This window comes from Brachypodium distachyon, chromosome 4 (genome assembly GCF_000005505.3).
Source record: "Brachypodium distachyon strain Bd21 chromosome 4, Brachypodium_distachyon_v3.0, whole genome shotgun sequence".
Taxonomy (NCBI): Eukaryota; Viridiplantae; Streptophyta; class Magnoliopsida; order Poales; family Poaceae; genus Brachypodium; species Brachypodium distachyon.
The window spans coordinates 44,663,895-44,791,207 of NC_016134.3; the positions used below are offsets into that span (position 1 = coordinate 44,663,895).

General features: G+C 44.1%; 15 protein-coding genes, 2 long non-coding RNA genes and 3 pseudogenes across 34 annotated transcripts in view; 10 read left to right on the forward strand and 10 right to left on the reverse strand.

The window, feature by feature from the left end:
* Nucleotides 1-157, forward strand: part of LOC100836090 — a 2,364-nt gene extending 2,207 nt beyond the window's left edge. For all 4 annotated transcript variants that reach the window (XM_024454963.1, XM_003578742.4, XM_024454965.1 and 1 more), the window contains one exon: nucleotides 1-157. This exon is cut by the window's left edge and continues 279 nt beyond it. The gene's annotated coding sequence lies outside the window, so the exon portion shown is untranslated.
* A 14,546-nt stretch (nucleotides 158-14,703) lies between these two features.
* Nucleotides 14,704-17,892, reverse strand: LOC104584753 (pentatricopeptide repeat-containing protein At5g16860). Its single transcript, XM_010240319.3, has one exon. The coding sequence runs from the start codon at nucleotides 17,607-17,609 to the stop codon at nucleotides 14,946-14,948; it is 2,664 nt and encodes an 887-aa protein (XP_010238621.1). The 5' UTR covers nucleotides 17,610-17,892; the 3' UTR covers nucleotides 14,704-14,945.
* Nucleotides 17,893-18,643: 751 nt separating this feature from the next.
* On the reverse strand, nucleotides 18,644-20,927 carry LOC100828126. Its single transcript, XM_010240318.3, has 3 exons — nucleotides 20,684-20,927; nucleotides 19,714-20,019; nucleotides 18,644-19,639 (listed from the first exon to the last, which is right to left on the reverse strand). Exons 2-3 carry the CDS (start codon nucleotides 20,017-20,019, stop codon nucleotides 18,878-18,880), a joined length of 1,068 nt encoding a protein of 355 aa, XP_010238620.1. The 5' UTR covers nucleotides 20,684-20,927; the 3' UTR covers nucleotides 18,644-18,877.
* Nucleotides 20,928-22,556: 1,629 nt separating this feature from the next.
* MADS2 (MADS-box transcription factor 13-like) lies at nucleotides 22,557-27,691 on the reverse strand. Of its 5 annotated transcripts, none has more exon segments than NM_001302869.1 (8): nucleotides 22,557-23,072; nucleotides 23,186-23,233; nucleotides 23,345-23,386; nucleotides 23,508-23,607; nucleotides 23,749-23,813; nucleotides 24,043-24,127; nucleotides 26,056-26,257; nucleotides 27,426-27,691. In NM_001302869.1, coding segments are annotated over 7 exon segments (762 nt in total). In that variant the 5' UTR covers nucleotides 26,238-26,257; nucleotides 27,426-27,691; the 3' UTR covers nucleotides 22,557-22,832.
* Nucleotides 27,692-32,094: 4,403 nt separating this feature from the next.
* LOC100836707 lies at nucleotides 32,095-36,274 on the reverse strand. 2 transcript variants are annotated; one of them, XR_002960446.1, is made up of 3 exons: nucleotides 35,774-36,274; nucleotides 32,464-32,851; nucleotides 32,095-32,336 (listed from the first exon to the last, which is right to left on the reverse strand). XR_002960446.1 is itself a non-coding variant. In XM_003578744.4 (2 exons), exons 1-2 carry the CDS (start codon nucleotides 36,181-36,183, stop codon nucleotides 32,848-32,850), a joined length of 414 nt encoding a protein of 137 aa, XP_003578792.1. In that variant the 5' UTR covers nucleotides 36,184-36,274; the 3' UTR covers nucleotides 32,439-32,847. The 2 variants fall into 2 exon arrangements, 1 of the variants encoding a protein (XP_003578792.1); XM_003578744.4 differs by lacking the exon at nucleotides 32,095-32,336 and having other exon boundaries at nucleotides 32,439-32,851.
* LOC104584754 (MADS-box transcription factor 33) lies at nucleotides 32,872-35,219 on the forward strand. The gene is made up of 6 exons (NM_001302870.1): nucleotides 32,872-33,053; nucleotides 33,143-33,221; nucleotides 33,546-33,607; nucleotides 33,693-33,792; nucleotides 33,873-33,914; nucleotides 35,118-35,219. Exons 1-6 carry the CDS (start codon nucleotides 32,872-32,874, stop codon nucleotides 35,217-35,219), a joined length of 567 nt encoding a protein of 188 aa, NP_001289799.1.
* Nucleotides 36,275-36,530: 256 nt separating the features above from the next.
* Nucleotides 36,531-37,658, forward strand: LOC100828425 (annotated as a pseudogene).
* Nucleotides 37,659-46,111: 8,453 nt separating this feature from the next.
* Nucleotides 46,112-47,231, forward strand: LOC112268700. Its single transcript, XM_024454659.1, has 2 exons — nucleotides 46,112-46,251; nucleotides 46,492-47,231. The coding sequence occupies exons 1-2, from the start codon at nucleotides 46,112-46,114 to the stop codon at nucleotides 47,174-47,176; spliced, it is 825 nt and encodes a 274-aa protein (XP_024310427.1). The 3' UTR covers nucleotides 47,177-47,231.
* Nucleotides 47,232-49,025: 1,794 nt separating this feature from the next.
* LOC104585162 lies at nucleotides 49,026-50,879 on the forward strand (annotated as a pseudogene).
* Nucleotides 50,880-57,345: 6,466 nt separating this feature from the next.
* LOC100829034 lies at nucleotides 57,346-59,108 on the forward strand (annotated as a pseudogene).
* A 263-nt stretch (nucleotides 59,109-59,371) lies between these two features.
* LOC100837021 (sirohydrochlorin ferrochelatase, chloroplastic) lies at nucleotides 59,372-62,473 on the reverse strand. Of its 4 annotated transcripts, none has more exons than XM_010240322.3 (7): nucleotides 62,296-62,473; nucleotides 61,880-62,054; nucleotides 61,557-61,762; nucleotides 61,417-61,478; nucleotides 60,839-60,949; nucleotides 60,542-60,634; nucleotides 59,372-59,674 (listed from the first exon to the last, which is right to left on the reverse strand). In XM_010240322.3, exons 2-7 carry the CDS (start codon nucleotides 61,942-61,944, stop codon nucleotides 59,570-59,572), a joined length of 642 nt encoding a protein of 213 aa, XP_010238624.1. In that variant the 5' UTR covers nucleotides 61,945-62,054; nucleotides 62,296-62,473; the 3' UTR covers nucleotides 59,372-59,569. The 4 variants fall into 4 exon arrangements, with proteins under 4 accessions (XP_010238624.1, XP_010238623.1, XP_010238625.1 ...); XM_010240321.3 differs by having other exon boundaries at nucleotides 61,880-62,057; XM_010240323.2 differs by having other exon boundaries at nucleotides 61,557-61,759; nucleotides 62,296-62,460.
* Nucleotides 62,474-63,752: 1,279 nt separating this feature from the next.
* LOC104584755 lies at nucleotides 63,753-69,703 on the reverse strand. 2 transcript variants are annotated; one of them, XR_001407890.2, is made up of 8 exons: nucleotides 69,504-69,699; nucleotides 66,882-69,424; nucleotides 66,659-66,742; nucleotides 66,376-66,523; nucleotides 66,210-66,279; nucleotides 65,366-65,500; nucleotides 65,146-65,277; nucleotides 63,753-64,345 (listed from the first exon to the last, which is right to left on the reverse strand). It is a non-coding gene; the product is annotated as an uncharacterized LOC104584755 (long non-coding RNA). The 2 variants fall into 2 exon arrangements; XR_732715.3 differs by having other exon boundaries at nucleotides 63,778-65,277; nucleotides 69,504-69,703.
* Nucleotides 69,704-72,451: 2,748 nt separating this feature from the next.
* LOC100829332 (glucuronoxylan 4-O-methyltransferase 1) lies at nucleotides 72,452-73,995 on the forward strand. The gene has a single exon (XM_003576919.4). The coding sequence runs from the start codon at nucleotides 72,577-72,579 to the stop codon at nucleotides 73,480-73,482; it is 906 nt and encodes a 301-aa protein (XP_003576967.1). The 5' UTR covers nucleotides 72,452-72,576; the 3' UTR covers nucleotides 73,483-73,995.
* A 1,039-nt stretch (nucleotides 73,996-75,034) lies between these two features.
* On the forward strand, nucleotides 75,035-78,268 carry LOC100837327 (putative methyltransferase At1g22800, mitochondrial). The gene is made up of 10 exons (XM_003578746.4): nucleotides 75,035-75,461; nucleotides 75,650-75,788; nucleotides 76,133-76,202; nucleotides 76,316-76,380; nucleotides 76,459-76,537; nucleotides 76,772-76,859; nucleotides 77,145-77,209; nucleotides 77,305-77,394; nucleotides 77,590-77,721; nucleotides 77,826-78,268. The coding sequence occupies exons 1-9, from the start codon at nucleotides 75,122-75,124 to the stop codon at nucleotides 77,704-77,706; spliced, it is 1,053 nt and encodes a 350-aa protein (XP_003578794.1). The 5' UTR covers nucleotides 75,035-75,121; the 3' UTR covers nucleotides 77,707-77,721; nucleotides 77,826-78,268.
* A 1,780-nt stretch (nucleotides 78,269-80,048) lies between these two features.
* On the reverse strand, nucleotides 80,049-87,544 carry LOC100829636. 4 transcript variants are annotated; one of them, XM_010240324.3, is made up of 15 exons: nucleotides 87,290-87,429; nucleotides 85,287-86,401; nucleotides 84,683-85,021; nucleotides 84,302-84,586; nucleotides 83,902-84,219; nucleotides 83,553-83,780; nucleotides 83,244-83,326; nucleotides 83,019-83,112; nucleotides 82,427-82,768; nucleotides 82,055-82,339; nucleotides 81,646-81,963; nucleotides 81,298-81,525; nucleotides 80,932-81,072; nucleotides 80,748-80,814; nucleotides 80,049-80,458 (listed from the first exon to the last, which is right to left on the reverse strand). In XM_010240324.3, exons 2-13 carry the CDS (start codon nucleotides 86,307-86,309, stop codon nucleotides 80,935-80,937), a joined length of 3,681 nt encoding a protein of 1,226 aa, XP_010238626.1. In that variant the 5' UTR covers nucleotides 86,310-86,401; nucleotides 87,290-87,429; the 3' UTR covers nucleotides 80,049-80,458; nucleotides 80,748-80,814; nucleotides 80,932-80,934. The 4 variants fall into 4 exon arrangements, with proteins under 4 accessions (XP_010238626.1, XP_024311133.1, XP_014758300.1 ...); XM_024455365.1 differs by lacking the exon at nucleotides 87,290-87,429 and adding an exon at nucleotides 86,900-87,225; XM_014902814.2 differs by lacking the exon at nucleotides 85,287-86,401 and having other exon boundaries at nucleotides 80,082-80,458; nucleotides 87,290-87,544.
* A 191-nt stretch (nucleotides 87,545-87,735) lies between these two features.
* On the reverse strand, nucleotides 87,736-92,844 carry LOC100829944 (probable serine/threonine-protein kinase At1g09600). The gene is made up of 9 exons (XM_003576921.4): nucleotides 91,391-92,844; nucleotides 90,641-91,009; nucleotides 90,253-90,537; nucleotides 89,861-90,178; nucleotides 89,524-89,751; nucleotides 89,129-89,229; nucleotides 88,922-89,024; nucleotides 88,294-88,653; nucleotides 87,736-88,162 (listed from the first exon to the last, which is right to left on the reverse strand). The coding sequence occupies exons 1-9, from the start codon at nucleotides 91,439-91,441 to the stop codon at nucleotides 88,013-88,015; spliced, it is 1,965 nt and encodes a 654-aa protein (XP_003576969.2). The 5' UTR covers nucleotides 91,442-92,844; the 3' UTR covers nucleotides 87,736-88,012.
* A 647-nt stretch (nucleotides 92,845-93,491) lies between these two features.
* On the reverse strand, nucleotides 93,492-95,881 carry LOC100830246 (pentatricopeptide repeat-containing protein At1g71460, chloroplastic). Its single transcript, XM_024455366.1, is given in 1 exon segment — nucleotides 93,492-95,881. A coding segment is annotated over 1 exon segment (2,082 nt). The 5' UTR covers nucleotides 95,795-95,881; the 3' UTR covers nucleotides 93,492-93,712.
* Nucleotides 95,882-97,590: 1,709 nt separating this feature from the next.
* On the forward strand, nucleotides 97,591-101,523 carry LOC100830553. Of its 3 annotated transcripts, XM_010240328.3 has the most exons (5): nucleotides 97,593-97,748; nucleotides 97,856-98,029; nucleotides 99,159-99,292; nucleotides 99,418-99,552; nucleotides 99,848-101,523. In XM_010240328.3, the coding sequence occupies exons 3-5, from the start codon at nucleotides 99,166-99,168 to the stop codon at nucleotides 101,218-101,220; spliced, it is 1,635 nt and encodes a 544-aa protein (XP_010238630.1). In that variant the 5' UTR covers nucleotides 97,593-97,748; nucleotides 97,856-98,029; nucleotides 99,159-99,165; the 3' UTR covers nucleotides 101,221-101,523. The 3 variants fall into 3 exon arrangements, with proteins under 3 accessions (XP_010238629.1, XP_010238630.1, XP_024310447.1); XM_010240327.3 differs by having other exon boundaries at nucleotides 97,591-98,029; XM_024454679.1 differs by lacking the exon at nucleotides 97,856-98,029 and having other exon boundaries at nucleotides 97,601-97,748.
* A 10,337-nt stretch (nucleotides 101,524-111,860) lies between these two features.
* On the forward strand, nucleotides 111,861-112,388 carry LOC104585164 (potassium transporter 18). The gene has a single exon (XM_010241173.1). The coding sequence runs from the start codon at nucleotides 111,861-111,863 to the stop codon at nucleotides 112,386-112,388; it is 528 nt and encodes a 175-aa protein (XP_010239475.1).
* Nucleotides 112,389-113,027: 639 nt separating this feature from the next.
* LOC104584757 lies at nucleotides 113,028-114,895 on the reverse strand. Its single transcript, XR_732718.3, has 3 exons — nucleotides 114,569-114,895; nucleotides 113,739-113,872; nucleotides 113,028-113,434 (listed from the first exon to the last, which is right to left on the reverse strand). It is a non-coding gene; the product is annotated as an uncharacterized LOC104584757 (long non-coding RNA).
* Nucleotides 114,896-127,313: the final 12,418 nt, after the last annotated feature.

A 127,313-nucleotide genomic window follows, 5' to 3' on the forward strand; every position in this document is an offset into this window, starting at 1 on the left:
TTTCTTGTTCTTTTTTGGGTAGGAAAATCAGTTAAGTTTTTTGAGCTTTAAATTTTGCATTTATTCATGTATCCTTGTTTGTTTCTATGAAACGAAAGCTACATGAGATGATAATGTAATTTCTTTGAGGAGCAATTCTATGTTCGGTTAAATGATACTCCTACAGTCCTACTACATATTAGTGCTCCTTTTGAAGCGTATATGCAGTATTTCCTTCCATATTAAAAATTCTGCATCAGCCCCATAACTTCCAATCCCTAAAAAGCTGAGGAAATCTGTGGCCTCTTGGCGCTCCCAGTGCTCGCGGCTTCTCTCCCCCTGTGGTGGTTGCTGCTTCCAACAGCGGGGATGTACCTGTAGCTGTAGCAGAAGTCTTTCAACATCATGTGTCCCCTATGCTCCCTCGCACGATCTTGTATTGTGCACGTCAGCAGCTGTATTGCTTTACTGCTGCATTTTGTGATTACGGTCAAATCTGTTTTACTGAACTTCTGGAAACTGAAACCTGTATTTTCCATGAGCTCTGATAGGACCTGGGACTGGTTCTGAGAGTTGTCTGCAAGTTGATAAGAAAACAGTTCTGAAACCTGTGTCTCGCCTGGTACAATTTTGTATGGTAAATTGATAAGAAAAAGGCAGTGGCAAGATAGCTACTGTAGTCGTTTCACTTCCACGGCGGCAAGCGAATGCGAGGAAGCCAAGGAGACGAAGCTAAGCAAAGATAGGCTGCAGGCGATCTGTTTCCCGATCGGGTTCCGAGAGCGAGCCCGTCTGTTCCCCGGTCCGGTTCGGAGACCGATAGCCGCTATAAAGCAGGCCGGCCGAGGACCAGAACCAGGAACAGGAACAACACACAAGGATCTCGCAGATCAGATCCGCCGCCGCCCACAACGAGCACCAAATCCCCAACACCCTAGAGCTCTGAGCCCAGAGCGCGATGGCCGACGGCGGCTTCTGCAGCCTCTCCCGCTGCACGACGGCGACGGCGGACGAGGAGCACAACAGGGAGCCGAAGAAGATGAAGATGACGGAGATGACGGACGAGGAGGAGATGCAGCTGGGGCGTAGAGTGGTCGACGGGAAGACGCAGGTGTGGAAGAGGCTGCCGGCGGCGCGGGTGCAGAAGATCCTCGCCATGAACCCCAAGGTGCCCGTGCTGCCTACCCCGGAGCGCCTCCATTACTACGACCCATTAGTCATCGAGTCCATCAAGGGTTCACTGTCGGATGGATCACCGATGACGACGAGGAAGAAGACGGAAACTAAGCTAAAGGGACCGTTAACCTCGCAAATAGCCACCGTTAACCTGTCAAGTAGTCGTGAATAATGCCTACTTGCTATTGAATGTCACAAATAATACGTATAGATTAACCAATAAATTAGATACAGTTAGAACGGTAAGTACGACTTTCATCATATGTGAAAGTGGCATTCAATAAATTTCAGGGTTGAAAAGTCTATTTTCAACCCTGAACTTGTAGACAAAGTCTGAATCAGACGCTAACCTTCGAATCCTTAAATTTCAGACCCCAATCTTACTGATCTCGGTCAATTAAGCCCCTTAATTCCAAAAATAGTGTTTGGGGACTGGCTTTGTTAATGTAACACCGGAATTGCTGGTTAAAACTAGAGGAAGGATCCAAATGATGCTCTCGTATCTCCTTTTTTTTAATTTTGATATTTTTAACTATGTTTAGGAAATAACTAACGAGAATAACCATAACTAATTTTTTTAGAGCATCTTTTGATATACTCCTATTTTTAACTATGTTGGCTAAGGTGTTCTGATATATTTTGATATTTTCGTCTCATCAACTTAGTATATTGTACATGAATATCATGTATCCGAAAGTATATCAGAAGACCCGCAAAGTGAACCTATGATTGATTCGAGAAATGGTAATATAAGTATCATGGCGTTGATGTCAAAAAAATATAGAAAAGTGAGAACCTTGTCTTGGAACCGACTCATTCAGCCTATTCGGATATCCCGGCCCTAAATAAAGGAAACCAATCTACCAAAACAATTTTCGGGATTGAAGGTTTTAATTGACCGGGATCGGTAAGGTCAGGGTTTGAAATTCAGGGATTCAAAAGTTAAGCTCTGTTTCAGACTTCCTCTACAAGATCAGGTTTGAAAATAAACTTTTTTTTCTCTTTGATTTACTTCCGTAGGGTGATTTTACGTAATCTACTCGTTATTTCCGTGCCCGAGAAACCTTGGCACCCATGAGTGACCCAACACGGAGGAGGCGACATGGTGACAAAAGGAATCCAAGTCACTTTGGACGACACGTCCGGCACCGGTCACCTTCTCCTCCAACTCCATACACCTCCTCACGTGTACCCTCGAAAAAATATTCCACCTCTTTATTTTCATTGATCAGAATTTGCATATTAAAAGTATGCACGTCATCATGCTCATTGCTCGTACACTTCTTCCTGAACTTGACAACTGCAATCTCAACTCGTCAACACCACTGCTGGCACCCGAATGTCATTTGGTATCGCGGCGCAAACTTTGACAATACAAAGCCTGATACTGAAGAATTCTGCTGGTCAGTAACTGACTTAGCCAGTGGAGGAGACAAAACTGAAGGGAGGAGACAAAAACTGAAGAAGGATGTTTGCTAAGATGGATCTAGTGGTGCTATACTGAAGATGGATCTAGTAGATAACTACTAACTTCTCTTTTGAACACCCTTGCCGAAGACTGGTGCTGTAGCACAAGTAGCACCACCTATGTCTCCGCCACTGGACTTAGCTGAATAGTTGATACATCCACCGTACAAGTAATAACATCACGTCGTGTGTAGGTCAGGACTACATCAGGGGGACCCTCTCTCGCCATACCTATTCATTATTGTCGTTGACGTTCTACAACAGTTCCTCACATGTATGGCGCTAGCTGGGGATGTTGCCCACCCAATACTTCCCAATATGCCATGTGCGGTCCTTCAATATGCTGACGACACGATTATTCTTGCCAAAGCATCTTCTATTGCGGCAGTCCACATCAAATCAATTCTGGATGACTTTTTTCGGGCCACTGGTCTTACCATTAATTTCCAAAAAACAACTTTTGTCCCTTAATTTCAATGTTTCCCAGGAAGAAGCTATGTCTCTGTCTCAGGTCTTAGGTACGGCCGTACGGGCTTGCACTCTTTCCCACAAATCTACCTTGGTCTATCGTTGTCGCCATACAAGCTTCCTGCCTCGGCTTTCCAACCAATCATTGCAAAATGTGACAAATATCTTGCCGGTTGGAAGGCCTCCTTGCTATCGAAGGGGGGAAGAATGATTCTAGTCTCCTTTGTTCTGGACTCTTTGCCGACCTATTTCATGTCCTCTTTCAAAATTCCTAAATATGTTCTTACTAAAATGGATAAATTAATAAGGTCAATTTTTTGGGCATCAAAAGATTCATGTTCTGGGCCCAATGTTTAGTAGCTTGGGATAACGTATGTTTACCTAAACTGGCAAGTAGCTTAGGAGTAAAAAATCTATCATTGCAGAATGCTAGCTTGCTCTTGAAATTTGCATTTCGATTCTTCCACTCCGAAAACCTCCCTTGGAAAAAGGGCTATTTGCTCACTGGCCGCGCCCTTTCAATGCCACACCACCCACCTCCCACCTTGTAAAGCTCGTTTTACAGCATATTGATTTGTTGAGGTCAATTACTTCATACAAGGTTAGATCATACTCCCTTCATTTCACAAAGGTTGGCGTATTTTGTTTCGTTAAGACAAGACTTTGACCAAGAATTGCACTATTAATATGTAACTTATATCATACAAAATAATGATTCTTAGAAAGAACTTTTAAAGACGAATCTATTGATATAAATTTCATGTATGTAAAAACACATATTAATATAGTTATCATTGGTGAAAGCCTTGTCTTAACGAAACAAAATACGCCAACTTTTGTGAAATGGAGGGAGTAGCTTCCACCTTCTTTTGGCAAGATTGTTGGATTTTACACACTCGCTGGCTTCGGTTTTTCCAGCTCTTTTCGCCCACCATACTAGACCAAATGCATTTGTTTCTACAATTATGGGTGAGGGACTTGAGCATGGCTTGCGGAATCGGCTGACTCTCGCTGTTGAGGCAGAACTCGATTTTTTTGCTTCTTGTGTTGCAGAATGTTGTTCTTGATGATGCTCCCGATGTGAGGTCCTTGAAGGAAGGATCGCACTATCTACAAGAGGCACCTACCTGCCCTTATCTGCCGCCCCAAAGGACCCTAATGCTGATTGGATTTGGCAAGGCTTTGTCCCTAACAAAGTAAAAGTCTTCTCTTGGCTTCTATTCAAAGATCGGGTCGACACGTGCCAAAATCTGCTCCACAAGTCAACAATTCAATCTGCGGCGTGTGAGATATGTGGCCACCCAGCAGAAGATAGAGATCATCTATTCTTGTCATGCCCTCTCACTCTACAGCTTTGGGATATTTTGGGCATCGCACGCTCAAGGAACTAATTTCAATGAACTTTGGCTCCTCCGGCCTAGGTCTCTCCTTATACATTTCGCCGTTGATCTTGCTTATCATCTTATGGCGCCTCTGGAAATCTAGAAATGCTAATGTTTTCAATGATGATGTGGTTTCAACCATACATGCTCTTGTAGTGCGAAAGCTAGTACACTATAAGCTCCAAACAGATAGTCAGAATGCAATCATACATCAAAATGTCCAAACAAGTACTTGAATTTTCATATCTTTAACTAACATTTTAGATCTGTCTATCTCAAAATGTGATGTCTTAAAAAACATTACGACACTGGAAAGATATGTAACAAGACTAAAAGAGAAGGTACACACTATGTAGTGCAAATTCAACATCTTGAACTTGAACCTCGGCAGTTGTTGGACCAACACGATGCCTTATCAGATCATGACTATTTGACGCACCCTATCTTCCCAAAAATCATGTCTTGTGAGTGTAACAGCATTTTGGAGAATACGGCAAATTCTGAATAATACTTTCGTAATCCCGATTTCGGATTCGGGGGTTTCGTATTCCCGAACGAGCCCATCTGTTTCCCAATCGGGTTCGGAGAGCCAGCCCGTCTCTGTTTCCCAGTAGCCAGTAGGGTTCGGAGAGCCAAGCCTGCAAAGGGCTAGCCGCTATAAAAAATAGGCAGGCGGGGGGAGCACCAGGACCAGGACACAAGGGATCTCGCAGACCAGATCAGATCAGATCCGCCGCCGCCCACGAACCAAAGAGCCCAGAGAGCGATGGCCGACGGCGAGTACAGTGGCCTCTCTCGCTGCTCATCGGCGAAGACGAAGGCGGCGACGAGGAGCACAGGGAACCGAAGAAGATGAAGATGACGGAGATGACGGCAGAGGAGGAGATGCAGCTGGGGCGTAGAGTGGTCGACGGGAAGACAGAGGTGTGGAAGAGGCTGCCGGCGGAGCGGGTGCAGAAGATCCTCGCCATGAACCCCAGGGTGCCCGTGCTGCCTCCCCCGGAGCGCCTCCATTACTACGACCCGGACATCATCGCGTCCATCAAGATCCGCAAGGTCATGTACGACTGCATCCGCACTACCCAGGACGACATCCGCCGGGACCTCGACACCAAGGGGTACACTGTCGGATGGATCACCGACGACGAGGAAGATGGAAACTAAGCTAAAGTTGGCAATTTTACCTATGCTGGATTGCTGTTTTTTTTCTTCCCTGACTGATGGTAGTGGTCTGGTGGATGTATTAGTAATGGTGGACGCCTTGTTTCTTTTTTTTTTCTAATGGTAGTGGCCTGTTGGATGTATTAGTAATGTGGATGCCTTGTTACCTACCGATTATGTGTTGCACTGAACCAACTGTTCCATTTGTATATATGGTGGTAGTAGTTTACACCTTGGGTTCGGCTTCTCTGTATGTCCACTAGTTCAATTTTTCCATGACCTGCACCTGAATTAAAGTTGCTAATGAGCCGTAGTTTCTTGAATTTTGATTTTTTTTTTCTGTGATCTTAAGCTGCTTAGTTTCATTTGACGTATCCCTCTGATCCAATGCTTGAATTGTGCTGGCAAGTGATAGAGCATGGCAATTTGACTTGCTTGTGTTGATGGACATGACTACGGTGATTCATGCTGATATGTAGCAATTTTCTGTGTTGATATAGGTTATAGGGGTGGATGACATTGTTCCAATTTTGTGATTGTGAAGTCTATAGTCTGAAGGTTTTGATCGAACTATATTCGGCATAGTTTTATTCTCTGTTAATTTCTTCAATATTTTAGCCATGTTCGGTAGCAATGTCCTTGCTATTGCTTCATATCCTAATGTAAATTTACCTTTGTGCTTTCCTTAGTAATCTAGTTCAGTTCACCGAGTGAAATAATTGGAAATTTCAGCTAAGATTTAGCATGAATTCTGTTGTGTTGTGTAGAAAGAGCGATGTTGTTTGGGCCATACTTGTCGCATTTGAGGTTGGTTCTGGTTGTAGAGGCCCAGGAACACATATTTCAGTAGTATCTTGCTCTCTATATTTGGACCATTATGAAAGACAGAACATTTCACTCAGTACTATCTTGCTCTCTATAGTTGGACCATTATGAAAGACTAGACATTTCACTTTCTTTTACGATCAAGTTACTGTGTGCTTTCTACTGAACTTCTGATTGTTGATATAAAGCAACTGAACAAAGGTAATGGGTAGGCAGACCTGTGATCCAGGAAATAGTATAAAATTGATATCTTCCCTACACTTCGACAAATAAGGTTACCGCAAAAGCACCTAGTTCTTGAACTATCCCATTAAACAAGTAGTGTTGTCTTGATATTGGCTTCGTTATTGCTCCTATTTTTTCATTTTGATGATACAGTGTTTTCTTAACTTCACTATGCTGCTGCAAACAAGCATAGCTTCTTACCTTTTGTACTAATCTCATACTGATTTCATTGCGTTGGTGTTCTGTTACTTATTCTATGGACGCATGGGCTTAATTTTAGTTTCAACAAATCAGCATTAGCAAACTAAATACATTGCTTATTCGGTGAAAATGGATTATTGAGTATATATCGCAACCAGTTGGTCTAGAATTTCTCAATCTAGGAATAGAAAATTCAGATGAAATGAAATAGTTTTCCTTATGGAGCTGTGATTCTGCTACTTTCTTTTTGGAATTTTTTAGTGCACGTCCCTATTAGCTGTCTATAATCATGTGTAATAGGTTGAGCAATGTTTTACTGAATGTATACACACAATATGTATTGATCAAGTATCTGGACACCTTGATGTTTGCATATTGATCATAGATACATTTGTCAGTAAAATTATTATCAGTTTCCATATAAGAATTCCGAAGTAATGTCTAGCTGAACGTTTGTTGAATATCATGTAACTCTAACTCTAGTTCTGTATGTGGGAGAATATCATTTAACCCTAGTTCTATATTTGTTTTGAGCGAACATTTCTTTCCCTAGTTCTATATATATTTTTTTAGGGGGATCCCTAGTTCTATATGATCTGTGGCAAGAGCTGCAAGCCGATCGTGGGCCCTAAGATATGGGGCCCAGCCCATTCCGATCCCTCCCCAGCACCTGGCCCGCTACGGTCTATATAAAAACTCGACTGCCGCTGCGGAGTTTTCTCAAAAAAAACAAAGACTGCCGCTGCGGAGCCCCTCGGAAAAACAACGGTCGTTACGCTCAAGACCCAACAGAGAAATCCGTAGCGCGCTATGGTGAACCCCGCGAGTCGCCGCGTCCACGGCGGCGCCGATGAGGACGACGGCGGCGGTCTCCTGCCCAGCGAAGGGCCTCTCCCCGACAATATGGGGGACCTCCACCTCCCCGACCCCAGGGGAAACCTAGTCGTCGCCGACCCAATGCGGGAAATCGAGTTCCCCCATCCGAAGGGGCAAATCAAAGGCGTCGCCGCCTCCAAGAACGACGGGTGACGCGACATCGGCGCAGCCGGCGTCGACTCCCTCAAGACAGGCAGCGTCGCCCACTCCAAGAACGACGCCGTCCGTGACATCGGCGCAGGCGACAACGACCCCCTCGTACCAGGCTGCCTCGCCTTCTACCAGACCGGCGGCGACCGCGATATCGCCATCGGTGCAGGATTCATCAACCTCTTCAAGCAAGGCGTCGCTCTCCCTGAGCCGAAGGGGGAGATCCTCCTCCCTGATGCAGGCTGCGTCGCCTCCTTCAGGAACTACGTCGGCGGCGGCCATGACCTCGGCGCACAGCGCGGCGTCGCCTCATCTTCAGGCTGCGCCGACCTCTCCTCCGGTGGCGTCCCGATCTACAACGACTCTGAACAGAACATTCGCGTTGTCCTCCTCCCCAAGCCCTTGCCAGGCCCTCTCCAGGAAAGGTATAACCCTATTTGTTGATGGGATGGGTGTTACTGTGTGGTTCGTTGGGCTTTTTCTGTAGAGGGGTGACGGCGTGATTACCTCCTGAGTTGTGTGATTTTGTTTGGGAGCGGTAGGCAGGATTGAAGTGTCGATTTTCTAGTCAGAGAATCACGAATCACATATTATACTGCTGCTGTGGTAGTGTATTGGTAGTTGCATGCGTAGTTGATATCTAAAATTCTAGAACTATTTTTTCTAGTACCGATTACTCTTTCTTCAGTTTAATTTTATATTTATAGTACTGATTGATCCCAATTTTTTTATTGGTGATTGTTACTGTTGCTAGTTATAGTATATTTTCTTGTTTTGGATTGTTACTGTTGCTGATTATAGCCTATTTTTTTGTTTTTTTTCTTAGGCCCTTCAACTTAATATAGTAGTTTATTCTCAAGCTTTATGTGTTAACTAACTCAGTAATCATGTTTGAATTATTTCTGCTCCTTGTTACTGATTGAATTACTCAGTAATCATGCAGGGATTGTTACATTTGGGATTTGTTACACATCTAGTTGTGTTTCCTGCTGGGATTGTTACATTCGGGATTTGTTACACATCTAGTTGTGTTTCATGCTGGTTGTTACAGTTGAGATTTCTTACTCATCTAGCTGTGTTTCATGTTGGATTATTACAGTTGGGGTTTGTTACTCATCTAGTTGCGTTCTTTGTATAGATCTGAGGCAGTCCTTGTACAGGAGGTACAGGAGGAAGATCTCCAGTTGCGGGTCCGGGCACAGGAGGATGATGGTGTACATGAGCAGATCCAGGTTGCTGAAGAAGCAAACCGAATACCTAAGGCCATTCAGGACAAGGTAGATAGCGAGTCGCTATGCTAGGAGTTGCATTTTCTTTATATGTTACTTGCTTTGTTCAGATTGCTATACTCTATTGTAAAAATTGCTTTGGTCGTATCTTACATGTTTCTGTACTCGCCTTTCCAGATTCAATGTTATGCAGACCAGCTCATGTTGCTGTATGAAGAGCAAGAATCTACCCGTGAGGCAGTAGAATATTACCGTGGCATCCATCCTAATGATCGCCGAAGTGTCTCAATAATGATAGAAGATTTGCTTCACCACTATGCTTGTATAAGGTCAAAAGCTGCGAGGAAGAGACTTCGAATCATCAGGTTGGGTGGTATTCCTCCCGAGGATCCTGTTGGGTATGATATCTTTCCTTAGGTTAGTTGATATGTGATTGCTATGTGAAAGTTTGGTGTGGTGCGGGTTACAGTAAATGTTGGCTGTTGGTAATGTCTGAACTGATAGAAATACAAGGTCAGGAATAGGGTTGTTATTGTTTGTATGAAATTTCTAACGGACCAGTGAAGCAAGTTCACATGCTATGATCATTCACATTCGTATTGTTGTTGAAATGTGATGTTGAGGGCTAGCATATGAAGCCCTTATGTAGATAGCATATGAAGTCCCCATGTTGACTCGTTGACTATGCTGGTAAACCATGTTATGGCATGCAATAAATTTTTCCAGTTATTTATTGCAAAATATTACATGATACACCTTCATTCAGAAGGACCACCAGACGACATTACAGTTTAATTCATATCGGTTATATATAGTATTCAGTACAACTTGCACTGACTGACAGAATATGACTAAGTGCATATAGTTCATTCTGTTCTTTCACCTGCATATAGTGCATATCCGTAGACAAACTTGATTGAAAAAAAGGGGTTTCCATTGGTAACTGGATGTGTTGAAAATGGAGATCCAAGAAAGACTGAGTGCATATAGTTCTTTCTGTTCTTTCACCCGCACAATGGAAATCGAAGGGTACACTTATTTACTGGTACCGTATGGGAGGACCCTACTCTATTCTGAACATGTACAATAAAACTATTCAGAGTTGTAAATTTTAGCTGATAAATATCAGAATATATATTATGGGAGTATAACATTTAATTAATAATATTTCAGCCAAAAAGAGTGCGATAGCTATGTAAACTATAAAACTGAATTTTAAAGGTTCTGTTCTATACTGGAAAAATTTATGCCTTTATTATAAGATAGTTTTACCAGTGTAGGACTGTGCTTTACCCTAAGAACTTTATTAATTATGTGCTTCGGAGGAAAATATCATAGTATGGTGTAGTTAGTTAGTGTTGCAGCTGTGTCACATCTCTAAACAGGGGGAAGTGCCAATATGATCCTTCTTCTGTAGTTGAATTTTAAGTACAAACCAGAAACTCATTTTTGTGTGTGAGAGAATAACCCCTTTGGTTCTAATCTGATTATCCAGTAGTCCATCTGCCAATCATTTTGATGAAATTGTAGTTGCACATTTGTTTTGAAATACACTTGGGATTGTAGCCTAGTACTCCCTCCGTCATAATTCTTGTCGAAATGCTACATGTATCTAGACGCTTTTTAGGAATAGATACATCCATATTTGGGCAAATTTGAGACAAGATGTTAAATACATGTAATACTTGGACTGAATAGATAAAAATATACAATTAAATAAAAGGACCTTTGTGGGATAAGGAGAAGGATATGAGACATCAAGACTGACCTTATTTTCGAGAACTTGTATCTCTTGTTGCATGATCTGCATCTGATGCACACTGAAGGAATTTGAACAAAAAATTGGGGAACAGATGTCCTACCTTTGTGGATCGCATCTGGCAAATCCATAGCTCAAGACCTTTCCTAGCTTGTGCAATTTATATATCGTCATGTCCCCTGTTCCTCCTCCATACATGGACCTTCTTTGCTTCACTTATCACTAGGCTAGTGCAATTCAGTCCTAATGCAAGATATGTAACCAGCCATCTAAAAATGGAAGATTACCGTATACCGTGCTGTAGTTGACCTATCTCTTTCCCTTACCAAGAAAATCTCAGGTTCTGCTAGCTGTTAAGAGTATCAGGTATCTTTGGTATCGTCATGAGTTATTTATTGTAAGAATACAGATAAGTTGTTTGTTTGTTTACTTAATAATCCATCTCTTTCTCCAACAAAAAGTGTGTACTGGACTACTGGTTTGCTGCTCTCAGTTGGATCTAAATGTGAGAAACCCTGAGCCCCTTCTGGTGGCTCACTTGAAAAGTGTGTACTGGACTACTGGTTTGCTGCTCTCAGTTGGGCCTAGATGTGAAACCCTGAGCCCCTTCTGGTGGCTCACCTGGATAGTTCACTAGCTAAATGCATGTGCTTTGCTAGGAAATTATATTTTTATTTTGCATAAGTTGTTAAATGCTGTTTCATCCTTATGTTCCTAAGTTTTATACTGAATAACAATTATTTTAAAGTATACATCAATCCAGTCAATTGTAGTCAAAAGACCGGTGATACATACGTGTACCATGCTGAATGGGTTCAATTACTTTTATTTCATAGCAATATAGGGAATAACCTCAATGGAGTGAACAGACAACCACCCTTTCAAGTTGTTACAAATATTACAATGCTTCCAAGCTTTACAAGGTAAATAGGTAGACCTGGCTTTGTAGAGCTCTGTTTTGCGTTTGACTTCCTACCACCTCACTCCGGTACCTCCCAATCATGTTTCATGTATTTTGTGAACAAAAAGGAAAGCATCTCAGAGTTGAAGTCATACACATAAAAAATCAGTATGTGGCATGAATTTTGGAAACACACCCATTAGTTGCCAGTTCATGGAGTTTCCCCTGAGAGGAGAATATAATAACGCTTACTTCAGCATTGCAAAGCACTGAGAGTTCCCTGGCCTTCTTGAGAAGCCCGACGCTTGCAGAAGGTTACCCTGGGAAATATGCTGTGTTCAGCTGAGGGTGTAAAAACAAGTTCCTTCACTTGTTTCAGTTAATCATGTTTCATGGCAACAAAGCTCTGCATGTCTTCATGCTGGGATCTTGAGTTGACCAACGGAACTCTGATCTGATAAAGGGCATGACCTGTTTGATTTCCAGAACTTGCCACTTGACAGGAATTGAGATGTGGAACAGTAATAATATTGAAATATTTGTGGTGGCTTGCTAGGAATGAGTGAAAGTGAAACGAAAGAACGTCGTCGAGAAATCCTAGATGTAGGCAACATGTGTAGCATACAGATTGAAATACACGTACTGAATGAGCTACTGCAGTTTTGGAAGTATTTTAAACCACTGGAGACTTTCTCAGAAAAACTCTTAATTTTTGGAGGCCAAGAATCTGTGTTAGTTTTAAGTGAAAAAACTTTGTAAAAAATCTGTTTATTTGTTGCCATGGAATGTTTCATGCGGCTTATGGCGTGGAATAAAGTTTCAATGAATCAGATTCAGTTATTCCTTACGAGGATGTAAAAGCCTAAGGTTTCTTACTGATCTACTATAGGCAGGTCTCTTAGCTAGTATTGGAATATTTTAGGAGCTCTGCTTGGCGACATTTGTTCTCCCTTTTTAAAGATACGTTGGTTTTACCTACCAAACATAATTTCTATTGGACATTTCTTATTCACCCAGCTGATTTAAGACCTTCTGCGGTGCTTGGAGAAACAACACACATTGATGAGATGCTTCGTTTTTTACCCATGTGTTGTAATGTAATGGATACAGTAAAGTTAGGTTGTTGCCTCTTCATTAGATTTAACCCTGTAAAATTAAGGGCTAAATTCTTTGTCTAGCTTATTTGCTTGCTGTTGTTGCTATCTGTTCATGTCAAAGATTTAATTGATTGACAAATGCATGGAATCATAACATCTCATGCAACGTGTCCACAAGATGTTTAATCTGAGAATATGTTCTGATTCATCGCAGGATGTTGACAATGATCTCGCTGCCAGCTGTTAGGCCCTGCTGACCTGAGATTTGCCTTTGCATTTCTAGGTTTTCTTTTCTCTGGATCATAACATGCTGATTGGAGTTGGAATCTTATTCAGATCTTTTTCTTTGGTATCTCCTACATGTATTCGAACTTAATTTGAACCTAGAAACTTGGAACTGGCAGATAAAGATTATTGGCAGTTTGGCACTTCCTCTGTTCCTTCTTACAAGACGTTTTGCTAAGCCAAATTGACTTTCCAAAACGTCTTATAAAAAGAAACGGAGGGAGGGAGTATTTTACAGCTATATACGGAGCGGGTTTTGAATTTGCCCGTGCTTGGAACTCCAGCAAAATGTCTGGATTTTGCGGCGAAGAATGATCTGGGGTTCTAGCAGTACCGGTGCACACCTACTTTTATCAGTACCAAGTTAAAGCATCCAGTGAAGCTACTGCATCTACTACGACGACTTATCATTTTTACAGGTTTTTTACCCATGTGTTGCAGATGCATCGATCAGTTATATTGCAGTTTTAACATGCAGTAATGTCGATTCTATTGGCCGTGAATTTCAAGAGGAAAAGGGTCATTACTTGAGACATGAGGAAAATACTTCAGTTCTAAGATGTGCATATATTTAAGTTGCGAGTGAAAAACTTGTTAAAATACCTTTATTCTTCTGGTGTCATGCTCTTGCATATATAATACAGTATCAACGAGATAGCTTTGCAAAGAAACCGATCGAGATGGAGACCAGGGACATCAACCCAGGCTGATCGATCCGAGGAGATGGTTGGAGCAGAGAGGTCAAGGAGTAGCGGGGTAGAGTGAGGAGGGGTCCTTGACTCGCTGTCTGTGAGTACTGTGGCGGGCAGTGACACGCCACTGCGCTGTGCTCGTTGGCCTGCGCGGACGAGCTCGTTTGCTGGGGACTCGTACTAGTACTGTTTAGATGTCAGTACGTACTCCCGCTGCGCTGGGTGATTTTACGTTATTTACTCCTCCTTATCGGGCAGAATTGGCGTAGTAAAAATGTGCACCACAACATGGTCATTGCTCATACACTTCTTCCTCAACTTGACAACTGCCATCTCAGCCCGTGCTCATCAACACAACTGCTGGCAGTGGCACCCCAGGAATGTCACCCTGGTATCGCCGGCGCACACTTTGATACTGAACAATTCTGCTGGTTAGTAACTAATGCCCTAGGCTGAATAGTTGATACATTTATCCTACTGGTGCGAAAGCTAGTATGACCTCCCAATAGATAGGCAGAATGCAATCATAAATCAAAATGTCCAGATAAGGAAGAACAATCAGAAGTTATGTCTATTTGGCAAAGACTTCAATGATTGAAAATAAAAACTAATCAGCATAGATGCATCTCCATAACCTTTGATCGACAAAAAATATATACCTGGAGCCTTGCTATTCTACAGCAATTGATTTACCTTGTATCTTACCAGAATTAAGGTTCTGAAATATATTCAAGGACAGAAGGAAATAATCCGTCAGTCTTTGATCAGACAAAACTAAACTTTTGAAGTATAAGGACAGAAAAACATGTACACAAAACACAGACCTCCAGTTAGATTCATTTCTTTAATGGAATCAGCATAAGAAATGAAGACATGAAAAGAGCAGAAAGACTCTGCAGATGGATACCCCGTATAAGAATTGCAATGGAGAGAAATCAGGGACTTCATCTCTGAGTGTTGATCAGTAGCAAAGAATCATAAGTACATTAATTAGTACATTCTGTGTGGAAAACCTATTGCAGTACACTGTTGGTTTCTACTTCTCCCTCTGCTATTTTCACAACTGAAGCCATCACCAATAGCCACCGCAAGAGCATGAGCCATCCTTGAAATGATGGAAGCGACTAGAGTCCCGTACAATGATCTCATGGTCAACAATCTTTGAGATGTACGTGAATGCACTGTGACAATCACCACAAACACGCAGGTTCTTTGTGATCCTTATCGGACAACCAGGGGAAGTTGTGAGAAGGCCATATGCGAGAGCAAGCTTCTCGCTGTGCTCAGCAAGAAGGTTATTTTTCTCTTCATCGTCGACGTCATGCAGAGCAAAATTTGTCTCAGGGACATAGCCCATAGATTTGATGCGGTCAATTAATCTCTCCAGAAGGGCATAAATCTGATGAGATAAAGGATGTGACCGATCTCCAACAAAGAAAGATGCAGTTCCTTTCTTACCCTGGACCCAACTGCATCCGGGCCTCTTCTTAATCCCGGAGTTCTTCATCAGGTTTCTGATTCTAGCTACATCCTTCCAACGCTTTGCATTAGCATATATATTGGAGATGAGCGTGTAAGCTCCATCGTTGTCTGCATTCATCTCAACTAGCTTGTTAAGAGCATATTCAGCAAGTTCCACATTCGAATGTACTCTACAGGCACTAAGTAATGCGACCCAGACCACTGCAGAAGGCTCCATTGGCATGTCCTTAACCATACTCCATGCCTTATCTAATCGCCCAGCACGTGCCAGCAAGTCAATAACAGAAGCATAATGCTCTGCACTAGCAGCCACACCATAATCTCTACTCATGCTGTCAAAGTAATCCAGGCCTCGATCAATCATTCCAGAATGGCTGCAAGCATATAGAACAACCAAGAATGATATATCATCAGGAAGAAAGCCTGCCTTTTGCATCTTGTCAAATATGTCCAGGGCCTCATTACCACGACCGTGCATTCCATATCCTGTCATTATTGATGTCCAAGAAATGGCATTCCTTTGAGGCATGCAATCAAATACATACCTAGCTGTATCGACATCACCACACTTGGAGTACATATCAATAAGACAGTTTGCCACAAAGTACGTAGAAGCTTCATATCGGTGCTGACGAACCAGATAAGCATGAACCTGCTTACCCATACGCAGGGCTGACAGATGTGCACAGGCCATCAGTATGCAGGAAATTGTAAATGCATTTGGGGCAACTGCATGTGGTTCTGAAATCATCTCTGAGAAAAGCTTGAGCGCATCATTTGAGTCCCCATATTGTGCATACCCACCTATCATAACAGTCCAAGTCACTACATTACGTTCCTTCCGGGGTATAGAATCAAATATCAAACGTGCAGCTTTGAAGGTTCTGCACTTTGAGTACATATCTATTAATGCATTGTGCACCATGAGATCCTCATCGTCGCCATCATCACCACCAAAATGATTATCCAAAGACAAAAGACAATTCTTGAGAGAGTAGGCATGAGTTTCCATACCCTGACAACATGCTCCCAAGGAAGCACAAGCAGACAACAGAGAGATGATTGTGACACAATTTGGCTCTGAACCAGAAAAAATCATTTGCCGGAAAACGTCGAGTGCTTCTTGGCCGCATCCTCTCTGAGCATACCCAGCAATCACAGCAGTCCAGGTTACCACGTCTAATGGGATCTTTTCCTTGCGCATATTCTTGAAAAGCTCAAAGGCTGCCTCAAAGTTCCCACTTTGTGAGTACCCAGTCACCATTGAATTCCAAGAAACAACATCTTTGAATTCCATCATATTGAAAACCTTTACCGCATCCTTCATTGACCCACACTTTGCATAAGTATCAATCAGTGCATTGCCTACAAAAGCATCTGGAAATGTACCATTCCGAATGGCATTGCCATGAATTCCTCTAGTTTGAGGTAGTGCCTTTAGAGAACCACATGCAGGAAGAATGTTCACAATGCTAATGATGTCTGACCTTTCATTTGTAGCCTTCTCGTGGACAATCATTGCCATTTTCGAGAACATATCCAACGCAGTCCAAGGATTACTATGTTTAACATGGGCTGCAACAATTGAATTCCATGAGATGACATCATCGATACCCCTCAGAGTTATTTCCTCAAACACCAGGCTGGCTTCCTCAAGTGAACCACAGCGGGCATACATCGCTACCAGTGCATTGCATATAAAGACATTTGACTCAAAGCCATTGCAACATATAAGTCCATGGAATGTGATACCACATTTGTACGAAGGTAGCTCTCCACAGGCTTTCAGTATATGTGGCAGCGTAAAATGGTCTGGCCTAGTCCCCGCACGCAACATGCGGCGAGACAGTGCAATTGCACGGTCAAGGTGGCCCTCTTTGATGCGTTCACGGATGAGAAGATTCCACCAGATAGCTGGTGACGGCACAACACGCTCCAGCACCGTGAGAGCATCATCTGTAGAACCACAAGCAAGATAAGCAGCAACGACACCAGTACCCAAAGACCTCGGTGATAAGAACGGTTGAGATGGCAGTGGTGGCAACGAGATTGGCAATAATGATGCTGGATAAGAAAGAAGACCGGAAGAAATTATCTGCTGGTGAACTTGCTGAACTGCATTCACAGACCTGCATTCCTTTAACAGTGCTGTGAAATGAACAAGAGAATCATCTAGACCTATGATTGCCGCATTTGCAACTGAGATGAAGCGTGCTCCAACTGGTTTTGTGGACTTTGGTAAGTTGAGCAGCATAACGATCAGAGTATCATTATGCAAAGTAAGAGCAACAATCCCGTCGCCGCGAATACCAGTTGCTGCAGGGGGCGCTGTCAGTTAAGAGATTGCTTGGCCGTGGTGGCTCACGGGCCTCGCCGCCGAGGAGCAGTAGTACCTGCCCCCGACGCCGCTGCACCCCGTCCCCGTCCAGGTAGGCGGCGCGCGCGGCCGAAGCAGTGGCGGGGGCAGGCAGGCGGCGCGCGTGGCCGCCGGGAAAGGTGAAGGCAGGCAGCGGCGTGGGAGAGAGGCGGGCGTGGGCTTGCAGCGGAACGGCGGCTGAGGTTCCGTCCCCGTAAACAAGGTAGTTGCAGGAGTGGATGGGCCATCCGATCTGGGCCGTAAGGGAACCACGGCCCGTGAAAGAGATGCGCCGAAAAAACGTATTGACCCATGTAAGACGATCCGAAGAAAAAAAAACCGAACGCAGGCCCTGATTTGATTTAAATAGAAATTGCCTCCTAATCGCTGCCGACAAATATGACAGGCCACACACAAGGGGAATAGTAACAATGTCACTCAAAACCAAAACATTTAGATAATATATATTCATGTCTGGATTTTTTGTGTATAATGAAAAAAATTTATTTGAAATTTTGTGGGATCAAAGACATATCTTATTTCGAAACTTTTAAAGAGTGATAGCACTGAATATTCTCTCGAGGGGTCTCACACAAATTAAATAAAAAATGTGTCAAGCATAAAGTACAACACAGAGACGAGAACATAATACTCACATCATCAAAACATGCTCAACGTTGCTACTAAAGACTAGTAGAGACGAAGATTGATGACTAAACATAAGACACATATCTAAGTAAAGAGACTGGGAGGCCCCAAAAAAACAGGAAAAAAAAAGAGAGACTGAAACGTTATCCTATTTTAACTAACAAAAATATATATGTTGGCAAAACACCATCTGCTCAAGATTTTCATCTTCATCATCAGATGCATCCCTTCTGCATGAACACACAACCTGTAGCAAACACATGAGTAATTAATGCAAATAAATATTAGAAAAAAATGTTGAAAGGCTCAACATAATAATTGACAGAAAACAAATGGCACCAAATGAGCTGAAAATTTACAGATGAGCATTTACATCCAAAGGGGGGCAGTCGTTGTTGTCAGTATCTAATAAAATAGTACTTGTTGTTAGGATCCAACAAAAGATAAGTCTTGAATGCTGAAGACAACAAAAGCTTACTGACAGAACATAAAAAAGCCAACTATGAAGAATCATTAATCTAAGCTCTATACTTGGCATTATACTTTCGTCTAAGCCATTCAAGACGCTCCTCAGCTGTCTCCATAGTGCAGAACATCTGCCTTTGCTCTGCATTGACAAACAATTCAGTTGCGATGAAATATTCATCACTTCCACTCCGTGCTCCACATTCACGAACCAATGTCATAACATCTTGAATGTCAGATCTTGGAGAGTCAATTTGGGAGGAAAACTTTTCAAAGATGGACTGTGCTTCTGCAGCCAACTCTACTATACGCTTCAATTGAGCTTGCATCAGCAAAGCAGTTTCAGTCTTGTTTTTCTTATTCTCCTTGGTATTAACATGAATAGTTCTCTTCTTGTTCCTAATTGAGGGGGGCTCATGTTCTAGCTGAGTGATGCCATTATGGTCTAACTGAACGGCACCATTATGGACTGGTTGAGCTCCACCATCATGGTCTAGCAGAACGCCACCATTATGGACTGGTTGAGCTCCACCATCCTGGTCTAGTAGAACGCCACCATCATGGTCTAGCAGAATGCCACCATTACGGACTGTTAGAGCACCATCGTCATGGTCTGGCTGAGTGCCATCATTATCTCCAACATTGTTATCTGATCCATCAAGATTATCAACATTCACGATGCCATCCGAAGTAGATGGCAAACTACCTGCTGCCGCTGATGATTGATCGACACTGGTAATGTCTTCAAATATCACTTTCAAATAATTTTCATTCCGAAGTCCAGCTTTGCGGAACTTCTTTGCACCCGGCAAATCCTGTGAAGGAAAGAAAAAAGCTGTCACACCTGATAATATAGTTCGTAAGATAAAGGATTACGTACTGTACATACTTTAAATGTGTTTTTCCACCAATCACTGTCGGCTGCAATTGTTCGTCTTTCATTGTCCCAACCTAAATTTGCCCCCTTTATGAGTAATTTCTTCCAGTTGATGTAGTCGCTCTTGAGTTTATCCCATTTGTTCTTAAGTTGTAACTTTGTATAAAGTAACCCTGTCCTTTGCTCAAACTTATCTGCAACTACACTGTAACCAATATTTTTGAGATGGGTATTTGGTCGATTTCCAGCCTGAACTTGCTCAGCAAAGAGTTCACAGATAACTCTGGTGTGTTCATCATTCCACTCGGCTTCTGGCATCTGCAGTAACAACATGGATTCACTGCTATCATTTCTGAAAAGACAGTGATCCCTAGCTATATATACTACTGCACAAATAAGTTCCAGGTTCCCCAATTATTGTCTGAATCCAGTACAAGAAATATTTCAGGAGATGGATAGGTCTATCTAAGCCTGTCTCAAACCTGTGCACCCTTGGAATGAAAGTAAAAATCGACAACTGCAACTAACACTTAACATTAATCACAACTCATGCATCTTCTGTTTCTGATATCTTTGCCAACAAAACGGAAAAATTTCGCGGGGGGGCATACTCTGATGCTGATTAAGCGGCAGAAGAAAGCCGAATAGAACACAAACAAACAAAACCCTACAACATGTTGAAGCCACATACGAAACTATCGAAATAGTAAATTTCTCAGTTACTAGCTTAACAGCTCCAGTGTGATCGCTATGTTAGAATCACTATTGGGAGTTGGGAGTAGGAACCAAAGAGCTCATTCACATGATGACATGAACACAATCCCCATCCAGTAGGGCTAATTGATGCATACAAAGAAAGAGCAGACGATGACCTGTTGCTGCTTGTACGTGAGTTCTTCAGATAATACACAAACATTTCAAGGCAAGATTTTTTCCTCTGTTGCTGCTACTAGAGAATTGGGAGGGGCCGATGGATGGATACCTTCTGTTCTCCGCGCGAGGAGTTGCCGGCGGACGGAGGATAGAGGCGGCAGCGGAGTACCGGCGGCTGTACGAGGTTGGAGCCCGGTGCGCGGCGGCGGCGGCAGGCAGGCAGGATGGGGCGGCGGCGCTAGGTCGTCGGGAGGAGCGGGCTAGGGTGGGCTCTCGGAGTTGGAGTCGGGGTAGATCCACAGGGCCCAATCGCACGCTGACAGGCTCCGGCTCCGCGTGGCTTCCGCCCGTGGAGTCGGTAGAGATGGAGCCGCGTGTTTGGCCAACTGCTCCGGCTCTACCTGGCTGACTTCTGGGCCCAGGACTCAGGAGAAACGAGCCGGAATTTTTTGAGGGGAACACGAGCCTTTTTTTTTTAACTGTAAACACGTGCGGCAGTTTGTTGCACACCAACTAAAGTATACGGAGTATTCTCCTTTTTTTTGCGGAAACCAACCAAAGCCATTTATAGCAAAAAAATAAAATAAACAACCTGCACTTATTTGATACTGTGGATATTAGTATGTTTAATTCTTTTGACATGGAACAAAGTTAGAACATTTAAACGAGCATAATACATATATTCATGCTTTATTGTACTACCGAATGAGCGACACTTAATATGGGACGGGAGAAGCACGGTTTACTTATTTAAAAACATCAACTTGAAAAGAGGGACTCACATGTTAGTCCTATTGACGGCAGCATCGAGTCACCTGTTTTTCAAACCTGCTCGTGTAGATTTATATAGATCGTATGCAATTATTTTCATTTATGGAAAATAACTTAAAGTACTTAGAAAAAACAATTCTTCGATTGTTTGGCACAAAAAGAATTGTACTGTAAGGATTATGAAGTAACATAAATCCTTAGCCAATTCTATTAGCTTCAGTTTCCATCAGTTCCGTGTTATGATACATTTAAATTTTTCTAACGATGAATATTTTAAAATTCAAATGTTTGATTGTACATGTAGAATATAACTGTAGGATGGAGGATCAAGGATTAGTGTTGAAAATATAAATTTGCCAAATATCTTTTAAATATGTGATTACAATAGTTGAATTACTTTACATAAATAATCAGAATTAAAAATAAACTTAATAGGAAACAAAACAAACATGCAGTATAATGTAGAGTAATATTGTGTGATTGTGTCGGTAGATATATACTCCCTCCATCCGGAAATAAGTGACGTGGATTTGTAAGTGAGGGAGTATTACATTTGAATTTAAAAATAATAAGTTGATGATTTTTAAATTATATTAATTAAATGAAATTCCTAAAATTGCAAAAAAATAATACACAAACTTTATGCATTCGAATTTGTATCATAATGTATAATAAATTTTTTCTCATAGTTTAAGAAAATCCATGCTTATTTTTCAGTACAAATGTAGCATTTGAGTTAGCCGCCAAGCATGCATAATACCGACAAGGTGGTTGAATTACACATGTAGCATTTAAATAAATAGGGTAAAACTATAATGTGGCACATGTATGTGATAAAAGGTAATTGTGATAACACGGATATAAAACTCAACTGAAATGTTAATTTGAATCCCAAAAAAAACAAGTGAAACTTACTGTTTGCTTACATTCATTTGTAGTTAAACATGAGGCCGCTATCCAATTTGGCCTACACATATACAATGACTAATTCCGGTGCATGTCTACATGACTATATTAGGTCGTCAACCAGGCCCCACATGCGTAATAATTTCAAAAGAATGCCACAAGCTATATGCAATGCCAAAAGTTCTCAATTATAGCAGGAATTATCATTGCCAAAATCGAGCTCTTTGCTCAGATAAAAAAAATCGAGCTCATGGTCATGTTTCAAGATAAGAAAAGGAAACGGAAATATGGAAATGAGGAATATATACCACCGAATAAAACACGATCAACATTAATATGTTTTACTGGATTTCATCAAAGTGATGTAGCAATTTGTCAGAACATATATAGGCTAGCAGTACTTCTGACAAATTTGTTTGGTTTCTACAACATCAGCAAATTAAGAGGTCCAAACAACAAAAGCAGCACACTTATATATAATGTAGCTAGATGGACTGACAAGAACATTCGGTACTGGTAACACTGCCAGCTCCATCTAGATATTGCAGCCAGTCTGTGGATCTGCAGGTAGGTCGTGCAGGTTAGAAATGGTGAGTTTGGTCGCCAGCACCCGGTGGCGCGAGCTGGTAACCGAGGTTCAGCTGCAACGATGCCTGCGCCTGAGCCTGAGCTTGGGCCTGCGCCTGCGCTTGCACCGCTGCATCGAAGAGATTGGCGGGGAAGAAGCACTTCATGTCCAGTGCGGCAAAAGGGTTTAGCTCTGGCACCGCTGCGGGCCTTGCTATTGTCACCTGCTGCAGCTGCTGCTCCCCCTCTGCAATCTGATGGAATGATCAATCAGAAAACGGATGCAGGCTTATGGAGTCATATTAATTTGTTCTAGCTTAATTTGGAAAGCTTGAAGTTGATTTAAATTAATTGGGAGTTATTGTACCTGTACCTTGGTCCTGAGGTCCATGTTGTCACTTTGAAGCTCCATCTCCTACACTTGTGGCAAAATATATGTTAATTGCAGGCATGAAGCTAGGAGTAGTGGTTAATTAGATGAAGAAAACGTATGGCACATCATGTATTAGTAATAATGTAGTATTACCCTTTTGGCCATGTAATTTATCTCGCCAGCCAGCAGCTCATTCTGAAACACAATGTACAAATAGAGAAGGGTCAACAATAATTGATTAAGGGATCTATATATCACCATTGTTTCAGAAACTGAAGAACTGTTCTGATAATGGGACACGACCAATTCAATTTACCTTCCTGGCCCTGATCTTTGCAATGCCTTTCTCGAGCCGGCTTTCGAGCTGCTTCAGCTCCTTCAGTGACAGGTTGCCGACAGAATCACCGACCAAGTGCCTTAAAAAAAGAGAGTTAGAATAAAAACAAAAATCAACGAACAATTGATCGGATGGTCTGTAGTTTTCAACCAAGATATATATGGTTTGTCACGGGCACACATAAAAAATGTGTACACATGTGCAATATTTATGCTCTTACTTGTTAGTGTTTTGCAGCATCTGGATCTGATGGCGCAACTTGGCAGCTTCTTGCTGGTAGTATTGCTTCAGATAAACAAATTATTAAGAAACAAAATGAAGAAGTGAGATGGATATCATATATGCCATAGAAGCATGCATTTATAAATGGGACGGCTAGGCTTTCAAATTAGTTGCAAGACTTGGAATGCTCAGCAAATTTGACTACACATGCATGCATGCAAAGGAAAATGAATTAATTAAGGTAACCATATATGCATGCATATGCATGGATATATGGTTTTATAATATTTACCTGAGCATTGACCTCTATGAGTGGTGCCCCAGAGGTTGAGCCGCAAGCATGCGCCTTCTTGTACCTGTCAATTGTAGCCTTGACACTGCAATGAATTGGCATTCATAATTAAACAAGGGTGAGGACAGGCAGCCGAATGTACTCAGATCAGCAATGACTGTTGATACATGGATATATGCATGCATGTGTACAAGACATGGTTAGTGTTCACATAGAAATAGGGCCGGCATACCAAGAGAAAGACAAAGCCATCAATAATTTGGATGAAATGACCATGCGTACGTTAGTACGTGTATCAGTATAAAATTAAATGCATATATGTGAAAAATTGTGAATGAACAAGTGTGTTCTGCTGGTTAAATAGTTCCAGCATAAATCTGTGCAAACAATATGCTGCTGTGTCAGCTTGAGTCTTGACTCTGATAGCTTGCTGTGCTGAAACATACAACAAGAAAAGAACGAAATGATCAAGAGGCAGAGATCTAGAGAGAGCTAGAGACGCTATCGATCAAAGCATCAAAGCACGATATATGTTGAATAGTACTAGTACTTTGCATGGGAGTGGAGCAAAGAGGTAGCACACAGCGATCGAATACTGGCAGCTAGCTGCATGCAGTTTCTAAGTCGGTGCAAGTTTTTGAGATGCAATGCATGAGATGACAGATGATATGGAGACCGTGCATGCATGCATGAGCTGAGGAAATAACACACATGAAAGTTTTATACGGGCCGGCTGCATGCATATGGTTTGGGGCTTGGGGAGGAGCTAGGGGAGGGAAGCGAGGAAGAGGAAACTCCAGGCATGCAGCTAGCTAGCTAGTCCATATAGTACATGTTTGTATGTAAGGTCCCTTCAGTTCAGTTCAAGCTAGCAGAGAGACGATGTTGCCTGCTGTGTTGTTGGCCGGAGTGATATGATATGATGTGCATGCATGTGAGAGAATAAAATATATGTGACGACAAAACGTACATGACGACGATATGCCTATGTGTATGTATCGATTGGCATGTCAGTACTATGTGTGAGCGCGACAGAAAAGGAGAGTGCAATCCTGCAAATGCTTTTGTGTTTATTTGGTACAAATTGTATATGGATATATATCTGATCCATCCCTCTAGATTAGCAAAGGTGATTAATTGAGAGAGACCTAAAATAACCTAAAATTAGGTGAATCATATATCAACAGCCTTTTTCTTTTGGACAACTAACTGGTTAGATGCATGGTAAAATCAAATCACGGTGCATTTTGTGCACAGTCCATTTTTTTCATCTCTGATTGCATGATACATATATACCGTATGGAGAAGGGGGTTCCTTGCTGAAAGATAATTACAGATGCATCATGCATGATCTGTAGACAATAAATTGTGTGCAATTCAGTCAAAAAAGAAATAGTGTGCAATCACACCAACCAACTGCTAAAAGATCGTATGTCTTGGTGTGATATTTATAATTTGGTACATGCATGGTGGCAAACATTGAATTAAAATGGCTTAATTAGAACGGCATGCATAAGTATTACTAATAAGCTGATGTTAATTATTAGGCCATGCATGCATGAAAAGCCCCACCAAACTGAGCTTAATTAATCATTTGGGTTCTCAAAATGAACTTTGGGTAATATGGCCTATATATATTATTGACCTCTCTCGCTCATAACTCTATCAAGTAGTAACAAAATAATTGCATCTATTTAATTAAAGTTAAGCAAACTATCACCTCAACATGCATGAAGTAGTACTGGTTCTTGATTAAATATTTCTAAGCATCAACAATCTCAAAAGTACAAAGGCAGACTTCTACTCAGCACTGTCAGAAAAAAAAATGAATAGCAGCTAGCTAGCTTGCCCTTGAATTAACAAAGCAATAGCAACAAGAGTAAACTGTGCTGAGCATGAAATGACATATATACCTAGGAATCTCAACAAACCACTCCATCAATTCACCAAGACCTAACTAGTAACTAGCTAGCTAGATGAGATCTAGGCTAGCTCTAGGTACAGAGTATAGACCTGTTGTTGGAGTACTCGTAGAGGCGGCCGCGGCTGGAGAAGACGATGAGCGCGACCTCGGCGTCGCAGAGGACGGAGAGCTCGTAGGCCTTCTTGAGGAGGCCATTCCGGCGCTTGCAGAAGGTCACCTGCCGGCTAGTGGTGTTCTCGATCCTCTTGATCTCAATCCTTCCCCTCCCCATCTCCACTACCTCGATCTCAACTGAACCAAATTAAACACGGTAGATCCATATCAAAACATTAACTCAGCACAAAAATTACACGAATTAACGACAGACATGACTAGGTGAGTTAATTAAAAATCTGATATAGTCGATCTAACCGAAAGGAAAAAGGAAGCCAGGTCGGGATGGATTGGAACGAAGACAAGAGAGAAGATAACTGGGGTAGGGTTTGCAAAAAAAAATGTTGAGAGAAATAGTTTCTATGCATATGATTTGACTGATGGACAGCCCAATTCGAAGAAGTGTAGTAAAAAAGGTCGATCCGATCCCATGATTTGACGGATGCAAGGGGCTTGATACTTGCTTTTGTTTCTAGGAAAATTATGCAGGAGAACATAAGATCTAGCAAAAGTAAGGAACAAATTAAAGTGTTCTTTCTTCGATCTGTTTCTTGAAAATAATTGGAATAATCGATCTAGAACAAGCTGCTTTCCGGCCGGGGGTTGATGTATGGATAAGCTAGCTGCAAGATGCAACAAAGAACATGTAGTTTCCTCAAAGGGAAAAAGGAAAGCAACTAATAAATCAAACAAAGCAAGGAAATTTAAGTTGCTAAGATTTCTCTTAACTAACTAGCCTTTGACGACATATCTAGCAAACTAAGGAATTGGACTCCCAAGATGTACAAATATACGTGTTCTGCTAGTACTAAGTACCGTACAAGATCAAAGATCCGGCTATTGCTAGAAAAAAGAAGAGAGATGGAAATCTGAGGAAGCCAAGAAACCGAAACCTTCCAAAAAGAAAAGGGAAGAAAAACAAGATAAGCACCGGCCGGGAAAGAATCCAAGAACCAGAAACATAAGCCTGGAAAGATCAAAGAGGAAGTTCCAGTTCAAAGAAAACAAGCATCAAACTAGAAAACCCCCATGGTTTCTCTTTGCAAGAACTATATACTGGAGTATAGCTAGCTAGAAGCAGCCTAGCACAGAAAGATAAAAAACAAGTGCCAGGTGAGGAACGATCCATCGATTTCCTCAAAGAGAGAACATACAAATCAGCAAGATCGATGTAAACAGCAGCAGAGTCACAAGATCAGAACGAAGAAGTATTTGCTTTTCGGCTAGGCAGAAAGAAGCTCACAGGAGATAAGGTTTGGAGCTTAATCTCTTCGATGGATCTAGCTAGCTCTCTCCTTTCCCTTACCTTCCCTTGGAGTAAGATATGAAAGCAGGAGGGTAGCTCCACTGCTAGTTTGGCTCTCCTTTCCTCTGCGAGGTAAAGCAGCAGCGAGCTGAGGTTGAGCTAGTTAATGGGAGCCAAGGGAAGGCAGGGAATTAAAGGTGAGAGGAGAGGATGGAGGAAGCTGGGTCACAGCTAGCTGATAGAGCGCCTGCTGAGCTCATGAGAGAGACCGCTTGCTGGCTTGCACGGAAATGTCTTCTCCGTTGCCTTGGCCTTTCCTCCCTTGCTTACCCATTTCTGGCTATTTCGACATCTTTATATATTCTGTTAACCATGCCACCTTTTCCTCTTTTTCATGTGTGTTATTGACAGTCATTTATACATGCATGATGCAGCTACCGATTCTACGATTGGGCAAATTAATCAGAAAACCGGGAGCTCCAACTCGTGTTTGTATACAGGATTACAGGTAAAGTTGTCTTTCAGGTTTCAACTCAACACGGCCTGTCATGTTCGCTGAACAATTGTTTGCCCAATGCTGGAAAGTGCAGTTATATACATGCATGTGTTGCTAATTCCAGTATCGGGCGGTTAACATGCTAGGAACTAAATTAGGCCACTATACATTACCCATGTATTAGTAGTTCCATGATCCATTATCACATGTGCTGAATTAAATCACTCGCCAATTTTCTTTGCTCCCAGCAAAGAGAGAAGATGTAAATTAACCCATGATTCTTGAGTCTTGACATAACTTGGGGCCGCTAGTCTCTGTTTACCGAAATATTTTGCTAAAGAGGATTTTCAAAATCTTGCAATTAATTGGGAATTGCACGAAAGAGATGGATGCACAGAAAACCATACAGGCGCAGCACTGTTCCCTCTTAACACAAAATGGATCATCACCACGTACAAACTCCTATTCAACCCATGCACACATGCCCATCTATATATAAATACATGTTACATGCATCCATCCTCTAGTTCATAGTTCCAATTGCCTGGTGCATTTCACAATTCACATGCATATATGCAGCTAGCAGCTATATACAGGAGACGCGACACGTTCGTACATGGAACAAAAACTTGCAAGTTAGAACACTGTAAGAGAGTGACCACCATGGCATGGCATGGGAAGGCTAGGTCTGGGGTAGTCACATGCATGCAGTCCAGCTAGTCAAATGCAATCCTTACTAGTCGTACGGCCGGCCCTTATTCTTCTCCGTCCCTTCTGATGCTAAGCATTGACTGATGATCTTGTTGGTACACAACAACTAGCTAGACAGCATGCAGGACGATCTATCCGTGTCAAAGGCACGGTAGATCATTATCGATCTTTGCTTTTCCATGGCCTTGCTGTCCAGTCTGAACTAAGCCAACAACCAGGAAATTTTGTACATTAGGATCGAGAATTTAACCCCCAAACCCATAATGAAGGGGATCACAAAGTTACAAGCTACACATATAAATTTTTCATTTACTATCAGTATTATTACATATTCCTACTTTTTTTTTATCATACATGCTGAATACAAATTTTTGAATTCAAAATATTTCTAGAGATGATGATACTTCTAATCTGACTAGTGATACTACTGTGGTACCGATGGACCCATGTCTACATATATTTTAACTGGTGGTTCTAAGTTATTCATCTATAGTTCTGTACACACCGAACTTTTGAATTCAAAAGATTCAAACATGTAATTCGGTATTTTTATTTTTATTTTGCTCGGTAAAGCCTGTTTATGGGAGAAACACGGTTATTAGCAGGTGATAAACAAAACCGTGATGCTGATTGGTAGTCAAGGATTCAGTCACTTTGTGCCAAGGACGATGGATCAATAATTCAGGCATTCAGCATGGGTGGCATGCTAGCTTTACTCTCGCCCACCAATGGGAATAATGGTTGAGATCGAGAAGGGCCAGAGCCCAGAGGTGGTATAGGAGGTGGCGTGGTCGATGGCGCAGTGGACGGACAGTGCAGGGGGTGTCAACGTCTTGTTGCCGAGAATAGCTAGGTTATGCAGGCGCCGAGAGGCACCCCACAGCCAACCCCTCTGGTGCTAAGCCAAAGCTTTTCTCTTTGCCCATGTACCTGCACGCCAATGTTCTATCTTATCTACTTGATGGTTCATGCATTGTACGCATCAGTCAGACAGTCATCACACATGCATGCCACACTCCTCATGCCACAAAATTAACCATGTGATCGACGACCTAGCTAACTAAGCTAAGGCTACAGGCTGGACGCACAAGTGAGGAAAGTAAAGCACAGTGCATGATACGAGAGGACCAAATGAGCTAATGGCCTGCAATGACGAATTTGACCAAAACAGAATTGGCCAAGTGAGCTAATGGTCTGCAATGACAGAGTACGGATCTCAGGAAGAAAAATTAAAACCATCGCCAAAAGTATCAGTAGTCCTGTACCCTGGTTGGTACCTTCAAATCCCCCTTAACCATAATGGCTGGAGCTCCTATCCATGGCATTGCACCCGGCCCAAAACGGGAAGGTATATGCGTACACTGGACGCACCATCAGCAACAACAGCTAGCTGCAAAGCATATTAACAGAGCAGTCGACGATGCTGACGAGGGCCAGCAGAGGGAGTTGCACCACTGCATCTGCATGGTAGTACTACTACTGCATACTGTATGCAGCTGAGAACAAAGAGATGGAGACAAAGCAGAGGCATATATTGTACGAGCCGCCCATCTGATGGGAGATCCATGCATCTGTACTGTAAAGCTGCTGGTAAACTTACCTCACTCATGGATATGAGTAGCCGTAGCTTGGTAGTCCAAGTAGGTGTGCACCGGTCCTGGTAGAACTCAGATCAGACCACATCATACTGTCATTCTTGGCTGCAAAATCCAGACATTCTGGTGGAGTTTCAACTTCCAACCACTGTCAAATTTAAAACCCGCTCCATATATGGCTGTGAAATAGTAATAAAATTTATGCCTTCCCAGTTCCCAGTTTCTAGGTTCAAAGTTCAAACACATGCAGGAGATTCCACAGAAAAAAAGATATGATTATGATTCCAACTACAGTCAACATGTTAATTATGATCTAGAGAGAAGAAAACATGGTGCGCCAAAATATGGACACGTGTCTCAAAATGCAAAGGCAAATATCAGGTCAACAGGGCCTCACAGCTGGCACCGAGAACATTGTCAACAATCTGCAACAAACCAGAACATATTCTCAAGATTAAACATTCTTGTGGACACGTTGCATGAGATGTTATGATTCTCCATGCAATCGTCAATCAATTAAAATCTTTGACTCTGCTACGTGTTGCTGACAAATGATGTTCCCTTCGTTATAGAATTCCAAAGAATTAGATGGCATATTGGCATTGCACCCTACCTCCTTTAAGCAATGCTAGCTAATTGCTCGAGCAAAAATGCCATCATAGCTGAAAGATGCCCATTATATTGCTTATGATAACCAATTCAGATTCCATTCAAATTGTTGGTTAATTGCTTTGACTCACAAGCATCATGTACTCGCCAAAGAATCTTAGAGCTCAAAAGTCAAAAAGTACTGTCTTTGATGATACCATAGTATATTTGACATGAACAGATAGCAACAACAAGCAAATAAGCTAGACAAAGAATTTAGCCCTTAATTTTACCGGCTTAAATCTAATAAGATGCAACAACCTAATTTTACTGTATCCATTACATTTACAACACATGGAAATTATTTTCCTTCAGTGGTAGGTAAAACCAACGCCGCTTTAAAAAGGGAGAACAAGCCAGCAGAGCTCCAAAATATTCCAGTAATAATTAAGAGGGCCACCTATAATAGTTCAGTAAAAAAACCAATACCTTTTTGGCTTTTTCATCCTTTTAAGGAATAATAACTGAATCTGATTCATTGGAACTTTATTCCACGCACAAGCCACGTCAAACATTTCATGGCAACATATAAACGGGGAATCTGTAAGTTTTTTCACTTAAAACTAACACAAATTCTTGGCCTCCAAAAATATTAAGAGTTTTTCTGAGAAAGCTACAGTACCGTTATTATGGTTTAAAATACTTCCAATCCAAAACTGCAGTAGCTTATTCAGTATATGTATTCCTTCTATATGCTAGAAATGTTGCCTGCATACTTTCAACGAGAGTAGGTAACACATTCCTAGCAGGCCACCACAAACATTTCCCTATTATTACTTTTCCACATTACAATTCCTGTCACCAGGTGGCAAGTTCTGGAAATCAAACAGGTAATTCCCCTTATCAAACCAGAGTTCTGTTGGTCAACTCAAGATCCCAGCATGATGACATGCAGAGCTTTGTTGCCATGAAACATGATTAACTGAAACAGTGGAGGAACTTGTTTTTAGAGCCCCAGCTGAACACAACATATTTTCCAGAAAAGATACAATTTATGTTGGTTAGAAATTATCCAATGGCCGCCTGGTATATGTCCTTCAATTATGCCAAGTAATTGCTTCTACAAGAATGTCAAGGCACTGGTAGAATATGGCCAGATTGATCACAATAATTGTACATACTTTTCAGTAAGAACTTCAAAACTTTGACTCGATTGGATCAAATTATTGAGCAAAAAAGATCGAGAAATGCAAGAACCAAAACAAGTATAATACAGCAGTGCCAAAGGACACATCAAAGACCTTACAAATAAATACCAGTGGTCAGAAGAGGCATAGCATAAAAATGATTCCTAGATCCAAACATTCACAATTGTTTTACAACGCCTGATCTAGACACAGCACACAGGTCCCAAAAGTGGTATAATACACAGGAGATGTACTTGAAACCTAGATTTCTACAAATACTCTCAGACTGTGACTTAGATTATTAGTCCAGAAGTACATCAATTTGTTGGAACCCACAAATAGGACCAAGAGTCAATCCTACACTGGAAACTGCAGAATAAATTAACGATGAAACCTGCTGACATATAACTTTATATGCTTAAGATGACCCATTATTAGTGGGCAAAACAATGCAGCAGTAATCTGACCAGATAAGTTAAATTAACTGCAGAGCAAATAAGCAAATAAATTAACGATGAAACCTGCTGACATATAACTTTATATGCTTAAGATGACCCATTATTAGTGGGCAAAACAATGCAGAAGTCCTTATATCAGAATCTGACCAGATAAGTTAAATTAACTGCAGAGCAAATAAGCAAGAAGCATGATACTTTACAATATTTATGAGAATCTACAAGAGCAGACTAAAGATGTACAAATGACCTGCAAAGTGCTTTTAAGTGGCCTGCAGCAATGAAACCAACACTAGCCAGAGGTCATACTCAACCTTTGAAGTTGGATACTTGGATTGCTATATAAAAGGCAGACCACTTCATTGCATCAGTAGTTTGATCTGAGAGGAGCACAAAGTCAAAGACTTTTAGTGCCACCACTCTAACTTCAAGGCTAGTCCAAGCTGAAGGTTATCTGCAGGCAGAGTGGAAACCATGGTCAGAGGGAAGGTGCGGATGCGACGAATTGAGAACCCTGCCCACAGACGGGTAACCTTCTGCAAGCGTCGAGAGGGGCTTCTCAAGAAGGCCAGGGAACTCTCAGTGCTTTGCGATGCTGAAGTTGGTGTTATCATATTCTCCTCTCAGGGAAAACTCCATGAACTGGCAACTAATGGGTGCGTTTCCAAAATCCATTCTACATAGTGATTTTCTAAGTCTATGACTTCAACTCTGAGATGTTTTCCTTTTGTTCACAAAATGCAAGAAACATGCAAAGCTTGATTGGGAGGTACCAGAGTGATGTGGTAGGAAGCCAAATGCAAAACAGAGCTCTACAAAGCCAGGTCTACCTATTTACCTTGTAAAGCTTGAAATCATTGTAATATTTGTAACAACTTGAAAGGGGTGTATCTAGTAAAAACTCATATGTGGGAAGTGGGAACTAACATATTAACTATCCGAGTGAGCCACCAGACAGGGCTCAGGGTGGCTCACATTTTGACGCAACTGAGAGGAGCACACCAGTAGTCCAGTACACACTTTTGTTGGAAAAAGAGATGGATTGTTAAGTAAAGAAACATCATATTTTTATTCTTACACTAAATAACTGATTTGTTCCTTGATGTCGATACCAAAGATACCTGATGCACTTTTGCACCATATAACAGGTAGCAGAACCTGAGATTTTATTGGTAAGGGAAGAGATAGGTCACCTACAGCACAGTCTAAGGTAATCTTCCACTTTAACATGGATGGTTACATATCTTGCATTAAGAATGAATTGCAGTAGCCTAGTGATAAGTGAAGCAAAGCAGGTCCACATATGGAGGAGGAGCAGGGGACATGACGCTAGATAAATTGCACAAGCTAGAAAAAGGTCTTGAGCAATGGATTTCTCAGATGCGATCCGCAAAGGTAGGACATCTGTTCTCCACTTTTTTGTTCTTCTTATTCATTCAGTGTGCAATAAACTAATATGAAATACCTCCAATCAGATGCAGATTATGCAACAAGAGATACAACTTCTTGAAAATAAGGTCAGTCTCGAATCTCGATGTCTCATATCCTTGTCCTTATTCCACAAAGGTCCTTTTATTTAATTGTATGTTTTGTCTCTTCACAAGTAAAATAAATAAAGCAAATCAAAGTCTATAGCAGCAAAGAAGTGTCATGTGAAACAGAAGATCATAATACTTATATCAACTAAGGATGGGTAGATTTTAACAATTTGCAAACTTATGAGTGATATAATGTTACGTTAAAATGTATTATTAAAACTCAGCGTTTATTGCTAATGAACTTTCGTAATATTGGTTCGTATTTTTTTTAGTTGCTTGACCTTGCATACCTGACACTATTTGGGAGGGTCAAATAGAAAATTTAGCCTCTAAGAAGATATAGGTTTGATTGCAAATTCCCCTTAGCCTCTCAAGGTAGCAGCAAGGAAACAAACCCTCAATTTGTAGGAAAGTCAATATTACCACCTCTGTCAGATCCGGAATAGAATTTTTAAACCTTTTTTTGCGAGAGTACAAGGCGGCCACAGACTACCTACGCATACCATAGTCACGTTAACACACATGCAGACGACCTACTCACTCCATGTTCGCACGCGCTGTCACACTTAATAAGCATGCTAACCACTAGGCTACAAGCCCAAGTGTATTTCAAAACAAATGCACGACTAGAATTTCATCAAAATGATTAACAAATGGCCTAGTGGATAATCAGATTAGAACCAAAGGGGTTATTCTCTCTCCCTCAAAAAATGAGTTTCTGGTTTGTACTTAACACCCAATGACAGAAGTTTAGGGATCATATTAGCACTTCTCCCTGTTTAGAGATGTGACACAGCTGTTATACTATGATATTTTCCTCCAAAGCACATAATGTATGAATAAAGTTCTTACTGCAAAGCACAGTCCTACATTGGTAAAACAATCTTAGAATTATGTCTTGTTGTTTTTCCAGTATAGAACAGAACCTTTAAAATTCAGTTTTATAGTTTGTATAGCTATTGCACTTTTTTGGCTGGACTATGTATATTTAATCAATGTTATAAGAAATACTACGGAAATATATATTCTGATACTTATCAGCTAAAATTTACACGACACTGAATAGTTTTATTGTACACGTACAGAATATTCAGTAGGGTCCTCCCCTAATATTCCTGTAAATACGTGTACAAATGCTGATGATATGGTAGGTTCATCATCTTTTTGATTTCCATTGTGCAGGTGAAAGAACAGAATGAACTCATGAATATGCACTCAGTCTTTCTTGGATCTCCATATTCAACACATCCATTTACCAATGGAAACGGTTTATTCTCAATCTAGTTTGATAACTACCCAAGCCATCGTCATTTGGTGTGTCTCCAGAAAATGTTTATCTATATTCTGTCACTCAGAGTGCAAGCAGAACTGAATATTTTTAACCCGTATCAAATTAAACTGTAATGTATTCTGGTGGTCCTTCTGAATGAAGGTGTATCATGTATTATTTTCCAATCCAAGTAACTGGAAAAGTTTCTTGCATGCCATAACATGGTAAACCAGCATAGAGGACATGGGGACCGGACTTCATATGCTAGCCTTCTAAATCAAGTTTTAACCATAATACAATGTGAATGATTGTAGCATGTGAACTAGTTTCACTGGTCCATTAGAAATTTCACGCAGACAATTACAACCCTATCCCTGACCTTGTATCGCACCAATTCTTGCTTCATGTTGGATTAGTAAAACATGACCTAACGCCAATTTGTTCACATTTCAAAATCAGTGCTTGTTACCCTACATGGTTCACTGCAAATTGCACAGGGTACAAGATGACAGAGCAAGAGCAGAGGGGACGGAGGAGGAGGAGGAGAAGGGGGACATGAGACACTCACAGGAGCGCGATGAGTACGAAGAGCAGGAGCGCGGCGACGAAGGAGTACTTGACGGCGGCGGCGAAGATGGAGGCGGAGATGAGCACGAGCTGCAGCAGCAGCGACGCGCCGGCCCAGACCAGCGCGCCCGTCAGCGCCACGGCCGCAGCGTTATCGGGGGCCGGCACGAGCAGCTCCCCCCAACGGATCTCCGACAGCGCCGGCAAGGAGGGAACCCCGCGCGGCTTCCCATCCCCCTTCTCCGCCGGTGGCCCCCCGCCGCTGTTGTCGCCTCCGGAGACCGCAGAGGCGACCTGAAACCGGCGGGAGCGGATGCCGGACGGGGCCGTAAGCTCTAGAGCTCTGAGCCTCGGGAGTGAGCTAGGGCGCAGGGGTGGAAGTGGAACCGGAGTTCGGATTTGTGCCGCCATGAGAGTTGGAGCTGGAGCAGAGCACGAGGAAACAGAGAGTCAGAGACGAGTCCAAAGGGGAACAGGATTGGGAAGGGAACAGTACTGGGCGTAGAACGGCACGCCGTTTACATCCATCTGATTAGAAATCAACGGTCCTGATCCACTAGTCTCTTGACCGGTCAACGCCCCGGCGTAGCAAACGATTCGATAACCAGTCTGGTTCAAATTCAAACCCCGATTGCAATTGCATAACCCTCGCACCTTTTTAATCTCCCGGGAACCGCCTGCCCTGAAACCCACCAAGCTCGATCAAACTCATCAAGACTTCATTGACGACGAAACAACCGCCGTTCTGAATCTCGATCATGGCCAGCCGCAGTTCGACGAGCACATGGCTGGTCCTCTTCGTCGGCCTCCTGGCCATCTTCCTGGCTCCATCAAGCGCGTCAGCGGCGGAGATCAAGACGAACCCGACAGAGCATGGCTTCCGGCTACCGCTTCCCAACGGCGTCACCGGCGCCGAGAGCCTGGCTTTCGACACGCGAGGGAAGGGGCCCTACGTCGGCGTCTCCGACGGCCGCGTCCTGCGTTGGGGCGGCAGCGCCGTCGGATGGACAACTTTTGCTCACCACGAAGACTACAGAAGGATCCCTTTATGCACGGTCCCCGTGGCGCCGTCCCACGAGACAGAGAGCATCTGTGGGCGTCCGCTAGGCCTCGCGTTTCACCGTCAGTCGGGCGATCTCTACATCGCCGACGCCTACAAGGGCCTCTTGAGGATCGGCTCAGACGGCGGGGAAGCGGATGTGCTCGCCACCGGCGTCGACGGCGTCCCGTTCCGCTTTGTGAACGGCATCGATGTCGACCAAGCCACCAGTGACGTCTACTTCACCGACAGCAGCCTCACATATCCACGAAGGTACGATACAAAAAAAAAAGACAAAGTAACCTCAAAAAAGCATGTTCCTTAAATTTACATTCGATCCGATCTGAGTCTGGCATGCATGCACAGATTCAATACGGAGATAATGATGAACGCGGACGTGACGGGGAGGCTTCTGAAATACGAGGCCCGGACGAAGCAAGTCATCGTGCTAAAGGACGGCCTTCCATACCCTAACGGCGTCGCCGTCAGCCATGACCGGACCTACGTGGTGGTGGCGCACACGGTGCCGTGCCAGGCGCACAGATACTACCTGCAAGGAGCCAAGGCGGGGTAGTACGAACTCATGGCCAACCTGTCGGGGTACCCGGACAACGTGCGGCGGGACGGCAAGGGTGGCTATTGGGTGGCCCTCAACCAGGAGAAGGCCAGGCCGGACATGGCCAGCATGGGTCCTGTAAAGCACCTTGTGGGTGTCCGTCTTGATGGGAATGGTGTGCAGGTGGAGGAACTGACGGCGGCCAAGGGTGTCACGCTGAGTGAGGTCTCCGAGAGGAGCGGCAGGCTCTGGCTTGGCTCCGTTGAGCTTGATTACATCGGCTTAGTGTAGTGCCTTTTTTTCTGTGTAAAAACTACTCACTCCGATTCTAAATTATTGTCTCAAATTTGTTCAAATATTGATGTATCTATTCTTAAAAAGCGTTTAGATACATGTTATATTTCGACAACAATTTAGGATTGAAAGGAGTAATTCAGCATATGTATATATGTTCATGGCTGTTGCCTTATTCGTTTGCTTTTTAAAGAAGAAATTGTTATAGTGTTCGTTGTGCCACGACTGTCGAGCATCTGCTATGAGTTGTGAGAAGTGTTTGTTTCGCAGAGAAGTTTGTTTCCTAAAATTGTACTCCACGAGAGACAAACTTATCGGACAATGTTAGTTGCTGACGCGCCCAGCAAGCGCAGGAATAGCACAGAACCTAGAAGGCTAGACTTGGACGCGAGCAGGCAGGGGGGCCCTACACCGGTGTCTCGGACGGCCAGGTCCTCCGGTGGGCCGGCAGCACCGTCGGGTGCGTAAATAGTCTTTGTTAGAGTTCGGATGATTTTTTATGTTGGCAAAACACCATTTTCATTTTCATCCTGAAAATACATCCCTTCTGCATGAACACACAGCCTGTAGCAAACACATGAGTAACAGATGCGAAAAAAAACATCTGAAAAAAAGATCTTTGAAGCACTTACAAAACCCAAATCGGATAGACTAGGGCATTTGATGGTATTTTTGACAAGTGGGATCCACCTGTCATATGTCACGTACGTTGCCACGTCAACTCTCAGACCCGAAATACCCATCCACGTCAGATTGATCCAACAACTTTTCGAATTTTTTGACACCAGCCAGTAGATAACTAGCTCATTTTTAGTCAATTGGGTCACGCATGATATGCTATTGATCGGTTGGGTCATGCATATCTTACCTGGGCTGAGCAATCAGATTGCCTATAAATAAACTAAATTTGCTATGGATAATGGATCACAAGATGGATACACGATATGACCCAATGCCAATCGATCAATCACTAACACTTCACACGCCACTAAAAAAATACTTTCTCTGATCTCAAATTCTTGACTCAAATTTGCTCAAATATGGATGTATCTATTTTTAAAAAACGTCTAGATACATGTAATATTTCGACAACAATTTAGAAGATATTGGAAAAAACCAAGAAATTATGTCGAGCAATTGCTCCGAGAGCGGCACTGCGGTTCAAAGCGAACCCAACGGAGGAGGCGCCTCACTGCTCGTGCTACCACGATCCTCTTGTTGGGACGACGGCCATGGACGCTTTCAACGAGTGGTGGGCCGTGGCCGGGACGTGCGCCGTTGGCGTTGTCATTGACATCCGCGCCGGCCATCGTCTGTGCGGCGGATGCATATCTCCACCAAGCCAGAGTCCTTCGAAGGCGCTTACAATGTCATTAGCGAGCCAATGCCGGCGGTCGTCATGCTCAATTGGTCGATTCAATTTGCAGGAAGGCCGAGGTGCCCGCCACTGCGGCGGATGATGTCCCGTTCAACTTCGTTACCGGGATAAATCTTGATTGGGCTTCCGTTGATATGTACTTCACAGAATTTGATGGGAATGGCGTGGAGGAATTGACGGCGGCAAAGGGTTTCATGCGCAGTGTGAGGTCTATGAGAGGAAAACAATTAATCCAAAGCGTCTAAATTCAGCCTTGTTTCTCATCGTTCTTGCGCAAGCAAACAGTGTCGAGCAAAAATTCAGAGAGAAGTCCACTAATCATGTTTATTTGTCAATCAATAACACGACCGCTTCTCCCCCATAAATAAATTCGCAAACAAACAGTACAGCAGTCTCAGTAGCACCCAGACACACGCGGCTGCCGATCGGATCAGAGTTCGCTGCCCAACGTAAGGAAAGCCGCACTGCAGTGGTGCATGCTATAAAATTACTCTGTTTTCCCCCATACGCGCCCGCATCATCATGCCTGCATAATGCCTGAAACTGATATAACAACTACTCCAATTTCCGTGCTAGTGCTGATCAGTTGATCGCCACCGGCCAGTTGATAACTAGAGCTCCCTTGATTTCAGTCCGTTAATTGGGTCACGCATCATAAGTTTTCTGTCGGCTGTGTCATGCATTTTATGCGATACTCCTGTATGAGAAGCTAGGCAATCAGTTGGCCTACATAGCATATCATGCATCTATATACAGGTGATGGACTACAAGATGGACACGATATGCGGCGATAGCCATCGATAATAGTTCACAGATGTCTTGTTGAGACTCTCGTTGGTTTTGTTGAGAGTCACAGTGGTGTTCTGGAGATTTAGAGCGATGGTCTTGAGAGTAGCTTCCAAGTCCGCCACTGTCATTGTCGTTGCAGTAACTTGGTCCTCAATGGCATTCATGCGCGATGTCAGCGTAGGAGGACGAGGTCCACGCGCCGTGATGTCGAAGCTTCAAAACACCAAGGTCTACCGCCGTCTGATCCGACGAGTACTAGGGCAAGCCTTTCCTCTGCCAATCGGACCGATGCCACCGCCTGAAGCACACCACCTCAACCGATCGACCGGAATTTCACCACCGGCACCTAAGGGCGTGCAGGCAACCGTCGATCGTCGTCGAAGTCGTGGCCGAACAAGACACCGCCGCCGTTGTTGTCTCCACCGATGCCGCGTTCGTCGTGCAGGCACCACACCGCCGCCACAAGCTGCAAGCGAGATCGGGGATTCTACGGGAGATCCCAACCCGGTCTCCTCCACAACTCAAAACGCCACCCAATTCGCGAAATCGAAGCCGATTTGCAAATTGAAGAGCTCCTCTTTTTTTGGGGGGATTTTTTTTTTGTTATGGATTTGATGGTAAGATCCGAAGATCGGTGGCTCTGTATACCAAATGTTACGATCAGACCTAGTGGCAACACACCAAATAGGTTCAGATCTGCAACTCTTGGTTCAGATTCAGTTACAAGCAGATTTGAGGAAGAAGAGCAACGGAGGAGGAAAGTAGCTCAGACTGCAAGTCAGTTTATCGATGAACCTGGCAAAACCTCTGCAGCTGGACGCAGCCAGGCCTCAAGCACCTGGCACATAATTAACAGGCTGGACTATCACTTGTTGCTCCAGGTCTTCACTTCAGTTGTCGTTGTGGGCTGGCCCATAACCGTGACATTGACATGACACCACACCCCGCACAAGCCATTAAAGTGTTGAGATATTGGAAGAAACCAAAACATTACGTCAAGTAGACGCTCCCACGAAGTTGGTACCGTTTGCGGCAAACCCGACAGAGGAGGCGCCTCACTGCCCGTGCTACTACGACCCTGTCCTTGAGATGACTACTGGGTGGCGTTGAACCGGGAGAAGGCAAGGCCGGACGTGGCCGCGACGACGAAGAAACCAGTGAGCGTCAGGCTTGATAGGAATGGCGTGCAGGCCAACGAGCAGAGTCTGACGGGCAAGGTGTCCTTCTCAGCGAGGTCACCGAAATGAACAACAGGGCTCTGAGCCTCTCTCATCCGTCCAGCTTGACTACATCGGACTAGTTGCCTAACTAGTATACAAGAAATTCTGACTAACAACAAATGTGCCACGGAACGAATTTTTCTGAGGGCGTAATCTTAGTTTGTTTGGAGTTCGGCCGAGTTTATATGTTGGCAAAACACCATCTGCTTAAGAGTTTCATCTTCTTCATCAGATGCATCCCTTGTGCATGAACGAACAACCTGTAGCAAACACATGAGTAACTAATGCAAAAAAACAACAGAATAAAAAAAAATCTTCAAATGCTCAACATAAAAATTGTCAAAAAAAAACAAATGGCACCAAATGACAACTGCAAATTTACAGATGGGCATTTACATCCAAAGGGGGACAGTCATTCTTGACAGGATCTAATACATAGTTACTCCACTTGTTGTTAGGATCCAATAAAAGATAGTAAGTCTTGAATGCTGAAGACCGGAGACAACAAAAACTTACTCATAGAAAAGTTGTCGCAAAAAAAAAAGCCAAGGATGAAGGATAATTAATCTAAGCTGCATACTTGGCATTATATTTTCTTATAAGCCATTCAAGACTCTCCTCGGCGGTTTCCATAGTGCAGACCATCTGCCTTTGCTCTGCATTGACAAATAATTCAGTCACGATGAAATACTCGTCACTTCCACTCCGTGCTCCACCCGTTGATCGCACATGCATGTACTCTGATTTTTCCACCACGCGTTGCATGTATGCATCTTGAAACTGATCCAACAACTTTTTCGTATTTTGAAATAGTGTTGATCGTACGGGCCAGTGGATAACTAGAGATCCCTTGATTCCAGTGGGTTGGCTCATGCATCATATGCTATCTATCATTCTATCGGTTGGGTCACGCATCTTATACCATATAAGTATATCATGCATATCTGAGGAGCTAAGCAATCAGCTGGCCTATAAATAATGAAATTTGATATCAGTAATGGCCTATACAATATATGGCGATGCCTATATCGATATATCGCCCATACTTGACTCTTCATCTATAGCTCACAATCCAATGAAAAATTTGAGATATTGGAAGAAACCAGGAAATCATGTCGAGTAGACGCTCCGACGGTGTTTCTGTGGCTCGTAGGAAACCCGACGTAGGAGGTCCCTCACCGCATATGCCATCTTTTGGTTCGGACGACAGTCGTGTCCTTCGGTGGGGCGGCGGCGCCGTCAGGTGGAGGTTCCCATGGCTACCGTGGTGCACCACGCCGAGGGGTGCCGTGCCAGGCATGAGTTGATGTCCGATCTGTCAGCGAACCCGGAAAACGTGAGGCGCGACGGGAAAGACGGCAACCGGGTGGCCCTGAACCGGAGAAGGCGATGCCGAATGTGGCCACGGCTCCTATGAAACATCTGGTGGGCGTCAGGCTCTACGGGGATTGGGTGCAGGAGAAAGAGCTGACGGCGGCAAAGGGCGTCATGCTCAGCGAGGTCACCGAGAGCAAGAAACTTCTTATGGGTGCGGTGTCTCCTCGAACGCTTGGGCTGAACAGAAACTTCTTGCGTAATTTGGGTGAGGCGCCGAATCTTCAGCATCTTTCTCTGCCGTTCTCATTGACGGAATTAAAGAAGGCCATTAATGATATTCATGGGGAGAAGGCTCCGGGTCCTGATGGTTTTATTGGAGCGTTTTTCAAATCTTGCTGGGACATCATTCATGTCGATCTTTTGGATGCTCTTAATCAGCTGATGCGTATGCAAGGATGGAACTGGAATTTGCTTAATTCGGCTCAAATTGTGTTAATCCCCAAGAAAGAGGGGACTGCCTCGGTAAATGATTTCCGACCAGTCAGTCTAATCACAGCATTGCAAAGCTTATGGGGAAGATGTTGGCTTCTCGGCTTGCTCTGGAGCTACCTCAGCTAGTGTCGATTTCCCAGAGTGCTTTCATCAAGGGTCAATCTATTCAAGAGAATTTTATATATGTGCAGAATGTGATAAAAAAAGCTAAGACCTTGAAGAAGCCTATCGTTTTCTTGAAGTTAGACATTGCTAAGGCATTTGATTCTGTGCGATGGGATTATCTGATTGAAGTGCTGCAAGGACTGGGCTTTGATTCTAGGTGGACCGACCTGATCTCGTTGCTGCTTGCCTCTGCTTCCTCCAGAGTTCTTCTCAATGGCCAGCCAGGTTCCCCGTTTGTTCATAAGAGGGGTTTGAGGCAGGGGGACCCGCTGGCGCCTATGCTCTTTATTTTGGCAATGGAACCTCTTCACCGTTTGTTTGCTCGGGCGTCTCAGTTGGGAATCATTTCCCCCCTTGGGCAGTCTTATATTTCCATGAGATGCAGCCTTTATGCGGATGATGCGGCAATTTTTCTAAACCCTGTCAAAAGTGATATTGAAGCGGCAATCAGAATTCTGAACTTATTTGGGATATTTCTGGACTTAAAATTAATTTGCAAAAGTGTGTGGCTTATCCGATTGGATGTGATGGTATTAATGTTTAGGAGATCCTTGCAAATTTTGGAGGATCAATCGCTTCCCTCCCCTGTCGTTATTTGGGCCTCCCTTTGAGCTTCCAGAGACCTCGCAGAATCGAGTTTCAGCCTCTAATTGATAAAATGGCAAGCAGATTGAAGCCTTGGAAGGGAAAGCTTATGTCCCGGGCTAGCCGTCTTGTCCTGGTTAATTCGGTACTCTCATCCTTGACAACCTATTTTCTCTCATCGTTTGCCCTTCGGTTTGGGCACTGAAGAAGATGGATAAAATTCGTCGAGGTTTCCTTTGGACCGGTGAAGAAACTGCTAGTGGTGGCAAGTGCTTGGTCAATTGGCACACTGTTTGCTCTCCTAAAATCTTTGGTGGACTGGGAGTTAAGGACCTCATCAAATTCAGTAGAGCTCTTAGGCTCAGGTGGCTTTGGCTCCGATGGCAGCATGAGGAAAGACCTTGGAAATGTTTGCTGCCGCCTTGTAATGACACTGACAATGGCCTTTTCGCGGCTTGTACATCTATTCAGATTGGGAATGGAAAGGACTCCTCCTTTTGGAAAGACAGATGGCTCAATGGGCAATCCCCTCAGGACTTGGCGCCTAGCCTTTTTTCTCTTTCGAGAAGGAAGAATTTGTCTGTTTGTGATGCTCTGACTGATGGTAGATGGATGCGTGGTTTGCACAGGATTAACTCGGCTCCTGATCTTGCCTCCTTTATTAATCTCTGGAGCGAGCTTTCTAGTATCCAGCTTTCTCCATTGCCTGATTCGATTTCATGGACTGTCTCACCTAGTGGAAACTATTCCGCCAGCTCAGCCTATTCGGTGCAGTTTATTGGGAGGATTCGCAAACCTGAGATCGGGATGATTTGGAAGATCAAAGTGGAGGGAAAAATCAAATTCTTTTTGTGGCTCCTCCTATTGAACAGATTATGGACAGCAGATCGACTGGCGGCTCGTGGGTGGCCACATCATGACCACTGCTGTTTCTGCGACCAGGTTCTGGAATCGGCATTCCATCTTGCTTTCCGCTGCACTTTTGCGAAGCAGGTCTGGCTCTCGATGAGACAAAGAAGCAAGAAGGCCTTTGATGTTGCTTCCTTAGCTGCCAGTATCAGGGGATGGTGGAGAAGGATGAGAAGAGAGATGGATGTCTGAATGGTCATAATTTTGCTATCTCTGTTGCGGCCTATTCGATTTGGAACATATGGAAAGAAAGGAATCGGAGGATTTTTAAAAATGAGATGATGTACACTGAAGGGGTTGTGGTTCTAATCAATCATGATCTGGATCACCTGAGAGAAGCCTTTTGGGAGTAGTTTGAGTTTGTCTTCTTATTGTACAGACAAGTCTTGTTGCTTGTTTCTTTTCTCTTTGCTTTGGTCTGGTACTTGTACATGGTTCTCTATCTTAATGAAAATGAAAATGTAGTGCTCCTGCTTGCCCTAAAAAAAAACCGAGAGCAAGAACGGCCGGCTGTGACTGGGATCAGTAGAACTCTGTTTGTTGTTTCCAATATACCATTGTTATTTTTTTGTCGATTTTGTTTGGCTTCGCTGTCTGTCTTTGCCAGACTTTTACTCGGCAATAAAGATCCCAATGAGCAGCTCAAGTCAATATACTTCATATAGGATTTTGTTTGACTGTTATTACTGTAATTCATTTTTAACCAAATCGCTCGAATCTTAACACGGATCCTGTCGAGGTCTAATCGGAATCCAAGTGAGCAGCTCAAGTCAATATACTTCATAGGAATGCCGGGAGGAATTCTACTACTCCGTAGTTCATTTCTTGGGCACGTCTTTGAATGAATCAGTCAAATAGCAGGGTATCCAGTATTCCAGTATATATGCATGCATGCATCCAGTATGATCAAGCCCAGCAGCCCGGCTCCAGATTAATTAACCGTTGGATCTTCATACTGAGTACTCTGGTTTTTCCACAGCGCGCATAAACGCATAATGCATCTTGAAACTGGTCCAACAACTTTTCAAATATTTTTTACTAGCGTTGATCGCACCGGCCAGTATGATATGGCGGAGCTCCCTTGATTTCAGTCGTTTGGTCACACATTATAGGCTATTTATTTGTTGGGTCATGCATCTTATAACATATACTAGTATGTCGTCATGCATATGTGAGGAGCTAAGCCATATCAGCTGGCGTATAAATAATGAAATTTGATATCCGTAATGGATCGCAAGATGGATATGATATGTGGCGATACCTACCGATCAATCGCTCACACCTGAGTACATGTATCCAAACTATATCGCACAAGCCACTAAAACATTGAGATATTGGAAGAAACCAAAAAATTATGTCGAGTAGACCCTCAGACAATGTTCGTGCGGTTCGTGGCGAACCCTACGCAGCAAGTTCCTCACTGTTCGAGCCCGTTCGATCCTCTGTTCGGGACGAGACGGCCGGGTCTTTCGCTGGGGCGGCAACGGCATAGAGTGGACCAGCTTCGCCAACAGAGCACGACTTCCACATGTCGCTCCTCAACGGCGTCACGGGCACCGAGAGGCTAGCCTTCGACGCTCGCAGGCAAGGGCCCTATGTCGATTTCTCTGATGACCGCGTCGTCGGTTGGACCACATTCGCGCACCACACGGACTACAGGCGGCCGCTCCCTGAGCCTCGTGTTCCACCAGAAGTCGGGCGACCTCTACATCGCCGACGTCTACAAGGTCCTGCTGTAGGCTGGTTCCGCCGGGAGGGAGTCCGAGGAGCTCGTACTTTAAATGTGTTACGCCTGCAGTCTTTTTAGGGACCTGATAACACAGTGCATACGGTTCTTACTTTAAATGCGTTGCTCCACGAATGACTGTCAGCTGCGTCTTTCATTGTCCCAACCTAAATTTGTCCCCCTTGCGAGTAATTTCTTCCGATTGATGTAGTTTCTCTAATCAACACGCAACACATGACCTAATGCCAGTGAGTTCACATTTCAAAATCAATCCAATTGGTACTATACCACCATACATAGTGGACAGAGGAAGAGGAGCAGGGGAATACGAGACACTGACAAGAGCGCGGCGACGAAGGAGTACTTGACGGCGGCTGCAAAGACGGGAGACCGAGATGAGCACCGGCTGCAGCAGGCAGCAGCCGCAACGCGCCTGCCCAGACCAGCACCACGGCTGCGGCGTTTTCCTGGGCCGGAGTTCAGAATTGTGCCGCCGTCAGAGTTGGAGTTGGAGCAGAGCACGGGGAAACAGAGACGTGCATCAGCGGCGGAGATCAAGGCGAGACCCATTGAGCACAGCATCCGCCTGCCGCTCCCCAGCGGTGTCACTGGTGCCGAAAGCCTTGCCTTTGACGCGTGCGGGCAGGGTCCCTGTGACGGTGTCTCCGACGGCCGCGTCCTCCGGTGGGGCAGCAGCGCCTTAGGGTGGACAACCTTTGTGCACCACGACGATTACAGGCAGATCCCACTGTGCAGTGTCCCCGTGACACCATCGCGAGAGACCGAGGGAATCTGCGGGCTCCTGCTGGGGCTCGCGTTCCACCAGAAATCAGGCAACCTCTACATCTTAGACGCCTACGACGGTCTCTTGAGGGTTGGCTCGTATACGGATTGCGGATCTAACGATTTTGACTTTGGAATAATCTTGATGTAATTTTTAGATTTATCAGTGTTGGAGAATACAATGCAAACTTGTAGAGTGTTCTCAATATTACAAGAATTATGTTATGCATGAAGAATTATGTAGAATCTTTGGAATACTCTAGTGTTTAGATATGCATGAAAAATTATGCAGAAGCTTTGGAATACTCTAGAATAAGAGTTTAAAATAAATAAATAGGAAACCTTCTAATACCTAGATATTTGTGTTGAAGTGTGTGGAAATCTTTAGATATTTTGTATCAATGGCTAAGATCTCGACACATGTCAAAGATCCAATGGCCATGTAGTCCTATAAATAGAGGCACTTGCCTCACACCTTGAGTAGTATAGAATAAGGAAGTGAAGAAGGTGGAGAATAAGGTGTGAGCAAGTATAAGGTGTGTATGCTCTCTCTTGTACTAATATTCCTAAAGCAATATAGTACTACTTTGTTCATATAAATCTCCCGGTTAGGCCTTGTTATTTCTAAGTACTTAGTGCATATAAGTTGTGATTTAACGTGAGCGGATTCGTCCGGAATCACAACAGTCTTGTTTCAACGTGAGTGGCATAGCCGCCCGGATTCAAGACTTGTTTTAACGTGAGTGGCTCTGCCGCCCGGAAGCTTGCACTAAGTAAGTAAAAATAAAAAATGACTAATCAAAAAATAGTTGGTATAGGTGAATAGGCTCTCTCGTAGTGTGTTAGGTCCACCTCGAAATCTCTGCAATCAGGAATCTTTGTTGTCCGTTTTTCTTTCAGCTTAGTCGATCGTCTGTACTATGATTCTTGAATCAATAAAGTCATATGCGTACTCTGCATCCTCCACTATGCCCATGCATGCATGTGCTTGCATGTTGACTCTGATCAACAACTTTCCAATTAGTGTTTTTACTAGCTCGCACCGGCCGGCCAGTAGGTAGGAGCTCCCTTGGTTTAGTCGGTTGGCTCACGCATTTTATGCTATCTATCGGTTGGGTCGTGCATCTTGTACCATATAATATATCATGCACATCCGAGGAGCTATATAAGCAGTCAACTGGCCTATAAATAATGAAGTTTGATATCGGTAATCGATCACAAGATGGACACCATATGTGATATCGATCTATCGCTCACACTTAACTCTCCATCTATAGCACCCAAGCCACTGGAAAATTGAGATATTGGAAGACCTGTTGGGGAATCCGGACATTGTGAGACGCGACAGAAAAGGCGGTTACTGGGTGGCATTAAACCGGAGAAGGCAAGACTCTCCTATGAAGCACATGCCAAGTTCGACGGGATGGGGTGCATGTGGAAGAGCTTATGGCGGCAAAGGGTATCAAATGTTCTGCGAGGTCACTGGGAGGAAGAACGGCCGGTTGTGGCTGGGATCAGTGGAATGACTAAATTGGCTTAGTTGCGCAACTCATTGACGTTAGCTACTCCATCGACCGCTTTTTGTTAATTAAATAAAGAACTGTTGTGTTTACGATTTTTAAGGAAATATTGTGGTATTTATGTGAGAATTTCTACAGTACCCAAAACTCCACTGCACTAGACGGAGTATTAATAAGAAGGGGCAGTTTAGACTTTTCGCATTAAATAAAACAATAAAACAAAATCTCAAAATATCCTGATCCAATTATCCCGGTGCGTGCGGTTGCTGCGCCGGTGCCGCCGCCTCCTTCCTGCACACGCCGCCGGTCTCAGGCCAGCCCGCGCCGCCGGCCTCAGCCCATCCCACGATGCTGCCCTCCCCCTGCTCATTCACTTGCTCGTCAGCAATTTCATCGTTGCGTCGTCTACAACTCCGTCCATGGCGTAGCTGTTGTCATCGACGTCCACAGGTGCGACCGCGATCTTGCCTCTCTCGCTCGATGTCCATAGCACTGCTGTTGCTGCCCACCGTGCCGGCGTCCTTTGTCCATGACGAGGAGGTTGCTTCTGAGCAGCAGCGTGGCGGCTTCATCATTGTCGTCTACAGCTCCGGCCGCCGCCTTGTCTCTCTCATGGCGCCCATGATGCTACCGTTGCTTTCCCCAATGTTCTTGACAACGTCTGCGAAAGCAACACAAAGATTTCGTTTTTGCCCTTACTTCTCAATACTCCTTCCTATTACTCCACACATCTTTATTGGAGTATTAGGAAGTATCAATTAATCTAAACCCTTGGATCTAAAAAATAAACGGTTCAAATTAATTTAAAGGGGGGGACCGAGCAGGGTTTTTTTTAAAAGGGGGACCGGTAAACGCGGTTTAACAGAGGATATAATTGATGTGTACTCCGTAGTGAAGTTTTGTTAGACATGCTGTATATAGTTTTCTTTACAGCTGTCAGACTTGTATGTTTTTTCGTTGTGCCACGACCAGGACTGGCGAGTCCGCTCAGAGAGCCTCTTTGCTCTTTTATTACTGTGCTGTTTACCTCTGATTCTCCATTCATATGTTTGTTGTTTTTCATATTCATTGTTTCTTTTGTCGATTTTGTTTGGCTTCGTTGCCTAACTTCTGCCAGATTTTTAATAAGAATCCCAATGAGCAGCTCAAGCCAACATGCATCATAGGAAGACCAAGCAGTGGCATAGGAATGCCGGGAGTAAGTTCATTTCTTGGGCACTCGATTTGTACGTCTTTGAATGAATCAGGCAATTAGCAGGATGTCCACGTCCGGCGGATATGCATGCATGATCAAGCCCAGCAGCTCGGCTCCAGATTAATTATTAACCGTTGGATCCTCATACTGAGTATACTCTGGTTTTTCCGCAACGCGCATGCACGCATAATGCGTCTTGAAACTGATCCAACAACTTTTCAAATATTTTTTACTAGCGTTGATCGCACCGGCCAGTTGATTTCCGTCGGTTGGGTGACCCATCATATGCTATCTATTGGTTGGGTCATGCATCTTATAACATACTACTATATCATGCATATGCGAGGAGCTAAAGAATCAGCTGGCCAATAAAAAATGAAATTTGATATCAGTAATGGATCGCAAGATGAATATGATGTGTGGTGAATTAACCTAGAGATCAAGTGCTCACACTTGAGTACACGTCTCCAAACTATACCGCACAAGCCACTAAAAATCGAGATATTGGAAGAAACCAAGAAATTATGTCGAGTAAACGCTCCGACTGTATTCGTGCGGTTTGCGGCGAACCCTATAGAGGAGGCACCTCACTGCTCAAGCTAGGACGAGACGGCCGGGTCTTTCGCTGGGCGGCAACGTCAGGTGGACCACCTTCACCGACAAAGCACAACCTCCACCTGTCACTCCCCACCGGCAGCCTAGCCTTTGATGCTCGCAGGCAAGGGCCCTATGCTGGTTTCTCGGATGGCCGGGTGTCCTCCGGTGGGGCGGTAGCGTTGTCGGATGGACAATATTTGCGCACCATGCAGACTACATGAGGATCCCCCCTATGCACCGTTTCTGTGGCACCATCGCAAGGGGAGAGCATCTGTGGCCGCCCGACGCACCTTTCGTTCCCCCGCAAGTCCGGCGACCTCTACATCGCCGTGGTCTGCAAGGGCCTCCGGAAGGTCGTCGGTTCCAACGGCGTGGAGGCCGAGGTGCTCGCCACTGCCGCCGCCGACGACATCAACTAGTTCAACTTTGTCAATGGCATCGATGTTGATTAGGCCATCGGCGACGTCTACTTCACCGCTATCAGCATCGTGTATCCATGGAGGTTGATAATGGAACTTCACTACGCTGGCCCAGTTGCGTAACTTGTTTACAAGAACTGTTTTGTAGCCTGACATGTTAACAGACGATAATTTTTTACATAACAAAAATAACTCCAATAACCTCATGGTCTCACTGACCGAACATAAAAATGCCAGGGACATGATCCAGAAACGCTAACTGATTACTGTCTTGGGCCTTGGAACGCCGAACATCGTGGAGTACAAAAACCGTGCCGGTTGAAGACAACGAGTTCGATCAGGAGACGCGCACCTACCTGATGGCTTAATTCTGAAGATTGACGAACAGCTGTAGCTGGCAACGTGGCTCAGTTCTGAAGAATGTTTAATGTCTGTAGTTTTTTGCACTGTTGCTTATCTTTTGTCGGCCGAGTTTTTCTTTAATTTGCCTGTTATGGCTTTCTGGAGTATACACTGTCACTATGCTGATATCAAATTTACGAGTGCAACTTTTTTTATAATAACCTATAACTTTATTCAGTTTTTTTTCATTAGTGGACATAGCTAAACATACGACAAACAAAAAAAAGCCCAGATCCCAGAGTTGGGCCGGCCCAATGGCACTAACGAGCCATACCACGGGAAACTATCAGGAGGAGATCGATTGGAAGGCGGTAGAGATCGATCGGTTCCAGGCATGCAGCCTCGTCGACCGAGAACGACCGTTCTCTGTCGACTGAGACGTTTTTTTTAAAAAAAAGTAGCCAAATATATTAAGTCATGGATCCAGGCTACAAGCAAGGGAGCTCCGAAGAACAGAACTAAACAGGGCAAAGTACACCCATACAGAAAAAGATACACATGAAGAGTAAAACTGAAACATCAGTCGTAGAAGGCATCGGCAGGAGCCAGCAGCTTGTTCAAATGAGTAGTCTGAAGCGAAGCGGCAGCTGATACCTTCAAGGGCCTCAAACGTGCTTGCCAGTTGATGCCTCTCCGGCGGCTCTCCCAGCGATCGCTCTGGCTTGTGCACTTGAGGTAGACGGTAGGGTTGTAGATATCGAATGAGCGTCACCGAACCCCACCCTGGATCGCCAGCTTTGTCATATCTGAGGTGCAACAGTAAAAACTCACTCATCTATCTTTGGTGCACACAACTCGAACAAAGCCAGCAATACGACTGACACATCTTCCCCATGCTTCACTGATAGCATTGTATGAAGGTAAAACTTGCAAAGATGTAGCATCGAAAGCCCTGCACAAATGCAACAGGAGAAGAGCGGAGCTGACAACAGAACACCATAGGAGAACAGCTTCACCATGAAGGTTCGCCCAAGTATTCGCCCAAAATGGGCAGCAGCTATCTCCAAAGAAAGACTCACAATCAAATGCCGCCGATAGTCGACAAGGAGAAGAGAGGAGGGGAATCCGCGTGAGAAAGCCTCACCAATGACCACCACATCGGGAAAAGCCCCAATAAGCAGCCATGGTGAAGCTTGCTCAGATCCAGATCTGAGGGCGGAGTTTATTTAGGGAAACTAAGGAGGAAGGGACACCGATACCAGCTGCAGGAGCTTCCATGGCGACGGGAGCAGGACGGCAAGCCACCTCCAACCGGCAGCCATGGCAGGCATGCAAGACACGGCATCGGAAGGACGTCATGGCGACAAAAGCCCCTAAGGCAACGAAAGAACAAAGTAATATACATAAATAAGGGGGACACCGGGCCTCCCTCCCCCCCTGCTCTGGCCGGCGAAGCCGCCGGAGGAGGAGGAGGGGAGGGCTGCCGGTGAAGGGAGACGAAGGGAACGAGGGCTCAGGAGTCTTCGGGAAGACGGGAGAAGAAACTTGGAAAGCCTCGCAGTCTACTGAGACGTAGATAGACCCTATTCTTATTCTCCTTGGTATTAACACAAATAGTTCTCTTCTTGTTCCTAATTGAAGGGGTTTCATGCACTAATTAACTGAGTGACACCATTTAGTCTAACTGAGTAACAAAATTATGCTCCAGCTGAGCGCCACTATCATGGTTTCGCTGAGCTCCCTTCCACTGATTTCAGTCCGTTGGGTCAAACATGACATGCTATCTATCGGTTGGATCACGCATCATATGCTATAGTATATCATGCAAATCTGAAGAGGTAAGCAATCGGCTGGCCTATAAATAATGAAATCTGCTATCGGTAATGGATCGATCACAAGATGGATATATATGGTATATGTGGCGATACCTATCGATCAATCGCTCACATTTGACACGTACTGTCTCCACCATACCACACAAGCCATTGAAAAATTGAGATATTGGAAGAAACCAAAAAATCATGTCGAGTAGACGCTTCAACGACGTTCCAGTGGTTCGCAGTGAACCCGACGGAGGAGACCTCTCACTCCACGGTCTACTGCGATCTTCTGGTCGAGACGACGGCGAGGTTCTTCGTTGCGGCCGCAGCACTGTCGGCCGGACAAACTTGGTGCACCACGCCGACTAGGAGGACCCCTCGCTGCACCGTCCCTATGGCGCCGTCGCAGGAGACCGAGAGCATTTGCAGCTGCCCGCTGGGCCTCGCGCGTTCCACCACGAGTCAGGCGGCGTCTACATCCCCTCCGTCGGGTTCGATGAGATCTCGAATCCGATCGCCGTATTGATGACGATTAGTTTACCTCCGGCCGGAATCGCTCGCTTGCACTGGGTAAGTACCTTGACGCAGGAGGAGTCGCCCCAGGAATTCAAAACGGCCTAAAATGTATATAGAGACGCATTAACAACATTAATGTGCCGTGTGGAAAAGACAAAAGTAATGTGATTTTCATCGCATCGTTGTAAGAAGCATCAACCTTGGTCAGACTCCATGGAGACATACCATGGGCCATCCCGAAAGGCTTGTTGGGAGTGGAGAGAATGAACGGGAGAGCTTGGATTTTGCTATTCTTATACTAACAGATTTTGTTAATTGTACAAATTATTTAATGGTACAATAAATTCAGAATTTTATGAAAATTTGAGGGTGGTCTTGAGATGGGAAAATCCACCTTCCGTAAAAGTTTCAAATTTTTCAGAGCAAGTAACCTGGAATTATTAATTTTTCAGGACGGTTGAGTACTATTTCACTGATATTGAGATTAAACCGATTCTTTTTTTTGGGACATACACACCATTGAAATTTGATATACCATATACTCCCTCCATTTATTAATATATGACATATTAAGTTTCATTAAGACAAGACATTGACTACAAATTACTGGTTCACAAAGGGATTTGCTAGTACAAAATTATGGCTTAAAATTAACTAAATTTGGAAATTGGTCGACAAGTGAGACATTGGTGGGATCCCACCTCACACCTACTTCAAATGACATGGGTTTGGTCCGGATGCTGCGTCGGCTTGGCTCGCTGCTCCTCCACGTGGCCTACTTGCTCGCCGTCTGGCCGTCTCCTTCCATCTTGTGATCTAGAATTCCAGATTAATTAACTGTTGGATACCCTGTGACGGAGCCAGAATTCAACCAAACCCCAGGCCAACATGGTTTCATGCGTTGTAATTAGTCCAAATCCCAAGCCATGCATAACCACTGTTTATACTTAAACATAAGGGAGAAAAACTCCCAAGCCCCAGGCCATCGCCCTTGTTGCCTGGACCCGGCTCCACCTACCATACTACGTGCTCTGAATTTTTTTCACAACGCGCAGACGTACATATGCATGCATCTTGAAACTGATACAACAACTTTTCCAATGTTATGATGGAGCTCCATTGATTTCAATCGGTTGGGTCAAGCATCTCATATGGTATCTATTGGTTGGGTCATGCATCTTATACCATATAGTATATCATGCATATCGGTGATGGATTGCAAGAGATGCATAAATATGATATGTGGCGATACCTATCAATCGGTCGCTCACACCAGACAAGTCTCCAGCCACACCACACAACCCATCAAAGAAATGAGATATTGGAAGAAACCAAGAAATTATGTCGAGTAGACGCTTCAACGACGTTCCTGTGATTCTGAGCAACCTGGCAGAGGAGGCGCCTCACTGCCCATGCTACCATGATCCTCTTGTCGGGATGACGGCAGGGGGCGCGTTCCGCGTGCGGTAGGCCGTGCTGGTGAAGTGCAATGGTGGCCTCATCATCAACCTTTGTGCTGCCCATCATCGGCACTCCATGGGTCAGTTCCGATGGCGGGGAGGCCGATGTGCTCCTCTTCCGCTGACGACGTCCCGTTCAACTTCATTAACGGCATCGATGTCGATCAAGCCATTGGTGATCTTTACTTCACCGATAGCAGTGTCACTTATCCTGATAACATGCGATGGGACGAAAAGGGCGGCTATTGGGTGGTGTGTTGAACCAAGAGAAGGCAAGGCCGGACATGGCGCAGATGTCATGAAGAACCCGGTGGGCGTCAGGCTTGAAGAGCTGACGACGGCAAAGGGCGTCACGCTCAGCGAGGTCGCCCAGAGGAAGAACGGGCGGCTCTGGCTAGGATCAGTAGAACTTGACTACATTGGCCTAGTTCCCTAACTTATTAACGTTACCCTGTCGATCGATCGCTTTGTTACGAGAACTGTTTAGGCGGGTTTAAAGAGGATAATTGGTAAAGTTTTGTTAGACATATATAGTTTCCTTTATACAACTTTTAGGCTTATATGATCGTTGTGCCACTAGCTTAGGACTAACCAATGTGCTCATAGAGTCGCTTTCATAAATTTTTACTCCTCATTCATCTCATCTGGAACTTTTTAAAACGGCGATTTCATAAGTCACGTGTCCCTTTTTTATAGGACACATAGAGCTTTATTAGATAGCTAAGAAATTCTGCGGGGTTTACACACAGAGCATGCAGAGATTTCATAAGTTAAGATTTTCTTTTCTTTTTTTGGAGGGAGAATGCATCCGTTTTTATGTTCTTCATAAGCCATTGTTACACACGGAGCATGGGTTCGTTGCCAAAAGAGCTGCTGTACCGGTAGGTCAATGGAAAAAAAATCCGTTGATGACACAAGGATGTAGGGGCCTTAAATAAAAGGGCTTTAATGGGCCTATTAGTTGGGCCCGCCTAGACCAGAGGGGCATTTTACTCTTTTGGAAACACCCACTACTACTACAGTACACTATGCACTCATGTTTGCGTGTCGTTGCTCATGTGCTAGCACTCGGTACAACGTCCAGAAGGTACGAGTAGTGATCTCCTGTTTCATCAAGGGCTCGATCTGTTAGGGAAAGTAATTCATTTTAACCAACAAAAGCGCTGGAATCTTAACACGGATCCTGTCGAGTTCTACTCGGAATCCCAATGAGCAGCTCAAGTCAATTTGCGTATATACTCTCTCCGATCCTAAATTATTATCGAAATATGTAACTAGATGTTTTTTTAAGAATAGATACATTCATATTTGAACAAATTTGAGTTAAGAATTTAGAATCAGAGGGAGTACTTTACAGGAAGACCAAGCTGTGGCATAGGAATTATGATCAAGCCCAACAGCCCCTGTTTCAGATTAATTAACCGCTGGATATATCCCCATACCAAGTGTTCTTAACGCGCATGCATGCATGTATCATGCATCCGATCCACAACAACTTTTCAAATATATTTTTACTAGTGTTGATCGCACCGGCTGGTCAGTTGGGTCACACATCATATGCTATCTATTGGTTGGATCATGCATCTTATAACATATACTCCGTAGTATATCATGCATATAAATGTGAGGAGGAGCTAAGCCATCAGCTGACCTATAAATAATGAGATTTGATATCCGTAATTAATCACAAGATGTATAGGATATGTGTCGATACCTACCGATCGATCGCTCACCCCTGAGTACATGTATCCAAACTATATCGCACAAGCCACTCAAAAATTGAGATATCGGAAGAAACCAAGAAATTATGTCGAGTAGACCCTGCGACAACGTCCTTGCGGTTCGTGGCGAACCCAACGGAGGAAGTGCCTCACTGCTCGCGCTCGTCTGATCCTCTGGTCGGGATAAGACGGCCGGGTCTGGGGCGGCAACGGCAACAGGATAGAGTGGACCAGCTTCCCCACAGTCGGTACCGACCTTCAGGAGTTCCCACAGATCACATGTCCTGGACCTACGACAAGTCATCGAAAAGGCATCTAGGTGTGGCACGGTGATGAAGTGCATAGTTGGCGACATGTTTAACTTTATTCCGTCAGCTGACGCCGTTTTACTCAGCGTACTACTCTGCTCCCAGTCTACGAGGGCCTCCTGAAGGTCGGTTCCTAGTTTTTAAATGTGTCACGCGCCTGATAACATAGTTCATAAGATCAAGGATTACATACTGTTCGTGCTTAATGTGTTCTTCCACCAATCACTGTCAGTGTCAGCTGCAATTGTTCGTCTTTCATCGTGCCCAACCGAAATTTGCCCCCCTTGCTAATAATTTCTTCCAGTTGATGTAGTCGCTCTAATCAACGAGCAAAATATGACATGATGTCAGTGAGTTCCGTTTCAAAATCAATCCTTGGTAGTTGGTACCACCGTACGTCTATACCTAGTGGACGGAGGAAGAGGAACAGAGGAATTCGCGACACTCGCAGCCTCACAGGAGCGAGGCGGCAAAGGAGTAGTACTTCACTTGACGGCGGCTGAGAAGATGGGAGGCCGAGATGAGAAGATGGAAGAGGAACAGAGGAAGTTGTTGACGTCCATCCGATTGGAACTGAACGGTCGAGATCCACTAATCACTTGACCGATCCGACGTTGACAGCAGCCACGACGAAACTTTTCTGGATCAAATTCAAATTCCGATTGCGATTGCGATTGCAAAGCACTGGCGCCCTTTTAATCTCCCAGGAACCACCTGCCGTGAAACCCACCGAAGCTCAGCTCATCAAGACCCGCAAGTTCACAAGCCCGAAAGATTGTTCTGCTCCATCGGCGAAACCACCTCCAACAACTTGTTTTTGCTGTCAAAAATAGAAAAGCTCTCGATCATGGCCAGCCGCGGTTCGGCGAATACATGGCTGGTCCTCCTGGTTAGCCTCCTCGCCGTCTTCTTGGCACCATCATGCGCGTCGGCGGCGGAGATCAAGATGAGCCTGACAGAGCACGGCTTCCGCCTGCCTGCCGCTCCCGAGCGGCATCACCGGCGCCAAGAGCCTAGCCTTTAACGCTCGCGGGCAGGGGCCCTTTGCCGGTGCCTCCGACGGCCGCGTCCTACTGTGGGGCGGCAGCACCGTCGGGTGGTCAACCTTTGCGCACCACACGGATTACAGGAGGATCCCCTTGCGCACGGTTCCGTGGCGCTGTCGCAGAAGACGGAGAGCATCTGCGGACGTCCATTGGGCCTCGCGTTCCATCAAAAATCAGGTAATCTCTACATCGCGGACACCTACAAGGGTCTCTTGAGGGTCGGGTCGGACGGCGGAGAGGCTGAGGTGCTCGCCATTGGCGTCGATGGCGTCCCGTTCCACTTTGTGAACGGCATCGATGTCGATCAGGCCACCGGAGACATATACCTCACCGACAGTAGTGTCACCTATCCCCGCCGGTACGATAAGAAAAAAAAAGAAGAGAAATTAACCTCAAAAGAATATTCTCACAGGTTTAAATATAATATGATAATCCGAGAGTGATGCAACAGGTTCAACACGGAGATGATGATGAACGCGGACGCGACGCGACGCCTATTGAAGTACGATGCGCAGACCAAACGCGTCATCGTGCTGAAGGACGGCCTGCCGTACCCCAACGGCATCGCCATCAGCCATGACCGGACTTACGTGGTGGTGGCGCATATGGTGCCGTGCCAGGCGCATAGATGCTACGGGACAGTACGAGCTAATGGCCGACCTGCCCCGGATACCCGGACAACGTGCGGCAAGCCGTACATGCGCGATTCAGGCCCGGCGCGGCTCTTCGATTCCTCGGCTCGGCTCACTGCTCCTCCAGCCTCCACGCGGCCTAGTTCGTCTTCCATCCCGTGATCCATGGGCCGTCCTGCTTGATCAAGCCCATCAGATCGACCTGCCTACCTCCTCTCCAAAAAAAAAAAAAAATCGACCTGCCTACCACTACGCGCAGACATGCATGCATCTTGAAACTCATCCAGCAACTTTTCCAATGTTTTTGACTTCTGTAGAATGTAGATTGCACCCGGCCAGTACATAACTAGATATGATTTCCAACTACTTTTCCCCTGATTTCTGTAGGTCGGGTCACGCATCTCATACGCTACCTCACCAGTCCCTGAATTATTAGCTCCAAAAGCACCATCAGTATTGATCTTAATATATTCAGTAGGAGGTGGCATCCAGATCTGCTCCGTTTGATAGAACACTCCATTGCTTCTTTCCAATCATAATCTTCCATTCGGAAACATGATGTCATGATGTCTCGCCGTATACTGTAGTTCATCAACTGTTGTGGGTCTTTCAGCATGACTCCTATTCCTCTCAGTCCACTGGTAACAACATTTTACTAGCTTTATGGAACATATCTGCACGCTTGTATGTGATTGTTGTAGCACAAGTGCAGTTTTGGATTGCACGTGGGTCCAGAAACTTGAAAAAAAATGTGCCCAGAGCCCCAGACCGACGAACTGAATGGAGACATTCCACATCTACAAGATTGAACAAAACCGCTGAGACCAACAGTACATGGTTCTAGTTTAGCTGGTACAAGATCGGGTTTTGTGCTGCTGATAAGCGTAAAGCAAGATCGCTTCAAATACAATTGCCAAAATTATACCACAGATTCAACTTCCAGCAAAGTACGTTCCACGACTCGGGCATCAAGAGTAGAGGCGGCACTTTCCAGTCCCAGCACATACTGTGCACTCATTGGCATCACCGCCAACATGCCGCAGGCAGTACTTGATACGATCATTCATAACATCCTGCAAAACATGTATGGGAATCGAATAACTGATGAGCAAAAGAGCGGCATCGAGCATTCATGTTTTTCAGTTGCTATCAGTGACAAAATATAAGAAATTAGCACGGTAACTTAAGATATCCAACTTGGTAATACTGTCCCACATTAACTAATATAGCAAGAGAGTGATCACATAATGAACTAGAGTGATCTAGAGTTAAAATTTTACAAGAACGCTACAGACATTTAACTGGAAATGGTAAGTTAAGGCATGATAGAAGTTCAAGACAAAGAATGGTTCATAGTAGTGTGTTCAATAACTTCTGGATTTACAGTTCAGCGTCAAACCTTCCATGTAAACAAGAATCAGGAAATAAAATACTCCCTCCTTTTCACAAAGAATGACACCCACGCTTTTCGAGGTCGAACTTTGACCAACGATTAGACCAATTGTATGTAGATTATATGTTACAAATTTTATATCGTTGGAAAGGTTTTTGAAATACGAATCCAATGATATAATTTTTGTAACACATAAACCTCAAATCATTAGTCTAATTGTTGGTCAAAGTAAAATCTTGAAATGCGTGCGTGCCATTCTTTGTGAAATTGAGGGAGTACCATTTACTGACTCCAAAGTTTTCATTAATAACAGATAAAAATCTACTCACCCTTTTCAATGAAATACTGCAACATTCCTTCAAGATAAAATGTAGTAAATCGTCAAAAGGATGGGCATTCTAGTATATATACTCATCACGAAAATTTGACATTCCATTTTCAGTAGGCACCTAGTGTGCTTTTTCATTAATAACTTGCAGAAAAACAGACTACTGAATGTGATAGAAATAATCTAGAAGAATCTAGAGGGGAATTAATGTTTACACACCACCATAAGCTCATGCAATCCAAGAGGAGCAGTGACGATGTAGGGCACATTCGAGTGCTCTTTAGAGGCTTCTGCTGCTAAAGAAGGGATATCCTGAGGAAAAAACAGTTCCAAATTGCATGAGAAGTTGAGAACTGTTGTATCACTATAGCCATAATAACATGCCAAGAATCCAAGATAGAAGATAGACGCCGCAATCTTCTTCTGTATTAAACATTTTAAGAACCTGAAATAGACTTAAGTCCTTAACACCTTTAACATTGAGCATTGCCAATCTTAAATAACTCAAGGACATACTTGGTTCCAGTGTCGTCCAGGGGAAAGGAAATATGGACTGACAATAACACGGGATGCTCCTTGCTGCACGCATTTTCCAAATGCTTCCTTGATAGTAGGCTCAGCTAGCTCCTTCATTTTGTCAAAAGCACAAATTCAGCTACTTCATGCATCATAAAGCGAAAAAATATTATCCCCAAACATAGAAATAAAAACTAAATAATAGTATGATTCATTTCTTCAGCCCATGAAATTTGGTACTACAAAGAAAAACAATTGGAGAATAAAAAATAGAAACGAAAGAAATTTTGGAAATACATCTGTCTGGGCAATTTCAAGCAACAAACGCCTAAATGGCTAGTTTAGGTACTGATAATATACATCACTAGTTAAATATAGAAAGAAGTGTGGTATCACTTTGCTGCTAACATGCTTGGCAATGGAGACCGCGACTGAGATGGAGTGGGCGATTGGGCAGCATGATAATTTCCGAACTAAGGTAAGGCCATAGCCCATAAGCTTCAAGCAAAGCTTAACATGTTCAGAATTTGCCCCTCATTATTCAATATTTCACAAAAATGCAAGAGCAATAAACATACCATATGAGCTGGTTCAACAATCCTGTAGCCAGTCCTTGCCCTGAACATTGTAACAAAATCATCTGCAATTTTCAAGAAATTCATGAGGATAAGCGCCATGAGAAACAGCAGTAACTCAAGGAAAATAACCAGTCCATTACTTAGCATGAGATTAGATTCCTGTCGACGTGACCCATGATCGACTATTATCACACCATCATTTTCTCCCACAGTATAATCCTGTCCTCCTGTCGTTTCAGACCTGGAAGGAGAATCTGGTCTGGAATTCATAGCCTGGTGTCCTCTATTTCTTTTAACTGTCGTCAGCTTGACAAAGTCACAGGAATGCCTCACATGAGTGCTCCTGCCGCAAATAAACAAGAAACAGAATTAAAACAAAAGGCAACACAAGATAGAGCAAATGACAGTTATTCATTGGTGGCCAATAAATTGAATTGAATACAGGTCAACTGGCAAAATTTACCTTGAGGAAAATTTGTGTGTCGGATTTGCAGTGAAGTGTTGTAAGGAGATGGACACAGGGTGCATAGACCTATTAGAGCACCCCCGCGATTCTTGAGTAATGTAAAAGTAGAGGGCTGAAAGATCCCTCTATATCTTCTGAGGAGGCAATGCCGAAAGTCGGATTCAATAGACACCTTCTGCATGAGAGAATTTTTTAGTGGGGGTAATAATTTCTGATGAAACCATGCTCTTTAGACACTGCAAAATACAATATGAAGGGCGGAGGACCCGGTAGGGCAAAGTAGGGCGACCGCCCTACCTTGATTTTTGCCTCAGTTACTAATTGGCGAATATTAAGGAGATGAAACGGGGAGCTAAAGGGCGGGATCTGTTGGTGGGGTGACGGGAGCGAGAGAAACGAGGGGAGATAGATACCTGCGGTGGAGGCGCTCGCACAAGGAGGAAGACGAGAGACGGAGCGATGGGGCTGAGGCGTTGCTCGGCAGCGGGATGGGAAGAAGGGAGGGGCTCGAAGACGAAGACAAGCGATGGTTCATGTTTCCAAGCTTGTCTGACCTCGTCCGAAGGGCACATTTCTAATTGCACATTATCCTCTTCCTTTCCCATTCCACGCTTTGCTCCCCGATAATTTTTTTTTTTAGGGGAAGCCTTGTTCGGTTGTTCCCCGCAAATCCTGCCAACGGCCGGGTACTAGATGGCGACGGGCCACGGGTGGGCACAAAATGAAGTGGTGTCGTGCCAGTTTGGCCCACGGGGCTGATTTAGGAAAAAGGCCTGACACACTGGACTGAATCAATGGGAACAGGGAGGTGGTTATGGTTTTGACCACACAAGCTTCTGGCTTTGGCATCCCATGCGATTGCGACTCCGGGCAACTGGAGAGGCGGCGGCTACTTTTCATCTGACTTCGTCCTCCACTCGCCTAATCCATCCTGGCTCCGTTGTCCGCTCGCCCAATCGCCCACTCCATCTCAGTCGCGGTCTCCATTGGCCTTACCTTGGTTCGGAAATTATCATGCTGCAACCGATTTTCGGTTTTGTGAATGAATAGCATGGAATGTGAGGAAAGAATTGAAAAGGAGAAAATACTTAAGAAACCAAACAAACAGAAGTGAGATCCTTTTTCGCTTCATTAATTATTTTGCCTTTTTATTCTGAACAAAAATGTGTAGGGCGAGAAATAATGCGACATCTAGTTAGTACCAAGCTGTAACTTTCCGGTCATTGCCTGTTATGCAAAGCGCAAGGGTCCCGCTCTCTTTGTAATTATCCCCTATTTGGAGTGACCATTTATAATTGGTTAGTTTGTACATTTGGGTTTGGTTCAGTTAAAACCATTAAAGACATGTGTTTCTTAGTATCTCTTGGTATCAATTAGTTACATGTATTCAGCCGTCCTTCTGGCTGAGTAGCATAAAACATAATATGCTTCCATTCTATTACGATGTTTGCATAGTGTAATTTAGATTAATCAGCGAAATGCCTAAACCAACTACGTAAAAATGCAGTAGTGTTGAACCCTAGATGCAGGTCTCCATCAGTCTAAACCCTTTGGGTGGCATTGATGCATGTTAGATAACAAAATATGGATATGGATGTCCACAGAATCCAGCCTAGCGAAAACTCAGAAGCTGAAAGTGATCCCAGTCTCGGTTTAGTTTCAAGGAGGTCTATCTTCACGCTTTTCAGGGAGACTTGACTAAAACTATATACTCCGTATTTGTTTGGGACAAGTAACCATGAACCAGTAGATAACTAACTAGTTTTGTATAAGCACATATCAAAGTACCTGACTCCTGCATCCAATTTTCAAATTTGAAGTTCGAAGCCATGCATATCTGTTGCCAACTTCCACCAAGGGACAATTAGAGTTCAGGTTCATATCACATGGTATTATAGCTGAGAATACAAAATATTTACTCTTATAAAGATCTGAGATGGTGATGGTTCATTCACCCTCACTGAAATTACCCCTTGAGTTGCCAAGAAATTAGTTACCATACATATATCATTTAGAACATGTGTGCATGAGACGACTAGTCTTGTGAGGCTGTGACTATTCCTGTAGTAAAACAACCGTCACAATTTGAACGGTTGAATCTAAATTCAATAATCCACTATTCTTTTTTCTTTCTCCGAGACTTCTTTCTCCAGCCATTGCCAATCCAAGCTCACCCACCTTTCCTAACCACTCAAGCAACATATTCTCTGAACAGTGGCTCTACACATCAGGGGCCTAATGAGGTTAGCGAGATTTGGAGGAAAAAAACGGTTGTTTCAAAAAGAGCAACCTCATATTTCAAACATGAAAGTACATACGGAGTAGTACATTTCTGTTAGCACAAGTCAGATTCAAACATAGGCCAATGAAAAGATTGTCAAATTATAAGAGAAGGGGAAATACTACACAAATGTTTGGAGGAAACAAATTATAGTTGAAGAATTCCACTTTTTCTCCTTTTTTCTGCAGTAAAGTATTCGAGTCCAGTTAGATAAGACAAAACAAATTATAGTTGAAGAATTCCAGGAAGGAAAAGTAGAGAAGAACTTAGCATGTCAAGATGCCGGCATGTTGCTTTATAAGTGAAACATAAAATTAGAATGGTGATGAAATCTCTAGTTAGGAGCCTGTGCGTTGCTACGGCTAACCATGTATGCCTTGGCTAGCCTCATCTCAATAAATGTTTCTAACGTATGTTTTTTTCTCCTTTTCTAATCCCTGTATCCCCATATGTGGACCATGATTTCATCATTGGTACTTTGTCTCACGCATCCTCGGTCATGTTCTTCGGTTCTAACGAGGCTTTGTTTTGGTTTGTCCTTCTTGGGAATTTGGCTAAAAAATTAGACCTTACATACATCACTGAGTCAACTGAACTCATGACATGCAGAGGGAAACCCCCTTCTTTTTATTTACCCAGCAATTCTAAACTCTGTACTCCCATGTAGATGCCCTTATTATATTTTCAGTTATGCTACAGTACAATAGCTAATATAGTGACTACTTCAGATCTTAACCTGAACCAATCTTCAGTTGGTTTAATACTCTGATTGATTATAAGTGCAGGCAAGAAAGGTGCCAGATTTTTGCACTTATTTACAAATTCAAAGAAGTAAATATATTGGTTGAGGGTCCATCGAGCATTGCTATCATTAGGGCATCAAATGACCATGCCACCAACAGCAAACAATGATTGTTAAGAGAGAAGATAACCACATAAAGCATCTAGCACGAAGAGAGAAAAGTGGGAAGATAGTGCACACCAGTTAACATTAGCCAAGCTTCAATGCTTCCCTAAGACCAAAGCTCATCTGCGCCCGTCCCTTTTGTCCTAGTGGATTATTTCCATTATGCATCATATATCGTTAAAAATTCATTGTGGTCGATTTGGCATCCTGAAGACATACAGCACACACAAAAAAAGGATTGAATTCTTGATCTTTAGTTTCTAACAGATCACATGATGAGAACATATCTACTTACATTGTCCTGAATGTCCCGAAAAATATCATCAAGATGTGCCGTCTCCTGTACCGAACTCTTCACAGGATACCTCCTCCATCCAGCCACACCTCTTTCATCGATCAGCTGAATGGATCAAACTTTGCCTTCACAAACCTGATTGACATATAGTCAGGCTCATCATAGGCATAAAGTATTCTTGATATTTGAACCCCAACAATTCTGAATCGTCTACAAATTTGAAGTCCCATCATATCGTCTACAAATTCTTTATGTAACTGTTCTAACAGACAAATAAACCTGGACTTGGCAGGCACCTTTATGAAGGATAATGAATATCAACATGATCATTTAAAAGAGCATGAAAAAGCACAGAGAGCAACTAAAGAAAGGTTGGGGGCATGAAGACTGAAAGAGGCTCAACTGGCATAAAAGTAGTGTTGCTTTGAGTTATTTATTAAAATCCATCATCTACTATGGAAAATCACTAATTTGATAGCATCATAATATGTACACAGCCATGCCAACAAGGATGGCTTCTGAAAATAAAGGGTTGGATTGAGTAAGGTAAATAAAAATGGTCCAGATCACTTCGTAGTAAGCATATATTAGTTGTGAATTTTTTTCCATAGACCAGAATGGCCTAGGGAATTAAATATACCGTATTGAAGCCCGGAACATGAGGAATCAACATGGCAGTGAGGTACGCACACCTTGTTTGAAGTTGAATAATCAGGAAAACTAAATACGGTAAACAATGATAATGCACATAACTGGAAACTTGCAACTTTGTTATACGATAAAAAATTAAGCATGTCATCAGAGCTGCTTTCAGTCTTATGTACAAGCAAGCAACAAAAGCTACCATCAGATTAATCCCATCGAATTAATGGGTGGATGTATTCATGCATCGGCGCTGGGTTGAAGAAAATGACCTGAAAAAAGGGCATAGGTTATCATCCAATCTAATCAAACAAAGAAACTTAACAGTTGAAAAGAGCTAACTGAAGGTGCAACTTTTATCAAGAAACCTCGCCTGAGGTGCCTCCATGGGTTAATGCTCGGGGAAATCGACTGGCCGCTCTGCCCACCTAGATCACCCACCAGTTTACTTAATCATCACAAGCTCCACAAGCTCCATTATCAATCAGTAGGAACCCCCAAAACTCCAAAAAAAATCTGGGAAATCAAGAACACAAACCGGTAAGAAGAGGAATCCTAAACCATCTATAAAACACACATGCACGCACGAAAAAGAAAATCAATTTCGGGGATCGGTTCGGTAAGGCTGCAGCTTTGGAGGTTATCACAGACCTTGTACTTGAACCCAGTGGGAGGGCCGACCTGCCACTCGGCGAGCTCTTTTTGCAGCCGATTGCAGTCGATCATTATCAGCGCCTGCCACAGGGAAAAGGGAAGAATTTGTTTTTAGCCTAATCGCGCACGGAGAAACAACCAATCCGCGAAGCGAATCCCATGGATCCGAGGGAGAAACGAGGAAAAGAAGGAGAAGAAGATGGGTTTTAGGGTTTGAGACCAGCGGGAGGACGTGCGGCGGCGGTCCGACGGCGGCTGAGGATGCGCGTTGCGCGGATCGCCGTTGCGCGGTGGCGGCTGACGTGCAAATTACGGCGGTGCCGGCGGACGGAGCGGGGGAGGAGGGCGGCGTCGGCGCGGTGGACGGCGGCTCTATGTGGGCAGATGGATGACGTCCATGTCGAGCGCCCCCAGCGCAGGGGGCGCGGTCGGCGGCAGCCGGCGGAGCCGAGCGATGTGGAGGCACGCCAGCGCGTAGGCGTCACTCCACGCGTGGCCAACCTCACTGCAGGACCGCGAGTGTAGCTGCTCCCACGCCATATCCCGTGACGCCTCCTCCGCCCGGAGGTCGCCCGCTGCCTCCTTCTCCGCCGATTCCACGAAGGCGAAGCCCCCCTCCACCGTTATCTCGCGCAGCAGCGCCGATCCGTATCCGATTCACCGTCGGCCATCGCCGAAGGAGCATAGGGGAGGCGGGGGCGGAGGAGAGCAGGGACAGGGGCAGAGCGGAGGCGGGGGCGGCGCGACGGCGGAGGAGAGGGGGCTGCGGGCACGATGGGAGTGGCGGCGGCTCGGGGATGGGATCGGGGAGAAGGAGATGGGATCGGGGATTGGGGGAAAGAGCTGGGAACTTGGGATTTTGGGAAGTACGAGGGGCTGCGGGCGCCATTGCCGCGTTCGTGCGTGGAGAGGCATGGGACGGACCGCTCTGTCTGACTGTGAGAACGGACGTCACACAATGTGGGTCTTCCTCGAAAAAATAACACAATCAGGGCAAAGCCCAAGCAGCAGGATGTAGCGGCCCATATTTAAATTAATGGGCCTTATGGATGGGTCTAGTAGTTATGCCTGCCTAGACCAGAGAGATATTTGCCTTTGCTACTTTTGCTCAAAATTCTTTTTTTTGCCTTTGCACGGACGTCACCTGTCCCATTCCCAAGCACTCATCAGAAGTTCTAAATAAAATAAAATTAGTACTCCTGTTTATTTTGCCCTAAAAACAATCAGTATGTTTATTTACCCTGGAATCAATAACACGATCGTTTATCACCCGTAAATTCGGTTCTTCTTATTTTTTTTGCTTCAAATTTCCGTGCAGAAATGTCAGACAACCTCCTTAAACAAAAGAACTCGGAGGGATGCTGGCTCGCCGTGGAATTCATAACCAAAAGCAGCTGGAATCTTAAACACGGACCCCTGTTGAAGTCTACTCGGAATCCCAATGAGGAAATATTAATGACCAGCTCAAGTCAATTCGAATACTGCATGGGAAGACAAAGCTGTGGCATAGAGATGCAGAGAGGAATTCTAGTTAATTTCTTGGGTACTCAACACGATTTGTCTTTAACTGAAACAGACAATTAGCACGGTGTCCTAAGCAAGAGGTGTTCTCGAACGAAAATTTGAAGTTCCAAGAAGTTTTTTAATTTCGAAGCAAGAGTACCCTAGAGATACTCATGTATCGGTGCGTTTTTATCACGTAATTAATCCTAGATTACTCCATAGTACTCCGTGCACTACGGCCAAGTACTTTTTTCCGAGAGGCCAAGGCCAATATATTAAAGGGAAACCAACCTTTACAAAAACAATCTTTAAAGTAAAACAAAATTATAGCAAGTCCGTGTGGTACATCGTGATCTTCTTCTACACACGCCAGTGGCATGCCGTAAGTGAAGCTCGACGATGCCTATGTACCTCTTAACCACATCGAAATCAGAGAAACGTTGTTGACATAGCAGTCGGGAAGTCGCCGGTAGAAACCAAAAGACGCCGATGACAGTTATCTGAGAACAGTCCACCGTCTCGGAAAAGAAGGTGACGAAGAGAGTTGGATGACCGTTTCATATCCAGCCTGACAGATCTAGGAATACATAGCCTCGCTAGTTTCACGATGCAGTCAAAGCTGGCCGAGCTTCGCCGTTCTGATCAAAAGTCAACTAGATTTGTTAGGGAAATTTTGTTTGGAAATATGGAAGTTCTTGAAACGAGATGTTCTGCGCAAATTAAAAGTTCTTTCTAAATGAGTGAAAGTTGGAAAAAAAAAACTGGAAACCTCATTTCAAAAGTTTTAAAGTTCTTTAAGAAAAAGTTGGGAAAACATTGAAAGCTCTTTTCTAAAGACTGAAAGTTGGAAAACTAAAAGTTCCTTTAAAAGAGAGCAAGTAAAAGTCTTGAAAAGATTGTAAGTTAAAAAAAAAAAGGCTAAGGAAGACGATCGAGGTTACCATTCGGTGATGTGCCAATTACTCATCATCGAAGTATCGACATCAAAGCTCGATAACTTCTACTCTAGGTAAAAAACAGAATAGCACGTGCAGTAATCTCTCCAAACGGGCCATCAAAAAAATCATCAAAGAACGAGCAGTCCAACGGCTTCGGATCTGAAGCTGACCCATGAGATAGCGGGGCGCACGATTAATTAACAAAGGAGTAAAACCACCCACTCGCGCGCATGCAGCAGCAGGTGAGCAGAGTTCTCGCTGCCCAGCCGCTCGTCGTTTGGCCCGCGCGCCGGAGTTGGTGAGGGTGACACATGGCCGCCGCCTGCAAGATAAGATCGGCAGGGAGTCAGAGTTTAATTATTAGTGATTAGTCTGATTACTAGTGTTAGTGTATAAAGTACCTTAGCACCAAGGAAAAAAGGGCGCACTGCACTGCAGTGGTGCGTGTGCTAGCTGCTGCTGTACATGAGTGGCGTGGCGTGGCGTGGCGTGCTCGTAGAAGAGTTGTTGAGGCGTTGGTTGAGCTAACGCCATGTGACCTCATCGATCACCGGCTTACCGGCCGGCGATCTCTGGAAGGCTGGAATGACGGTGAGGGAAAAAGGTCGATCCGGTGCATTGCATTGCGGACGTCCTTTTAACGAAGAATTAATAATCTTGTGGTGGTGACAGCATGATATACTCCTAGTCCTAGACAAGACAGGGAGCAGCTAGGCAGCTAGCCGGCTACTCTGAGGATGCGAGCTGTGAGGATCAGTGCGTTCTGAGTACTATGTCTCGTGCTTTTCCCCATGCTGCTCGTACTCGATCCCAGCTTCAGTCAGAAGGGCACAGGCCCGAACCCCAAAGCGAATCCAGACTGATCATGATTTGATTTCTAGCCCAAATTTAATTAGTAGACATTGATGTTTTTCTACAAAAAAAAAACTGTTTTCCATTATATTACTCGTACGTATTAAAATCTTACGGTACATGGCCGGACATGTTACGTTGTTGGCTAACGAGAACGGCCCAGATAGAAGAAACAATTTCTCCGGGAACCTGAAAGTTGTAAGTTATCTCTCTCAAAAAAGAACCACATCCACTTTTGGAACATGCCCTCTGATCGGTCCATGGATGGATCTCTACTTTCTTTCCCAACCACTCTTAACCAAATCATTGTCCTTTTTCTTTCAGTTCACTCCTTTGATACTCCAAGGAAAGATCATAGTGACCTCCTATCTTTAATCCTATCACATCAGCAACAACTATCGACACGTCGTAAAGCCTCAACTACTGCCCAAAAAAAAAAGCTTTGGGCGGCTAAAATTTCTAATCGTTTTTTTAAACAAAATTTCTACTAATCGTTTTTTTAAAAACAAAATTTCTACTAATCGTTTTCATACTCCTGCAACATGGTGATCGATCCCACCATATTCGATCGAGGTTTGGAACACGGGAGATATTTTTCTTTCTTTCTTTTGATTCTCTTCAGAGTCGATACGTTCCTTGTGAATTTTTCGAGACCCAAAGTAGGAATCTTTCATTTAAAACAAAAAAAAACCACTAAATTTCTCCAAAGTGCTCCACGTATATGTCCGCACCGAATCTCTCTTTATGACTGCTTTGCCATATCCAAAACAACACATCAAAATTAAATCATGGAGAGTTTAATATCATGCCCTACAGCCACAACACGTCATCGATCGCCCCACCATAAGCTAGATGGTTCTTCTCTCATCTGCTTCCAAAAATCATTGCTCGAGATCGAGAGGTGACCACCGCTTCTTGTTGAAGCGAACGAACCAATAGTGCTGTATCACTGTATCAGCAATTGGCACATCACAGTCGATCTTCATCAATGAATGGGCACTCCCATAGTCTCCATTCCATTCCATAAACTCAGAGAGCTACAGCTTCGTGTTTGTTGGGAGAGTACACATGTCTACTGTGGGAGCATCAACCCATCTCTGATTTAACGAATGAATGCTTTGCATGCAAGAGCTGTACCAGTTTGGTTAGTGATCAGCATTCATGGATGGATGAAGACTGAAGGGAGGTCGTTATAACCACCGGTCGGTCATTTTCCACTTTGTGTTGGATCACCCGATCGAAAGTGTACTGCTGCTGGGAGGACAGAATTTCTGTGAGTCCCCCACAACCTGGTGCTGGCGGTACAGGAGTCACTCATGCACGTTAATTGGTGCAGTACAAATCGTTCATGCATTCGTCCAAGAGATTGTTACTCCCTTTTTTTTGGAAGGACAGGTGCTTTATTACATCAAAGCATCAAGTACACAGCCTCGCGAGTTAGCTGCAAGGACGAGCGAACATGGAGTAAAAGTAAAGGAGCAAAGACAGGAAGGACGCTGCTGCTGCCTCCTTTCATGTCGAAATTTACCGTGCCTAGTAGACATGAGCGATCCGCCAGTACTCCTTTGACTTGACGAGATATTATAAAACAGTTCGTGGCAACAGCCAGATTTTTTAGGTTACATTTTTACCGGTGTGCGTGTTAGCTTGTTAGGGAAGTAGGGGGATCAGGGTAGTGTTGAGTTAGTTTGGTATATATATAGGCCGGGGATTCGTGGGCAGTTTGGATATGGGTCTTATCTATCTGTCTGTTACGGTAAAACCCCTCTTTTCTTAGAGAGGAGAAGGTGGCAGTCCATTTCGGCTGCTCCACTGTCCAGAACTTGTCCAGTGTCACCTACTTGATCGTCCCCATCCTTGTATACTCTCGTGTCATGTGAAACAGATGATAACTCCATCGCATCTCGCATCCATCCGTCCATCCCTTCGTATTTATAAACACGCATCATCTGCTACGAATCACAAGGAAACCCCAGGGCTATTCCACACAACACCATCAACGCGCCTCTTCCCATCAGGCCATCACCCGCAACCGAAACGGACGGCCCACTTCCGAATTCCCAACCCTAGACCAAACATCGCAGGGTTGCAGCTCCCTTGTCCTCGTCACCCAATAACCCATCATCAGGGCGTGTGCAATGTGGTGACGTCAACTTTCTCTTAGCGATGCTACAAAAGATAAAATCTGACGTGGAAGAGAGAGAAACGAAAAAAAAAACACAAGTCTTCTCTTAATTAAGAGATGATTTCTTCACAAGAATGATAAGGCAAAGACAAGGCAAATTTATACCAGATTTCACCTTTTCTTAGAATTTATTTAGTTAATTTTATTCATCTAAACATTAATTTTAAGATGAAACACTAAGAGATAACCCATTATACAACATGTTTTGTTGTCTTTTTTAATTGACGTGAAATGTCAAAGATAAGACGATCTTTATGGACCATTGAACATGCCCTCACGATCGATCTCATCTAATCTATCCTACCTCCATTACCAATCTCTTAAATCCTTCGCCGACCCTTGAAGCATCATCATCGACGTCGCCCCTCCAGCCATATAAACCTCTCACGAAGCAACAACACGAGCAGAGCGCAACCAAGGAAGGAGGAGCTCTGGCCATGTCGAGCCCGGTGCACGCCCGCAAGGCCATCCACACCTTCTCCATGAAGGCGGCCAAGCTGCAGAGCTTCCTCGGCCTCCGCGTCCTCCTCGCCGCCGCCCTCGCCGCCTTCCTCCTCCTCTTCTCCGCCCGCACCCTCTTCCCCTCCTCCACCAACCCCCCCTCCTCCCACGCCCTCCTCCACGGCGGCGGAGAGTCCTGCGGGAAGCTGCCGGCGGCGGTGGCGGAGACGCTGGTCCACTACGCCACCACCAACACCACGCCCCAGCAGACGGCGGCGGAGATCGGGGTCTCGCTCCGCGTCCTCCAGCGCCGGTCCCCGTGCAACTTCCTCGTGTTCGGGCTCGGGCTCGACAGCCCCATGTGGGCGGCCCTCAACCACGGCGGCCGCACCGTGTTCCTGGAAGAAGACGCGTCGTGGATCGAGTCCGTCCGCGCGGCCCACTCGGGGCTCGACCTCGAGTCCTACCACGTCCGCTACGACACCCGCCTCACCGACGCCGACGACCTCCTCGCGCTCCGCGACCACTCCGACTGCGTCGGCGCCGACCTCGACGCCGGCCCGGAATCCTCCTCGTGCAAATTGGCGTTGAAGGGTCTGCCGGCGGTGTTCAGGGAGGTGGAGTGGGACCTGATCATGGTGGACGCGCCGACCGGGTGGACGCCCGAGGCGCCGGGGAGGATGGGCGCGATCTACACGGCGGGGATGGCGGCGCGGGCGAGGCGGCCCGGGGACGGCGCCACCGACGTGTTCGTGCACGACGTCGACCGGAGCGTGGAGGACAGGTTCTCCAAGGCGTTCCTCTGCGAGGCCTACCTCGAAGAGCAGGTCGGCCGGATCCGCCACTTCGTTGTTCCTTCTCACCGGGAGAAGCCCGGCACGCCCTTCTGCCCCCAGAACTGAAACTCCTGATCAACTTGATCAACTGTTTTACCCATTTTACCCCTCGAACTGCCGCGACGCCATTGGAGGCGACGGGCGTAGCTTGTTACCACTACTACCGTGGCCGTCGGATCGAGAGACGGACGCTCGCGATCAAGCGCAGGAGGGAGATCAGAGATGGGTGTGGAGATTATTTTTTTTCTGTTGGTTCTTCTGCGGATGCAATCGTGTTACTAGCGGTTGGTTGGATGCACGATCCGACGGTGCGGCGCGGCCTTGGGCAAATATGCTGTAGATTATCTCTACCATCACTTCGTCAGGGGATCTATACTATACATGTTGTTCTTCTCTTGTTTATTTCCATTAGTCTTTTTTTTTTTGCAATATATTTTCTCTTTATTTTTTGGGTTCATGGTTTAAGTAAGGAGATGTATGTGGAATTAACGAGGGGATGATAATAAGATTTATTTCTTTGCATCAATGATTAATAATACTGTACTATAGGATGATAATAAGATTTATTGTTTGGATCAATGATTAATGGAGTACTATATGATGAATCATGAGTAACATTATCTTGCATAGATTCATTCTTCATGAGGAAAAAATATACTCCCTCCGTACCAAATCCCCGACACGTATATACGACGCAGTAGTATGTTCTACCATGTCTGATGAGTGTGATTCAATTAAGCGGTCGTCGGTTCCATTACAACCCAAAGGTGAGTGAAGACTGAAGATACATCTTCTACGTATTTCCCTCCTTAATCGAGTCTTCTATACTCTAGATTTTACCATTTCCCTCTCTCCTCTGCGACTTCAGCTAATTTTATCCCGACTCTAGTTACCGCTGAATTGAAACCATTCATTTAGAGGTGTCAGTTAATTCAGTTTACGTTACGCCTGAAAGATGGATCCCGATCGAGCTGCAACGATTTCAGCTGCCGATATTAACTCCACTTCTACTTGAGGTGTGTTCCGCTGTGCCTTTCCAATCTGGCTAGCTGACACGACGGCGGTCTGATGATTTTGATTGCTTGGACGAATACATATGGTACGCTGTCTTTTCGCTGGGGCAGTGACCTGCCTGCCATTTTGTAAAGGGGTGGCTTTCAATTCATTCTCCCATGGCATGGCACATTTGCCGAAGGCGCCGAATCGGGCGTCTCTTTTAATAATTACCCAAGGAATTGGGGTTCTTTTGATTGCGGGGAAGTTTGTTCATCCGTAGAGGTCAAGAAGAAGGTGTGACATCTCTGAACCTGCAGATGTAAGATGCAAGCCTGTCTGCTGTTTTTGTTTACACGCAAGTTTACAGAGAGTTACGGAGTTCCTTTTCGAGGAACAGTTATAAAAGTGCTCGCTGGAAAATCGGAGTAGATATCAAGAAACCAGTGTGGACGATGCGTTTGGTTGGAGAAAAAAGAAGAAGAATAACGGTATTTGGATTTTTTTTTTCCTTTTCAGTGGGCCTTAACCATGGACATGTTCAATACCGACGAGAAATCGGCCCACTATCCAGTAAATCGACGGACGTCCGTACAGTATTACTACCACGACTCCAACGAGAAACACAGCCTGGCCCGTCCAAGACGAGGCCCAAAACTGTCTCCGGTCGCGTGGTCTCCTGTCCTCCACGGCCGGTGCTCGACTGCTCGCCATGGCTTCCGGTGCCGCGGCCGCCGCCCGCCGCGTCCTTCTCCTCCGCCACCGCAACCGCGGCCACCAGAACCTCCTTCCCGCGCAACACTTCTCTTCCGCCGCCGCGGCCGACGGGTTGGATGGCGGGGACGGCGGCGGCCGCGTCAAGATCTTCGACCGCGACCTGAAGCGCCGGCACCGGGACCGGGCGGCGTGGGCGATGCGGGAGACGGACGCGCTCGCGGACGCCGTCGCCGATAACCTCCTCGACCGCCTCGAGGACTGCAGGAAGGCGTTCCCCTCCGCGCTCTGCCTCGGCGGCTCCGCCGGCGCCGTCCGCCGGTTGATCCGCGGCCGCGGTGAGCTACTCAACTCGCTCTTCTTCGTCTTTTTTGCACCAACCTCTTCATTTCTACAATTTGCTGCGCTGAGCCATGTTTAGTGACTTCCTGAAAGTTTTAGTTTTCAACTTGAAATGATATGCCCCCTGTTGCTTCTCGTTAGTCTGTTGTAACTTGCAGTATGGTGATGATGATTTGTGTGGCAGGTGGAATCGAGAAGTTGACCATGATGGACATGTCGGCTGAAATGGTGAAGAAGTGGCGAGAGTTGGACAATGCTGCTGGAGATGGCCTTGAGACACATTTTATCGTTGGTGACGAAGAGTTTCTTCCAATTAAAGAAAGGTAAATATCTGTGTCAGACATGCTTAGCTTGCAGTGTGTTTCCCATCTACGTACTAATAGAGTAACTGGCTAACTGCACTGAAGCAACTTATCTTTGCACCTCTCTCCTCAAACCTCAAAATACTTTCTTCAGTTCCGATGAAAGTTCATGTATTTTTCCCCTTCCTATGCATGAAGAGATAAGTTGTCGATTTTATATTCTGCTTTCTTGTACTCATGTTGAGAAAGTCGATTATAGATTTTTAAGTTTGATCAGCTGATTGTGAAAACTAAAAGTATAAGCAACAACATAAATTGTGGTCTTGTGTTGTTTAGCCTATTAATATGGTTCTTGGTTTCTGAAGCTCCCAGGATTTGGTAATGAGTTGTCTTGGGCTTCATTGGACCAATGATCTACCTGGAGCAATGATACAGGTAATTTCTCTTACTTTAAACAATGAAACCAATATACTAATAGGTCTGTAACATTCAGTTATCAGACACTGAAATATCTGAACTAGTGATAACTGGTTGTCCTTTGATGGCAGTGTAGGTTGGCGTTGAAGCCTGATGGCCTTTTTCTTGCATCAATTCTTGGTGGAGACACTCTAAAGTGATAATCTTTGATTTACCATTTATCAACATTTTTCAATTTCTTGTCTGACTTGCCATTGTTGGATGCTATGATCAGGGAACTAAGAATTGCATGCACGATTGCTCAAATGGAGCGTGAGGGAGGCATCAGTCCTCGAATGTCCCCTTTAGCACAAGTATGATTCCTTTATGATTTGAGATTTTGCCCAAATGAGATACTGTATATGCTTCCCTTATGTCTCTATTGAATAGCTTAGCTTTCTAGAAGGTAAAATTCCTCCCATGAGACTGGATCTTAGTTGCAAACTATAGCCTTTACCTTGACCTAAGAGTTTTTTCTTTCGAGAAAATACCTTGACCTATTAGTTGTCTGTCTGTTCTAATGGTGATATTTGGTTGTACATTTCAAGGTGCGTGATGCAGGAAACCTTTTGTCAAGGGCCGGCTTTGCCCTTCCAGGAGTTGATGTAGATCGGTACACAGTCAAGTACAATAGTGGTTTGTACAAAAGAACTTGAATTTTCCGATGAGTGGTGTATTTATTTCTACAATATTTTCTGAAGATTAATGAACATTCTTTCTTTATGCTTATGCTCTGTAAACATCCATAAAGACTGTCAGATAGAACAGTCACTTTGGTCTTATCAATATAGTACAATAGTAATGGGTGTCTCATAAGTTCAATTTTTATTAACCATACCTATTTGTTTATTATACCTTGACATTGGAGATTCACTAACTTGCTTATTTGTCCTCATAATTTACTACTTTTTTGGTAACTAGCCCTGGAAATTGTGGAACATCTTAGAGCAATGGGAGAAACAAATGCTCTCTTTCAAAGAAGCCCTGTGAGTATTATCATAATATTTTTCTGAAAAATGTATGTATTCCAATTAATTCAGTTATCAGGGTAATTGAATTTGTACTGGTTTTCTACTGTCAGATATTGAAGAGAGACACAGCACTAGCCACTGCAGCCATTTACCAGTCAATGTTTGGGTTAGAAGATGGAACCATTCCAGCAACCTTTCAGGTTTTGTACTGTTTGATATTACAATTTTCTTGGAAGGAAGGGCAAAAAAAATTCAGACCAAAATCATCCTTTGTTTCAACTTTACTATGATTATAATACCCCTTCTCAGCCAATTTGACTTAATAGAGGCTGGAAATTGTGAAGTCCTTATTGTAAATGATCCATGGCTTGAGAGAATGTTGCCTGTTTGCACAGGTAATTTACATGACTGGCTGGAGGGAGCATTCATCACAGCAAAAAGCTAAGCAAAGGGGTTCTGCCACCGTATCATTCAGTGACATAAGGAAACAATTTGGTTCCGACCAGGACTGAACTTTTCATCAAACGGTATGTGGATGACATCTAGTTCTTCTGTGTTTCTGCATTGTTCCTTCACCCCAGCTCCTGCAGCTATGCTTATCCTTTGTGATCTTTTACCGACCTTCATGCAGAAAACATCTGTCGAAAAGAAATCCCCTAGTGGCTCATAACAGAACCTGAGGCTTCCCGTTTGCAGAAAGCAATCGTGGTCTGAAGAATCCCTCCCGTTACATCGTTCACGATTGCCTTGTAAATAATTCAGTGTCGGTGCGACGGTACTGAGTTCAAGGGAGTACATAATGGTGTGAACCTCACCTGTAGGGCTTTCCGTGCCGTGTTTACAATGTTATATGAGATGCAACTAGTGTTGTTGTGGTTGAGATCTGCTTAAGTTCGACGGGGATACTTGCAATTAACATGTCCCGTCAAGACTGAGAAGTAGAAAACGTACTTGCCAAGTTTTCATTTGTTGTTGATGGTTTGTAATCGTATGCATAACACTGGATGTTGAAGGTCGTTTTTACCATCAAAGTTGAGAATATAGCAGTATTATGGTCTGCTTAGCTATTCTTTATTACCTGACTTTCAGATGTGTTTTTGGTTTTCATCCTCTTCATTCCAGAACTGGAAAAGAGGAACCCCTGAAGAGATGCTAAAATTATGAAATCAAGCATATGTTTTGAACTTGCGATCTTTTGGAAATTCGAGCAGATCAGCATGCATAAAATCGATCTGTCCCCGTACAGCTAATTTAGCAATGCTCTGTTCTTGAATGTAAGAAGTTTTTGAAAGTGATCAGGAAGAAGTATCACCCAAGTTGTCTGAGTCTGCAATACCCACAGGAAGATCTCCCAAAGATCAGTTCCCAAAGTGGTTTGAGAAAACATCGTAGCAGGCAATATCAGTCCTGAACTCAAACCGCGCACCCGGCGAAGCCTCGGAATCCAGCATGAGGCGCTTGCGCTGATCAGCCATCCACTAGTCGTGGTCGCGACAAGCCTCCCGGACGCCAAATTCCATGAGCTCCAGCGCTCTGGCCTTGGCGACCAAGAACACCGGCGAAGCGGACATGTTTGAGGCTGCGCTCCAGGCACTCGACGGGCGCGCCACACTTGTCGTGGTCGAAGCCGAACTCGCCTCTCTGGCATCGATTGAGAGACGACGTGATGTAGAGCTTGGTGACGCTGGCGGTGGTTGTTGTTGTTGTTGTTGTTGTTGTTGTTGTCGTCGTCGATCAGCAGCTGGGAGCGGCGGTGGGTGTTGCTGCTGTTGTCGTCGTCGGCGCCAGGGGGCCGCCAGATGCAGTGGAGGAGGAGGCAGTCGAGGGAGGAGCACGGGGACACGGACATTGGGCGCCCGGTCTGGGCGATCCATTTCGGCCGGGTGGGTCTGTTTCCGTTTCGGTCCGGCATTCCGGAGGGACCAAACTTCGGCCTCGCGATCCATTTTCGCGCATTTCGGGTGGATGGTCAGCTTCGGTCTGCCGGGATGCATCGCCAACACAAATCTAGTCTGGGTTTGTGTCGCATGCGGACAACGACAACGAGCGCAGGGCCTTCGCACGCGATATTACCCTGTTTGTGTGAGTGGGAACACATTTCATTTCCCCCCACTCCTTCTTTTCCTGCCCTTCTCGCGCAAGCTGGCCATGGTGGACGAAATTATCGGCGCCACTCTTCCTGCCACCGCCCCCCCCTAGCCTGAGATGCAGCCTCGCCATCCAGTTGATCGCCCTCATTTGGTTCCAAAACCGGGATTTTTGTTGTTGTAATGAACTATGCTTGTCTGCCGATGAGGCCTAAACATTGATATGTTGAATTGCTTGCTAATTTGGCCATCGATTGACCTGAATTGTTGCCGCCGGCCAATTAACAGGGGATCGGCCGCACACATGGGAGGAATTTGAATCTGGACGCCAAATAGGGGTCGTCCGAAATGGGTCGCAGCGCTAGGAAGGGGGGGCGACCCAAACAGATCAAGGCGAGGCACGGAAACGATTTGCGTCCGTCTCGCGACCCAAGCGGACCAAACCGGACAGGAAAAGCGGTCCGTTTGGGTCGCTCCGCTGAAGTTGCCCGTAGGACTCTATATCAGCACTAAATGATATTTCTTCTTCTTTTTTTTTACAGAAAAAAACACTAATATTTCAACATGGAGACCCTTGCTTCAGTCGTCCATAGATGGATCTGAGAATCTTGCAAAAAAAACGAGTATTGTCATTTACTCCATCCGTTTCATAATTCTTGTCTCAAAATTGCTTAAAAATGAATGCATCTATTCATAAAAAGTGTCTAAATACATGTAATATTTCGACAAGAATTATGGAACGGAGAGAGTAGTACCTATTCGTGCAGTTTTCAGGTCCAATTTTGTCATAGTCATACCCGTAAGGAAGGAGGATGGAAAAAAGTATATTAGTCACTTAAAAAAGTTTAACTCCTCAGCAGTCGCATTGCTGAGTTTGAGGACCAATCTGCACATGCTACTCAAGTTTATGGACTGAGCGTTCATTTTACTCCTTCATACGGAGTAGGAGATAATGTGGGCACACAGACGTAAGGCAATACATGGCCGTTGGCGCGGATCCGTTGGATGGGACAACGAGCGACCACAAGCGCCGAACGGCATTTCCGATGGAAGATTCACTTCATTCACAATCATCGTCTACAAACCAAACATGCCCTGTGCTATCCCGCCGCGGTGACACCGCGCCAGGGCAGATGGACTTCAAACTATTTCTCTCTGAACTGGTATGTGCGTGTTCCTGCAGGCAGGGTGACAAGGGTAAGCAGAGCTGGTGAAATATGCTTCTGAAGGTGCATGCCTTTATAGGAGATATATGTTTTTTTTAAGGAAAATAGCAAATCCACAAAAAAATATGGAATTTGCAGACATTTTTCAAGCGCAAAACCTGATAACATTACATGTTGCGAACCAATAGAACAGCCAAATGATTTGGTACCAATGCAATACAAAATCAACTCGTTCCAAACAAATGAAACTCTACTGATTTGGGAACTTAAGCAACAATCTGGAATTCCCAACATACTCACCTTCAATTGGGCAGCACGGCTGGTTACATGATTCTCATTTCCTGGTTCGAATGATTCTGCTCCTCGTCTGAGAAGAGCTACTATGTTAGAATGCAGAGTGACAGACATTTCATTGAACTGCCCAACAAGGCGTGTTGAATCCAATGCAGAAGGAAGAAGAAATGGTAATGTTAGAAAAGGGTACCTCTTAGTTTCCTCTTCCATTTTCCACACGAAAAAAGAAGCTAGCTACCTGTTGCCTCAGTGGCTCTTCATCATATTCTTTGCTTGGTGGAAGTTTGGGCAGGCTTGAAAGGTCACAAGCAAGTGGCTCTGTTCTGAAAAACTGAAAGAGATTGAAACATAGGGTAAGTACTAGTACAAATGAAGAGATATTCACGGAACCAAAGTTCAGAATGTAAAGCATAGTGTAATTTCACAAAATACTCCTACTAACAGAAGAAATATAATTTCAACTACATTGGTTGTACTAATTTGTTAAGCTTCCGAAGAAGTCTTGTAAGCTAGGTCTCGCAACATACAAATTCTCATGAGAGGATTCGATGCTTACATCACTCTGAAGAGCTGAAGAAGCTGTTCCACGTACTTGCGGTTCTAAAGAAAGCAAGGAGTCTATGAGAAGTACAGCTGAAGGTGGAAAAGCATTGAAAGTCTCAGCAACACACCGCCTATATTGTTGCTGAGGCATGGACAATGCTGTTTCTGGCACATTTGATTTCTTGCAATAGTCATCCGCAGGCCACCCGCAGAGCTCAAATATCTTGTAAATTTGCTCCACCTAGCATAACATTATTGCAAAAAAAAAGGCTCATGAGACAACCACCAAAAAATAATCCTTAAATGTAATTACTGATATGGCCTTATTCTGGATCTCAAAAGGCCCCAAAAAAGGAAATACCTCGGTTCTTCCTGGCATGATTGGTTTGCCAGCAAACAGTTCTGCAATAATGCACCCTGTACTCCACATATCTACAGCAACACCGTACTTTGTGGCGCCAAGCAAAAGCTCTGGTGGTCTATACCACAATGTCCCAACATGGCTAGTTAGTGATCGTGGATAATTGGGGTCATAAGATATAGCCCAGTCAAAGTCTGCAATCTTCAGTGTTCCATTACTGTCAATCAAGAGGTTGGAGATTTTGATGTCTCGATGCAGAACTCCGCTTTTGTGGTAATGATCAAGGCCATGAAGCAGCTGCTGAACGAAGCACTTTATCTGATGTGATGATGTCCATGTTAAATAATTGTTTTAGTGAATGTAAGTTTTTCAACTGGTCAATGCAAATAGTAAATGTGATGATAACCACCTGTGGCTCAGTGAGTTTGAGGCCTGGAGTTGCTACAAGAGCGGAAAGGTCATGTTCCATGTATTCAAAAACAAGATATAGGCTATACAACACACGAGATGTTGCAACCGCTTCAAGCTTTATGATATTTGGATGATCCAGTCTCCGAAGAACATGGATTTGTCTAACCATAAAGCACACACTATCAGAATCCGTTCTGTTAAACTGCACCTTTTTTAGTGCAACAATCCTCCCTGTTTCGCGATCTTGAGCTTTATACACATAACTGTAAGTTCCTTGTCCAATCTGCAACTCAAAAAACCATTAATTTATTCAAGTAGTTCAAATAAAGAATAATGCAAATTATGCGAGGTCATCGAACTAGTATTTCACCTTGTTTAATATGTCAAATGAATCGGCTCGCCGAGGTAACCAGCCTTCTATTGCTTTAGGCGCCACATTTGTGAGCCAAGCTGGCCACTCAGCAACTACAGGCTTAAGTGAGAGCTCCTTGAACACTGCATTGTTACCACTGCTGATCCGAACATCAGAAGGTGCAACCACCTTCTTTCCAATATCTGGCGTGACTATCGGGCAGCCATCGTTTGAACCTGATGCATTCTTGGCACTTGCTGCAGCTGCAGGGACATCTTTTCTTGATTGTGTTCTGTTTTCAGAAGTGGCATTAGCATGATCTTTAACATTCTTGCACTTTGAACTGGTCTTTACGTGTTCCTGCAGGGTGACGGAGGGTAGGCACAGCTGGTGAAATGTGCTTCTCAAGGTGCAAATCCACCCCAAAAAAAAATTAGAAATTTGCTGACGGTTCTCGAGCACAAAACCTGATAGCAGTACATGTTAGGAACTAATAGAACAGCCAAATGACTTGGTACTTATGTAATACAAATACATTTCGTTACGAACAGATGAAATTCTCTTGATTTGGGAACTTCAAGCAACAATCTGGAATTCCCAATACACGCACCTTCGATTGGGCTGCACCATTAGCAGCACGACTGGTAACATGATTTTCATTTCCTGTTTTGAAAGATTGTGCTCCTCGTCTGCAAGGAGTTGCTCTGTTTTTCCAGCAGGCAAATGGAATGCAGAGTGTCAGGCATTTCATTGAACTGCCCAACAAGGCGTGTTGAATCCAGAAGGAAGAAGAAATGGCAATGATAGCAAAGTGTACCTCTTGGATTCGTCTTACCTGAGTCTAAAATCATAATCTTCCCATGATGGACGCATTGGTAGGCTTGACGGGTCGCAAGCAAGTGGCTCTGTCCTGAAAAACTGAAAGAGATACATAGGATAAGTACTAATGATCCAGAGATATTCGCGGAAACGAAGTCCAGAATGTACGGCATAGTTTGATTTCACAAAATGCTAACAGAAGTAGTATATGTAATTTCAACTACACAGGAAATACTAGTATGTTAAGTTTCCTAAAAAGTTCTGTAAGCCAGGTCCTGCAATCTGCAAAAGATTCTCATGACTCATGACAGGATCCGAAACTTACATCACTCTGAAGAGCTGAGGAAGCTGTTCCACGAACTTGTGGTTCTAACGAAAGCAAGGAGTCTATGAGAACTACAGCTGAAGGAGGAAAAGCTTTGAAAGTCTCAGCTACACACCGCCTATATTGTCGCTGAGGCTTGAACATTGCTGTGTCTGGCACCTTTGATTTCTTGCAATAGTCATGCGCGGGCGATCCGCAGAGCTCAAAGATCTTGTAAATTTGCTCCACCTAGCAAAACATTATTACATCAAAAAATGCTCATGAGACCTCAACTAACTTAAAAATAACCATTAAAGGTAATGACTGATATGGTTTATTCTGTATCTCAAAAGTCAAATAATAGAAATACCTCAGTTGTTCCAGGCATGATTGGTTTGCCAGCAAACAGTTCTGCAACAATACACCCTGTACTCCACATATCTACAGCAACACCGTACTCTGTGGCACCAAGCAAAAGCTCTGGTGATCTGTACCACAATGTCACAACATGGCTAGTTAGTGGTTGCGGATTATTGGGGTCATAAGATATAGCCCACTCAAAGTCTGCAATCTTCAGTGTTCCATTGCTGTCAATCAAGAGGTTGGAGCTTTTGATGTCTCGATGCAGGACTCCGTTCTTGTGGCAATGATCAAGGCCATGAAGCAGCTGCTGAACGAAGCACTTTATCTGATATTCATGTTTAAAAATTGTTTTAGTCGATGTAACTTTTTTAACTGGCCAATGCAAGATTACGCGAGACGATAACCACCTGTGGCTCCGCGAGTTTGAAGCCTGGAGTTGCAATAAGACCAGCAAGGTCATGTTCCATGTATTCGAAAACAAGATATAGCCTTTGCGACACATGAGATGTTGCAAGCCCTTCAAGCTTTATGATATTTGGATGATCCAGCCTACGAAGAACAAGGATTTGTCTAACCATAAAGCGCACACTTTCAGCATCCATGCTGTTGAACTGCAACTTTTTTAGTGCGACAATCCTCCCTGTTTCGCGATCTCGAGCTCTATACACATTACTGTAAGTTCCTTGTCCAATCTGCAACTCAAAACAACCATTCATTTATTCAAGTAATTTAAATATGGGATATTGCAAATTATGTAGGGTCAATGGGTCATTGAACTAGTATTTCACCTTGTCTATTTTGTCAAATGAATCAGCTTGCCGAGGTAACCAGCCTTCTATCGCTTTAGGAGCCACATTCGCGAGCCAAGCTGGCCACTCAGCAACTACAGGCTTAAGTGAGAGCTCCTTGAACGCTGCATTGTTACCACTGCTGATCTGGACATAAAAAGGTTCAGCCACCTTCTTTCCAATATCTGTCGTGACTTTCGTGCCATCGTTCGAACCTGATGCATTCTTGGCACTTGCTGCAGCTGCAGGGTCATCTCTTCTTGATTGCATTCTGTTTCCAGAAGTGGCATTAGCATGATCTTTAACATTGTTGCTCTTTGAACTGGTATGCGGGTGTTCCTGCAGGGTGACAAGGGCAGGCAGAGTTGGTGAAATATACTTCTGAAGGTCCATGCCTTCAGTAGATAAACTGGTGTGTTTTCAGGGGTTTGTTTGGGAGAATGCTATTGCTTCGTAAATTTTCAGTATTTTGTTCCAATCTTGAACTAAATATCGAAAATTTACCAAGAAATACGCCTTTCCAAACATGCACTCAGTGAGAAATGGTGGAACAAGTTGCATAGCAAAGATGGGTAGCGTGGATCTCAAAAGCGTGTGGCCTGACCAAGCTAGAAGATTGTGAGTTGTTTGCAGTTGCTGGCTGTTTCTTCCATCCCCAAGGAAAAATAGTTAGCTTTTGTTTTCCTTGAACTTGTGTTTTCCTAAGCGCTCGAAGACGCTCTGCCACATCTACCATCTCAGGGCGTCTATCCAGTTCCATCCTCATACATTCTTCTGCTAACTTTGCAACACCTTCAAGAACCTTCATGTTGTTCTGGCTTGAGATTTCAACATCAAACAGCCCTCTCACCCTTCTGATCCCTGTTCCAAGAGCTTGGGTGAAGCATTCTACAATGCCCATTTCCCCATTTCTTGCCGTTGCCTTTTTCTTTGTAATCAATTCAAGCAGAACGATTCCGAAACTGTAAACATCACTCTTTGGGGTGAGACGCCCGTACCTAGCAAACAAAGGGTCCATGTAACATATGCTCCCAATTACATGCTCAGTGAACAGGGTCGCGTCTGTGTTGACAAGTCTTGATATTCCAAAGTCAGATATTTTTGCATTGAGATTGTCATCTAACAGTATGTTGGCAGGCTTGATGTCACTGTGAATGACTTGAGTATACATTTGTGAATGCATATAGCATAATGCCTCTGAACACTCCACTGCGATCCGCAGTCTTGTATCCAAAGGAATGTGAATGCCATCATGGTGAAGAACATCATCAAGGCTCCCTTTAGATATATACTCAGTGACTATCATTAGTGCGTTTTCCTCTGCACAGTAGCCTATGAGCCTAACTACATTCTTGTGGTTGATTTCACAGTGGACTTTCAGCTCTTTTGCAAAATTGTCTTCCACATTACTCACAAATCTCTTGACTGCGACCAAACTTCCGTCTTGGAGAACACCTTTGTAAACTTCTCCGAAGTTGCCTTTTCCGAGGATAGTTCCATAGTTACTGGTAACTCTTCTCATCTCATCTTCTGTAAAGCATTTTATGTTATGATTGCTATATGATATCCACTTTGATTTGTCATCCCCTTTGATCATTTCTGTCACCCTACTTTCTCGAAGGTCCATCTTACTGAAAGTAGAGTAGCAAAGTACTGGGTGTTGTCTGAGTATACCAGTTAGCTTCAACTAATTCCATATGCTCGATACACCATCTTGATCTGAAAGAAAGTTTTAATACTCAATCTCAGATCAACAGAGTTATCAGCAAGATATGGATACCTTACAAGAATCACAAAATGGTTTAATCAAATAACATCTTCTCTAGGTGATGAAGAAAAGACATTCTTGGGTTCCCCTAAAAAAAGACATTCTCGTGTTTGATTATAATCAAACTAGATTCCTTTTTCGGTAATTTGCTCAAAATAGTAGAGACTCATTTAATTATGTTGCTGGACATCATCCATGGAGGGAATACACCCATAAGGAAAGATCAAAATTATAGTTAGGAGAGCAAAGTTAATCGTTACTTGTTAGTTCTGCTGTATGTGGTGTTTAACTTGTGCATTATGAGATGCAACGATTGAAGCATAGACCTAAAGAATAGAGAGTCCAAGTGCAAAACCGACGGCAAAAGCAATTGTAGCAGTCGTGGAGCTGGAAGCAAGAACAGATGCAGAAACAAGATGTAAAGATGGCTGCGGTAGAGCCCAACATACCTCTCTTAAGAATTGAGGCGGTAATAGCACTACAATTTATGAAGCATCTTGTTCGTAATCGTAGCACAAACCACAAAGGAGTTGATCTTGAAGGAAGAACAGATGGTCAACTCTCATGGGATGCCCAAATTTCTGAAGTATAGCAGTTGTATAGGTACGGTCGCGCTCCAAAATGCTACAGGCTGTGCCGTATCTATACTCTATAGATGTCCGCCTAGGATTTTTGATTAATATTACGTAGTACCATGTGACAAGAAAGAGAAGCATCTAGCAATCTGTATCTATATGTGGATACGATCATGGACGGCAAACCCAAAGACTCAAATTGCGAAGTACGGAGTACTAGTATAAATGAAGAGGAAGCAGATCGAAAAAGAGAGCAAGAAATACCGCAACCGGCCGGCGAGTCGATGGTGCCCGTCGTTGCGCCGCCGCCTCGCTGGGATCGGATGTCCACGCCGCCGGCAGTGCATCGCTGGGACGCCGGCGCCTCCGTTCCTCGTAGTCAGAACTCAGACGCCGTCGGAGGGCGTACATTGCTCAACGACAGGCGGAGCGACGCGCCCTGCAGGAGGCCGCTCCCGTCTGCAGGTCACCCGGGAGCTCCTCCGCCACCGGATCCGCCCCCAAATCGACATTCCACTGCCTGGAACACGTGATGCACTCGACGCCTTTGGTCTGGAGAACGCCTTTGGTCTGGAGAACATAGAGGGTGAAGAAGAGAGACAGTACCATGAACTGTCTGCTCAGTTTTCTGAGATCCAGAATTACAAGCATAATCTCTCAAGAACGACCAAATTAAGCAACTGTTCTTATCATATCTCGTCAGGAAAGAGGAGGGTGAATGAAAAAACTTACAATTCAAGTGTTCCAAACCTTAACAAAGCTCTAGATTCAGGTTCTATATATACACCGAGGAAAAAAGGGCAACGAGACCTATAAATTCAGCCATGCTCTTCAGCTTACTTTAAACAACCCACTATCCTATCTATCTGAGAATCCAAATGTACACTATCACATGCTACAACACTATACAGAGGGGGACTTAATTTGCAGCAACTTGAAACGGCAGAACGAATTGGTCCTGTCAACTCTGACCTCCAGTCCGCGTTCTCAGAGCTCCCTAGCAACCTTGCCGAAGCGCGCCTTGCGCACCGCCTCCTGGATGTGCCTCTCGTGCTCCTTGAGCATGTCCTCCATGTTGCCTCCTGGGGGCACCAATGGCCCCGAGTGATGGATCCTTCTGAACTTCCTTCCGTGGTTCTGACCACAGAAAGGCAACAGCACATAAAAACCTTGTGGTTATGAAAGGAAACACATACTATATAGTTTGGTCTTCGGCGCCGAAGAAGCCTCAATGCTTCTTCCCTTAGCAGTAGGATATATATACTTACCATGTTGTCCTTCACCTCTGGAGGGTTCTTCTTGTGAGACGATGCAGGCCTATCAGGTGGCTCATTCTGATCAGCAACCTGATCAGCTGCATTCCTCAGATCTGTCGTGCCAAACTGCGGTATATGTGAATGCGACGATGCCTTGGCCCTTGAGGCAGCGGTGTTTGCGACATGAACGGAACTGCAGACACGACTAGGCACCGCTGAATGGTCGGTGAAACCCGCCGTGTTCCATGCAGAGCCATATCCAGGAGCCTGCACTGTGGTTGGCGATGGCCGTGGCTCCACCCTGAACCCTGGCACACTGTCCTCTGGGTTGAACTTCACACTGTTGCACCTTGAACTGGTATTTGTGTGTTCCTGCAGGCAGAGTTGGTGAATAGATAGTACTTCGAAAGGCACATGCCTTAATTAGCAGATCATTAAAGTGGTGTGTTTTTAAACGAAATAACAAAGCCACCATCTTTTCTGGTAACTGTTTAAGAACTTGCTCAAAAAGGTTTTTCAAACACAAAACCTCATAAAACTACATGTTTAGGACCAACAGAACACCCAAATGGCATGTAATAAAAGAAATCTATTTCGTTATAAAAAAGTTCCATTAGTTCAGATGTGCCACCATACGCACCTTCGATTCTGCCGCACCATTAATAGCATGACTGGTTACATGATTCTCGTTTCCTGGTTTGAAAGATTCAGCTCCTCGTCCACCAAGAGCTGCATTTTTTTGCCTGCAGAAGCATGAATAAGGAGTGTCAGCCATTTCATTGGACTGCCCGACAATGTGTGTTTAATCCCGAAAAGAAGAGCAAATGGTAATGTGAGCAAAGTGCACCTCTTAGCTTCCTCTTGCCTGAGTCTAACATCATACTCTTTGCTTGGTGGAATATTCGGTAGGCTTGAAGGGTCGCAAGCAAGTGGCTCTGTTCTAAAAAACTGAAACAGATTGGACACATAGGATAAGTATTACGGATGCACAGATAGATATACCAGTGCTAGCTATTTATTTCGCCCATCAGAATGTAAGGCACATTTTTTTTTCTTGAAAGTAAGGCACAATTTGATTTCACAAAATACTAACAGAACTATAATTTCAAGTAGACTGGTAATACTCCTACTATGTTGCACTTCCGAAGAAGTTCCGTAAGCTAGATCTCAACTATACAAAAGCTAGTTTTTTAAGCCAGGTCTCGACTACACAAAAGATTCCCATGAGGATCCAAAACTTACCTCACTCTGAAGAGCTGAGGAAGCTGTTCCACGAACTTGCGGTTCTAACGAAAGCAAGGAGTCTATGAGAACTACAGCTGAAGGAGAAAAAACTTTGAAAGTCTCAGCAACACACCGCCTATATTGTTGCTGAGGCTTGAACATGGCTGTTTCTGGCACCTTTGATTTATTGCAATAGTCTTCCATGGGTGACCCACATAGTTTAAAGATCTTGTGAATTTGCTCCACCTAGCGTAACATTGTTGCAAAAAAGCCACATCAGTCCTCAACGAACATAAAAACCTTAAAATATCAACAATGGTTTATTCTGAATGTCCAAACGCAAAATAAGAAATACCTCGGTTCTTCCTGGCATGATTGGTTTCCCAGTAAACAGTTCTGCAACAATACACCCTGTACTCCACATATCTACGGCAACACCGTACTCTGTGGCACCAAGCAAGAGCTCTGGTGGTCTGTACCACAATGTCACAACACGGCTAGTTAGAGGTTGCGGATTGTTGGGATCATAAGTTATAGCCAGGCCAAAGTCTGCAATCTTTAGTGTTCCATTGCTATCAATCAAGAGGTTCGAGCCTTTGATGTCTCGATGCAGAACTCCATTTTTGTGGCAATGATCAAGACCATGAAGCAGCTGCTGAACGAAGCACTTTATCTGATATTCAAGTTTACTTGTTTTAGTCCATGTAAGTTTTTAACTGGTGAATGAAAGAGTGGGACGATAACCACCTGCGGCTCGGTGAGTTTGAGGCTTGGGGATGCAATAAGACCAGAAAGGTCATGTTCCATGTATTCGAAAACAAGATATAGGCTTTGCGACGCACGAGATGTTACAATCCCTTCAAGCTTTATGATATTTGGATGATCCAGTCTCCGAAGAATATGAATTTCTCTAGCCATAAAGCGCACACTTTCAGGATCCATGTTAGTGAACCGCACCTTTTTTAGTGCAACAATCTTCCCTGTTTCGAGATCTCGAGCTTTATACACAATACTGTAAGTTCCTTGTCCGACCTACAACTCAAAAGAACCATTCATTTATTCAAAGTATAATTTAAATAAGTAAAATTGCAGAATATGTAACCTAGAGTGCCAGATCATCGAATTAGTATTTCACCTTGTCTAATTTCTCAAATGAATCGGCTTGCCGAGGCAACCAGCCTTCCACTGCTTTAGGCGCCACATTAACGAGCCAAGCCGGCCACCCAGCATTCAACTCTGCATTGTTACTACTGCTGATCCGAACATCAAAAGATACAACGACGTTGTCTCCGACATCTGGCATGACTTTGCTGCCATCTGATGCAGTCTTGACACTTGCTGCAGCTGCAGGGCCATCTTTTCTTGATGGTGTTCTCTTTTCAGAAGTGGCATCAACATGATCTTTGGCGCCTTTTGAGCAAAGGCAGCCCATAAGCACATGCGATGCCTTTTTGAATGAGTGAATCAGATTGAGGCCAATATTTGCAGTGTTTCTGGCCAATATCTGCACATGACAAGAAAATGACCATCGCCTGAAATTCTCAATCTTGATAAAAGCTTGACTGTATTGTTAATCAAACACTGATTGAAAGACGCATGAGGTTTTCAAATTTTATGGTGTTCTTGCAACACAAACTACATTTTTATTTTTGACATAAGAAACACACTCCATATTCGAGGAAAAAGTTGAAGGGGCATAAAATCAAACAATTATATGAGAGAAAGAAATTTTGGAAAAGAATGTCAAACTAAACCATCATTTCCTTTTCATCAAATTATGTGATCTTGACCAATTGGGCCAAATCGAGCACGATATGTAACCCACAAAAATTCATTCAAATCCAGGCAAGTAACTATGGAACATGAAACATGATAAAATTCTCACCTTTGGGAGGCAGCTGAACTTTGGAAATTTTAGCTTGGTGTGAAGGCACATGCCAATAACAAGAACCAACAACCTGGTATCAGTATGTTATTCCCCTTCAAGAAAACATTATGTCGCCTACTCCCCATTACAATCCTTGAACAGAGAGGAGATCCGAGAAACAGCAAGGCAAAATGAATTTGGATCCAGAACAGAAGATAGAGATAAGCAAGAGCCGAGTTTTCTTTAGAATTTCTCCTTTTTATATTTCTTTCCTAACCCAACAGAGAAAAAAACTCAAAAGAAATGAAGCAAATCATTAGAAGTTTCTTTTACAGTAACAAACCATTAGATGTTTCTAATAATAGAGGAATGCGAAAGGAATGGAAAGGCGGGATTTTGGCCATTATAAGTCACTAAGAATAGATGAATGTGAAAGAACGGGCTTTTTTTTTACAATATGTGAAAGAATGGTTAATCAGGAGGGATTTCAAGAGCTAAAATTAGCTATCAGCTATGTGTCATTCTAAAAATAGTCAACGGTTATGTTTCTTCTATTTACACTCCTTGGTTGACAGAGCAAATCATTGTTAAACAATTAAGAAGCTCAATAAAAAGCAGGTGGACAAATTAGACTACTGGCTAAACATTTCTACACTAACACTATAGCCAAAAAGTTTATAAGTACATTACTAACTTAACTTTACAGTTTTAACATGAAGACTCATGAGTCCTTACAGAAGTGTGATAGAAGCAAGCAAATAAAAATATAATGATAATTATAGTATTATCATCAAAAGAATATTCACATGACATAGACACCTCTACTCCTGTAGAAGACTCAATTGGTGGTGGTGTTCTGTCACCTGACGACGTCCCTTTTCTTTTCTGTATTGCATAAATCATTCAGATGAGAACAAATATGGATTTGGCATAAATGTTCTGACAGAAATTCAAGATTTGTCTCCTTAATTCTGAACACATTTTCCAAAACAACCAACAAGGTGGTGTCAGTAATTCAGTATGGTCTCCAAAGGTAGTAACATCAGCTTCACCTGGGAAGTAAAAAATGCTTCCTAGAGTCCCAAAAGACATAGGACAGAGCATTCAGCTTCTGTTATGAAGACATGCATATCTAGAACATAACAAAAGGTTCACTCATTTATATTTCTGTTCATAAGTTTTAATTTGACCATAAAGGGAGTGCCTACTAATCAATGAGATGACAGGTTAAGTAACACTCCATATTCTCGAGTCCCTTTTGAACTGATATAAGCCACAGAGGACAAGATATAATATAATTACCATTACCAATTTAGAAACAAAAGGGAAAATCCTACTTGCTACTTTTCCAGCAAGGGAGAAAATCTGTTGTATCCAGGATCCAGGAACCATACTATTTGGATGCATCTAATAAGAAAGTTCCAGATTTCATCTTGGTTTCTTTTCTTACATTATGCTAATAATACAGAATCATAGCTATATATAAAAATGTAGCTAGCATTTAGCACGTTCTTTGTTTTACTACATTCTCGACGATCGGTGATGCAAGACGCAAAATGACTTCAGATCCTGCCCAGCAAAAAGGGGATAGTACAAAACAGCTATAGATATACCTTGCTCGTTGCCGAAGCATGCTACTAAGTATGCATCATCAGAAGGGCAAATAGAGAACATGCACCTTCAACAAAGCGGATGGCACTTGGATTGAACGTGTTCTTTAGCAGACCCCAAAACCCATTGCTGCAGTATCCAAGGGACAAATCCAAGATGTAACCTGCAAGCAAACACAATAACTGTATAGTTAATGCCAGCACCATAGCCATTCACCTCCTGCAAGAACCAATTACGCTGTTTTGACAAGCCCATAATATCAGCCGCAAGTTACCAAAAACATGACCATGCCTGCAGCGTGGGACGATGAAGACAATAGGCCCACAGTAAGCTGCCTTACAGAACAACCAGGAAAGTTAATACATGTTGTAAAAAGGAGCAGTAAACAGCAAAGGAGGGTAGCAATCGTACGGCCCAGGGAGCTGGAGCAAGCCAGCAAGGTGAGGGCGAGTAGCCCCTTATCTCTTGAAGGAAGAAATATAAGATAGATTCAAAACTTGGCATGATATGATAGAGATTAATATTGAATTATTGACCTAGGGACAGATGACATTACTTGTTGCCACAGGGAATATTTGTTTTCTCCGAGTTCTGAAATAGTAAACCTTATTAAGCTAATTATTAGTGAAGCTCCAGGCCTTTTGACTACAAAAAAGAAATATCAGTATCATTTTGACAAATCTTACAGTAAATATCAGTAGAAGGTAGGAAGAGAGCACATTTACAAAATTACTGGTGTTCAAAATCCAAAAATGGAGCTGGTTAACTAAACAGAGCAGCTTTGAGATCAGCAAAACGCTGTGCTTCAGAAGTCCGGTCAGCAGCAGTAAGAATGCGGATGATGCAGTCATAATTCTCTTCAGATGCTTCCAGGTTGTACTCTTTCACCATGGAGTTGAAAATTTCAAGAGCTTCGTCATGAAATTCGGCTGCCTCACAGATTCTCAGAACCACATTGAAGGTGACATTCTTCGGGACAAATCTGTTTGACAGCATCCATGCAAAGAGATCCAGTGCTTCCTTATGTCGATGGTTGATTGCATAAGCTTCTATTATTGCAGTGCAAGTCAGGGATCCCTTGGACTCAGTTCGATTGAACACCCTCTGTGCTGCCTTGAGGTCCTCACACCTGCCATACATTTTAACAAGTTCTGCGGCAACTAACGGGAGAGGTTCCATCCGCAATTTCAACACCTGACAGTGCACTTCCTTGCCGAGTCGTAAAGCTCCAATGTCAGAGAAGGCACTCAATATCCTGGTGATGGCAACAGCATCAGGTCGTCGGTTGGACAGAAGCATCAATCTAAACAATTCAACAGCAGTTGAAGGGTCTCCATTCTTTAGGTAGGCATCAACCAATGCCGTCCAAGCGCGTACCGTCTTCTTGTCCATAACATGAAACACCCTGCGAGAGTACTCCAAATGACAGCATGTGCTGTACATGGTGATCAGTGAAGTGCATAATGAGACATTTGGCAGGAACCACCTCCTCAAAGCGTATGCATGGAGCTCCTTTCCCTCCTTCAATGCTTTCAATTTTGTGCATACTGGGAGGACAGTTGCCACCGCAATAAGATCTGGTCTGACTCCTTCTTGTTGCATCCAAACTATGCACCTCAGAGCCTGATCTGGCTTCCCATTGGATGCATACCCAGATATTAAAGCTGTCCATGAGACAGCATTCCTCTTCTTGGTGTTATAGAACAGTCGCCTCCCAGAGATCATATCACCGCACTTGCAGTACATATCTATCAGCCCTGCATGGACCTTTGCCACGTCTTTACGATCTCGAAACTTCTTCAGCACCAACCCATGAATCTCCCTACCCAAGTTCCGTGCACGTAAATCGCCAATAACTGGCACAATCGAGGTGAGCACCACTGAATTCACCTTGACCCCGTCGTTTACCATCCAACGGAAATGCTCCAGCGCCTCCCTCTTCAACCCCTTGTGTGAAAACCCAGAAATCACTGCCCCCCATGCAACCACATCCCTCTCCGGCATTTCCTCAAACACCATCATCGCTAGCTTCACCTTCTTACACCGGAAGTACACGTCCATGAGTCCAGTCATCAGCATACCTGGCGCACCCGCAAACGCGTTCTTGATCAGCATCGCGTGTGTGGCTGTGGCCATGACCATCGACGGTCTGGCGCTCCCAGAGATCGACTTGAGGACACACCCGTACGTGTACTCATTCGCATAGGCCCCGGCAGCACGCATCTCTGCAAACCCATCTGCGACAGCATCCGATGCCTCTCCGCGGCCCCGGCGCACATGCCCGTGGAGCAACGCGTTCCAGGAGAAGGCACTGGGCCGGGACAAACCGTCGAGCAGCTGGCGGGCGTCATCGGCGGCGCCGACAGTAAGGTAGAGCTCAACGAGCCTGGCCAGGAGAAACTCGTTGGAGTCAAGGCCGTGGACGCGGAGGTGGGCGTGGATCTGTCGGGCGTGCGCCAGGGAGCGGCAGGCGGAGAGGAGAGCGGTGAAGGCGGAGGGGCTCGCGGGGACGCCGCGGTGGGATAGGTGGTCGAGGAGGGAGAGCGCGGACCGAAGGCGCCCCGCGTGCACGAGGCGGCGGATCTCGGAGGAGAGCGCGTGCGCGTTCTTGGTGTCCGGCCGGAGCTCCGCCTGGCTCGTGCGGGGAGCGGCCGCGGCCGCGGTGTCGGCGTCGGCGAGGGCGCAGGAAGGTGGTCTCACGGGCTTGAGAGGCTTGAAAGGTTTGGAATGGAGAAGGGGGGTGGAGGGCAGAAAATGGGGATGGTTCAGGGCGGCCAGAGAGGAGGAGGTCGAGGCCACGGCCATGGCCATGGCGAATGTCGGGTTTTGGAGGGAAGAAAGGAACTGTGGATGGATAGAACGAGGTGTCTTTAGATTAAGCTATCGAGAACACGTTCACTTATTAACTGAGTGGACACTTGTTTCTGCTTTGACACTCGCTCCTGTATATATAACGTTACACAAAGGAGAAGGGAAGAACAATGTGCGTCTTTTGCTCATTTTCCGTGATTTCACAACCTCTACTTTGCACTTTCCTTCTGTGTTGTCTTGGTTCTAGAATACCTCAGATTATTTGTCGGCTCCATCCTTACAGCGATGCATCTGTGAGAATGCGCAGGTTCAAGTGTGTGAGAGAAACTTGTCTAGCCTCTGGTGTAGTTCTGAAACATGGACACTCAAGACCGTTACAATTAAACGGTATGTCAAACGGATACTTAATATGCTACTATCTCCGTTTCATAATTCTTATCAAAATATTACATGTATGTAGACGTTTTTTAGGAATAAATACATCCATTATTGGACAAATTTGAGACAACAATTATGAAACGGAGGGAGTACAAGAAGCACTTCTGAACTTACCCATTCCCTATACATCTAACTATCTAGACTCCCTTGTATGCAAGTTCAACTAGCATATGCGACCACACATATACAAGCACGGAGAAACCCTAACATCAGAGTGTTACGAAATCTTCGATCTCCAAATGCTTCCCTCGCCTTGGACAACCAAACTGGCGTTCAGAGACAGGGGGAAACATGGATCAACGACAGTCATTCTGTTTCACTATCTTCTTTGTTGTGTTTGTGTGTTTCTTGACTATTGCTAGACTTCTAGCAGAATTGTGTTCGCCCTCTGTAATCGGTGTAAGCATCGCGGCCTACTCCATGGATCAAGTGGTTCTTACAAATCATATTTATGTGCTTTAGGTTTTCTTCCGCGTTGATTCATCAATGCAGCAACAGTTTCATAGCGTGTCTTGGGAGGGATGTGTTCGCAAACATGATATCCATTTAGTTATCTTATGTTCCTGCTTTTTAAGGTGGACGACTCATGATGCTTTTAAAAGGTCAGTGCAACTTGTGCAAACTTGGTATTCTACAAATCGTCAAACATAGAGAGAAACTTCAAGATGTGAAAGATGGATCTTCAGACGTTGGATGAAATACCACACAACAAGGTTTTAAAACCAAGTTTGAAATACAACTCAAAAAATAAATAAGATAAATAAAGTGTTGATAGAGATAGTGGGTAGAATTCAAATCTGAACCTGGATTAGGTACCGTTAGCAATGATATTTGTCGCTCCTTTGTTTCGGGAAACTATTTTTAAATTTCAAGTTATTTAAAATTTGTAACACAAAAATTATACTCTCTCTCCGTCCCAAAATAAGTGACGTGGATTTGTCAACAGAACTTATAAGGTGCGGTTCAATTGGCTCACTACAAGCCCTCGATGTCTGAGATATGCTACCCCTGTTTTGTCCCCCACATGTTTTTTTTGAAAAAGTCAACAATTTTTATGGAAAATCTAAATATGAACGGGATGAATTTCAACCCGAAGGTGAACATTTCGAAAAATATGGAGAAAAAAAACCGAACTTGTTGTGGGAGGAAGAAAGTGGACTAGAGCTTGCCACGTCCCAGCCATCCATATCGCGGTATCGCAGGCTCAAATAGAGAAACCGAAAAAGGAGTAAGCCATATTGCCACCAAAGTTTGGGCCTTGTCTATTTCTGTGGGCTGGGCCGAGAGAGCCCAGAGATATACGCGTAACAATAATTTCTTTACTTTATTGTATTCGCCGGTGTTTCCATAAATAAACTACCTAAAAGACACGGGCCGTGGACCAAACTCTTTTCCCCCAAATTTCCCCTCTTTCCCCGCAGCAGCGCTCGCTCTGATCTCGATTCATCTGCCCCTACTCTTCGGATCCAAAATTCGACACCAGATCCGGTCTTCCCCCGCCTGGATCTATCGATTGGTACCGATTTTGCCTCGAATCGTTGATTCTTTGTGTTACCGAGATTAGGGTTTCGGAACGCGGAAATTGGGCCTCGATCCGGTCGATTGAGGCGGAATTTCTCACAGGAACGACCGATCTGTGGTTGATTTGTGGTTTTCGGATCTGTTTCTTCGATTTCCCCGAGTTCAAGCCGCCGCCGTTGACTTCTTCCTCCGGCCGCCGTCCTCGACCACCTCCTCCGGCGGCCGTTCCGTTGTCCACCTCTTCCCCAGGTCTCCGTCGTCCACCATCTGCCCCTGGTAAATTCCACCTCCCTGTCTGTTGATGTATGGCGTGCTCCTGTTGATGTCTGTTGTTGCTGCCGCTGCTAAATTCTTCCGATTTGTGTGCGAGGACCGCCGCCCCGATCTGTAGTTACTGCCGCTGCTTGCTGTTTATGTATATCCTGTCAGGATGTTGCTCATTTGATCATTATATTTATGATCCTATATGGATGATGATCCTGTATGGATGATGCTTATTTGATGGATTAATTTTATTTAATGGCTAAGGAAATGGATGCAGAAGGCAATCTGGGACGCATTTAATGTTAGAAGCGGGACTTTCGCGGGATCCCATTTGCATCCCTAGGTGTTATTGAGTCGAACGGTTACGAGAACCTTAAGGATAACTCTGCGGAAAAAAAACATTGGAAAGATATAGGAATAAGCAATTTAAGAATAGATGGGATTCACTTGAGGACTATATTCAATTGATGGAACTGAAAATTGATAGGGGCATCAGCAAATTATCATGTTCTCCGAACCCTAGGGGCACCTCAGACATTTCCTCAGCTTACAGCCACTCAACAGCCGTGTTGGCGTGTTGCTAAACGACAACTTGTAACAGCCGCCTCTGCCATAGCCTCCAGCCCAAACAAATTGGGCCTTAATTTTGATTTTTGAGTTCTTTTAATATGGGCAATTAATTTTAACTTAATTTGTTCACTTGGTAGGGTAGGTAAACCTATGTTGACTGATTCATCCATGGGTATCATGTTCCCCAATTTAAATTTGACTTGCGACGTCCAATTTTGGATAATGAGGTTCTGTTCCTGTACACCGCTTGTATGGGTCCTTGCAATTGGTGGGTGAATGTTGCACATGCTGGTCCATGCTGTGTTTAGTGGGAGAATGTTGCACATGCAAGAACAATGTTTTGAATTCGGCAGGCATGATTGTATTGTGCACTGCAGCTTGGTTATAGGCACTTGCATGGTACATCAATCGTGTTCACCTGTAGTGTCGGGACTTTGATATTTATTTGCTGTAGATATAGACAGCACCAGATGTGTGATTATCATGATAGTCTTGTACAATGATCATTTGGTGCCCTATTCTATCTATTAGCCATCATTTTGATGTCTAATGAAAGTCATTTGTTCCATAGGAGCATTATGTTGCATCAAGAAAACAGTGAGGTTTTTGTGAGGCACCACTCTGAGCAGCTTGCATGTGGCAACTTGAGGGGAACGGATGATGGTCGCTCAAACTTTCTTCCTGAGAAATTCCATGTCGCAACAGGTATTGTCTGGCATTCCCTCTGCCTCTGCAAGCACGCCTAGATTATCTGCTTCTTAAGTTTGTCCGAAGGATGGATAAACTGGCCAATTTTGATGAAGAGTTGCTACCCAATTTTGGTATTTCAGAACGGAATGCCGCAACTTGTCTAGTCAATACTGCCAGTACTGTTAAAGAAGGGGCAGTGGATCATAATAAGAGACCTGCATCCGATGGTTTGGCAGACATGGTGGACTGGAAGCGAATGAAGCAGGGAGACCAAAGTAAGTCTTTTTAACTTTGCAAATTTTGCCCACAAATACACTGTTATGTCTTATGGAAGTTGGTAGTCCGTCCTTTTCCAAATATCTGGTGCTATTATCTCCAAACACCAATTTCCAAATCTCCAGGACTAGTTTCCCAAACTGGCCCTATTAATTCTACCAATTACTCCTGTCTTTATCTTGAAGTTTGATTCCCTTTATTTATAGATTATTTCAGTTCACATTGCCGATTATTTCGAAATGGAGAATATGTAACATACAATTGCTGATTGTGTTCATATTTTTTCCATTTCAGCTATATGCGAGAAAGATCATCATGTGGCAGATGCTGATGTAAATGTTCCCGAGTATATAACATACAGGACATGTGAGAAAATCTTTGATGCACCAGCATATGAGAGTGACGGAAGTGAAGATGAAGGTGTAGATTCACCTGTTCATTTTTCACTACCTCATAATTATGAGGACTACATACGATCTGCCGGTTTTTATCAAAAGGAAGACATTTTCTCATCTCTTGGTGTTTGCCCCCCAAGCAAAACAGTTCCTATTGGGCCAAATTATCAGGCTGAGTTACCAGAGTGTGCATCTGATAGAAAGAGGAATTCCATTGATGATTATGCTGATCTCTCATCATCTTCTCATGTATGTGCTGGAAGTGAAGCGGAGAGTAACAAGTGGATTGGAAACTGTATCATTCCAATGCCCGGTTCAGTTGAGTTATCTTCAATGCCGAAACCCGTTTGCTGTAAAGCAGATTGCCGTTGTGTTGATGAAGATTCGATTGAGTGTGTGAGCAAGCATGTGAGGGAAGCAAGAGAAAGACTAATGGGTGCCCTTGGTCCAAACACCTTCAAAGAGTTGGGATTCTGTGATATGGGTGAGGAGGTATCCTTGAGATGGACAGAGGAGGAAGAGCATTTGTTCCAGGAAGTGGTATCATCAAACCCTGCCTCTCTTGGAAGGAACTTTTGGGATGAACTTCTGCTTGCCTTCCCATTCAAGACTAGCAAAGAGTTAGTGAGCTACTATTTCAATGTCTTCATGTTGAGGAAGAGGGCTGAACAGAACAGGTTTGATCCAATGAATGTTGACAGTGACAATGACGAATGGCAGGGAAGTGATGATGATGAGTTTGCGGTCACAGAAAGGGCTGATGATGATCTGCTGCATGAGTCTCTTACTGATCAAGATGATGGTGTATTCAATCAAGTTTCTCTGGAGCGAAATATCCATCAAAAGTCCAGCGAGGAAGATGAGTTGGATAACTCTGGTGGGGAAATGCAAGAGAACTGCTGCACAGAGAGGGATGTCATGGCGTCAGGTCTTCCTGTAATGTCCTTTGTGGACCATAACCAGGAGGCAACCACATTAGATGCAGATGCCCAAGATGACTCGTGCACATCATTTGAGGCTCAGCATATTGGTGTTGCAAATGGGACACCCGCAGATATTCCTGGAGATCACTACGGGGACGATGGCTTTGGCAGTGTTGCAGATCATGGATACTTCGGTGGCCATTGCGACCCGAAAGCTTGGGACATTGGTTTCCCTAGTGTGTGGGAGAAGGATGATTTTCTTTCAACAAACAATGTCATAGAGGAGGTGTTTGGAAAGGGTTCTTGTGAAAATGAAAATAACTCTTCTGCTTCCCAGGGCATCATGTAAAGTCGTAGCCGGTGGTTCTTTTGGAGAGCGAAAGCTTGGCAACGGAACCTGTTTTTGAAATTTGTACAGCAGTAGCTCCTCCTTTTTGATGATTTACCTGTCCGTAGAAATCCAATGTCTGTCCTGAGAACATCTGTTTGAGAAATGCTATTTCATTCTCATGATGAATGTCTATTTGTAGTTATCTATCATCTGTCGATGATGTGCTGTAGCCTCTATGTACTGTTGTCATGATGAAAATTTCATGACCTGAGCATTTTTCCATATGCTAGCGATGGTCAATAGATATAGATGTTGTTCCAAGATGCTTGCCAAATCATATTGTTTTTTCGCCCCTTCTGTAACCATCCTTTTTCCCCATTGACGAAGCAGGGGCGTGTTGTGCAAGAGTGATGATACTTTACTTGACAGCATTATGGCTGCACTTTATTATATGATTCTGAAAATCAGGGCAGGGTGAGCATTTACCCACAAATTTCACTTTGTTTGATGTCAGCTCTTTTCTCGTTCTATTTTGTAACTACAAAGCTACCGAATTCAAAACGGCCATCTATTGGGGAAGACTAGTTGGCCGACGACCGCGCCGGGCGGATGAATTCCGACCGATGTGAACGAGGTCACTCCGACCAGCCACCGCGTGAAGGAGAGCCGCCGTTGCCGTTGACCTGCCGGCCGGCACAGCCCAACCGGGGATCTCCCACCACCCGCAATCGGTGCGCTCCCGCGACGCCTCGCCGCCCTGCCCTGCTCCAGCCGCCGCCACCGCCGCTCTGCTGCCGCCCCGGCCATCCCTCTACACCCAGGCACTACCATCTGCTCCGGCGCCGGCCACCCCCCCCCCCCCCCCCAAAACCCTAAGTTCGACCTTCGAACTTACCTCGCCGGCGGCTCATCACCTTCTCACCTGCGCCGTCGCCGCCGCGGCCCGCCGCGTCGCCGTCGCTCCGGCTCGGTCTTAGCCTCGCTGCCGCGTCGTCGTTGGCTCCGGCTCGGCGACAGCTCGCATCCGCCGTCGGCGCTGTGGCCCGCCGCGTCGCCGCCGCCGCTGCTCGTAGAGAGAGTCGCCTACGGATTGGGAAGAGAGAGAGAGACGGATCGGGAAGGATAAACACAAGGGAGAGGCAGTTACAGTAAAGAAATAAGAAAAGTGGGGCCCACGCGGTCGATGATTTCGTCTGCGCCCCGCGCGGAGCGTTGCCAAAGAGGGAATCCGCCGTCTATTTCCTGATCTGAAACAATGAGCATTAGCAACTTTGGTAGGTGCACATTATGAGCTGGATTGTAGGTCATGAATTCTTCCATGGAACTGGATGGCATACTTTTTTTCTGTATATATGTGACTCTATGGTCCAGAAGAGCCCACGAAGTAGCTAGCGTGCTATAAGTTGTGAGATGAACACTACGTTGATTGATTTAATCCTTGGCAAGAGAGAAAAGAGATAAACAGTTCATCCACAGTACTCCGGCGGCATGTGTCGCTACGGCCTACGGTGGGCTTGGGAAGCATCGGGAGCTCCCGTGTAGCTCTTTGTGTCGCTGCTTCCTGATTTCGAAGAGCGCTCCATGCTTAGACTTGCCACTCATGTCGGCAGTCACGGACTGTTTGGCAAATGGAGGGCAGGGAAATGACAATCGGGGGTAGGAAGTTCGTCGGTGTAATGGAAAAGCGTAGTGGAATTTAAAGTACTCACTCCGTCCAACAAATGATGTCTCAAATTTGACTAAATTTGAATGCATCTATACACTAAGTCATCCAACAAAGGATGTCTCAATTTTGACTAAATTTGAATGCATCTATACACTGAGTCATGTCTAGATACATCTAAATTTTAACAAACTTGAGACATCTTTTGTTGTACGGAGGAAGTAGTTACTTATTCTCATTAGTACAGGGAGGAGATACAGAAGCTGAAAAATGCATGAATTTGATCGATGAAACAAGACAGGCTAGACTTGTGCCACAAGCCCACAACTTCAAGATAGAGAACTGCAGGGGAATGAAATTAACAGGACAACGATCAAGATTTACACGGATTAGAAGGCGATACAGGTCGATGCTCCCGAGGACTTCACGACTTCCAATCCGGCATCGCCTAAATGAGATTGAGGTGGCATATACTAGTATCTTACTGCTAGAAGTTAGAACCAATTCCCTAACCTTGAATGAACGAAATCTAGGGGAGTTAGCGCCCTAAACTCCCTTGTCAATTCTGCACCTAAACTTGTGTGGTGAGGCAGGCTGTTTGTGCAGAGAGCATGGTGACTTTTCTTCTGATATGTTCTATTTTACTTGACCGCGTTGTGTCTGCAGTTCATTACATAATATATTCAAAATTGGGACAGAGTAAACATTTCCCAAAAATAGTCAAGAAATTTCACTCCTTTTGATCTCAGCTCTTTTTTGGCTTGATCTTATAGCTACAAAGATGCAGAATTCAAAACGGCCATCCATTTCTTAATGTGAAACAAATGGGCATCAACAACTTTGGTAGGTGGACATTATGAGCTGGATTGCAGGTCATGAATACTTCCAAAAAATGGGATAGCATACTCTTCTGTATATAATGTGATCTCTAGTCTTTTAGTCGACAAAAGAAAGCCCACGAAGACGCTAGGGTGCTACAAGTTGTGAGATGAACACAATTCATGCAGAGTGCTCCGGCAGCCATGCATTGCAACCGTGGGCTTGGGAGGCATCGGGAGCTCCCATGTAGCCACGCTGGTTTCTGCTGCTGTTTTCTAATTTTACACACTGCTTCATGTTTTGAGCTGCCAGTCTCACATCCACGTTTAAGTAAAAAAGAAAGATGAGCTGTCGCGAGTAATTGAGGATCTTGCCTTAGCTCTGAATTCCTAACAACAATGAGTTCTCTCTGTTCTCCAGTATGCTGACGACACACTACTCTCAAGCATCCAACTCCTCTATCTCCCTTCTTTTTTTTTACAGACAATCAATATTTTATTACTGCGGGTTAATAAGAAAAGGGAACAACTGTACAAAACAGAAGCGCTGATTTTTGTGAGCATGTAAAAACAGATTATTTTTTTGAGCTTTGTAAAAACAGATTCCAGTGCTTCAAAAAATTGAAATTGTTCAGACCTATGCTCAGCTTTTGCTTGTGTAATCTGTTGCAAAGTTTCAATCGTTCAGATTTCGTTTATAAAATCTGTCTTTGTAATACATTGGTTCAGTTTTTGCAGGTAACTGTTGATTGAATCTCCTCAGTATTTTCTGCTAACCGTTATCTGAAACTCGTTGCAAAATCTCAGTTTTCTCCAGTGTAGTACATCTTCAGTTATTCAGACTGTATGAGAAACTGAATCTCCTGAATGTCTCTGTTGTTCTAGTCCCCAAGCCTGTAGTTTCCTTCTTCTCAGTTTTCTCCCGTGAAGGAGCCGTCGGATGGGGCCGGAGGGAGCAGCCGGCGGCTCGGAGCAGCGGTGGCCAGCGCCCTTTCCCGCAGCGGTCCTCCGGCGAGCGCCCGCTGTCTCCCTTCCGCTCCTCTCCAGTTTGACCGCGAAGCAGCCCCCATATTCCTCCGTGCCCCGTGCTGTGGGGCTGCTGCTCTCGTTCGATTCCAATGGACGGTAGATCCATAAGTCCTGATCCACGGATGATGATGAATAAATATACATTCCAAAAGAATTGAAAATTTTCAAAGGAGATGGTGTCCTGATGTCTGCAGCCAAGTTGAAGATCTTCATTTTTTGCATTGTTGGAAGAACCCGTGGTGTCGCCATTGAATTTTGAGGAAGTGCTTCAGAAATAAAATAAAATAAAAATACTTAGTGTCAGATATAAAATAAGCGCAGACTAGTACGTATTTTTTTTACTGAAAATGGTGTGTGTATTTTACTCAAAATGGTGTGTGCCCGCGCCAAATGCTATATTGCAACCATCCATTTCTTGATCTCAAATGATGAGCATTTACAACTCGGTAGGTGTACATTGTGAACTGCGTTGTAAGTCTTCAATAGATTTGTGGAATTCATTTTTATAAGATAATGTTGAGGATTTCAATAGCACCCTCTCGGTCCATAAAAAGAGCAACAGAGGAGTCTGTTATAACTTGTGAGACGTGTACACCCCTAGTCATTGAGAAGTGACAAAACCGTTCGTATATACAGATTACAGAGCCCTCCAAATCCAATGTCATGCATGTTGCTGTTGCCTATTGTCGGCTTGGGAGGCGTCGGAGTTTCCATTTCGCTTTGATTGAGAGTGACATTGCTCCATGTTGCGAGATAGCGGGTTTTTAGACGGAAATTGTTTTTAGATCTTGTGACCCAGGTATCTCGGTATCGAGTAGTTGGTCAGTAACGCTCAGGAGTTGTATGGACAGGAATCTGGTGGCATGCATGCATGTTTGCTATGGTGCGTTTGGTAGGCATCGGGAAGGGAACTCCCTGTCGTCGCCGGTTTCGTGGGCTTGTCTTGAGGTTGAGACCTTCATAGTTCATAGTGCTCTTGCAATGTGTGCAGGTCTTGCAATCCAGAATAAGGAGCCGGTGTGATTAAAAGATTAAGAATGATCCTAGCGCGGATGGCAAATTGCAAGGCCCAGAAGTTTGCTCTCTACCTGGCGAAGATGTGGGCAGTGTTACAAGGGTTGGGAAGAGATCTACCTAGCCAAGTTCCTATGAACTCGACGAAAATTGAAATGGCCGTTTAACCCTCTAATTTATCTCTATCTTGGGAACACTTCTCCCCTGAATTTGCTCAAAATATATTGGTACGCATTTTCTCTCTGTAGTCTGAAGTTAAAACTGCTACTGTACGGTTTGCACCTTTGACCGTCACCTTTGTTCAATAAAACGTCTTGCCTTCCTATTTTTTTTTACAAATCTATTTCTGTCTAATTAATCCCTAAGCTTAATGAACCGGATTCTTTTTTCTTTTGGCCAACTCAGCAGGCTGCTTATCTTGTTTCGCTCTATTTGCAGGGTCCGCAGTTTTTCTTCCTTTTTTTCTTTTTGAGGAAGGTCCGCAGGGGGGTAATTGTACAAAAGATTAGGTTGAGGGCATAAGTGGACTAAACGGCCGACGAATGAAGCTCTTGTGCGTTTTGATCCCTGATCAAAACAATATTTTTCATTTGGTACATTCATCTAAAGAATATTTTTCATTTGTCCAAAAAATATCTCACACCTAGATGACTCGATAAAATGTTCTGAATTCAAGTTTGGTGAAAATCTTCACCTTCTTATGGGCTGTGAAAAAAACCAAAGCATCTAAAAAGAATATTTTTAGCTAGGTCCTTATGGTTGCTTCTTCCACGGAGAAACAAAAAGGCTTACATGTACTATACCATAATGCTAGGGTATATTCTTTTTCTTATTTTGAAACTCATTAATTCTTTCGATCGTTTGAAAAAATAAGGGAGCACCACGGATCCTGATTGCACCAAAATTAAGAAACAGAGATGTGTTGTAACCTGTCAAACTAGAGTATTTGTTAGCTTGTCTGCCATCTCAAAGTGAGACCCGGAGGCATACAAAGCGCTGTGGTCAGACAGTCTAGCACTAGCAGGATAACCATTTGCTTCGTTCGGTGTAACACGGGCACAATATCCTTCACTTGTGCGATGACAGTAGCTAGAGCCGCATCAATGAGAATTCCCTATGTCTCCAATTCCTAATACAGCTTGACACCTCGACGTATGTCTATCCTCTACAGCTCTCTAGCACTTCGTTACTTCCTTTGCCTAGTTTCATGGGGAACAGAGTGTTTACCTAGTGTAGAAGGACTATGCAAAATAAGAACCGAAGCTCTCTTTGTTTGCGTAGGGTATATATTAAGGGGATCCCATCTTTCACTGAAATAATGAGCATTTACAACTTTGTTAGGTGTAGTATACGGAGTATATCAATTGTATGTATTGAAGAATTAATTTCGTGGAATTGGATACACTCCTATATATATATACATTAGATGTACTTTCTGTCTACTAGAAAAGAGCACAGCATTCTATAAACTGTGAGATGGTAGCCGAGCATTCCTTTAATCCGAAAGTTAGCAATTAATTACAGATGACCAGTCCATGTAGATCGACTAATCCGGTGGCATGGTGCGCTTGGAATGGGAGGCATCGGGAGATCCCTTGTCGCCACGAATTCATGATCCGTGAGTTTGGTCAGTGTTGCTTGCTGGTGTTCGCGGCCACCGCTGGGGTGCTGGTGTTCATGCGTGACCAGCCTGGGAGCGGACGCCGTGGCCGGCACGGGGCTCGTGGACGCGCGCAGGGGCATGCTCGTCGGGGAGAGGGAGGCCGTGGCGCTGATAGAGTTGGCCCGTGATGGAACCTGCCGGAGGTCCCGCTGCGATGAAATTTGTTGTGCGGCGATGAAATTTGTGCTCCTGTTCGTCGCAGTACCAGCCATCTCCGTCGTCTCTGTCTCAATGAGGGCGCTGAGAGGTGCTTGGTGTTCCTTTACTTGCGGGCACGATACCCGCTCGACGAAATGCTGTAGCAGCAAAAGCGGCGAGAGCGAGAAATTAGTTTCTTGTGTTCTTCAACAATGGCTTAATTGATTCATGTTTCTATATTATGATTCTTCATTTGAAATTTGAACTATGTTGTTTTGATTATCTGTGGAAAATTGTGCTGTTTCACTGTTCTTCAATGTTAAGTCTGGTTGGTTCTGGTGTAGTGTGGATATATACTACTCCTGCTATATAGCAACATTGGACCAGAAGGAACAACGGGAGGAGCTGAAGGTGCATTTGAGTTTCTTGAGTTGGGAAAAAAAACCACGAATATCAGCAGAAACCAGATGAGTTGGACACTATAGGGAAACAATAATCGGGTTTCTTATGGTTAGTGGAGTTGGAACTTAAATGGCTTCACTAACTCTCGGAAATGCTTACATCATTGGGAAGGAATGAAGCTATTGTGCATTTTGCTCCCTTATCAAAACAATATTTTCCACACCTAAGAAAACAATATTTTTCAATTGTCAAAGAAAATATCCCACACGTAGATGACTCAATATTATGTTCTGGATTCAAATTTGGAGGAAATCTTCACATTCTTGTGTGCTATGAAAGAAAAACTGAAGCGCCTACGAAATGCATTTGTAGGTCCTTATCCTTGCTTCTTTCATGGAGAAGCAAAAGAGCTTGCAAGAACCATGCTTATCATCTACATGTATGCTAGAGTTTTTTTTTAACTTTTTGAACTCATCTTTTCCTTTGGCTCCATCGAATAGCTTTCTATTCGAATTAATGGCCATCCATTTCTTGACGCGAAATAATGAGCATATATATACAACTTTGTTAGGTGTAGTATATATTAATTATACATATTGAATAATTAATTTCGTGGAATTGGATAGTACACTCCTCTATATATACATGAGATCTACTTCCTGTCTACTAGAAAAGAGCACAGCATTATATAAACTATGAGATGGTAGCCAAGCATTCCTTTAATCTGAAAGTTGGCAATTACAGATGACCAGTCCATGTACGTAGATGGACTAATCCGGTGGCGTGGTGCTAAGGTGTGCTTGGGATGGGAGGCATCGGGAGATCTCTTGTCGCCACAAGTACCCTATAGGCGACCTTCATCAGAGCTGGGACATTTTTCGCTTTGGCTTATTCCCCTTGAAAGCCAAGAGCGTTTCCAGAGAGCTGGCAAAACTACTCACATGCTGGCCCGTTTTGCACCAAAATAGAAGTTGCTTGTCTGCATGATCGCCGATGATACATACCACTCACACACATGACACTTGCTATCACGCACAGATGCGCATGTTCTACACACACAGACTCCAAGAAACAACCATAGGCCATCTGATCGGACGCAACTTAATGCAGTGTGTATTGTGTTGCTGAATTTACATGCGCGAGTTATAAATTTCCGAGTAATTTCTATGGGCATGTTCTGTCTGACTTGATAACATTTCATAATACAAGAGAGCTTTTTCCCGGTACTCCTCCGGGAGGCCGGGACAGGAGCACTGAACAAGAGTAGTTTCTGAACAGGGGTCACTCGCTGAATCTACGCCTGCGCTGCCGCTCATCACCCCAGTGAAGAGCATGGAGCCGGTGCCTCATCATCTCGGCTGACCTGCCTCTTCCTCAACCTGCCGACGCTAGATCCTGAACCAAATCAAGAGTGTGGAGCCTTCTCAGATCGCCCGAGCCGCTGTTTCTTCAAGCTGGGCCGTCTGTGTGGTATCCGTGCCACCGAAGTACTCCTCTACCTTCAACTGCTCATCGAATCTGGGGATTTTTTTTTCAACAGCACGACACTGATATGCTAACGCAAGCATTTTATACGTGCATACGAATTAAATTAAGTTTTATTGTATTTATGAGTTTTTATATACATATATGAAGATTACCTTTTTACCCCTCAATCCAGGCGCTCCTCTGATTCCTGAGGTGGTACTCCCTCCTACCTATATCGGAGTACCAATTATTTTTCATCCATATGATTGACAGAAATGGAGCACTCATATTCATTTGAAGGTACTATAAAAGAATTAAAAAAATACTCAAAATAAGGACACAGTCTGCGGAAAATGTCAGAATTGACACTTTGTTTGATCCCATGTCATAGCTTCAAAGATGTCGTCGATTCGACCATCCATTTTTTGGTCGAAAATATAGCATTCTACCTTGGCACACCTGGTAAAGGCCGGGCTTTACAAAATGCCAAGTCTGAGCCGGCCCGGCGTAAGGCTCAGAAAAACACCATTTTAAGGGTACAATGCAAAATCTATTTTTCCTAAAAAAATACTAATTTAAATCATATTTTGGGCCTTTTTTCATATTCAAAACTGCAGCTCGAGCTTGGCCTAGGTTCCTATTTGTGCAGAGTGACATCTCTTTTTGAGGACAAGACGGTCGAACCTGTCAGTCGATTAGAAGAGGCGCACTGTACAAAGTGACAACTTATTTCTTCAGATATGTTATATTTCACTTTACCTCGTTATGTCTGGACTTTATTAATTACAAGATACTACAATTTGGGGGCAGGGATAAGATTTGTCCGAACATTGTCACTTTTCTTGGTCTCAACTTTTTTTTTCCGGCTCCATGTTATCGCTTGAAAGATGCCTAATGCAATATAATGGGCATCCATTTCTTGATCTGATATAATGAGTATTAAGAACTTTAGTAGGTGCACTTTATATGAACTGGACTCGATCGATTTTTATTAATTTCATCTTTTTTAAGGAGTGCTAAGCCTCTATTAATTTCATGGATTCGTTAGGTAACTGCTAACCGTCCGATGAAAATAGATGGTGGATAAAGAGGGTCAGGGCACGCGGTGACCTGCCTCTAGCAGGCACCGGATCCCAGTCAGGCAGAGCGCCAGAGCCTCAGCCCTCAGTGCATGAATCTCGATGCGGCCATACTCGTCCAGCTGCAGTAGGACTCACACAACGTGCGTCAAATCTGACGGAAGCCGGTGAAGCTTAGTTTCCAGAGATTTTTATCCCCTCTCCAGACCTTAAGAGACACTTGGGTCGACGGCATACAGAAGCACAGAACCACAGCAATCGGAATTCCTTGCCTGGGGCTTGTCTCCACCTCTTTACGGAACCGCAGCAATCGGAATTCCGTATGTCTCCAATTCCTAATACCACTACACCTCCGTCCAATTTCTGCCTTTGCCTAACACATGTCTACGTACAGACTAACAACGGTTGTGCTACTGAAAAATAATAACAGAAGCTAACTATTGTAAGTGTGTGTGTATATATAGCATCATGCGTGTGTACGCAGCCTAAGACATTTACTGATTTAATTTTTTCTTCTTTATTGGTAGCTGGGCAGCATCCTTTCTTTGTCAGTAATACGTGGTACTACCCACTTGGTCAAAAAAAAAACCCTTGTTTCCCAAGGTGAAATGTGGAATTGATCGGCCTCATTTTTCTTATAAGAAAGACCCGAGAAGAGAGGCTCCCGTAATTAATATATGTGTGTGTATATATATATATATATTAGTAAAGAAATAAGTTAGAAAAGAGACAACCGTACCAAAGAGCTGCCTATTTCCCTGCCTCTTTACTGATCAATTAAGCAAGAGTTCTTAGAATTACATGGTCAAAAGAGACCGTGAGAAACCTACTCTCCCAGCTGCATCACTTTTGGCCATGTGAAACATACTCTTCATGTTTGCTGAGACAAATCTCCCAGGTTCCAAATAAAATTATACAAGTTTTACATTTTAGAAATCGTTCAACTAGTTGATCCAACGGTGGAGAAACAGAAAGAACTAGAAAGTACTAAAACAAAAGTACCGGAAAGTACCGAAAAATACCAAAATTATAGATTTATTTTTTAACTAAAATTTCTTATCGCCTGATCTCTCCCGAGCGCTCCCTTGGCGTTCGCGGTGAACTCGCGCTCTCTCGACGCAGCCGCCGCCCGCTGCACCTGCGCCCATCCCTGGCCTCCCTCGCGAACGCCCCACCGCCGCCCCCACCCCCGGCCTACCCCGTCCCGCCGGCGCGCCCCGCCTCCTCCCCAACCCCCGGCCCGACCCGCCACCGCCAGTCCACCGTGGCCCCCACCCCCGGCCTCCCCCGTATAATGGTTCGTGGGCGTCCAGTACCTCCCGGTATACACCGTGCCAACAGACGAGAGGTTCCTGGTGAAGCGGATCGGACCCAAGAACTTCCACATGTTCCGCTGTGGCGCCCTATGGGTACAAGGACATCCACAAGAAGGACGACGACTTCGAAAAGATGCTCTTCGACAGCCTGCTGCTCTTCGTCCGGCTGGAGAGCATGATGGAGGACTACACGTCTACACGGACTCCGACGATTACAACGCCTTGGCGGACCAGCAGGAGCTGAACGAAGTGAGCAGCAACGTCAGGTCTATCGCCGAGCTCAGCAGCTATGCCGGGTCATGCTCCGGAGAACAACGATGGCCGGGTCATGTCGTCGGGGCAGACGACGACGGCGGCAGCGTTACGTTCAAGACGGTGGGCGACGAGGTGGCCTTCCTGAACTCATGCAGGGACGCCGGGGTGGTGCACATCCTCGGCAACACTGTCATCAGGGCCTGCAGGGACTCAGGACTGGTGAAGAAGATCGCCATCAACTACCTGTACGCCTTTCTGAGGAAAATCTGCAGGGAGAACAGCGTCATCTTCAATGTTCCCCATGAGAGCCTGCTCAATGTTGGGCATGTGTTCTGTGTCTAGTTTATTAAACTGAATGCAATGTAAATTCAGTCACCAGTGTGTAGATTATTTATAGGAGAATAGTATGTACAGAGATGATTTTGCATATCTGGAAAAGTGTAAATCTGGATGAATTGAGTAAGTTCAGTGTAGCGCGATTCAGATACAACTCTGAATCAAACTTTGCAAAAGAGAGTTTCAGATACAAATCTTTATCGAGTTACATTTCAATTATTCTGAATATGATCGAACTGTTTTTCTACAGTAGATTGTCAAATAAGCACACGGACGCATAATCATTCCGCATCCAGAGAGAACTAGATGATATTTGAATGGTTTTTCAACACGCTCTGAGTTTTTTACTACTGTCACATATACCTCGGCCCTCTATCCTCTGTGACATTTACTTCAACTTTTGTTTTCCCAAAGCCACTGTGTGGCCTGGCAGTTCCCAGTCTGCCCGAAATTAAGCTAGTATTAAAGTTCTCAACGGCACCAAACAGCTAGCTACTTGTTTCTCAGGTGGAAAGGCGGCTGGATTTTAGGTGCGAATACCACCGAACTGTCGTGTACGGGAGCTCCAGATTCCGAGCTCCTGCTTTCGATCGTCCCAGCAAGCAAATAATGGAGGGATGCAGTGCAGGCAAACTCTGAAGAATCTTTCGAGGCAAAAAATATTAAGTACATACTACAGACAACTTGCAGGGAAAACCAGAAATAAGAAGTGCTTAAATATATATATCAATCTCTCTTCTTTATATCTCCACAAATGAAATATGCTTTGAAACTCTCTCTCTCTCTCTCATACATCTCCACACAAAACAGTGCAATCGCTTCAACATATTCCTCCAAGAATCCTCCATCTTAGCAGAGGATTAAGTGAAATATAGTAAGTTGAGAACAAGATGCTGTTTTCCTTCACAGGAACTCACGTTGCATCTTAAATTCTGCAGTTTTCTGCATTCAAGTTCTGTACAGGAGACACTTTCTCCAATCAAGTTCTGTTCTGAAAAGTTATTTGTAGCGGCTAGCGGCCTCCAATTCAGACAAATTGAACTTTTTGAGACCTGCATACGGTGTAAAAACAAGTAATCAATACTTTTTGAGAGGCAATAAGAGAATTTTAGAAAAAATGATATGACATCAAAAGTGCAGAGGCTATTTTTTTGAATGACAAAGCATACTGCCTACAACAGGCAAGAGAATCTAGCATCATCCTGCTAGCCAAAACAGATGCTTGACAAGCCAGAGACAAGCATAAATATGCGATTTGTTTGATAGCACCAACTACAGAACCGCTTTCAAAAGAATGCAGCATCATCACTAGACTTGATTTTTCTTATAGGGAGCTTAAAGAGAGAAGCAAATTACCAAGACCACAAAGGGGCCGAATACAAAGATGGCAGTGGTTCGCTGGATATATATGCACCAGAGATGAAGTTCATCAGGGCAACAAAGAATGACATGGCGCCGACCAGATAGGCGATCACAGCTGATGACCAAAACTGCAAATGGGCATGGAATTCAGTTACAGCAGTTTGTTTAATTCTGGTTGAAAATGTATGCGATGTAACTTCATTATTCAATGATCATGATTATAGGAACATAATATATTTTTTAGTAAAGGAACAAATCATATTTTCATTATAAGACAAGCACTTAGTCACTTTTCAAACACTCAATCACAACATCACAAGGTAAGCTAAAAAGGTATAGCACACATCACAAATCTGGAATTAAGAAAATTCAGAAAAATAAAATTTACAAATTCAACAGTCATAGTCATATCAATCATATCAGAAGAAGCATTAACATTGCATCTTGCGACTAAGATACATATGTTTCTTATAAAAAAACAACTCGTAAAGATCAAGTTTCAGCAGTGCTCAATCTAATGTGCACTTCCAGTCAAAAGTTTCTGCTCCTTTTCAGAATTTTTGTTAACTAATATTTCTGCTTTGCATTTGCTTCCTTTCTGATTCATTTTGATGATCAAGTTCTAGACACAATCAGATATTGATATACAATTACTAATGACTTTTATCTCTTCTAATATCTCAATTTTGATCCGTAGCAATCGCACGCGAACCTTACCGGTGTAACTGAATTCAGAGGGTTCAGTTTTTTTATTATTGCCATATTCTCTGACAAAAAAAGCAAGCAACCACAAAACGAAACTCCGGCAAAAGCGGGCTGCTCACCTTGTATCGGAGGGACGCCGAAGGAGGAGGAGGCAGCCACGAGTCAAAGGAAGGACATGGCGGCGGCGTTGCAAGGAGCCGTCCGCGTCGTCACCGTCCAATCCCTCTTCAGACCTGCCGATGGGGGGTGGCGCCGCGGTGGATCTGGCTGGGCTACATCCGAGGAGGAGCACGGGCGGCCGAGGGAGGCGCCCCGCGGGCGGAAGAGCGCGGGCGGCCGAGGGAGGCACCCCGCGGGCAGAGGAGCGCCGGCGGTCGACGAGAAAGGCTCGGGCGGCGGTGGGGGCTCGCTCGGGCGGCCGAAGCGAATAGGATCGATGCCCGTGCGAGGGACACGCGTCACGAGAGAGAGAAGCCGTAATGGGCCAGGGAAACCAGCCTATTAGCCAGTTGCGGCCCATGAAAAAACTCAGATCAATGGACAGAATTAATTCATGCGGAAGTACTGAAAAGTACTGAGAAGTACTCGACAATCACTGTAAAAGAGCTCATGAAATTATTGTCCCCTGCAGAAGCTCATGTTTGCTGCATCACTGTTGAAAATTTTGCAATCCAAACCAATTACTTGTTGCAGTCACAATTTCGATTGGAGATTTTGCATTGCATGAGAAGAGATGAGTGTTGTCCGGAAAATGTTTGCGAATGAGACACAGCCTGCAATTTGGGCATCCCTGCCGCTGAAGGCAACCCATTGTTCACACTGTCTTTTGCACAAGTAAAGAAAATAATTTACATTCGGTGCCGCCCAGGAAAGAAAACAAACCAGCTCAATGGATCGAGGCCAGAGAAACCAACCAAATTAGCAGAGCATCTCTCGGTCCCTCTCTAAAGCTACAACACTAAGACTTAAAAATCTCCTGAAACCTAGTGAAACAGAGATGCACAATTGCACAGACGGCACGGAATTATTGAAGATTTTGTCGTTCTGCCTTTTCCAGAGCTTTCCAGAGCTCCCAAGTTCCAAGCCGCCAAAACGCCTCTCTAAACAAAGGCCTGGGGAGAAGAGTCCTGACCCAGACGGAGCCAGCAGCGCAAGCTGTGTGTAGGCAAGGCAGAGGAATGATGCATACATTCCAAAAGCATTGAATTTTCGAATGATGGTGTCCAGATGTCTGGAGCCAAGTTGAAGTCTCTTTGTGTTACATGTACATAAAATCATTATACTGGGTTTGCTGACTAACATTTTGCCAAAAATGGTCAGAATTTTTACTTTGTTTGATCTTAGTTTTTTTTTAAATCTCGGTCTCATAGCTACAAAGATGCCGAATTCAAAATGGCCATCTATTTGTTGCTGTCTGAAAGAACGAGCATCAACAAATTAGAACCAAGTTCAGCTTTATTGGATGGTTAGCCCAACGAGGTATGTTGGCTGCAATCTGCTGCCTCATTTTGTAAAAATTAATATATGTATCCATGTACTGTCAATGTAATCGCGCATCTCTTAAAATTTAATGTAAAAAAAGAACAGATTTGATGTGCCCCAGGGTGTTGCACGTGCTATCACACCATCCGAACTTTGCGATCGGCCAACTCTGTCCATCGATCATGGTGGGGAGACAGCAAGCGGCGGCAGGGCGCATGTGCGCAACGGACGTGCATCCCTGCTTTTCTATCTCTCCCTGCACAAACTCCTGATCCCTTTCCGTGGTTTTGCAGCGAGCGTGGCTATGCCGTTATGTGCAGATCTGTGATGGACGGCCGTGATAGCATGCGCAAGACGCTCGGGAGCAACACCACCTTTTCGTCAACAAATTTAATTTGGTGGGTACACATTATGAGCTGTATTGCAGGTCTTCAATACTTCCATTGTTAAATAGCATACTCTTCTGCATATAATGTGATCTCTAGTTTTTAGGTTCAGAGAAGAGTCGATGAAGGAGTTATCGTGCTAGAAGTTGTGAGATGGAGTTCATGTAGAGTACTCCGGGAGCCATGCATCTCTATGGTGGGCTTGGGAGGCATCGGGATCTCCCGTGTCACGATCAGGGGCCGATCCACCTTGTAGTCCATGGGGGCATGAGCCCCCACTCAATTATGTTATCCCACTGTAAATGTCAGATTCGCATCATTGATGCCCCCTCTAATTTAAGTTAATCTCTTAAAAATGTTTGAAATGCCTTCTCTTAATTGTTCCCCGGCTCCGCCCATGGTCACGATACTAGATTTTTTTACTGCCTCCTGATTTGAGGACAATCCTTCATATTTAGACCTTCCAATCATGCATACACGTTTAAGAACTGAGCTGTAGATATATAGTACTTCAAAGTTTTTCCCAGGAGTGGTTGGATAAGAATATAGAATAGTTTAGTTAGTTTGAACATAGGCAGCTATGGTTACCATAGCAAGATGCATGTCCTCTGGTGCAATGGTTGGCAGCACACATGGTTGTGAACCCACCCACAGGGGTTCGAGAACTTGAGGAACGGTGAAATGCCACGTGCTCAAGGAATGGAGAAATGTAGATCAATCTGCGGTGTGTTAAACTGCTATTACCTTCGAACACTACCTTTGATACAGAAAACAGTTTACCTGCCTAAGAACACACCTATTTTTGGTCTAACTAATCCTTAGCTTGAACCGGGTTGTTGTTCCACGTAATGCGTCAACTCACCCGGTTTGTTCAGCTGATGTAACGCCGGTTCGATCACCCGGTTAGATCTCTCTAAACTTGTGTAGGCTGCCTTTTTGCGCGGAGCATGACGACTTATTTGTTCGATATGTTCTCTGGCCACATTATGTCTGAACTTTATGCGTTATGAGATTTAAGTGAAAATTGTCACTGCTTGGTCTCAGCTTTTTTCTCCAGCTCCATCTTATATGTTGAAGCTGGTTTAGTTGTTCGATATATTGTCGCCACAAGTTCCATATTGGCGACTTTGGTCAGAGTTGAGGCATTTTCCGTTTTGGCTTATTCCCCTTGAAAGCCAAGATCCTTTCCAGAGGGCTAGATTATCGCCCCGCATCTGCCACTAAGACACCTTCGTTTCTGAACAGGGGTCACTAGGTACCCGCTTCTGGCAAAACTACTCACATGCCGACCCGTTTTGCACCAAAATAGAAGTTGCTTGTCTGCATGATCGCCGGTCGTCCTCCTGGTTCTGCTCATGGATAGCCGTCTGGTCGCCCGCTGCCGTCCAAGTTGCGGTTGTTATCGTCCAAACAACAGATACATACTACTCACACACATGACACTTGCTATCACGCACAAATGTGCATGTTCTACACACACAGACTCCGTGAAAAAATTGCAGGCTATCTTCTGATCTGATCCGACTTAATGCAGGTGGGTATTGTGTCGCTGAATTTACGTGCGCGAAATTTCGAGTAATTTTTATGGACAGGGATAAGATTTTGCCGAACTTTGTCACTTTTCTTGGTCTCAACTTCTTTTTTCCGGCTCCAACCTATCGCTTGAAAGATGCCTAATGCAATGTAATCGGCATCCATTTCTTGATCACGAACTGGACTCGATCGATCGATCTTTATTAATTTATTTATTTTTAAAGGAGAACGAAGCCTCTATTAATTTCATGGATTATGTACGTATATGAGGCATGGCAGAGCCTCAGTCCTCAGTAAGACAGTGAGTGAATCTCGATGCGGTCATGCTCGTCCAGCTGCACTAGGACTGGAGGTATTTCATCCATGTGTGGCCCCGCCTTTTGGACACCATCCGGAAGGCTGTGATTTTTATCCCCTCTCCAGACCTAAGAGACTCTTGGGTCGACGGCATACAGAAGCACAGAACCGCAGCAATCGGAATTCCTTGCCTGGGGCTTGTCTCCACCTCTGTATAGAACCGCAGCAATCGGAATTCCCTATGTCTCCAATTCCTAATACTACTACACCTCCATCCAGTTTCTGCCTTTGCCTAACACAAGTGTCTAAGTAAAGACTAACGGTTGTGCTACTGTTAAATAATAACAGAAGCTAACTACTGTAAATGTGTATATATATATATATAGCATATTGCGTGTGTACGCAGCCTAAGACATTTACTGATTTAATTTTTTTCTTTACTGGTAGCTGGCATCCTTTCTTTGTCAGTAATACGTGGTACTACCCACTTGGTCAAAAAAAAAAAAACCTTGTTTACCAAGGTGAAATGTGGAATTGATCTGCCTCATTTTTCTTATAAGAAAGACCCGAGAAGAGAGGCTCCCATAATATATATATAAATTAGTAAAGAAAGAAGTTACAAAAGAGAGAACTGTACCAAAGATCTGCCTATTTCCCTGCCTCTTTACTGATCAATTAAGCAAGACTTCTTAGAATTACATGGCCAAAAGAGGCCGTGAGAAACCTATGCATCACTTTTGGCCATGTGAAACCTACTCTCCATGTTTGCTGGGACAAATCTCCCAGGTTTCCAAATGAAACTATTGTCCCCTGCAGAAGATCATGTTTGCTGCATCACTGTTGGAAATTTTGCAATCCAAACCAATTACTTGTTGCAGTCACAATTTCGATTGGAGATTTTGCATTGCATCAGAAGAAGATGAACGTTGTTTGCGGAAAATGTTTGCGAATGAGACACAGCCTGCAATTTGGGCATCCCTGCCGCTGAAGGCGACCCATTGTTCACACTATCTTTTGCACAAGTAAAGAAAATAATTTACATTCAGCGCCGCCCAGGAAAGAAAGCAAACCAGCTCAATGTATCGAGGCTAGAGAAACCAACCAAATTAGCAGAGCATCTCTCGGTCCCTCTCTAAAGCTACAACACTAAGACTTAAGAATCTCCTGAAACCTAGTGAACCAGAGATGCACAGACGGCACGGAATTATTGAAGATTTTGTCGTTCTGCCTTTTCCAGAGCTTTCCAGAGCTCCAAGTTCCAAGCCGCCGAAATGAACGCCTCTCTGAACAAAGGCCTGGGGAGGAGAGTCCTGACCCAGACGGAGCAAGCAGCGCAAGCTGTGTGTAGGCAAGGCAGAGGAATGATGCATACATTCCAAAAGCATTGAATTTTCAAATGATGGTGTCCAGATGTCTGGAGCCAAGTTGAAGTCTCTTTGTGTTACATGCGTATAAAATCAGTATACTGGGTTGCTGAGTAACATTTTGCCAAAAATGGTCAGAATTTTTACTTTGTTTGATCTTAGTTTTTATAAATCTCGGTCTCATAGCTACCAAGATGCCGAATTCAAAATGGCCATCTATTTGTTGATATCTGAAAGAACGAGCATCAACAAATTAGAACCAAGCTCAGCTTTATTGGGTGGTTAGCCCAACGAGGTATGTTGGCTGTCCACCGTGGTTTGATCCTCGAAGATTGCAATCTGCTGCCTCATTTTGTAAAAATTAATGTATCCATAATTCCATATACTGTCGGAATGTAATCGCACATCTCTTAAAGTTTAATGTAAAAAAAGAACAGATTTGATGTGCCCCAGGGTGTTGCACGTGCTATCACACCATCCGAGCTTTGCGATCGGTTAATTCTGTCCACCGATCCATGAGTCTGGGGAGACAGCGAGCGGCGGCGGAGCGGACGTGCGTCCCTGCTTTTCTATCTCTCCCCGCACAAACTCCTGATCCCTTTCCATGGTTTCGCAGCGAGTGTGGCTATGACACATTATGTGCAGATCTGTGACGGGCGGACGTGATGGCATGCGCAAGACGCTCAGGAGCAACGCCACCTTTTCGTCAACAAATTTAATCTGGTGGGTACACATTATGAGCTGTATTGCAGGTCTTCAATACTTCCATTGTTAAATAGCATACTCTTCTGCATATAATGTGATCTCTAGTTTTCAGGTTCATAGAAGAGTCGATGAAGGAGTTATCCTGCTAGAAGTTGTGAGATGGAGACAGTTCATGTAGAGTACTCCGGAAGCCATGCATCTCTATGGTGGGCTTGGGAGGCATCGGGAGCTCCCGTGTCACGATCAGGGTGGATCCCCCTTGTAGTCCATGGGGGCTAATGCTCCCACTCAATTATGTTATACCATTGTAAATGTCATATTCGCATCATTGATGTCCCCTCTAATTTAAGTTAACCTCCTAAGAATGTCTAAAATGTCCCCTCTTAATTGTTCCCCTTGCTCCGCCCATGGTCACGATACTAGATTTTTTTAATTAGCGTCGGCTGTTTTGCAAAAAAAAAACCCTGTAAATTTCTGAAATAAACCTATAGTCCACATTTCATCGGAACTTTTGCGAAAAAACCCTGTTGTTTTTCGAAATCAACGCGCAGTCCATGTTTAATTGAAAATGTGGACTGCAGGTTTATTTCGAAAATTTACATGGGTTTTCTTTACAAAACAGTCGGCGCCAATTAATTAGAAACGGAAGGAGTACATGAATAGTTTCGTCAGACATGCATGTTCTATGTGACTTGGCTACATTTCATTATATATGAAATACTCAAAATCGTTGCAGGGGTAGTATTAATTCAATGAAAATGTCAGAATTGACACTTCGTTTGATCTCCTCTTTCTTTGGCTCCATCTTACAGCTTTCTGTTGGAAGCAATGGCCATCTTTAATGGCCAACAATTTGTTGATCTGAAATAATGAGCACATGGACAACTTTGTCAGGTGTATATTATATGTGTTGAACAATTAATTTCGTTGAATTGGACAGCACACTCTTATATGTACTATTTTTTGTCTCGAAAAGAGCACATCGTTCTATAAATTGTGAGATGGCCGGCAGCCGAGCATTCCTGTAATTTTAATAAGTTGGCAATTACAGATGACCGGTCCATGAATGTAGATCGACTAATCCTCCAGTGTCATGGTACTATGGTATGGGACGCTTGGGTTGGGACTTGGGATGGGAGGTATTAGGAGATCCCTTGTCGCCGCGAGTTCCCTGTACGCGACCTTGGTCAGCTTTGCGACAGCTTCCGGTTTCATTTTTTCCCTCCAAAAACCAAGAGCGGTTCCAAAGAGCTAATCAATGTCCTCCACTTCCTCCTTCATATCTGGGTTTCTGAGGATCTGTAGTACTAGCGCTGAATGCTTCGTGTCCAGATTTGTGCGACTTCGGTCTCTGGGTTCGATTGGACGGGACTCCTTTGCTGCCTTGCATGTGTTCGGTAGAATGCTTCGCTAGTCTGGTGAAACAATTATCAGTTTTCATGAATTTCCAGAAGACTGGTATTGTAATTGGCTGATGTAAGTGTTGTAAAATATTGAGGTTCCACGTGAACAATTAATAGATATTAAATGGTACTGACGCCGTCAGATTGCTACGGAGTAGAGTAGGCTTTATTTCTTATGTTTCTTGCTTAATTCAAGCCAGCCAAACAAAGAGGCAAAACAGTGTGCACTGTGCAGGTTTAAACTTTTTGATCTATAAATTTGGCCTGTCTCGACGTGTTACATAGAGAGTAAGATGCTAATTTTACTGTGAGAGAAAAACAGATACACATTACTCACAAATCGCCACAACATGCAAGCACACATGTGCATGTTTTGCAGGCTACTCGATCTGATCCCACTTAAACCAGGTGGGTACTGTGCCGCCAAAGAACTTAGATGCCCGCGTTGTGAAGTATGAGTAATTTCTATGGACATGTGCTATCTGAATTGACATCATTTCACAATAAAAGATACTCAAAATAAGGGCAACGCACACCAATTCGGCCGAAATAACTTTGTTACGTGTCTACCTAGGCATACCCAGTATGGGCCGGGCTTCATAAAACCTGGTAACAAAAAGCCAAGTCCGAACTTGCGCGGCCGAAGGCTCAGAAAAACACCATCTGAGAAACACCATTTTGGGACAAAATATTGCGTTAATTTTTTTAAGGGTACAAAATATTTATTGTACCTATTTCCGAAAAATAATAATTTTAATAATATTGTGGTTTTTTTTTCCAGGCTTTTGACCAGGCTTCAGGCTGAAAACTAGAGCCCGAGCTCGGCCTAGGTTTCAGGCTTTCGGGCCAGGCCACCCATGCTTAGGTCTAGAAAGATGTATATGTACTGTGAACTGGATTGTATGTCTTGAATAATTTCATACATTTGGATAGCACACTCTTATAAATGGCGAGATCTCCTTTTTGTCCAGAAAAGAGGACTGTTTCATAAATTGTGAGATGGCTCCAGACAGACAGACAGACACTGCTTTTAATAATTTATACAATTAGAGATGAGCAGCACATGTAGACAAATCGGTGGCATTCATGCGTTTATGTGTATGGTGTGCTTGGGAGGCATCGGGAGCTCCATTGTTGCCTCCTTTTCCCTAGACACGAACATGGCTAATTGAGTGACGAAGGACAAGGCCTGCATGACGGCCAAGCAGGCCATGGGCGCTGCACGGCTTTGAGTGTGATGGGTGCACGCGGCAGGTTGTCCCCCAGGTGTGGCGATGGCATCAGGGGGTGGCATTGGGTTTGTTTTCTTTCCTTTACCCAGCTTCCTACGTGAACACATCAAAAACGGCGTCGGTATGGTAGTATTCTCCTTGTCGTGAGCCCGCGAGCCATTCACAACATTCAGGATATGCAATGATGGATCCAAAGTTTCCTTCTGGAAAGATAGATGGATGAGAGAGGGATCTCCCCAAGAAGTGGCACCTGACCTGTACAAATTAGCCAAAAAAAAGAATATTCTAGTATGTGAGGCCTTGCAAAATGGAAAGTGGATGAGAGGCCTGCAAAGAATTTCCTCCCCGCAGCAGATCACGTCTTTTTGTCATCTCTGGACGACCACGAGGCAGATTCAGCTTGTTAACTTGCCGGATTCAATTTCTTGGAAGGCTTCGGCTAACAATTGCTGCTCGGCAAGCTCAGCATACAGAATTCAGTTTCTTGGAAGAATTGAAAAACCCGACCTTAATTTTGTTTGGAGGGTAAAGGCAGAGGAAAAAATTATGCTTTTTTTGTGGCTTCTCATTCAAAATCGGCTATGGACTGCTGATCGCCTAAGAGACAGGGGATGGCCACATGATGATAACTGTTGCTTCTGTGATCAATCCATGGAATCAGCTTCCACATTGCGCTAGACTGCCCTTTTGCAAAAAAACATTTGGCTTCTAATGAAGCAAATGAGCAGAAGAGCCTATGAGATTGCTAGGGACGCCACTTCCATAAAGTGCTGGTGGAACAGAAGTATAAAGATTGGGAAACAAAAGGAGAAGCACAAAGACATAACAGTGGCCGTCTACACGATTTGGAACATATGGAAAGAGAGGAATCGAAGAATTTTTCAAAATGAGGCCATTTCGGAAGAAGGAGTAGCCACCCTGATCAAGAATGAGTTAAGCCTCCAAAGGGAGGCAAGGCGAGAGTAGTCAGCTTTACTGGAGGCGTCTTTCTGACCGCCTCTCCTTTTGTTTGTTTTTTACTTTTTTTTTACTTTTGTTAACCTTGTACAGTTGTTCCCCCTTCTATTTGAATCGCAGTGAATCCTGCTTGCCCGTCAAAAAAAAGAGTTGAGACCGCTAGCTATTCAATGGATCCAGGGTATGCAAATCGTTTCCACAAATATTTGGGTACAATAATTTTTAATATAATTGCAACTTCCTAGACTTTTCCACAAAAGTGAGAGAGTGAGTGAAAGCAGCAGAGGAGGCCGGGAGAAGTGAATGGAGGATCATGTTCTTCTATAACAATAGAAGTACAGATGTTTTCAAAAGTCAGTTACACACTCCATTAAACTACACAAACCTCCACTTTTCCATTACAGCTCATTTGGCACTTCTCATTTTATTTCATTCGGTATAACTAAAATGAAATCCAATTTTTGGTAGTATTTCATTTGGTTCAATTTGAATTCCGAGTTCAAAAATCATGTTTGTGTACCACATGGATTTATAGAGTGAGAGACAATTTCATAGAAATGATGTCTTTTAGAAAGGAATTGAGATTAGTTGTAGTGTAGGTGATTTTATGGAATTGCAAATTAAATTCATGTAGCCAACTCCATTCCAACCAAACAAGTTAGTTTTTGAATTCAGAATGAATTTCACAATTTTAGCCCCAAATGATGGGTGCCAAACGAGCTGCTAGTGAATTTGAAATTCCCCGCATATAATCATGATGGGTGCTTGACTGGTGGGTCCTGGTGCTGACGTGGCGCCTGACTGGTGGGTCCCACCTGTCAAAAACAACATCAAACACACTAATCCACCCGATTTGGGTTTTCTGAAACAAACTGCCTCAAAAGGTGTGGTTATGTGAGACTGTTTTAGTGATAACTATGGCACGTTGAAACCCTAGCTCCAAGAAATGTGGTTTTGTTAAATTTACTCTTCTTGAATACTAGCTGAGCTGGGTAGTTTCTATTCCTGGTCAGCAAGCCCTGTCTAGTGCTTTGAAGGTCCACCAAGCTGGTAGGGGTATTTTGCAATGTACTCATGTCATTCCTCATCGTGAAATGGTGGCAATGTATTCGACTCACCGTTTGGTGTGGTACTAACTCTCAAGTGCTATGATGGAATGCTCTTGGATGGATTGGTTGGTCTCTCGGGCTCTTAAGTGCTATGATGGAATTCTTGGATGGATTTCTTATGCGAGATCTTGCGAGCCAGTAACACCTCACCGGGAGGTATTTCATTCCTTTAACAGAGGACATGAGACTCCAGGGTACAGCACACTAACTCACCAAAGCGGGACAATCGGAATTCCCTATGTCTCCGATTCCTAATACTACACCTCCATCGATCGTATCTCTCCACTTTCTAGCTCTGCCTTGTTTCCTGGGAAACAAAGTGTCTACCTACTGACTGATTGTGCTACAGCAAAATAATTTGGTTGCATGGTGGTATATACTATATGTAAATGGATCGGCAAATTTGTATATATAAATCGTACATGTGTACGCAACCTAAGCCATTTATTAGTTTCGTTTTTCTTTACTACTTGGTGGGCCAGCATGCTTTCTTTTTCGTAACACTTGAAATTAATGTAGAATATATTGATCTGCCTCTTTGCGTGCTCAAACTGTTGCTACCTTCAGGTTGCCTCTTTCTTTTTCTTTTCTTTTTTGTTTTGCGAATGCTACCTACAGGTTGCTGTTCAAATAACTTTGGACACTGCAACTTTTATAATTGTAAAATAACCATATGCTCCTCCAGAAGTCCAGACATGCATGTGCGAGTTATGAATAATGCGTTATTTCTCCAGACATGTTCTTTGTGACTTGACTACGTTATAAGATACTCAAAATCAGGGTAGTGGTATCAATTTCGCTGAAAACTGATCCCATTGTTCTTTGGATCCATCTTATAGCTTTAAAGATGTTGATTGGAATAGTAGTGGCAGGCCATTTCTTGATCAGAATTCAGAAATAATGCGCAGTTACAGCGTTGGTAGGTGTGCATATATATTATGAACTGTACTCTAGGTCTTAAATAATTTCACGAATCGGACAGCACAGTCTATAAGTTGGAAAAGAGCATGCCATGGAACGTTTCTATAAGTTGTGAGATGGATGGATGGACACTCCTTTTAATCTTCCACAAGAGATGAGCAGTCCATATGGGTTGTTAAGGGGTTTTATGTATCTTGCTATGATGCGCTTGGGAGGCATCGGGAGCTCCTTTGTCTATGAGAGTATTGTTGGCAGGTCTTCATTTTTAAGCCTTCCTAGTCACTTTTACGGAGCATGTAGCTCCCTAGCCAGTGGAACCAAGGCGGCCACAGTCTCTCTTTCTCCTCGCAGCGTTGGGGGCAATGGCAGTGCTTGTATCCCTTCGGGGGTCTTGATTTACCCTTCCGGACTTTGTTGTCGAGGCGGTGTGCCAAGCTACTTCAGGTTCCGGCCTAGTGAATGCTGAGGTACTCCACTGCCTCTATTTTCATTGGTGAAGGAAGTTTCAGTCAGGGGAAACTAGTTTTTCTACCCTGGTCATGCCAGCCAGGTTACACGATTTCGAACTTCTGGCTGGTTAGGGTGAGAGCCATGGCGGGCGCCCCATGCGTCCAAGGACTGTTTCAAATTGAGTGATTGAGCCAGGAAAATGAAACAAAAGGATATGTACTACACGAATATTGCAATGCCATGGATGTTGATCTTAGAAACAATAAGTGCAACACCAATTACTATACACTCTTATAATGTTAACATTTTATACGACTACTTAGCCCTCTTTTGCAATAACCTAGCTAGGATTAATTACTATCTGCATGCATTAGTTCCATGATGCATGATTAGAGAAGCTTAAGATCTGTACCTACCTTATTGTTCCTCCAGTGTTCGTCTATTCATGTACACTTGCATGAATTTTTGTCTCTTCGTTAAGATTTGTACCTAGCTTATCTGCATGCATTAGTTCCATGCATGATGCAGGGGGGAAATCTGATCAGGTGATTTTGGCAGGAGGTTAAGTGCAAAACCGGGTTTAAGTGGATGATCAGTCCCACCAGGTATGATCCGTGCCGTTTGATCTGGAAATGGCCCAGGACGGAAATTTGCGCATGTGCACTGAATAGCCATTTTCACTAGATACTTTGCCCATATATTATGAAGCGAACTCTATGTCTTGAATAATTCACGGATTTTTTTATAGACAAACAGTAATTTTGGTTAGTAAGAAGAGGGAAAACTGTACATGTCAGATCAAACCCAAAATTCACGGAATTGACGGAGCACTCTTTTCGTATATTAACTTGATTTACTTTTGTCGAGAAAAGAGCAGGCCATGGAATGGAACGTTCTATATATAAGTTGTGAGATGGCTCTAGATGGGTATTCCTTTTAATCTGTCACACAAGAGATGAACAGTCCATAAGGATTGATAGGGTTGGATGCATCTTTGCTATGATGCCATGCGCTTAGGAGGCATC

What these genes read in the sequence shown, in the direction of transcription:
- LOC104584753 (XM_010240319.3), bottom strand. Translation starts at nt 17,609, where the DNA reads ATGCTGCTCAACTTACCAAAGTCCACAAAACCAGTTGGAGCACGCTTC.
- LOC100828126 (XM_010240318.3), bottom strand. Translation starts at nt 20,019, where the DNA reads ATGCCAGAAGCCGAGTGGAATGATGAACACACCAGAGTTATCTGTGAA. An exon ending in GGTGGAAAAACACATTTAAA is followed by an intron (nt 19,640 to 19,713) that starts GTATGTACAGTA and finishes TTTCCTTCACAG; the next exon opens with GATTTGCCGGGTGCAAAGAA.
- MADS2 (XM_010240317.2), bottom strand. Translation starts at nt 26,237, where the DNA reads ATGGGGAGGGGAAGGATTGAGATCAAGAGGATCGAGAACACCACTAGC. An exon ending in CAAAGATCAGGGCCAGGAAG is followed by an intron (nt 23,387 to 23,507) that starts GTAAATTGAATT and finishes ATTGTGTTTCAG; the next exon opens with AATGAGCTGCTGGCTGGCGA. An exon ending in TAAATTACATGGCCAAAAGG is followed by an intron (nt 23,234 to 23,344) that starts GTAATACTACAT and finishes CCACAAGTGTAG; the next exon opens with GAGATGGAGCTTCAAAGTGA.
- LOC104584754 (NM_001302870.1), top strand. Translation starts at nt 32,872, where the DNA reads ATGGTCAGAGGGAAGGTGCGGATGCGACGAATTGAGAACCCTGCCCAC. An exon ending in CACCTACAGCACAGTCTAAG is followed by an intron (nt 33,608 to 33,692) that starts GTAATCTTCCAC and finishes GAAGCAAAGCAG; the next exon opens with GTCCACATATGGAGGAGGAG. An exon ending in CTCAGATGCGATCCGCAAAG is followed by an intron (nt 33,793 to 33,872) that starts GTAGGACATCTG and finishes ACCTCCAATCAG; the next exon opens with ATGCAGATTATGCAACAAGA.
- LOC100836707 (XM_003578744.4), bottom strand. Translation starts at nt 36,183, where the DNA reads ATGGCGGCACAAATCCGAACTCCGGTTCCACTTCCACCCCTGCGCCCT.
- LOC112268700 (XM_024454659.1), top strand. Translation starts at nt 46,112, where the DNA reads ATGTCGATTTCTCTGATGACCGCGTCGTCGGTTGGACCACATTCGCGC. An exon ending in GACGTCTACAAGGTCCTGCT is followed by an intron (nt 46,252 to 46,491) that starts GTAGGCTGGTTC and finishes ACCTAATGCCAG; the next exon opens with TGAGTTCACATTTCAAAATC.
- LOC100837021 (XM_010240322.3), bottom strand. Translation starts at nt 61,944, where the DNA reads ATGCACCCTGTGTCCATCTCCTTACAACACTTCACTGCAAATCCGACA. An exon ending in ACACACAAATTTTCCTCAAG is followed by an intron (nt 61,763 to 61,879) that starts GTAAATTTTGCC and finishes GTTTATTTGCGG; the next exon opens with CAGGAGCACTCATGTGAGGC. An exon ending in CTGGACGACACTGGAACCAA is followed by an intron (nt 60,635 to 60,838) that starts GTATGTCCTTGA and finishes TTTTTTCCTCAG; the next exon opens with GATATCCCTTCTTTAGCAGC.
- LOC100829332 (XM_003576919.4), top strand. Translation starts at nt 72,577, where the DNA reads ATGTCGAGCCCGGTGCACGCCCGCAAGGCCATCCACACCTTCTCCATG.
- LOC100837327 (XM_003578746.4), top strand. Translation starts at nt 75,122, where the DNA reads ATGGCTTCCGGTGCCGCGGCCGCCGCCCGCCGCGTCCTTCTCCTCCGC. An exon ending in CCGGTTGATCCGCGGCCGCG is followed by an intron (nt 75,462 to 75,649) that starts GTGAGCTACTCA and finishes TTTGTGTGGCAG; the next exon opens with GTGGAATCGAGAAGTTGACC. An exon ending in TTTCTTCCAATTAAAGAAAG is followed by an intron (nt 75,789 to 76,132) that starts GTAAATATCTGT and finishes TGGTTTCTGAAG; the next exon opens with CTCCCAGGATTTGGTAATGA.
- LOC100829636 (XM_010240324.3), bottom strand. Translation starts at nt 86,309, where the DNA reads ATGGACCTTCGAGAAAGTAGGGTGACAGAAATGATCAAAGGGGATGAC. An exon ending in TCAAACTCGCGGAGCCACAG is followed by an intron (nt 84,220 to 84,301) that starts GTGGTTATCGTC and finishes CATGAATATCAG; the next exon opens with ATAAAGTGCTTCGTTCAGCA. An exon ending in CTTCAGCTCTTCAGAGTGAT is followed by an intron (nt 81,073 to 81,297) that starts GTAAGCATCGAA and finishes AATCTCTTTCAG; the next exon opens with TTTTTCAGAACAGAGCCACT.
- LOC100829944 (XM_003576921.4), bottom strand. Translation starts at nt 91,441, where the DNA reads ATGTGCCTTCACACCAAGCTAAAATTTCCAAAGTTCAGCTGCCTCCCA. An exon ending in TCATGCCAGGAAGAACCGAG is followed by an intron (nt 89,752 to 89,860) that starts GTATTTCTTATT and finishes ATGTTACGCTAG; the next exon opens with GTGGAGCAAATTCACAAGAT. An exon ending in ATGGTGCGGCAGAATCGAAG is followed by an intron (nt 88,654 to 88,921) that starts GTGCGTATGGTG and finishes CTCTGCCTGCAG; the next exon opens with GAACACACAAATACCAGTTC.
- LOC100830553 (XM_010240327.3), top strand. Translation starts at nt 99,166, where the DNA reads ATGTTGCATCAAGAAAACAGTGAGGTTTTTGTGAGGCACCACTCTGAG. An exon ending in GAAATTCCATGTCGCAACAG is followed by an intron (nt 99,293 to 99,417) that starts GTATTGTCTGGC and finishes TTGGTATTTCAG; the next exon opens with AACGGAATGCCGCAACTTGT. An exon ending in AATGAAGCAGGGAGACCAAA is followed by an intron (nt 99,553 to 99,847) that starts GTAAGTCTTTTT and finishes TTTCCATTTCAG; the next exon opens with CTATATGCGAGAAAGATCAT.
- LOC104585164 (XM_010241173.1), top strand. Translation starts at nt 111,861, where the DNA reads ATGTTCCGCTGTGGCGCCCTATGGGTACAAGGACATCCACAAGAAGGA.